This window comes from Chionomys nivalis, chromosome 4 (assembly GCF_950005125.1).
Source record: "Chionomys nivalis chromosome 4, mChiNiv1.1, whole genome shotgun sequence".
Lineage (NCBI taxonomy): Eukaryota > Metazoa > Chordata > Mammalia > Rodentia > Cricetidae > Chionomys > Chionomys nivalis.
This window is the reverse complement of record NC_080089.1, coordinates 58493144-58611185: the sequence shown is the minus strand read 5'-3', so window position 1 is coordinate 58611185 and position 118042 is coordinate 58493144. Positions and strand designations below refer to the sequence as shown.

General features: G+C 38.2%; 1 protein-coding gene across 1 annotated transcript; it reads left to right on the top strand.

The window, feature by feature from the left end:
- Window positions 1-10020: 10020 nt before the first annotated feature.
- On the top strand, window positions 10021-115710 carry Arih1 (ariadne RBR E3 ubiquitin protein ligase 1). The gene is made up of 14 exons (XM_057767303.1): window positions 10021-10723; window positions 42434-42501; window positions 59389-59533; window positions 71240-71332; window positions 71746-71801; window positions 84405-84471; window positions 87340-87446; window positions 92083-92125; window positions 92792-92863; window positions 95188-95318; window positions 100170-100227; window positions 108908-109168; window positions 110886-110998; window positions 112390-115710. Exons 1-14 carry the CDS (start codon window positions 10355-10357, stop codon window positions 112472-112474), a joined length of 1668 nt encoding a protein of 555 aa, XP_057623286.1. The 5' UTR covers window positions 10021-10354; the 3' UTR covers window positions 112475-115710.
- The last annotated feature ends 2332 nt before the right edge of the window (window positions 115711-118042 follow it).

The window sequence follows — 118042 nt, the reverse complement described above, 5'->3', positions numbered from 1 at the left end:
GTGCCCACACACAATTTGATTTGAGTTGTATAAAGAAATATGTCAATTGATAACTATTACAGCACTTTGGGACCATTTTATTTAGGAACACAGAGAGACAAAGTGGTGATTTTAGTATTTTTTTTTTTGCCCTTTAAAACTCTTTAAAATGAAAATTCTAGTGTTTCAGTAGCAATGTTACTCACACTTCTAAGCATGTTAAACTCCCTATTTTTTTACATTTAGTATGTGAATGCACATACATACATGTACATATGTAGGGCAAAGGAAAACTTGCAAGAATTGGTTTTTCTTCCACCATGTGGGTCCTAGGGATCAAGCTCATGCCACGAAGCTAAGAAATGTTGACCCACTGAGCCAGCCAGCTCAAAATTAGCTGTTCATAAAAGCAAAATGTGAAGCAATTCATAGAAAATTCTAGACAAGAAGTCAAATACCATAAGCTTTCTATTATCACTCTTTTGATATTGACTGAGGGTATAGAGAAATTTGATCTCTGCCATCTTGAAACATGACTGGAAGAGGTGACATTTGGTTGCTGGAGTTGGAAAGGGTGACTGTGCTGGTTGTAGCTGTTTGGTGCTGAGAACTGAGCACAGTCCCTTGTGTTTGTGAGGCAAATACTGTGGTACTGAGCTGTCCAGAGCCCTATTATGACTTTTAAATCATGGTATTGTTTCCAAAAGAAGATACCAGAAGAACAAAAAAACAAAAATAAGTAAAAGACAGAAGACAAGCTTTTTCATTTCTGAAAGCTTTGGTGTTCTTGGGACACACCCAACACTGCTGCTTCTGGGCTGTGGCAGCTAACTCCAAGCTGCAGTTCTTCATGCAGTGACAAGCACGCTGCACTATGGGCTTTGTAGTCCGTCTGTTTTGATTTCTGTATCAATCTTAACTTGTAATTCAGCATTAAAAGCTGCAGATGTGGGAGGTGAGACGGGCACGTGCCTCAGAGAAGTCCCAGATAAGGAGTGGTACAGAAGAAATGGACATTCAGCCTCTCCCTCCTCTTTCTTCTCTTTCTTCCAGTCTTCAAGTTTTTATGGAGACCTAGAAGAATTAGCAAAAGAAATACCAATGTTTATTTAATGTTGACAAGATCCACTAAAGAAGTCAACAAATGTCTATTGGTCTACAGCTTCAGGTTTATAATTGACCCCACACTAGCAAATGGGAGGTACAAGGATGATTCACATTCTAGGGTTTTTTTTTAATTTCTTTTTTTAAGATTTATTTATTATGCATACAGTGTTCTACCTGTGTGCCAGAAGAGGGCATAAGATTGGTTGTGAGCCACAATGTGGTTGCTGGGAATTGAACTCAGGACCTCTGGAAGAGCAGCCAGTGCTCTTCACCTCTGAGCTATCTCGCCAGCTCCCAGATTCCAGGTTTTAAATACTAAGTTTGGAATGACTTGAAAAATAGCAGTTTTGAAACACATGGATTAGATAAGCAGAGAGGTTAGGCAGACAAAACATAGATTAAAAAATACTGAGGCTGAGGAAAGTCTAATGTGATTTCTTCTTGAATTACCTTTATTCGGTGTGTGTGCTCATGCGTGTGTACACACATGAGCATGTACACACATGAATATGTGTGCACTTGGATGTATGTACCACAGCAAATATGTGGAACTCAGAGGGCAGTTTCCTCAGTCTGAGAATCTGGAGCCATCTGAGGTTACAAAGACACTTGTCCAAACAATGGTAAAACGAATATGTGGTTGGTTTATCAAGTGCAAACCAATTCATTCATTTACCCAAAGGCGAAATTTATCCACAAGGCAACACAAACTAGAGAAATTAGGACCCATAGAGAAATCTTTTCCAACTTTATTAGAAAATACCCTTTTTCAGTTGTGGTGGCACATGCCTATAATCTCTAATTAAGAGACAGAGGTAGAATGATTGCTACAAGCTTGTGGCCAGCCTGGGCTCTATAGGAAGACTTAGTCTCAAAAACAGACAAACAAACAACGTAAGAAAATCAGGTAGTGGCTGGGTGGTGGTGGCGCACGCCTTTAATCCCAGCACTTGGGAGGCAGAGGGGTGAATTCCTGTGAGTTCGAGGCCAGCCTGGTCTACAAGAGCTAGTTCCAGGACAACAGGACAGCTAGGACTGTTACACAGGGAAACCCTGTCTCGAGAAAGAAAAATCAGGTAGCTAACTCCATTAATCCCAGCAGGCAGAATCTCAAAGGCAAGTGCATCTCTATGAGTTCTAGGTCAGCCAGGTGTACACAGTGAGACTTTGTCTCAACAACCGAAGAAGAAATGATAATGGAGCAGCGAGGGGTAGATGAAGAGAAGATGTGTACCACCACCACCTGGAGCTAGTAATTTTTCACATGTCATTCAGATATAGGAATGAGAGTACTGCGTTACCAAAAATGACTCCTTTCTGCACCAAGGAAGTATTAGCTTATCTATTTTCTTTTTCCAAGGACCGTGTCCTGTTGTTTACAGAGTGCAATACTTCCACCCATTACTTCAGACAATAACACAGGCAATACCTTTCAGATCAAATCATTAAAAGAAAAAGAAAAAAAACAAAACCCTAATAATGTATGCAGGTCATCCCTTGGCCAATTTGGAACCTTAGAGAAGCTGCTCTACTGGTTTTTCTGAAATAGCACCATATACATATCATAAGTTAATCTCAATCTAAGATGCTTTCCAAATATGAATGGAATGACTATTGCCAAAAGCCTGATTATGTTTATCCTAGAGTAGGAGAACCAAAAATTTAGATGCATTCTGACATTGCTCATAATATTAGTTAAGATTCATTAGATTACAGAGGACTTTTCTGAGAAAAAAAAAAAGATGAATTTCTTTTCTAGAAATTGGGGGTGACGAACTTAGGAAATGGCTCAGTTGCTAAAGTTCCTGACTGAATTTGATCCCCACCATTCATGTGAAATGGCAGGTAGGCAGCTGGCATCTGTAACCACAGCCCTAGAGGGGTGGAGATAGGCAGATTCCTGAAGCTCACTGGCCAGCCAGCCTAGCCAAATGGATGAGTCCCAGTTTTGGTCAGAAGCCGTGTCTTAAAAACTAAGGAGGAAAGCAATCGAGGAGGAAGTTAATTGATGTTGATCTCCACACATACACATACACACATGCAAACAAACACACACACCCTCCAAAAAGGAGGATCTAGGGTGTATACATATTAGCATAATTAAAATACAATGACATAAAAGGCTTAAATCTAATTGACTATAGTTTTCCCAAGGGTGCAGGTTATTATGACAGGGTTTTTGTTGTTGTTTATTTTGAGACACAGTTTCTCTGTGTTACCTTGGTTGTCCTGGAACTCACTCTGTAGACCAGGCTGGTCTCAAACTCAAAGATCTTCCTGCCTCTGCCTCCCAAGTGCTGGAATTAAAGGCACGTGCCGCCACCGCCCTGGCAATTTTTAAAGGTTGTTATTTTGTGAGTAATTAACTATGTGTCAGGTACTGACTCTAACATTTTATTTTGTGAGACAGGGAACCCCCGCTGTCCTAGAATTCAATATGTAGAATGTGTAGACCACACTGGTCTCAAATTCACAAAGATGCACTTGCCTCTGCCTCCTAAATATTGGGATTAAAGATGTGCATCTGGCCTCATGTACTTCAAATACAGTTTTTCAGGAGAGAGAGAGAGAGAGAGAGAGAGAGAGAGAGAGAGAGAGAGAGAGAGAGAGAGAGAGAATTGTATGTGTTGCTGGGAATTTCCTTACTCATGCTAGGCAAAGGCTCTATTAAAGAGCTATACTCCTAAAAAGAAGAGCTGTACTCCTACTGCTATGAGCAGCCCTGTGAGACTAGAAATTATGATCCTTGGAGTAAAGCTCATAGAAATTCATTAATTTTCTAAAGATTACAGACAGCAAGTCTCTACACCTTGGCATAGAGTTACATTCCGATCTCCCACGGCGTAAGTACCTCACCCTAATCCTATTCTGTTTCTCAATACTGTCAGTATCAACCCTTGTAAAATCCTATCTCCATATTTAACTCTTTTTGAGTTTAAAGATCAGTACATGGAATTGTCTACTTTACAACTATACCTTGATGCCTGATAAGCAAACAATGTGTTTCAGTAACTGTTACCACCTGTCTCAGTTGCTCATGCCCTAAATCTTGTAGGCATCCTTGATCCTCTATATGCAGTCAAACTTGCAGCAATTTCCCCCCCCCTTTGAAGAAAGAATTTATTTTGGCTTATGGTATGAGGGGATATGGGACTTAATGGAGAGGAAGGCATGGCAGGAGGAGCATGACGTGACTGGTTATACCTCTCTGCAGTCAGGAAGCAGATAATGACGAGTGCTGGTATTGGCTGGCTTCTTTTCCCCTATTTTTCAGTCTGCGATTCCAGTCCACGGGACAGTGCCACCCATATTTGGGTTGGTCTTTCCTCTTCAGTTAACCTCTCTCAAAGACATTCCAAAGGAATGCCCAAAGGTTCTGTCCATTAGGTGATTCCAAAAGTAGTCAAACTAATGATTGTCACAAGTCTACCACTTGTTAACTCTACACCAAAACACATTGTTCCATTTCTGGTCCTCAAAGGCTCATTCTAAATGGGTCAGTTATATCATCTCTTCGAAAGCTCAAAGATGACTGCAGAACAAGGGGAGGGATGAATGTAACTCCCAGAGAATGGGGAGATGTGTAATAAAGAGTCATCTGCAGGACGTGACATAGCCACCACACTCATGAAATGCAGTTGTGGCTATCTGTGTAAGACCTGCAAAAGGTGGGACTAGTGACCATTTTCATCATGGATTGGGGAGGGGCCATGAGGCCCAATGCTCTTTTAAAGTAGCAGTCAACTGTTGTCGGGGGAGATGTCATTTTCTTCAATTGTGTAGCTACTGATAAGCTGGGTTTTTTTCCTAGTAATTAACCTCCCATTACCATCAGGCAAGAAATTTTTTTTTATTGTTTTTCAAGACAGTGTTTCTCCATGTAGTTTTGGCTGTCCCAGAACTTACTCTGTAGACCAGGCTGTCCTGGTACTCAGAGATCTGCCTACCTGCTTCCTGAGTGCTGGGATTAAAGGTGTAATACCACTATGTCAGGCTCCACTGTAATTTAGTATTCACTGACAGCTTCATGCATGTAATGGTTCCTCAGGTTCCTTGTAGAGGATCTGACCTTGCTTTACATTGCCTGGCCTCGGCAGCTTTTGGAAATATTAAGTGTAAGTCTTCATGACTTTGTAACTATTGCATTTTGTATATCTATAAAACAAGCTCCAGGGATGATGCTGCCAGGCTCAGATGTATGCTGGGCCTGTTTTACCACAGTTATAGTTGCCTCTATGAAACTTGGTGGCTGAACCTTGGGGGTTAAAAGCTTCCCTAGGCAAGCCCATCAGCAGCATTTTCAATTCAGGTTCATCTTTTTTTTTAAAAAAAAATATTTATTTATTTATTATGTATACAATATTCTGTCTGTGTGTATGCCTGCAGGCCAGAAAAGGGCACCAGACCCCATTACAGATGGTTGTGAGCCACCATGTGGTTGCTGGGAATTGAACTCAGGACCTTTGGAAGAGCAGACAATGCTCTTAACCTCTGAGCCATCTCTCCAGCCCCTCAGGTTCATCTTTTTTTTTTTTTTTTTTGGTTTTTCGAGACAGGGTTTCTCTGTGGTTTTGGAGCCTGTCCTGGAACTAGCTCTTGTAGACCAGGCTGGTCTCGAACTCACAGAGATCCGCCTGCCTCTGCCTCCCAAGTGCTGGGATTAAAGGCGTGCGCCACCACCGCCCGGCTAAATATTTATTTATTTATTATGTATACAGTATTCTGTCTGTCTGTGTCTGCAGGCCAGAAGAGGGCACCAAACCCCATTACAGATGGTTGTGAGCCACCATGTGGTTGCTGGGAATTGAACTCATGACCTTTGGAAGAGCAGGCAATGCTCTTAACCACTGAGCCATCTCTCCAGCCCCAGGTTCATCTTTTGAAGTGAATTTTCACTTTCACCAGTTGGAGTCTTCAGTGGTGGAGTCTTACCCTCAGGGCATCTTTTCCTATTTTTCCCACTGAATAGGGAAATAGGTTTCTCTTTACTATCTCGAATTCACTTGACAATCACAGTTGATTTATCCATGCCTACCTTTTAAACTCACTCTTTTTTCTCCCATCTTCCTGCTGTCACTGTAGCACTGACTGAGAACACTGAACAGTTACTGTGCCACAGCCTGAAAGTTACACTGTTGAAATTTCTAATACCAAACAAGTTAGTCTATTAGCTTACTCAAAACTTTCAGGACACGGACAGAATGTATTCAAGTTCTTTGCTAGACTCAAACAAATGTGCCTCTAGCACATTAAGGGTCTCATTCCTCTTCAAAACTGCATGAGCCTGGCCTCTGTTTGTTTGTTTGTTTCTTTCTTTTCCTTCCTTCCTCCCTCCCTCCCTCCCTCCTTCCCTCCCTCCCTCCCTTCCTTCCTTTTCTTTTGGATCTAGTTCATTCAGTGATTTTTTTTATTAATTTTATTTTTATTGAGCTCTACATTTTTCTCTGCTCCCTTCCCTGCCTCTCCTCTCCTCTCAACCCTCTTCCAAGGTCCCCATGCTCCCAATTTACTCAGGAGATCTTGTCTTTTTCTACTTCTAAGATCTATGTGTGTCTCTCTTAGGGGTCTCATTGTTGTTTAGGTTCTCTGGGATTTCTATTCTATTTCTTTTGTCTTTTGCCCAAACTCTCACCAGAATGGCCCTTTAGTCTCTGCTTATGATATTCTAAGGGTTCTTTAATCCACTGTGCCAAAATCTTTCAAGTTCCTCCAGAAAGTCCAAGACCCACATGGTCAAGCGCATCACGGCAACTTGGTACCAATTTTCTGTAGCATTTTTCTCGTTGCTGTGCAAAAAAATAGCTGACAAAGTCAACCTAATGGAAGAAGTGTTTGTTTTGGCTCACGGTTTGAACAGATACAGTCTTCTCATGGCAGGGAGCACATGACTGCGAGGAGGTGCACACTACGTCTGTACTCAGGAATCCAGAGCTATGTTGGTGTTCTCATCGCTGAACCTGTTGGGTCTACTTCAAAGTACACCCAGACTTAACCACATGTATCTCCAAGGTCATAAACTAGCTCAGGCCATTATTACTCTCCACCTGGATGTCTGAGATAGTCTCATAATTAGCTGATGCCATTGTAGCCTATGCTCTATGAAGCACCCATCTATCTTTTAAAGAACAAGGATCATATTGCTTTATCCTTCTGCTTGAAACACTGCCCTAATGTAAGCTTCTTAGGATGACCTATACTTCTCACTGTCCCCTGCATTATCTGCTTTCTCTGTTTTTCAACCCTTAATAGTGTTTAGCTGCTCAGCATATTTCAGTGATGTTGATATTTTCAAATATCAAAATTCCAAATATGGTCCTGCTTTCAATTTTTACTATAACTTAATTTCATGTGCTTTGAGAGAACTGAAAGGGCAAATTTGGGGTGGGTTTTGTTGTTGTTGGTTTTTGTTTGAGATATGGTTCCTTCACAGAGCCCAGGCTTTGTGGCTTCAAAGTTCAATCCTCAGACTCCAGCGCTGTTAGAATTACAGGTGTGAACCACCACACACATTGCTGAGTTATGGAGAGTAGGTCAAAGTTCAAGCACAAATTTCTAAACGTGACAGTAGTATCGAGGGTCAGCATATTGCTAAGCATGTTTTTTTTGGATTGTGGCCAGCCACTTCAGTACCCAACAGGAGATGTGGAGGGTAGGTACTCTTAAAACACAGGTGATGCAAAGGGTTTTTAAGGTCTTCAGAAATTATCATGGTTACTATCATCAACTTGATGGACCAAGAGTTAGTTAGGAGATGAACCTCTGGGCAAGTCTGTGTGGGACTTTCTAGATGCAATAATTAAGGAGGGAGATCCACCCTAAATGTGAGCTGTAATATTCTGTAGGTTGGGGTCCTAGACTGAATAGTAAGGAGAAAGTGATCTAAACACCACCATTCATCTCTCTGACTGCTGATACACTGTGACAAGCTGCCTCATACTTCAGCTTTCCTTGCCAGGATAGACCTTGTCCTCAAACTGTGAACCAAATTAATTCCCTCCTTCCTTAACTTGCTTTTGCCTGTTATTTTGTCATAAGAGAAACAGTGAGTACAAGAATGTTACTGAATTATTTCCATAGCTGTAACACAACAGGGATGCTGAAGAACAAAGTGTGTTTATGTCTATGGCTTGCCCCAGTTGTGGCAATAGCTTATAATTGCTAAATAGAAACTGACTCAGCTGGGCGGTGGTGGCGCAGGCCTTTAATCCCAGTACTTTCAGAGGCAGAGGTAGGTGGATCTCTGAGTTCGAGGCCAGCCTGGTCTACAGAGTGACTGCGAGGACGGGCTCCAAAGCTACACAGAGAATCCCTGTTTCAAAAAAACCAAAACCAAATCAAAACAAAAGAAACAAAGAATCACTGACTCAAAGAACCAACATAGAACCTAGAGCTGATGTTAAGAACTTTGATTTTAGCTGGGCATGTTGGTACATTTCTTCAACCCTAGCATTTGGGAGGCAGAGGCAGGAAGGCCAGGAGTTAAAGGTCATCCTTGGCTATCTTTTAAAAAAATTTAAAAAGGCTCAGCAGGTACTGAAAGTCACTTTCCACCAAGCCCAATGGCTTTACTCCATCTCCCAGAGCCCACACTGAGAATGAGCTGACTCCCACAAGTTCTCTTCTGACCCCCACATGCCACGCCCCCCACCCAGTAAATATGTTTTTCTAAAATACATTTGATCATTTGAAAAAAAATTGACAAATGAATATGGGCATATATATATATTCACATTTCAAAGCCAGTTTCTAAAGGGAATGTATATTTTGAGTACTTTATTTGCTAAGCTTTTCATAAATTAAAGATTCAGCTTTTAAAAGGTTTCCACCCTGGCCAGTCCTTCCAGTTACCGGAAGAGGGAGGCTTCTTCTGCCTCTGCTTCCTTCAAAACAATTCCCTGGCTCTCCTGTCCTATTTACAAGGTCCAAAGCAAATAAAACAACTTAAGTCAAGTGTTGGAAAGGCATAAAATGCCTTGTCATGGCTTCTAACTAATTTGCTTAATATTTCCCATTTATCGATTGAGTTTTAAGCTTCCGTGTTACCATGTTTTGAGAGAGGTTTTCTTTCCCTCCTCCCCTGTTGAACTAGCCACAGTGACACAGGTCACTTATGCACCACCTTCCAGTAAGCAGTACTACATTTGGTCCTTGGAGGTGTGGCTTGCCTGTATTGTTTCCTGACTCTCCCGTATTTTACATCTCATCTAATATGTAGTATGTATCAGAAAGCCTTTCTGCTCCACTGCTGGGGATTGAAACCGGGGGCCTTTGTGCATGGTGGGCGAGAATGCAATCACAGGGCTACACTCTTGTCTCCTTTCTGTTCTAGAGTCTCATGTGCCTGTGCTATAACATGGACACTAGGACTCAGTGAAAATGAGCGCTAATTTTTGGAAGGCCCTTAGAGATCAACTGAGGAAAGCCATGGCTTTAGCATTGTTTAGGACCCTCAAGAAGTGCTGGTCAAAATGAGTTCAGGAAACGTCTCTTTACGATGACGTCGCGTCAGGGGACCCGTGAACCGCTGCAGATCCACATGAGTGGACAGCAACACTCCAACTACCTGTCACGCAATTTGGAGTTCCGCGTACTAACACCCTCCAGGCAGTAACTCAGGCAACCGGAATTTTAGCTGAGCAGCAGACGGCTTTCCGGAACTAGCCTGGGCGGGCGAGCAGTGCCTGTGAGGCCCCAAAGCGGGGAAGGCCGGCGGTGAAAAACCTCTGCCTGGGCGCTCCCCGGGCCCCTCCCAGCGACCGGAAGGCCTCAGCCTCAAGGACCTGCGGGTTCTCAGTCCAGCCCGGCCGTCCCCGCGCCGCCGCGCTCAAGTCCTTCTCCAGCCCGGCCGTGGGGTCTCCCCTATTACTACGCAGGGGCCAAGGGGCGTGGCGCGGTGACGCACAGGGGACCGACGCGATGACGCAGAGCGACGCGGTGACGCACGCCCCTTTGTTGGCTCAGTAGCGGTAGCAGCGGCCGCGGAGGTGGCGCTGGGGACTGTTTTCCGTCCGAGGCCAGAGCGGAGCGGTGTCTGACTGAGGCGGGCTGCAAGCGGCCCCCGCGCTCCCTCCCGCCCTGCTCCGCGCCCTCCCGGCCGCCGCCGCCGCCCACCTCCAACCGCCGCACCGGGGGAGCAGCCGCGGCCCACGGGGCCGGAACCAGGCCTGCGTCCGGACGGCAGCCGGAGCCGGAGCGAGAGCCGGGGCCTCGGCGTCCCCGCCCTCTCCGCGCCGCGGCCAGCGTCCGTCGGGCCCGCGCGCGTCGCGCCATGGACTCGGACGAAGGCTACAACTACGAGTTCGACGAGGACGAGGAGTGCAGCGAGGAGGACAGCGGCGCCGAGGAAGAGGAGGACGACGACGAGGACGAGCCGGACGATGATAACCTGGACCTGGGCGAGGTGGAGCTGGTGGAGCCCGGGCTGGGCGTCGGCGGGGAGCGGGACGGACTGCTGTGCGGGGAGACGGGCGGCGGTGGCGGCAGCGCTCTGGGGCCTGGAGGAGGTGGCGGCGGCGGCGGTGGTGGCGGCGGCCCGGGGCACGAGCAGGAGGAGGATTACCGCTACGAGGTGCTCACGGCCGAGCAGATCCTGCAGCACATGGTGGAATGTATCCGGGAGGTCAACGAGGTCATCCAGGTGAGGGGCCCCGCCACGCCGTCTGGCCCGGGGGCCGGCAGGAGGATCGGACCCTGGAGGCCCGCGCGGCGCCCCAGGGGCAGGCCTGGGCCTGGCCCGTCCCGGGCCTGTCCGCTCTGCCGGCCGGTTGGGAGGTGCGTTTGGGCGGTGCTTCCCGGAGTCCTAGCATGGCGGAGGCCTGGGGCTGCCTGAGCGGCTCTGTCCGGCAGTTCCTGCAGGACCACGGCCCCGGTGTCCTTCCTCGTGCCGGAGGATGGGCCACTGGGGCGGGCTGGAGGAGGGGGTGAGGGAGTGAGTGTGGAAGAGGTGTCAGAAAGAATCCGGCCCTTTTCACCAGGTTTATCCTAGCCCTTGAGTCGCTTGAGCAGTTTCACACGGGATTAGGGCAGGCCCTTCAGAGCAGCTTTGGTGTGCGATTGCCCCAAGTGGGCACCGGCTAATAAAGAAATGGATCTCCTTGGCAGTCTTAAGTGGCTACTTAGAGGTGGGGGAAGGGAACTATTTCTCGGAAGAGGTGATGATGGGCTTTATTTTCCGATGGTGAGGCTTGTGCCTACTCTTTCCTTCTTCCTTCTTTCCTTCTTTTTTTTTTGTCTTTTCTGTTTGGGACCTAACTGCTACGTGATGGAAGCTGGTGGAGTAGTTATTGCAGATTGCCTATCCACTCTTGCAGCTTCAGCAACAATAAAACTCAGTGTTGTCTAATTGGACAAAAACTCTTTTGTGAATTAGAAAAGCTTTAGGCTTCTGAACTTTTCTTAAAATTTCTATTTCGTGCACAGAAAGTTAGGCTTTCTTTTAGCCAGTAACTACATCTCACATAACATGTTTTGTATTTTTGAGCTTTAGTAAATAAATCTCGATTTGCTTGGGGAAAATGACACGAATGGGGCATGCTTGAAAAACGAAAAGGACACCGATCATGTGTAAAAGTCTGAAATTCCAACTACTTGGGATCGGAGGGCTGTGGTAGGTGAATGGCAAGTTTAGGTCCTGCTTGATCTGCAGGCTGTCCTGGGCAACTTGGTGAAACTTTGTCTCAAAAAAGAGGAGAACCGAGGATACAGCCCAGGTAGAGCACAGGACTAGTGTGTTCGAGACTTTAGATTCAGGCCTTAGTTTTGCAAAAATAAAAGAATGAAAATGAAATCTTGATTTAGTTCAACTTTTAGAAAACAGTAGTTACATGGGAGGAAATTACATAGTAAAAAATTACTCTCGTTTTAAAGCACATTACTTTTTTTAAAACTTGAGTACAGGCAGATTTAACAGTGTCACCGCCACTTGCTGACTTTCCATTATTAATATGTTTATGGTTTCATCCAGTAGGCACCGTTTTGCAGATTAAACCATGTAGGCATTAAAGAATGTGTTTTTAATAATGGAAAAATCTCATCTAGTGCTGTTATTAGTGGTAGTATCACATTTCAATATAGATAATGTAGTCTCGGGAATAAATGGAAGGATTTTTTTAAATAAGCTTTTTTAATTATCTTTTTTTTTTTTTTTTTTTTTTTGCTTTTCGAGACAGGGTTTCTCTGTAGCATTAGAGCCTGTCCTGTGAACTAGCTGTTGTAGACCAGGCTGGCCTTGAACTCACAGAGATCTGCCTGCCTCTGCCTCCTAAGTGCTGGGATTAAAGAGGTGCACCACCACTTCCCACCTAAATGGCAGGATTATACAAGTCAGATAAGTTTCACTGGTCTAGTTTAATTCTTAGACAATTGAGATTTATTTTTTTCTTTTTAAGAAACAAAATTATTTTAATAAGGAATTTGTGGTTAAATCTTGAATTCTTTTTATTTACATGTAATTATATAAAATCTGATGTTTTCAAATTTACTACCTAGGTAACTGGTATTATAGTAATATTTGAAATAACTCAAGGGTGTTATCAGAAATAACTTTTGACTTATAAATGTGTATCTTACTATAGTTAAATCTCATACAATTTTGTCAGTTCTTAGATTTGTCTTAAGTTACCTAGGTCAGAAACATGTCATTCTGGAACAGAAATATAGTTGAAATGTGTGACATCATTCTTAGTTTAGATAAGAGAATAAATGCTTCTGAACTACCAAGGCCTACAAAAAGGAGGGACTCTTACTTGGGGGCGGGTCTTTTTCCATATTTCCTTGCTTCATTATTCCAGCTTTTGTAAGCTAGGATGTTCTTAAATAGAGTTCATGAACATTTATATTTAGAAGTACCGGTCAAGGCAAAGGTTAGGATATATCCCAGACCATCTTTCCTTGAATTATTATGCTTAAAAGTACATCTAAACTAGGTTTAGGGCTAGGTGACACACTCTAATCCCAGCACTCAGGAAGCTGAGATGGGCGGATCTTTGTGATTTCAAGACCAGCCTGGTCTACTGTTCCAGGGCAGGTTACAAAAAACTACAGAGAGCCGGGCGGTGGTGGCACACGCCTTTAATCCCAGCACTCGGGAGGCAGAGGCAGGCGGATCTCTGTGAGTTTGAGGCCAGCCTGGTCTACAAGAGCTAGTTCCAGGACAGGCACCAAAGCTACAGAGAAACCCTGTCTCGAAAAACCAAAAAAAAAACCAAAAAAACAAAAAAAAAACTACAGAGAAACTCTGCCTCGAAAAACCAATCAATCAATCAATCAATGAATAACTAGGCTTAATTATGTTTTAGGTTATTTAGAGTTAAACTCAAATAACTGTAGGACTGATGTGTGTACATCATAAGAAAAACCTCTTGAGTAAAGAGAAACTTAAAAACAAAATAAGCCACCAAAGAGAGAAACCAAATATGAACTGTAGCTACTTTTCTAGATACTGCATAACTATATATAACTATCTGTGTATGTATATGTGTGTGTATGTATAGATGTGTGCGTGTGCGCATGTGTGTGTGTATATATATTAGATATTTTGTGTGATCTGTTTTCAGTGGGGGGGGGAGAAAAAATAGGTTTCAAAGCCAGAGTCTAAAGAACTTTTTGTAATAAGTAACGATTTTTCAAGATTTAGTGATTACACATTATTTTTTTGAAGATTTATTTATTTATTATGTATACAACATTCCTTCCATGTATGCCTGCATGCCAGAAGAGGGTGCCAGATCTCATAAATGATCGTGAGCCACCATGTGGTTGCTGGGAATTGAACTCAGGACCTCTGTAAGAGCAGTCAGTGCTCTTAATCTCTGAGCCATCTCTTCAGCCCTACACATTAATTTTTATAATCAACCTATAGCTGACGTTTTATGGTGTTTGACTTATAAGCATTACATATCTTCAGAGGTTAGTCATAGAATTTTCTTATTTCTTGGTGTAAGTCCATTTGCAGAATTAAAGTCTTTGGGATGGTGTTGATAGTATTTTCCAAGTTACAGTAGTTGCCTAATTGTTATCAAATGGTCATTTAAAACATTGCTTTGGCGAGTGAGGTGTAGTGGTGTACACCTTTGAACACTTCAGGAGGCAGAGTCAGATTGATTTCTGTGTGTTTGAGGCCAGTCTGATCTACATAGTGAGTTCCAGGACATCCAGAATAACATAGTAAAACCCTGTCTCAGAAAACAAAACAGAACAAAAAGGGTGTTGTTATAGATAGCTCTGGTTTCTCTTAAACTTAGAATTCCCTTCAGTCTGGGCCTGGTATATATGCTAGGCAAGTATTCTGTTCCTGATCTATGCCCCAGTCCTTAAAAAAGTTCACACAGACACACACCCACACACCCACACAGCTATTTTGAGACAGGAGTCTCATTGTGCAGCTGAGGCCATCCTGGAACTCTAGGCTTATGCAACTGTGCATTGTACTATCATTCTATTTATGAAATAGTAATCATATATTTATTTTTTTTTCTCCTTTCATGCTTTTTAATTCATTTCATTTTGTCATGTTTTGAGATGGAATTTCTGTATTTTGCTCCTGGATTCAAGAGATGGTCTTGCTGCAGCTTTCTGGGTGCCAGTACTACAGATGTGCCATACACACCAAGTGCTACTATATAGCAGGGTGAACTCTGCTTATTTATTTTTTGTTACTTGTATTTTTTTAATTTGTTTGTGGTTTTCTTTTAGACTTTTTATTTTAAAATCCGTATGTTGTGTGGGTACATGAATGCCTGCAGAGTCCAAAAGAGAGCAACGGATGCCCTGGAGCTGTAGTGACTTGTGGTTGTGAGTTGCCTTGAGTAGATAGGTGATGGGAACTGATTTTTTTTTCCCCTTTAAGATGGGAGTTTCTCTGTGTAACAACTTTGACTGTCCTGGAACTCACTTTGTAGAATGCAACAGAGGTCCGCCTGCTTCTGTCTCCTGAGTGCTGGATTAAAGATGAGTGCCACTGTGCCTGGTGAAAGTGAATTCTTGCAGTGTAAGAGCAACAAGCCCTCTTAATTGCTAAACCATCTCTCCAGCACTTTTTTTTTCTTTTAAAGGCATAGTATCAACAGGTGTTTAACTGTTAAACCCATACACCTTGATACTTTGTAACTACATTAATACTTTTATAAATAACTTATTTTTTAAAGATTTATCTATTTATTTTATGTATATGAGTGCTCTATTGTATGTACAGCTTTATGCCAAAAGAGGGCATCAGATCCCACTAAAGATGGTTGTGAGCCACCATGTGGTTGCTGGGAATTGAACTCAGGTTCGCAGGAAGAGCAGCCAGTGCTCTTAACTACTAAGCCATCTCTCCAGCCTAAATTATTTTTATTAGGTGATGTAATGAGTATAATAAGGCTATGTTTAGACTGTCATTTGATGGTTACTACTTTTTGGATGAGAAAATGATCATACTTGTAATTTAGCATGGCTGGATCTTAGCATGGTGATAATAATAGCAGTCTTTACTGTTTTTTAGTTCAAAGCCTAAAAGTGTTTATCTTTTCTTTTCCTTTCCTTTTTTTTTTTAAAACTTATTTTTTTTCTTTCTTGTTTCTTTTGAGACAGATTGTCTCTAGCCCTGGCTGTTCTGGTACTCTTAACTATGTAGTAGACCAGGCTAGCCTTGAACTCATAGAGATCTGCTTGCCTCTGCTCAGCTAAAAACCTTTCCTTTTGAGCTGTCAGGTAAACTTCGGCAATCATATGATTTAAATTTTTTCCAAAAATTTTGTTCTTTTTCTCAGTTCTAATTCAGGGATAAATGACCATACAGCTTTATTTTGAATAATGCCATTACATGTGTTAGAGTTTATAATAGATGACCAGTTAAATTGCTGGATAGTATGGACTTCAAGAATGCAGCTTACAAGTTGTTACTGAGCTGTTTTGGCAAATGAACCTTTCAGAGCTTTACTTTAAAAATTTTAATGGTAAGTGTGGTTTTCAGGCTAAAATTTAGGGTTTAAATAAAGAGTGCCATATATAGTTCTGGGAGTTTCCCCATGTAATGTTTTTAAATGTACACATTGTTCAGTAGCAATTTTTCTTTACCAGTTTGGTCCCCTTTAAAGGAATGTCAGAAGTGACTTGATACATAATATGCTTTCACAAAAAGTACACAAAATAACGAAATACTAGGTAACATTTCCTTAATATTGAGACATTTATTTAGATAATGCTAAATGTAGCTATAATTTCCGATACTTTTCCTCATGCTTAATTTAAAAATAAATCATTCTTCCAATTTAGATATTACTGCTTCTAATTACTTGACATATTATCTCTTAATCACAATTTTCAATTTTTTTTTAAATATTTATTTATTATGTATACAATATTCTGTCTGTGTGTATGCCTGCAGGCCAGAAGAGGGCACCAGACCCCGTTACAGATGGTTGTGAGCCACCATGTGGTAGCTGGGAATTGAACTCAGAACCTTTGGAAGAGCAGGCAATGCTCTTAACCTTTGAGCCATCTCTCCAGCCCCTTTAATTTTTTTAAAAAAAACTTAGTACGTTAATTCTAAGTAACTTGACATATTAACCATAATGTTCTGATTTTTAAAAAGGCTAGGTATAGAGGCAACTGTTTCTTGATTCTTAGAATTTACAGCTAAAAGTCACCCCGGTGGGTGTTTCTCTTAGAAACTGTGACATTTTGGACAGATTCTTTTTTTCAGCAGCTCTTCTTTGATTGGTTTATCCAACCCATTAACTATTTGGGCATTCAAGAGCTCCAGTTAGCTCAGGTCAGGTTACCTTTTTTTTCTCTTAATAACTAATCCTAACTGAGGGCCTCTAATTTTATTTTGTCTTCTGACTCTAGACATGCAATTAATCTATCATATACTGCTATCAAACACATGAAGTCGTTATTCTCTTGCCAAAAAAAGATTTTGTTGTTGTTAAAAGTATAGTCCAGACTCATTCCAGCATTCATAGTTTCCATCTTAATGTCACCTCAGTGTTTTTTCATCTCAACTGTTCTTGTGCCTTATCTCCCCCTATTCTGACTGCATTGCTTATAATTATAACATACCCTGAAAATTTTCTGGGTTTGTTTTGTTGTTACCTTTTCTTATAACAGCCCTTCTCTTAAACTGCTTGACTATTACCTCATATTTTTCTGGAGCCTCTTTATCTACCTTTCCAATGCTTCCTTGTTTGCTTAGCACTTTATACAGTTGTTTTGATGCATGGTTTTGGGTGTGTGTGTCTGTGTACATGCGTGCCCAATGTTCCCTTGCATGGGTGAGCATGTGTGTGCTGATGTTGCCTGTATGTATAGGGGTGTGTGCTATTAGCTATCTCTGTATCTAAGTCTCTCTTGCTGACTAAAGATGAGGGCTCCCCCCCCCCCCGAGACAGGGTTTCTCTGTGGCTTTGGAGCCTGTCCTGGAACTCGCTCTGTAGACCAGGCTGGTCTCGAACTCACAAAGATCCGCCTGCCTCTGCCTCCCGAGTGCTGGGATTAAAGGCGTGCGCCACCACCGCCCAGCTTGTAATTAAAGGTGTGTACCACCACACCCAACTACATCTTTCTTTAAGAACTTTAACTTTTTTTTCAAGCCTGCATATATGTTTAAACACACTGTAAACCATTTAGAGTTTTTTTTTTAATTTTTTTTTTGAATCTCTTTACTGTATATCTCTTTTTCTAACTACATGAGTCTAAGGAGAGGATTAAAGCCATGGCTTTGAAGGCTGAATCCAGCCCATTCCTTAGCTTTTCAGCCTCGTGGCAGAGGTACTTGCTGGAGCCATTTTTATTACCACAACACTGTGGCGATTCAAGCAAGTTGCACCATTCTGCTCACAGACCACACTTAGTCGGACTGCCTGCCTGAAAGAGAGTTTTCCCTGGCAGGACGTCTCAGAAAGCCGGCATTTTAAAATGGCGCAGCTTTTTTCCTGCTATGGCTGAAAACCGAAAAGCATGCGTTCAGCTTTTCATCAACACCGTTTAAGTGTTTTGTGGCAGGACCTCTTAAAAGAGCTGCAGGGTTTTGCAGCTAAAGCTGAGTCAGGAAGCCTCTCTTAGATGAGAGTGCCTGCTTGCCTGTAGCAAGCAGAGCAGACCTGAGAAATTGCTGCTACCAAGAAAACATGCTTTATTCTTTCCCAAGCTTTCTCAGGTTTTCTGTGTATTCAGTTATCCACGTCTGGGAGCCATTTGTAGTGAGGAATGGCGGGCTGGGCCTGCTTTTCATCCCACCCTGCTCCCGCATGGCTAACTTTGCCCCAGAAATAATACACAAATAGTATTCATTTAAGCACTGCCTGGCCCATTATATCTAGCCTCTTCTTGGCTAACTCTTACAGGCTTCCCATCCTCTGGAACAGTATCTAAAATTAAGCATGAATTAAGATGAATTTAATACCACATTAGGACAAAATAGTTAAATAGAAGTGTTTCAAACTGAGTGACTAGAGTCTCAGAAGAACATAAGTAAAGGATGATTGTAGCTTGTTGTTGCTTTTTACTCTTTATTCTTTGAAACTTTGAGGGCCTGCCACCCACCTTCGAAATGAATATATGAAGATTTACTCTTTTTTATAATTGCCCAGCCTTGGTTTGGCTGATTTCTAGCCAGCTTTCCTAACCTAAATTATCCTGTCTACCTTTTGCCTTTAGACTTTTACCTTTCTCTATTTCTGTATATTTTTTCTTTCCTTCTTATTCTGTGTCTGGTTATGTGGCTGGATGGCTGGCCCCTGTCATCCTCCTTCCCTGCTTTTCTTACTCCTTCCTCCTATTCTCTTTGCCTGGTAGCCCCGCCTATTTCTCTCCTGCCTATCTATTGGGCCTTCAGCTTTTTATTAACCAATCAGGTGTTTTAGACAGGCAAAGTAACACAGCTTCACAGAGTTAAACAAATGCAACATAAAAGAATGCACAACATTAAACAAATGTTCCACAGCATAAATAAATGTAACACATCTTCAACTAATATTCCACAACTGATGGTAGAGTTTTTAATACTAATAAAGAGACATGATTTCTACAGTCAAAAAAACTGATGTTATCTCATGAATAAACACAAAGGAACTACTGACTAGGCTTGTTATTTATTTTTTTTTAAAGTTTTGAGAACTAGGGAGATTTTTTTGGGATAGGGTCTTTTTATGTACTGTTGCCTGCCCTGAAACTATGTGTAGATCATACTAGCCTCAAACTCAAAAAGATCTACCTGCCTCTGCATTCTAAGTGCTGAAATTAAAGGAGTATGCCACAATGCTCAGTTAAAAGGGGGGAAAAAACCCACATAGTTTTAAAATCAGAGAAAAAAGAACTTCATACCATTCTCATAGTGGAACCCAGAAAACAGCACAGTCATTGTTTGAAAATCTTTTGTTTGGGGGCTGGAGAGATGGCTCAGTGGTTAAGAGCATTGCCTGCTCTTCCAAAGATCCTGAGTTCAATTCCTGGCAACCACATGGTGGCTCACAACCATCTGTAGTGAGGTCTGGTGCCCTTTTCTGGCCTACAGACATACACACAGACAGAGTATTATAAATAAATATTAAAAAAAATCCTTTGTGTGTATGTGGTCCAAGGGCCTTGTAGTCACTAAGCAAGTACTTCATCCTGAGGTACTTCTCAGCCATGGTTTTATTTTGTTTGTTTATTATTTTTTGAGAGGGAGGTCTTGCCCTTTGTGTAGTTCAGATAAGCTTTACCTTGCTATCTATCCTAAGCTTTCCTTGAATTAGTGATCCTTATGCCTCAGCACCCCAACATTGTTGGAATTATAGGTCAGTAATCATACCCTGCTAACAGCAAAACTTTAATTCAAGTGCTTTTTTTGAAAAGAACTTCAAAACAAAAAAAGAAAAAAAAAAGCCCAGCATTTTAGGGAACTGGAGAGATAGCCAAGTGATTAAGATCACTGACTGCTTTTCCAGAGGAAGGTATTCTAGCTTCCAATTCTAAAATTTCTATTTTTGTTTGTTTTGTAATGTTGAGACAGGCTTTCACTATGTATATAGCTGTGGTTGATTTGGAACTTGCTGTGGTTTTCCTGCTTCTGCCTTCCAAATGCTCGGGTTATAAATGTGTCCCATGCCTGGCCTTCTCTTTGATTCATTGGTATAAGTGACAGTGTTCTACTGATCCCTTCTCAGGTATTGCTCCATTTTTTTTCTTTTTCTTTTCTTTTTTTTTGGTGTGTGTGTCTAAGTGTAGGCTTGTGAGTGCCATGGCAATTATGTGGAGATCAGAGAACAATTTGGAAATAATTTTTCTCCTTTCAGCGTATTAAAGTGGGGTCTCTCTTGGATACTCCAGACCAGCTGGCCAGTGAGCTATTCTAGGCAATTCTTTTATCTCTGATCACAGGAGTATTGGAATTATAATATATCCATAGCACCACATCCTGCTTTTTAAATGGGAGTCCCAGAGATCAGATGCAGTTCATCAGACCCAGTGAACCATCTCACAGGTTACTTTTAGAAGTATTTCTAGGTACTAAGGATTGAACCTAGGACTTCATGCATGCTAAGCAAAGTACACTGCCACTTAAAAAATAGAAACACAACCATTTTGTTTTGAGTCAGGGTCTCACATAGCCCCCACAGGACTGTAAATTATATGGCTGTGGATGACCTTGCTGATCATCTCCTTCACCTCCCCAGTACTGGGATTATAGGATTATAGGCATTTGCCTCCACACTTTGTCCTTTTTTTTTAAACTTTTAATTTTTTTTTTGTCTGCCCCCCTTAACTTTTAAATTCTGGGACAGGATTTTTTTTTTTTTAAATATTTATTTATTTATTATGTATACAATATTCTGTCTGCGTGTATGTCTGCAGGCCAGAAGAGGGCACCAGACCTCATTACAGATGGTTGTGAGCCACCATGTGGTTGCCGGGAATTGAACTCAGGACCTTTGGAAGAGCAGGCAATGCTCTTAACCACTGAGCCATCTCTCCAGCCCTGTTTTTTTTAATATTTATTTATTATTATGTATACAGTGCAGGCTAGGTTGTGAGCCACCATATGGTTGCTGGGAATTGAACTCAGACCTTTGGAGAGCAGGCAAAGCTCTTAACCACTGAGCCATCTATCCAGCCCCATGGGACAGGGTTTTGATAAGTTATTTAGGCTGACTTTGAGTTTGTGACCCTCCTGCCTCTGGCTCTTGAGAGCTGATATTATAGGCCCAGCCTTCCGAGCTGCTTGAGTTCTAGTACCTGAATCAGCTGAGTCACTTCATACTGCCTTTTTCTTTTCATTTATTTATTTATTCATTCATTCATTTATTTATTTATTTATTTATTTGAGACAGGGTTTATTTATGGCTGCCCTAGAACTTACTCTGTTGGCCAGGCTGGCTTCAAATCTAGGAGTTCCACCTGCCTCTGCTTCCCAAATGCTGAGATAAAGGTGTTTGCCACCGTTACCTGGCATGTGTATTATTTTCTTACTGTTGCTCTGATAAATCACAAAAGTTTAGTGACTTAAAATACAAATTCATTATTAAGTAGTACTGAACATCAGAAGTTTGAATTGGCTCTCAGGCTAAAGATCTGGGTTGGGTGTCAGCAGCCTTTGTTTCTCTGGAAGATTTTTTTTTTGTCCTTTCTCACTGCTAGATAATACCCCATCCTTTGATCTCAGACCTTCCTCCATTCTCCAGCATCAGAGCATCTTCAGATTTCTGATTCTGCCTTTTTTCCCCATTTTAAAGGACGAACATGAATCTTATAGGCTTATCTTACTTCAAGATCAGCTTGTATTAGCCTTACTTCTATTTGCAATGTTAATTTCCCCTTGCATTATTATATAGTCTCAGAGTCTAGGTATTTGAATGTGAACACCTTGGGGTAGTAAGGTCACATTTACCAAGCTGTGTCTCAGCAGTATCCTCCTGTGATAGATGGTCAAGTTGCTTTCTCCCAGAAGTACTAAGAAAGGTCCCTTAGGAGAAAAAGGTCACTTCAGGTGTAAGGGTCACCAGCCTTAGTTCTTGTTACCTAAGCTGTTTCCTATGCCCATTGCAGAGTTTACTTCTGGATTGTTCTTTGGCTTTTCTTAAGCCACTGTTTGTCTTTAATTTGGCTTTTGTGGATTTTGTTGTCTCTGAAATTACCATATAATCCTCATTCCTTATGTTCTGCCAAATCTATAATCATCCTTTAAATCCATATGCTTCTCCTGATATATGTGCTTGGTAGTAGTTATGCAAAGATGAGCAAAATATATTCCTTTTCTTTTCAGGGCCCAGAGTGTAGGAAAGCAGAGTGGTCTATATACAACTTGATAATAAAGGCAATAACTCAGAATTTACTATGCCCACTTTGATTCATTTGTGTCCTAGTTTTGGTGATGGTTTTGCTTGGTTTCCAAAGTTAAGAGTCTTAGTATGCCACTCTATGCCAGGGACCTATCCTTCTAGTTTGCGATTTTTTAGTAAGTTAGTTGCAAGGCCCTCATACATTGCTCTGTTTCTGAACTATAGCCCTAGTCCCTTAAATGCTGTTTTCACAAGATGACGGTTCTGGTGTGGGTTCTGGTATTTCCTTTCTTGAATAGTGGCCCATTGCAGTCTTCCTTTATAAAAGGACAAGTTAGATTTTAGATATAGTTAGCAGTTATTACAAGACTCTTTTTAGAAATATTGGAAATCAGGGATGTAATAGAGCTTGGTCAAGCTAATGGTTACCCCCCTTACCCCCCAGGGTTTCTCTGAAGCTTTGGAGCCTGTCCTGGAACTAGCTCTTGTAGATCAGGCTGGCCTTGAACTCACAAAGGTCTGCCTTGCCTCTGCTTCCCGAGTGCTGGGATTAAAGGCCTGCGCCACCACAGCCCTGTGCTAGTGGTTACCTTTCAAACATGGGAACCTGACTTTAATCCTTAGAATTAAAATAAAAAAAGCAGGGCATGATGATGCATTCTTGTAATACTAGTGCTGGAGAGGTGGGGGGAATTTCTCTGTGACTTGCTGGCTAGTTGGTGGGTTGCAGGCCAGTAAGTGACCCTGCCCCAAAAAACAAAGTGCTTGGTGAATGCAAAGCCTCCAGATAGAGGCACAGGAACACATAAATACAAATGCCTGTAGGACACACATATAAAGAGGTATCAGAAAATTTAAAACAACCAGAAAAGGGTGATAGAAAATGGAACATGTACACAGACGACAGAGTGGGGTGCATAAGAAAGTGGAGGAAGATCTGGGAGTGGCAAGAATTGAATTAAAATATATTGCATTAAATTCTCAAAGAATAAATAAAAAACATTGAAAAAGAAAACTCAAGCAGGGTGATGATGTGCCTTTAATCATAACACTCTGAGTTCTAAATCAGGTAGGGTGATGTGAGACCCTTCTCAAAAAGCAAGCAAATATAACAAAAAGAACTAGATAGTATTTCTCTGTTTTATGGGTAAGGAAGTTGAAGGTGAGAGGAATTAAATGACTTGTCCAAGTGGTCATAAGATATAACAGTAAAAAACACACATGTGGGGGGCTGGAGAGATGGCTCAGAGGTTAAGAGCTCAGAGGTCCTGAGTTCAATTCCCAGCAACCACATGGTGGCTCACAACCATCTATAATGAGATCTGGCGCCCTCCTCTGGCATGCGGACATATATGGAGGCAGAATGTTGTATACATAATAAATAAATAAATCTTTAAAAAAAAAACACACATGTGAATTCTTTTTGTCTTGTTTGAAAATTTTTGCTTCACTATTATTACCCCTTTCCCTTCCTGTGTCCTTGAGACTTACTTGAACAGAGCTGGTCAATGTATTCTGAGTTGTGACCTTATTGCTGTGACCTATAAGTCTAATTAAATAGAGTCAGAGGTCTATCTTTAAGATTTTATATTTCAACTAGGCTTGAACTAGGCCTACACCTAATTTTATATGATGTGTAGAGTTGTACAGTACCTGTGTAGAAGAAGTGAGGTGTCTTCCTTTATCACTCCAACTGTTTTTTTTTTTTTTAAATTTTAGATTTATTTTGTATGCATGAACATTTGCCTTCATGTATGTATGTGCACCATGTGCATGCCTGGTGTCCATAGAGATGAGAAGATTCCTTGTTATTTGGAACTAGAGTTAAGAATGGTTGTAAACTACAGCATGAACGCTGGGAATCAAATCTGGATCCTCAGCCATAGCAATGAATGCTCTTAACCGCTGAGCAATCTCCTTGGCTTTCTTTTTATGAGGCAGGGTCACTGGTTAACTGCCTGGCCCTCCTGCTCCCCCCTAATTCTCTTGTTTCTGTCCTTCAGTGCTAGGATTAAAAGCAGACTACCATACCATGCTTTTTGTGTGTGTGCTTGGGATTCAAACCCAAGTCCTTGTATTTGTACAGCAAACTCTTTACCAACTGAGCTATCTGTCCAGGCCCAAGATAATAGACGTTTAGAGAATTTTAGATGACCTTATTACTATTACTAGTGGTTGTGGTTGTCATTGTTGTTTTTCCTCCTCTTCCATCTTCATCTTCTTTGTTTTCATTTTCATCTTCATCTCTACTCATATTTCCTTGGTATAGTTATAGCTGAGTTCTTAAAATATATGACAATATCTGAAGCTTGATTGGTAATGTTGCATTTTATCCAACTAAAGCCAATAGGACCTCAAATTTCACAAAATATTCTAACTACCCATAAGAAAGTATAAGCTGGGTGTTTAATCTCAGCACTCAAGTTTGAGGCCAGTCTGGTCTGCAGAGCAAGTTTCCAGGGCAGCCAGGGCTATACAGAGAAACCCTGTTTTGTTTTGTTTTTATAAAAGCAAAGGGCCTTTATTCTTACACAAGTTTGCAAACTCGGTCTCTCCTTGTGTCCAACGTATTGGAGTGATTGGAGAGTTCTGAGCTCAGTTAGAATTGGACTTTTTTTCTTCCATGATATTTATTGAGCTCTACATTTTTCTCTGCTCTCCTCCCTGTCTCTCCCCTCCCCCCTTCAGCCCTCTCCCAAGATCCTCATGCTCCCAATTTACTCAAGAGATTTTGTCTTTTTCTACTTTCTACTTCCCATGTAGATTAGATCTATGTAAGTCTCTCTTAGTGTCCTCATTGTTATCTAAGTTCTCTGGGATTGTGGTTTGTAGGCTGGCTTTCTTTGCTTTATGTTTAAAAACCACCTATGAGTGAGTACATGTGATAATTGTCTTTCTGTGTCTGGGTTACCTCACTCAAAATGATGTTTTCTAGCTCCATCCATTTTCCTGCAAAGTTCAAGCTGTTGTTATTTTTTTCTGCTGTGTAGTACTCCATTGTGTAAACATACCACTTTTTTTTTTTTAATCCATTCTTCAATCGAGGGGCATTTAGGTTGTTTCCAGGTTCTGGCTATGACAAACAAAGCTGCTTATGAACATAGTTGAGCACATGTCCTTGTGGCACGATTGGGCATCCTTTGGATATATACCTAAAAGTGGTATTATTGGGTCTTGAGAAAGGTTGGAGAAACCCTGTTTTAAAAAACAAAAAGGGACTGGAGAGCTGGTTCAGCACTAGCTGCTCTTCCAGAGGATCCAGGTTCAAGTCTCAGCACCTATATGACAGCTCACAACTGTCTGTAACTCGAAAAGATCTTACATTCTCACACAGACATACATGCTGGATAAACACTAATGTACATAAAATAAAAATCTTAAATAAAAAATTAAAATGTAACATTTAAACAAGAATTGAAAAGTTAGGGATGACACTAAGCTTGCTTAAATATTGGGTTAATGCTGGAGTCAGTAGAAGTTCTGATTATCATGTAGTCAGATGAAAAAGATTGAAGAGATCTTTATGGTTGTGATGGCTGTTTATGGAGTTCTACTTCCCTGTTATATATGTTATTAAAATTTCCACAGCTTTTAGAAGCAAATGCCTTTCTTGTTTGAGTACCTTTGACATAAGTTTTCCGTATGCTAATGCCTCCCTGTAGTATTGAATTTTAAATTTGTAAACCTGCCTCATAATAAGCTTTTCTGTGATTTTAAAAGACTTATTTAACACATTGGAGAATGTGTTAACTTTTTTTTTCAGGGGTGTATAGAATCCAGAATAAAATGCTCCTTTTACAAATTGTTGATTAGGGAGATTGTTTTGCATTGATATTTTGAATTCGTGCCTGTGCATGTGTGTTCAGGCATTAGTTACATAAGGTAGAAAGAACACTAAAGCAGCGTATGGACACCGTGCTCAGTTAAGTAAATGCCAGATAAATACCTACGGCAGATTTGCTTGTTTATATCTTGTTGCAGATACTGGTAGGTTTTGCAGTAACCAGTGAATAAGTCACTCATCTTGTGTAACTGTTTTATTAATAGTTTTGAGTTCTGTGTGCTTCTCTGACTCCGCATTTATAAAAATAAAAGCAGTTGCTAAATAGTACTAATTAGGTAACTGTGAATTTAAAAAAAATGTTTTTATCCTTTTTAGGGATTCCAGCTAGGTTAAATGAAGAACATTGAAATTGCAATGCAAACGTTGAATTTTTATTTTTCATTTATTTATTTATTCATTTATTTATTTTTGGTTTTTCAAGACAGGGTTTTCTGTGTAACAGCCCTAGCTGTCCTGGAGCTCGCTCTGTAGACCAGGCTGGCCTCGAACTCGCAAAGATCTGCCTGCCTCTGCCTCCAGAGTGCTGGTATTAAAGGCTGAAATTTAAGATGGTTTTTCTTTGTAGCCCTGGTCACCCTGGAATTCATTCTGTAGACCAGGCTGTCTAGAACTCTCAGGGATCCGCCTGCCTCTGCCTCTGAGTGTTGGAACTAAAGTCATGTGCCACCACCGCCTGGAACAGCATAAACTTTGAGTCAGGTTAATTTTTCTCTTTATATGTTACCAAAACAGTCAGGAAATTGAATGTTGATGCTTGTATGACTCATTTTCCTTTGTAACCTCTAAGTTAAAAATAAACAAAACAACCTGGGGCATGGTGGCTCATGCCTGTAACTAATAGGATTGCTGTGAGTTTGAAGCCAGCCTGGGTTACATACTAGTTCATGGTGCACATCCTTACTTCCATCTCTCTGGAGGTTGAGACCAGTCTTGTCTACAAAGTGAGTTCCAGGACAGCTAGGATTATGTAAGGAGAATTTGACTCCAGAAAGAAAGGAAAAGAAAAATGATTAATAACTTAGTAGACAGAAAAAGAGTAGGAGGCAGCAGACAAAGGCAGGAGCGGTGGTTGGGTATTGAATGAACAGTAAGAAACAGATTGTTTTTTCCAGATTATTGGGTATTGAATAAACAGTAAGATTATTGAGTGATAGGAGATAGACACGTAATGGGCCTGGGTGCCTGTCACCTGTCTTAGGGTTGCTATTGCTGTGAAGAGACACCATGACCACGGCAACTCTTATTAAAGGAAAAACATTTAATTGGGGTGACTCGCTTGCAGTTCAGAGATTTAGTCCATCATCATCATGGTGGGACATGGTAGTGGTGCAGGCAGGCATGATGCTGGAGAAGGAGCTGAGAATTCTACACCTTGATTACGAAGACATTAGTGTACAGTAGAAATTTTCTGCATATAGACATTTGACAGTTTAACTTTTGTGTAGAACATTTAAATATGATAATTTGTTGTCTATGAAGAAACAGGATTATGAAAGTGCCTGCTGTATCTGTTACATTAAATACTGATGAATTTTTGTTGCCTGCTATATTGGTGTTATTTTACTGTGTTTGCGGGAAATAATTTGTCATTAAGAATACTATTTGGGGCTCGGGTATAGCTGAGTTGGTAGAGTACATGCACAAAGCCCCTGTGCTCAACCCATAGCACTACAGAAAATCAAGCATAATGGCACATACCTGTTATTCTAGTATTGGGGCGGTGGGAAGAATAGGATTAGAAGTTCGGGATCAGACTATGTGAGGTTCAGTTTCAGTTGACTAAGATAGAATAAATGCAAGAAAAGCAAAAAGAATATTGAATATGGGACAGTTAGAGACTTCAAGCTCAAGAATTTTGCTATAGAATAGAGGCAGATATTTCCCCACTTCCCTTTTTTGGTTTTCCCCTCCCCTTGATATACCTTGATTTTAATTTATCAAGTCTGTCTCTCTGGCCTTTGCCGCTGTGGCCCATTGATCTGTCCATCTGTCTGTTACAGTGCATTTTGGGTACTTCCAGAAGTTTGAATTCAGTGATGCAAAGGACAGGCGGGCTGCAGCAGCAAAGGTAGGACAGAATCATTCAAAAGACAAGTCATTAAAGGATCAATAAGTGCACACACACACCAGCAGCAAGTACTTTATTGTTTAAAGGCCTACTAGGATTTATTCTGTATACTTTTATGGGAAAGCCTGTTCCAGGAAAGCAAATCTAAACTATTTTTAAAGAGTATGGATTTATTTTGTAGTTTTGGGACCATGATCATAGCATATATGTGTATCGTAAGGTTACTACTGAGCTATATATACTCTTAGCTTATTTTATTTAAACAGAAGCCTTCTACTTGGTGATTAGAGATGATTTAATGGTGAATATTAGTATAAACCAAGTTGATTTTTGGGCAATTATATTGAAAAAGGTTCCTATTTTGGAAACGGGAGAAGCAGGAAAGATGGATTGATTTGCTTATGTATATGGCAGAAGCAATCTGCATCTTGCAGGTTGTTGCATGTGTTTTTTTTTTCTTTTGCTAATGTCTTTGAGAAATTGTAAGGGATTCTATTTAAATATTTTTAATGTAGATATGCTATGCAACAGCAATTGTAGTAGTAGCTACTCATTGTTTCTGCTGTTGCTTTTGAAATAGAATTTTTATAGTATCTTCTAAAGCCTAAATTATAGGTAAAATTTAAGAACTTAAATTTTAAGCTATGACTCCCTTGCCTTGAATGCATACAGCACTGGATTTGGTCCCCACCATTCCAAAACACTTCTCCAAACAAAAACCTTAAACTATACAGTACAGAAAGGTTGCTTACATTGTAGAGTTGGCTGTAAAGGTACTGTAGGTATAGTTGAATGATGAATGATATTATGTTGAATGATATTTGCGTTACTTTGTTTCTGAAAGGAAAGTGATTTGCTTTTTTTCTGGATAGATTAGTACTGTTGCTCCTTATGACTTCCCAAGTAAAAAGTTAGATAAAAATGTGTATTTGATCTTCAGTGAAGATCGGTAAGCTTTCAGTATGACTTAAAACTTAATATTTAGATGTCCTTGGAATGAGTTTTGGATTTAGAGCCTAGATAGTTGTGGTTAGTTATAAACTTAATATACTGTATTGGGGAGATCTAGTGTGAAAGCATATTTTTGAAGTGAAACTTTATAGCATACTGTAGAAAGTGTGTTTTGAGTTAAGGGTTTTTTTTGTTTTTGTTTTATTTTGTTTTTTTTTTTTTTTTTCGAGACAGGGTTTCTCTGTGGTTTTGGAGCCTGTCCTGGAACTGGCTCTTGTAGACCAGGCTGGTCTCGAACTCACAGAGATCCGCCTGCCTCTGCCTCCCGAGTGCTGGGATTAAAGGCGTGCGCCACCACCGCCCAGTTTTGAGTTAAGTTTTGCAAAACAAAGTTGGGGTTTAAATTGTTCTCTTAGATCTTGGCTAAATTTTTTGCTTTCATATTTTATAATTCATTCTCTTCTATTATATTTAGGTAATTTATAGTTCCTTAAATAACAAACCTTTATTTTTAACCTCTCTTTAATATGGGACATTAAAAAGCGTTTGTCATGAATCTGCAATTTTTTGAAAATTGTCAAACCTAGTAGCCCAAAGCAGAATTTTTAAGGAAAAATTGTGGTGTTGGAGAAATGGCTCAGCAGTTAAGAGCACTGGTTTTTTCTTCCAGAGGTTCTGGGTTCAATACCCAGCATTACCCACCTAGTAGTTTACAGCTGTCTGTAACTCCAGTTCCAGAGGATCTGACACCTTCATACAGACATACATGCAGGTCAAACACCCACACACATGAAATAAAAATAAATAAAAATGAAAATAAAAAAAATAGTGAATTTAAGGAATCTAGGATCTGATCCTGGATGTACCACTATTAAACATAACTTCTATTTTTCACCTTTCTTTTATTTTATTTTTATTTTTCACCTTTCTTATCTTCAGAAATGCAGTTGTTGTGCATGGGATTAGAAAAGAAGAAAAACATCTGACAGAAGAAGGATCATGATTAGGGAAGAATAAGGGCATTGTGTGAGAAGGTTAGAGGTGATGTGGGAGTAGACATGATTCAGATACATGAGGCGCATGTATGAAGATGTTATAGTGAAGTTCATTACTTTATACATCTAGTTTACATTATAATAAGAATGAATGTTGTGGACTGTAAGATAGCCACCAAAATTGATGAGCAGAATTTGATCCCTGGAACTTATCAGTTAGAAGGAGAATATTGGTTTTTTGAAAGTTCTTCTTTGACTTTCACATGTATACTGTGGCACATGAGTGCTCTCTGTTCCTAAGTAAATGTAAAAAAAAATGTTGTGATGACTCAACACAATTTGATTAATTTATGTCCTTATGAAAATAGATTCAAGAGTAATGCTATAAATTTTTAAAGAACATTTTTAAATTAATTTTTTTAAAACTATTCTTGCTCATAATGATTTTTTAAACAGCATTTTCTTGATTTCAGTTAACTTTAGACTCCCATTTCTGTCTATTTTAGTTTTTATAATGCTGGTGATTTTCAGGTGCTCCCTCACTGAACTTTATCTCCAGTCCCCGTCAGTGTATTTAAATCTACAACTGAATCCTGTTTGTGCTTATTCTTTCTGTTCAGATGCTGTCTTCTCTGAATTTCTTTTTTTTTTTTTTTTTTTTTTTTTTGGTTTTTCGAGACAGGGTTTCTCTGTGGTTTTGGAGCCTGTCCTGGAACTAGCTCTTGTAGACCAGGCTGGTCTCGAACTCACAGAGATTCACCTGCCTCTGCCTCCCAAGTGCTGGGATTAAAGGCGTGCGCCACCACGGCCCGGCTCTTCTCTGAATTTCTTGCTTTACATTCTATAGTAAGTGCACTGTAGATTTAACAGTTACAGTATTTTCTTATATTGCCATATTAGTTTTTCTTTTTTTTCCTGTACAGTCTACATTAGTTTTTCATTTGTCTAGTTGTTAGCAATTTAATTCATTCTGTTTTTGGCATATATATATGTGTGTGTGTGTGTGTGTGTGTGTGTGTATGTATATATATATGTATATATATATAGTTTTCTTCTATTAAATTTTATAAGTAAAGCGATTTTTTTAAAAGTTGTAGTTTCTTTACACCAGTGTATTGTTTCTTTTTATAATTTCTTATGGGTCTTAGGCATTTTCAGAGTTTTGTTAGTCTGATAAAATTTTGCTTGTTTTTAACCAGGTGATGGCGGCACACGCCTTTAATCCCAGCACTCAGGAGTGAGAGGCAGGTGGATCTCTGTGAGGTAGAGGCCAACCTGGTCTACATACAAGAGCTAGTTTGAGGACAGCTAGGGCTGTTACACAGAGAAACCGTATCTTGAAAAACCAAAACAAACAAACAATTCTGCTTTTCTTAATTTACATTTATCCAAAATTCTGTTTCAGTTTTTCTCTCTCCAATTTTCTGTGTAACCAAGAATGACCTCGAGTTCCTAATCTTCCTCATTCTACCTTCTAAATGCTGGGATTATAGGCACAAATCACTGTTTTTACCTTGTATGGCTTTATACCTATCTTAAGGAATTCTTTTTCAGTTTTTCAAGACAGGGTTTCTCTGTGAAACAGCCTTGGCTGTCCTGGAACTCACAGAGATCCGCCTACCTCTGCCTCCCCTGTTGCTTATAAGTTGAATTTTTTGTTTTGTTTTTTGAGACAGCTCTCACATATCAAAAACTGACTTTGCTTCTTCCACTTCTGTTGTGTGTAGCAGTTACAGGTTAGGAGTACAGGTGTGCACTCCTCTGTCTGCTTATATGTAGTGCTGGGGATTGATTTGAACCCAGGACTTTGTGTATGTTAGGCAAGTATTATATTAACTAAGGTATCTACATCCTTAGCCCTAACTTGAGTTTAACTAATACCATTAAATTCATTCATGGTTTTAAAACAGCAAATGATACTTCAAGTAGTATAATCATTACTACTTTTTTTGTTTTGGTTTTTTTTTGAGACAGGGTTTTTTTGTGTAGCTTTGGTGCCTGTCCTCAAATTAGCTCTTATAATAGACCAGGCTTGCCTCGAACTCACAGATTTCATCTCCCTCTGACTCCCGAGTGCTGGGATTAAAGGCATGTGCCACCACTGCCTGGCATCATTAGTACTTTTTAAAAATTAATTTTTAAATGTGTATTGGTAAACATTTTGTTTGCATGCGTGTCTATGTACCTGTGCATTCCTGGTGCTCATGGAGGCTAGAAGAGGACATCAAATCCCCTGGGACTGTAGTTAAAGACAGTTTGGCCTGCCCTGTGGGTGCTCGAAATTGAAGCTAGGTCCTTTGGAAGAGTAGGCAGTGCTTTTAACTACTGAGCCATCTCTAGTCTTTTTTGTGTGTTTGTGCTGGATTTGAATCCAGAGTTTGTTCATGTTGAGTTACACCTGCAGCTTTGGTTTCTAACATACCCAGCAGTCAGATGCTCTGGGCCAATTGAATCTACACTCTGCACTCCACTTGAAGACCTTTTTACTTAATCTATCAGCATGCCTTTCCCTCTTTTTCTTAACACACATTTTCTGCTGTACACTTTATCATTGTTTGCCTGTGTCTGTCACAGGCTTTGATTTTTAGATTTTTAGTTTTTCAAGACAGGGGTTCTCAGTTTAACAGACTTAGCTGTCCTGGAACTGGCTTTGTAGACCAGACTGGCCTAGAACTCACAGAGATCTGCCTTTCTCTGCCTGCCAAGTGCTAGGATCAAAGGTGTGCGCCACCACCGCCTAGCTTGATTCGTAGATTGACATCAAGTCAGAAGTTAGGTAGGAACGGTAGACGGTGTCAATATCATCAAATTCTTAAACATCAGGTGATTTGGGAAATTCTACTGAATTGATAAACAGAATTTTCTACAACTTTATGTCATGTGTTAAGAAAGTCTGCAAAATTTAAATGTCACCTGCCAGGTAGCTTGAGTGCAAAGATCTAACCTGAACTTGGTCTAAAGATTGTTCCCAAATTAATTCTAAAGAAATCCAAATGAAGCAATGTTACAAAGAAGCTGACTGTGAGCTAGTGGTTAAGCTAAATTCTTACAAACAATAAAAAAATTAAACTCCAAAAAAAAAAAAAAAAAAAAAGACTACTTACCCTAAATCTGACTGCAAAAATTTTGAAAGATGTTACTTGTTGTGACCCTAATAATTTTTAGAAATTCTTTCAGGGATGATTGTGAGATTGTCTAGACAGGAACCTATAGATTGGAATGTTTGTGGAAGACACTGCCTTCTGTCTTCACTGTTGCTGATACAATTGACAGTAGTCTGGTTGTGTGTCTTACTGAGATTTGCTCTTTAGGTTGTATATCCTTGATAGTCCAAAAAGATCTTTGTGAGTCTTCGGGTTCACTGTGCTAGGTAAGCTTTTAGCATTCTCTGAACTGGAAAAACTTAGGTCTGTTTGTAGCTTTGCTGAAATTCTATTACTGCTGTGGTAATCCCTTTTCTATCTTCAAATTTAAAAACAAAGAATATGATTTAACTAAACATTATGACTGAAATTTCCAAGAAAACCAAGGGAAGATTCAACTTGCTAGGATGTCAATAATATCTGGGATGGAAACTAATAGTTAAGGTTATAAGCATATTATTGAAGATGAAAACATACTAGAAGAAACAAACTAAAAGATTAAAATGGTTGCCTTTCAATATTAGAAATCAAAGCCGGGGCTGAATTGGTTAAGAGCACTGGCTGGTCTTCCAGAGGTCCTGACTTCAATTTTTAGCAACCACGTCATAATTCACAACCATCTATAGTGAGATCTGGTGCCCTCTTATGACCTGCAGGCATACATGCAGGCAGAATACTATATACATAATAAATGAATAAATCTTAAAAAAAATAACTCATATGTTTGAAGAAAAAAATTCAAAGCTGAAGCCAAGTGTAGTGGTATGCAGTTTAATCCCAGCACATGAGAATCAGAGGCAGGAGGATCTCTGTGAGATCCAGGCCATCCTTGTCTACAGAGTGAGTTCCAGGACTTACAAAGAGACCTGTTCTTAAATCAAAACTTAGTGTGGTGGGAAATCCCATCACTGGAGGTAGAGGTAGGCACATCTTTTAGTTGGAGTACAGCCTGATTTACATAGTGAATTCCAGGACAGCTAGGGGTACATAGTGATACCCTGTCTTTAAAAACAAACAGCAAACCCCTAGTAATAAGACTGAGAAAAGACAAAGATTTAAAACTTAGTCTAGCAAGGTAGTTCAAAAGGTAAAGGCACCTACTGCTAAAGCCTGCCTAATTGTTTGATCCCTAGGATCCCATGATGGAATGAGTGAGCTCACTCCTGTATATTGTCCTCTGACTGCCACAACACATACATACAAGTTAAATATTGCAATAGTGTTAGTTATAAAACTCTGTATATGCATTAAGTATAATAACTTAAAACCTGGCTGGTTTATTACTTTTTAATGCTTATATTTAATGGAATTTTGATGTGGTTGGAATCATTTTTACTATTTTTCTTTTTGTTCTCTACATGTATTTATATATTTAACACTTCCCTCACCTTGATGTGTTACCACTTTTGATTCAACAGGTTTTTTTTATTGATTTTTATTAAGCTCTACATTTTTCGCTGCTTCCCTTTCCCTTCAACCCTTTCCCAAGGTCCCCATGCTCCCCAAAAGATCTTGTCTTTTTCTACTTCCAATATAGATTAGATCTATGTAAGTCTCTTTTATTGTCCTCATTGTTGTCTAAGTTCTTTCTAATTGTTTTTTCTGTGTTTGGGTTACCTCATTCAAAATAATGTTTTCTAGCTCCATCCATTTTCCTGCAAAATTCAAGCTGTTGTTATTTTTTTTCTGCTGTGTAGTACTCCATTGTATAAATGTACCACATTTTCCTTATCCATTCTTCGGTTGAGGGGCATTTAGGTTCCTTCCAGGTTCTGGCTATGACAAACAAAGTTGTTTGAACATAGTTGAGCACATGTCCTTGTGGCACAATTGAGCATCCTTTGGATATATACCCAAAAGTGGTATTACTGGGTCTTGGGGAAAGTTGTTTCCTAACTTTCCGAGAAATCGCCACACTGACATCCAAAGGGGTTGTACCAGTTTGCATTCCCACCAGCAAATGCAGAAGTGTTCCCTTTTCCCCACAACCTCTCTAGCATAAATTGTCATCAGTGTTTTTGATCTTGGTCATTCTTTTTTTTTAAAATATATATTTATTTATTTGTTATGTATACAATATTCTCTCTGTGTGTATGCCTGCAGGCCAGAAGAGGGCACCAGACCCCATTACAGATGGCTGTGAGCCATCATGTGGTTGCTGGGAATTGAACTCAGGACCTCTGGAAGAGCAGGCAATGCTCTTAACCTCTGAGCCATCTCTCCAGCCCCCGATCTTGGTCATTCTTGTAGGTGTAAGATGGAATCTCAGAGTTGTTTTGATTTGCATTTCTCTGATGACTAAGGATGTTGAACATTTCCTTAAATGTCTTTCAGCAATTTTAGATTCCTTTGTTGAGAGTTCTCTGTTTATGTCTGTACTCCATTTTTTTTTCTTCTTTTTTGGATTATGTGTTCTTTTGGTGACCGATTTCTTGAGTTCTTTGTATATTTTGGAGATCAGACCTCCGTCTGATGTGGGGATAGTGAAGATCATTTCCCATTCTGTAGGCTGTCATTTTGTCTTGTTGACCGTATTCTTTGTTTTAGAGAAGCTTTTCTGTTTCAGGAGGTTCCATTTATTAATTGTTTCTCTCAGTGTATGTGCTGCTGGGGTTATATTTAGGAAGTGGTTCCCTGTGCCAATGCGTATTTCCCACTTTCTCTTCTATAAGGTTCAGTGTGGCTGGCTTTATGTTGAGGTCTTTGATCCATTTGGAGTTTTGTGCATAGTGATAGATAGGGGTCTATTTTCATTCTTCTACATGTTGATATCCAGTTATGCCAGCACCACTTGTTAAATATGCTTTCTTTTTTCCATTTGATATTCTTTTCTTCTTTGTCAAGGATTAGGTGTTCGAAGATGCGTGGATTGATATCCGGGTCTTCTATTTGGTTCCATTGGTCCTACTGTCTGTTCTTATGCCAATACCAGGCTGGTTTCAGTACTGTAGCTTTATAGTAGAGTTTGAAGTCAGGGATTGTGATGCCTCCAGAAGTTATTTTTATTTTACAGGACAGTTTTATGTTTTTAACAACTCAGGTGATTATTTAACAACTCATGGTAATTATTCAGGTATTTACCCTTGCTTTTCTTGTTTTCTGTAGTTCCAGGTTTCCCTCTTGTATTATTTGACTTGGTTTCAAATGTTTACTCTCAAAAGATGACTATTTTACTATTTACTCTGTGTGTGTGTGTGTGTGTGTGTGTGTGTGTGTAGGTCAGAGGATGGCTTGTAGGAGTTAGTTCTCGCCTTCCACCATGTGCATTCCATCACATCAGGCTTTGTGGCAAGTACCTTTACCCTGCTGAACCATTTCAGTAGCCACTAAAGATCTTTGATCATTGTAATATCTTGGTCATCAAAAAATCTACTTTGTTTCTTTTGAGTATTGGTAAGAATTTGTTTTTGTTGTGTCTGGTTACTTTGAATTCCATCTTGGACATTTTTGAAGATGATGATTTGTTTTAGTAGACAAATCAACCTGGGTAGACTATAATTGTAAGCAAGGGTTCCATTACCTGTTGGTTTTTAAAGCTTTTGCTAGGTTTATTTGCCTCTATTCCCATGTGTGTAAGTTGATCCTAGGACTTGAGTAGTGATTTATATTATAATTTGTTCTGAAAGCATCTATGCTTTTTTTGAGTCTCATATATATACAACTTCAGTACAGTTTCTCTTTGGCACAATCTTGGGTCAAAACCAGGAGAAAACCTAATGGAATGTTTAACACCATCTTATTTCCCTACATCTATCAGTCCGTCTGTTTGTCCATCCATCTTGTGAAAACCTAATGGAATGTTGAGTACCATTTTATCTCCGTATATCTGCCCGTTCATCTGTCTGTACGTACATACGTCCGTATATCCGTCCATCTATTCGTATCTGTCTTTACAGTGCTGGAGATTGAATTCAGGGTCTCTCATATTGTGGGCAAGCACATCACTACTGAGGTACATCCTAGCTTTTTTAAAAGTGTTTTTATTTGCCCAGACCGGCATTTAATTTGTGAGCCTTTGCCTCTTGAGTAGCTGGTATTACAGGCTTGCCCTCCAGACTCAACTTCACCACCATCTTATTTGGGTGTGTGGTTTTTTTTTTTTTTTGGATTTTCGAGACAGGGTTTCTCTGTAGCTTTTGGTTCCTGTCCTGGAACTAGCTCTTGTAGACCAGGCTGGCCTCGAACTCACAGAGATCCGCCTGCCTCTGCCCCCGAGTGCTGGGATTAAAGGCGTGCGCCACCACCACCGCCCGGCCTTTGTTTTTTTTTTTTTAAACCTTCCCCATCATAGAGTCTATCTGCTATTTATTTTCAAAGTTCTCTGTTAGTAGCATGTGCACATGCTCCCCCACTTCCCCGGGTTTGTGTATATACATGCATGATGTCTTAGGGTTTCTATTGCTGTGATAAAACAGCATGACCAAAACCAATTTGAATAGGAAAGTGTTTGAACTTTTCTCACCTCACAGTTGATAAGTTCATCACTGTGAGGGACACTGGAGCAGGAACCTGGAGGCAGGAACTGGAGTAGAAGTCAGAGTGTTGCTTACAGACTTGTTCTTCCTTGATTCTCAGTTTACTGCTTACACAATTCAAAAACCATCTATCCCCCAGGTTTGGCACAGGCTTGTTCATGGACCAGTCTGGGTGGGGTGGTGGGGGTTATTTTCTCTACTGAAGTTCTCTTTTCTCAAAGGACTAGCTTTTGTCAGTTGACATAAAATTAGCTAGAGTAATTGATCCCTTGTCAGCTTAACATACAAACAAATCAGTATTCTACTAGGACCTTTCCTTTCTTATTTGTCCCCAAGATGTCATATTAATTAACATTAACATCACAATATAAAACATTCCAATATTTAACCTCACTCCTTAAAAAAAAATCAGACACATAGTTGGTTTTAGATAGTGCTTGCCTTTAGTCCTATCAGAGGCAGAGAGATTTTTGTGCTCAAAGTTAAAGGCCAGCCTGGTCATACATAGAGACCCTGTCTTAAAAAAAAAACAAAAAATAAAAATAAATAAAAAAATAAATTCAAATACTTTAAACATTCAGTTTTTTTAAAACATCCAAAGTTTTCCAAAAGTATTCAGTTTCCCTAAAATTTTAGTCTCTTTAACTATGGGCTCTTGTAAAATAATAATAATAATCATAATAGAAAAAAGTAAATACTTTATCCAAGAGGGAAGGATCAGGTCACAGTTAAAAATCAAAGCAAAACCCGAGTCCAGTGGGGATTCACTAATGATATTCTGAATTCCCAAGGGCTTCATTTCTCCAGCTCTGCTGTTGGCAGTACACACAGCTTGCCCCATAGACTCAGACTGGCTCTACTCCACAGCTTCTGCCATCCTTGTGGTTGCTTCATGGTACTGGTATCTCCAAAATGCTGGGGTTTCTGCTGCTGCAGGGCTGCACCATCACCTCTCCTGGGCTCTTTTCAGGGAGTCTGACTCTGCTGCACGGTAGCAAGCCTCATCTCCCCATGATCCCTTTATGTTTTCAGAACCAGTAACCTGGGAAGTGCTTACATATTACCAAGTTCAACTGCCAGTATGAAGTACTCCCATTTCAGGATCCTGAAGGTGGAAAAATCAATGTTTCTCCCTCTTTGGACCATGGCTTGTGTGTTATGTTGGTGTTTTAGTCACAGCTGATTGTTAATTCTGTCGTCATAGCAAAGGTTTCATTTTAGTGGTCTAGTATCCTGTTAATCACAGTAATTCTTGAGCTCCTGCTGACCAGAAGCACAGATACTTAATTAAAAATATCATATGGTCCCGATAGAGTCAGGGTCTTTCCATGCAGTTCTACATGTTTTGAAACTTGCCATGTAGACCATACTGACCTCAGACATAGATATCCAATAGCCCTAGCCTCTGTCTCCTGAGTGCTGGGATTAAAGGCTTGTGCCACCATGCTCAACTCCAGTACTCTTGAAGGGACTCCCCAAACATTTTCTGAAACTTCAAGGTTGAGGTTTCTATCATCTCATAGCCCTCAGCATTTTTACACGCTCTCGCAGAGCAGACTGTTGAGTTCTGAGTACTTGGTGGCTTTTCCAGGTTGTCCTGGCTAGTTTTATGTCATTTTAAGTTGACAAACTTAGCGTCATTTAGGAAGAGAAACCTCAACTGGAAAATGCACCTCCAGATTGCCATATGGGCAAGTGGTACATTTGATTGATTGATTGATATGGGAGGGCCCAGCTCACTTGTGGGTGGCACCTCTCCTGGATTGGCTTCTGGATGCTATAGGAAAGTAGACTGAACAAGCCATGGTGGACAAGCTAGTAAGCAGTGTTCCTCTGTGACCTGTGCATCAGTTCCTGCCTCTAGTTTCCTGTCTTGAACACCTTTGCCATCTCCAGATGATGGACTGTAAGCCAGCCCTATTTGTTTTTGGTCCTGGTATTTCATCACAGAAAGAGAAACCCCAAGACAAGCCAAAGTTCAACAGTCATCTCTGAAATAGTCAGGTCTGTCTGTCACAGCAGCCCACAACCTAGTACCACTTTCTGTTTTAGTGTTATTGTTTGTGTTCCCTGCCTATTACTCACTTAGCCCTCCTGGGTATATCATCAACTGTTGAAGTATTCCAGGACTTGTATGTAGATTTTGCTACTGTCTGTAGTTTCTGCCATCCACTTGGGATCTTGGAACATATACTTCATGACTGATGGGACCTGTTGTTAAGATACAGAACTTTTTTTAGTTCTCCAGGAAGTTCCTAGTGCTTCTTTGTATTCTGACTGCTTCTTGTTCTGAATAACCTTTTAGTGGGGAACGTAAAGACTGTTAAGACATGGCTGGTTAGTTAAGAATCAGTTATGAACTTCTTGTTCGGAAGGGGCAATAGAGCTAGATTATACTTTAGAATTTATACTTAATCAATGCATGAGATTAATTTTGTAACCTAATTCTAGTTTTCTCATAGTCATAAAGATTTTAAAGTTAGGCATAGTATGTCTGTAATCCTAGCATGTGGGAGGTTAAGGCAAGAGAATCTTAAGTTTTTTGTTTTTCTCTGTAGCTTTGGAGCCTGTCCTGGAACTAGCTCTTGTAGACCAGGCTGTCCTGGAACTCACAGAGATCCCTCTGCCTCTACCTCTGCCTCCGCCTCCCAAGTGCTGGATTAAAGGCGTGTTCCACCACCTAGCATAGAGATAAAGTTATAATCAAGCAAGGCTAGTTATTATTACTAGACTTAATTTTGATTCCATAATAAGATTTAGGGTCAGTTTAGTCATTTTCCTTTTTATATCTTAACTCTTAGAGATTCATATTTTTCTGGAGTATGATTTTAAAGAAGATTCTTAGGATGTCTGAATAAGAACTAAGAGATAGACTAGTAATACATGCCTGGATGCGTAGAATACTACTTTGATGATTGGCCTTTTGGGGGGAATGGGTGGGGATGATGCGTATGGTTTTTTGTTTGTTTATTTGTTTTTGGCAACAAATGGTATTGTTAGAGATACCTTTCATGATACTTTTAGATTATTTTAAATTATTTTATGTGCATTGGTGTTTTGTCTGTGAGGGTGTCTGATCCCCTGGAACTGGAGTTATAGACAGTTGTGAACTGTCATATGGTTGCTGAGAATTGAACCTGGGTTCTCTGGAAGAACAGCCAGTGCTTTTAACCACTGAGCCATCTCTCCAGCCCCCATATTAGATTATTTTAAATCAGTACTTAACTAATACCATTATTAACCACATTGAGAGGAAATTTTAAGCTACAGAAATACTTTTTGAAATCCTCTTTGATGTAGAAATTTTTATATGAAATCTAAGTAGAACAAATCTGAGTTTAAGCTCTGTTTCCTGCATTGTCATGAGCGCTCATATCTTTGAATGAATCGAATTTCCCTGATCACTCAAGCCCTATTGAGTTTCTGTTTTAGAGACAGGTTCTCATTCTGTGGCACTGACTAGCTTGGAACTCAGGAATTCTGCCTTAGCCACCCAAGTTTTAAGAGCCAGCACACCATGCCCCATTATGTTTTCAGTTTTGAAGCGGTGTGTTCTAGTAGTAAACTTGCTAGTTTAATGGGAAGAGGGAATTTTTGTGACAACAGGAAACTTTGATTTCAGAGTTCTAACTTTTTCTTCTATAAATAACCTAATATGAAAGAGCACTCCAGGAGTACACACTGGATCTTTCATTGCATGGTACAGATACTTTGTTCGTTTGGTTAAATATGTCTAGCACACTTTGGATAACTTTGAACAATTTAATACTTTGGTCTTAGAGATTTTATTAATTATATTTAGAGTGCTGATTCAGTAGTCTGTTAAGTACTCAGTGCAACAAATTAACCAATGCCTTACATTTTTGGTTTGCTTTTCAAGATAGGGTCTTGCTATGTAGTATGGACTGGCTTCTTTCTTTCTCTCCCACCTACTCTCCTTCCGTCCTTCCCTCCTTTTTTCTTTCTCTCCCTCTGTCTCTCTCCTCCCCTCCTTCTTTCTTTCTTGTTTTTTTGTTTTTTTTTGTTTTTTTTTTTTTTTTGAGACAGGGTTTCTCTGTAACAGCTCTGACTGGCCTTAAACTCACAGAAATCTGCCTGCCTCTGCATCTGCAGCACTCAGGAGATGTTCACCACCACTGCCTGTCTCATTCTTTCTTTCCTCAGGTGAGGTTATAGGTGTAGGTGACTTTAATTAGCTTACTACAATAATTACTTGTCATCATTTTTCTTTTTGGCTTATTTTGAACCCTATAAAGAATGAGGTATTATATGGAAAACTTTTTAAATGATCATACAACTAAAAATTTATATCTCCTTGGGGACATGTTTATCTAGGAAAAGGGTATTGTGGGTGGGACTTGGTACAGCAGTGCTTTTGTGCTTTCAGCAATGGTACATAAAAGAAATATATTAGGATAGGAAGTTTGGGTGCATTATTAGGGAACTTGAAATTTAGTGTAGTGAAAGACCTGGGTTTTGTGCATTCTTGTAATCCCAGCACCTACGATGCTTAAGCAAGAGAAGTATGAATTGAAGGCCAGCCTGAATTACACAGAAAAGCACACACATACAAAAAAAGATCAGTGAGATACAATTACTTCAAAATGTTTTTTTCCCCTTCTTCTTCAGAATCCAGCAACTATCACGAGAATACTCCTTAGCCACTTCAATTGGGATAAAGAGAAGCTAATGGAAAGGTAAGGAACTTGTATTGTTAGCTTTGTACTTAAAAGTAACAAAGAAAGCCCATTGAACTGAATTTTAAGCAAAAATTGATTTTTATAATAGTGAACAAACCAATGTGTAAGCTATAATTGCTGCTGTTTCCTGTATTGAAAATTTTGCAGTCAGGTTAGTGTTAGAAAATTCAGGTTAAATTCTGCTTTATTTTGGAAATGAAATAGAAACTTTATTTCAGCTTATTTGATATATCTTCTTGAATATTACAAACTAAAAGTAGATTTAAAAAACATTTACTAATGTTCTTGGAACACATAAGAGCTTTCTTATTAGTCACTAAGGATTTATTATTCATGAATTTTAAATCTATATTAGGAATATAATTGACATTTATTCAGGAAAAACAAAAATGAAGTTGGTTAGGTTTTCTAGCTGTCAAACTAGATACTTTGCTTGGTTCTCTGGTTTTAGAGCAGGATTCGGCTCTGGATGCTTTACAAAGTTTGCCTCTCAAAATATTATCTAATTTTAAAAGAGTAAAAGTTACTGGGATCTAGACTGACAGTATTAACCTCCTCCTTGGTTCCTTAGATTGGGTATTTGGGGGCTCTTGTCAGGGTAACGGTTTTTATTTTACTCTTACTAACTTTATTAGCAATCTTAATTGCAAAAATTGCAGCTTGTTGTTGGGAACTGATGAGTATTGTGAGAAATGAATGAAAAAATTTTCCCATTCTACTTTCATGTTCAAAGTGCTGTGTAAGTCTGATATTAAGTAATATTAGAAATGTAACTCATACGCCTTATATCTGAGTTATAATTTAATAGTAAATTATTGAGAACTTTCTGTTAGATACTATTTGATTTAATTCTTTTGATGGTTTTTTGGTTGTCTTTTTGTTTTGTTTTTAGAATCTCACTGCAGCTCTGGCTAGCTTGAACACTATGTAGAAAAGACTGGCCTCAAACTCACACAGATCTTCCTGTCCCCGACTCTGTCTCTGTTGGGACTAAAGGCATGAGCCATCATGCCCTTTCTCCTCATAGTTTTTTTAGTACTAGAAACTGTTGCCTCCACTTACTTGATGTGGAAACTTGTTTTGAGTCTTAAGTTATTCAGCTTAGTTTTGTAACAAAGACTTGAACTTATTTGTTGGTTTCTAAAGCCTTGTCTTAAGTTCATTGCATTCAATTTTCCCTGAGCTTGTGAAGGATAAATACTTCTGACCTCTCCATCCCCCAAATGTGTCTTGCTATCTTTTGTCAGTGGTGTTTCTTAATTTTATTGTCACTTACTTTGAGGTTTATTTTATGATACTTTCAAGAAAAAGTTTTCAATTTGCATTATAGTCTTGAGTTTTCTTTTGTAACACTGCTGAAAACATTTTCCACTTAAATACTATACTTTGTTATCACTGTTATGTTTCATTTTAAAGCATTTTATGTATTTTCTAATTCTGAATATTCACCCTTCATTGATTTGTTTTTAAATACAACTTTTCTAAACAAAATAAAGGTAACTTTTAAAGAAATTTAAAAGCTCTAATTATATATTCCTGTTTTATAATTTCTGTTTAGATTTTGCGATTTCTATTTTAAGTTGCACTCTACCATATTTTTGTTTATTTTGTTGACACCATTGGTTTTCTTTCTTAATTTTTTTTTTTTTTCTCTGTGGCTTTGGAGCTTGTCCTGGAACTAGCTCTTGTAGACCAGGCTGTCTTCGAACTCACAGAGATCCGCCTGCCTCTGCTTCCCGAGTGCTGAGATTAAAGGCGTGCGCCACCACTGCCTGGCTTGGTTTTCTTTTATTATTCTCTACTGATGTTCGTGGTTTTTTTGGGGGGGTGTTCGGAGTGATTTTTAATTTATTAGATTTTTATTTTTAAAATACCAGTTTAAATTCCCACTCTCCCCTTTTCCCATTCATTCCACACACCCTCCCACCCACCCCATTTAATCATAAGAGAGGGTAAGGCACTTTGCTTTGTAGAAAATCGAAGGCCCTCCCTACTACATCTAAGCTGAGCAAGGTATACATCCAAAGAGAATAGAATTCAAAATAGCCAGTACATGCAGTAAAGATAAATCCCAGTGCCACTGCCAGTGGCCCCTCAGTCTTCCCCCGCCATACAACTGTCAACCACATTCAGAGGGACTAGTTTGGTTCTATGCTTGTTCCTTCCTAGTCCAGCTGAAGTTGGTGAGCTCCCATTAGCTCAGGTAAACTGTTTCAGTGGATGAACCCTTCATGGTCTTGACCTCTTTGCTCATATTCTCATTCCTTCTACTCTTCAACTGGACCTTGGGAACTCAGTCCAGTGCTCTGATGTGGGTCTCAGCCTCTTTTTCCATCTGTTGTTGGACGAAGGTTCTATGTTGATATTTAAGATAATCATCAGTCTGACTACAGGGCAAGGCCAGTTCCGAAACCCTCTTCTCTGTTGCTTAAGGTCTTATCTGGGGTCGTCCTTGTGGATTCCTGGGGATTTTTCTAGAGCCAGGTTTCTTGCTAACCCCATAATGGCTCCCTCAATCAAAATATCTTTTTCCTTGCTCTCATATCTGTCCTTCCTGCATCTCAACTATTATTTGTTCAACTATGTTCATAGCAGCATTATTTGTAATAGCCAGAACCTGGAAACAGCTTAGATGCCCCTTTACTGAAGATAAAGAAATTGTGGCACATTTACACATTAGAGTACTACTACTCAGCAACAGTGACATCTTGAATTTTGCATGCAAATGGATGTAATTAGAAAACACTATCCTGAGTGAAGTAACCTAGACCCAAAAAAATGAATATGGTATGTACTCACTCATAAGTGAATACTAGATATAAACAAATGTCATTGAGCTCATAGTTCATGATCCCAGAGAAGCTAAGTAATAAGGTGAACCCAAAGAAAAACATATGTAGGCCCACCTGGAAACTGGAAACAGACAAGATCGCCTGACAAAATTGGCAGTGTGGGGGCGGGGATAGAAGGAAGGGAAAAAGGGGAAAAGGAGAGGAGAAGAGGTGGGTTGAGGATGTTCATGTTTAACGTTTCAGCTTTCCTAATAGTTTTTATACACAGTCATAAAATGATACTTATATATGGGTACAATGTGTGTATCCTTTTTCTGTATGATAAAAACACATATTCTTTATCCTTTCCTCTTTCCCACTCAGCTTGATAAGTTGATGATAATTTATATTTTTGGTAAGCAGTAGCTAGTGCTGTTTCTCCATCCCTGATTTCTTGATTCTTTAAAAAAGTCTTTTTGGGGGGGGCAGTCATTTATGTGTGTCTGTATATTAATGTATGGCATGTAGAGGTCAGAGGACAGCTGCTAGTGTTCATTTTTTTCTTATGTAAGTCCCTGGGATCTAACTCATTTCATCATATATGGCAGCAAGCATTTTAAACTTCTGAGCCATCTCATTGTAGTGGGTCTCATGTAGCCCCTTCTTGTCTTGTGCTCCTTCCTACATTTCTGAGTGCTGGTATTATGGATACACATCACCATCTTGGACTGCTTCCCTAGCCCCCAAAGACCATTTGTCACTGAATATATACTTGACTGACCTGGACTTGCTATGTGTCCAGACTGGGCTGAAACTTACAGGGATCCTCCTGAGTAATGGGGATTACAGATGTGACCCACTACATCTGAACATTATTTTTTAAATTGAGTTATTTTTCTTTATCTTTTCTGGTCTTTAGCTGTCTTGAGTGCCCCCCCTTTCCCTCCTTCCCCGCAAACTGTGAGCTATTCTCTTTATAACGTTACTCGGTTTTGTGGGAACTCTCACTATCATTATTAACTATTAACTATTCTTGTGAAATTTGGGGGAGGTGCATTTTTTTTAACTGTTTTTTTCTTTTGGGACAAGGGTTTGAATTGTTCTTGTACTCCAGACTGTCCAGGAACTCACTGTATACCTAGGTGGTCCTCAAACTCATACAGTTCTCCTGCCACATCCTCTTCAGTGTTGAGATTACCAAGGCGAGCCACTGTAGACCGCCTCGACGGGTTACTCTGTCTAGGGTTTGTAACCCGCCTGGCTGGTCAGTTATTCCAGGGTCACGGAGAGGCACCACCTGAAAGACATAGGCTGATAAGCAGGAAGGAGGCTAAGCGTATTTGTCAAAGCCTCCGTTTATTAGGGTCATGGTTACAGCTTATATAGCCCCTGAATGGGGAGTTTGGAGGGCTGGGGCACGGGGTCTTGCCACGTGGTCCACGCCCGTCACGTAGTCCGAGAGGTTACAATGGGTCAGGTCACGATTCCTTGGTCGGGAAGTCACAAGGTGACACACCTAGTTGTCTAGATAGTTTGGAATGTGAGGCAGGTTTTGCTAACAGATAGCTCTCAATTAACAGTTAATTTGGGTGTGGGATAGGCTTGGTCAATAAGACTATTCTCAATACAATTGGAAAGTGAAGCCCTCTGCAAAAACTCCTCACGGCGGTGCTTCCTGTAAATTTTGGGGGGGACACGGCTCCTGACAAGCCACTGTGTTCAACTGTTGACTGTTCATGTACCAAAATAATTGGAAGTAAATGAGAATACATAAAGATATGAGATGTGTCTGAAGAGAAAAGAAAAGGTACATGGAAATGTTCAGTTTTAAGTATTTATTATAAAAAAAAATGAGGTGAAATGGGATCAAGCTTTTGAAACAAAAAGTTAGAAAAATAAACTCAGACAGGTAGGATATTTAGCATAAAAGCAGGCATGACTGAGATAGAGAATTAAAAAATATATAAAACAGAAAATTTTAAAGTGAATTTTAAAAATGGAAATATCAAAGCCAAGGGTGGAGAGAAAACGTTTGCTGTTAAAGAAAGGACTTGTAACCCAAATACACAAAGAAGTCTTAGAACTCAACAACAAAATAACCTGATTAAAAACTGGCAAAGTGCCGACATGATGACACCCCTATAATTCCAACACTTCGGAGGCAGAGGCAGGGAAGTCTCTTGAGTTCAAGTCTAGTCTCATAGTGAGCTTCAGGCCAGTTAAGACTCCATAGTTAGCACCCTTCTCCTCAAGGAAAAAAGGCCAGGTATCATGGACACATGCCTATAATCCCAGCAGTTGGGAGGTTGAAGCAGAAGTATTAAGAGTCAGAGACCTTGGTTATATGTTGAGTTCTAAACCAGTCTGAGCTTTACACTCAAACTTATCCCCCAAAGAAAAGGGAGGGAGAGCTGGCAACTGTAGTGATGAGGCGAGCAGATCTGATTTTTGTCCTGCCCGGCTCCCGCACGGCTAGCTTTACACCCGAAATAACACACAAATTGTATTTAGGTATTGTTTCTGCTTATTTTGATGTACTTACATTATTTTTCTCAAAATTGTGAAATGTTTTCAATTTCCTTCCTGTTTTCTTCTAATATAACAAACCATATTAGTGTATCTTTTGATTACTCATCAATGAGCCATAGTGCCTGGAGCTCATGGTACTTTAAGGGAAATAAAACATTTTTAATTCCTCCTATTTGTCTCTGTGCCTCTTAGTCTATAGTTAAACAAATATGCCACATTGTAAAAATAAATGTGATTTATTCTTTAAAATTATACATTTTTGATAAAGGGTAGAGAAAGGGCAATTTTATAAATTCATTGTCTTCCATTCTTATAACAACTTCACAGACTTTTTTCCTTTTTTTCTTTTATTGTGCTGGGGAATCAAGCCCAGGAGGCATGTGCATGCCAAGCAGAAGCTCCATCATTAAGTGCTCTTGCTCTCTTCCTCTCCCTATTTGTCTCTTTCCCTCTGTATCTGCCTGTGTTCTCCACACCCCCCATGTCTTTCTCTCTTGTTCAATACCAATAATTTAAATGGGATTTTCTGTACTTTCCCGGTTTTTCTCATGCTCCTGGATGAAGCAGAGAATCAGCTGCAGTAACAATCTTTTATCTTACACTCATAGTTCTTATGTGATATTGCTCCCATTACACCAGATCTTAAGCCTCTTCATTTTGTAGTATAGTAGAGTTAGCAGTTAAAAACAAATTTTAAGAGGTTAAGTGGAAAAGACATTGAGAAACAAGGCATTGATGTCCAGTTACCTGGGAAGTATGGCAAAGGATTTCTTGTTACCTGTTTAAGAGCAGATAGGTCGGCCACTTCCCAAAAATATTTTATTTACAGACTGAGAATCAGATATGAAGGCTGTGCTACCAGAAAAGCACAAGAAGTACTGTTTAAGTGGAGGTGGAGGCCCAGTTGCTGCCTGGGGCACAGACATTACTGCTTGACTTTTGTCAGCATAGGGGCATGGGACACCGAGAGTAGAGGAAGAGTAGTAGCTCAGCAGCATCTGAAAGATGGTTATTTCTTTCTCTGTTGAATTCTCCATTGAACCTTCTTTCAGTGCTAAGGTTTTTTTTTTTTTTAATATTTATTTATTTATTATGTATACAATATTCTGTCTGTGTGTATGCCTGAAGGCCAGAAGAGGGCGCCAGACCTCTTTACAGATGGTTGTGAGCCACCATGTGGTTGCTGGGAATTGAACTCAGGACCTTTGGAAGAGCAGGCAATGCTCTTAACCACTGAGCCATCTCTCCAGCCCCCAGTGCTAAGGTTTTTATAAACTGCTAAATGAGTCCCCCAGAGAAAGGAGGGTAGAGCAAACCTGAGTTGTTCTTCCTCTTCTTTTTGGGAGCCAAGACTAAAAAAAGCCTCTTCTAACTAACCTTTCTACTTTGTATCTTGGTTTCTGTTTTCATATTGTACATCAGTAGAATAAAAGCTTTAAAAGGGTTCTGGCAAAATGGGTTAGCAGGTAAAAATCACTTGCCATGTGTGCCTGATGTTCTGAGTTTGATCCTTAGAACCCACTGTGGAAGAAAGAAAAATTTCTGCAAGTTGTCCTGGCCTCTACAGATGAACACTCTCTCTCTCTCTCTCTCTCTCTCTCTCTCTCTCTCTCTGTGTGTGTGTGTGTGACATAAACAAATGTCATTTCAAAATTCTTTAATAATTCTAGACACTGGCTTTGGGCTTTGAAGAACAGGAAAAACTAGGAGAGTCAATTCGATCTGAGCCAGTGACTGTGAGTTCCAAGGGTTGACCCGTGGTTTCCAGAAACTGAAGTTACCAGGTTTGATAGCAAGTATCTGAACCCACCAAAGCATTTCACTGGCTCTAGAAAATATTTCTGTTCTTAAATAAAACATTATTAAAAATTGTGACATGAATGTTAATCATGTTTTATTTGTACAGATTTTAGAACGAGACAGCAAAAATTGAATTCCTTTTAGAGTTCAAAACAAGTGAAACACTTTTTATTTTCCCTTGGCATTTCAGAGTTATAGTGACTACTTTGTAAGTTTTAAGTCATTTTAGTTGTTAGTATATAAAATGGGTGTTAATGAATTAACTGATAGGTATAAGGTGAAAAGAGTTGCAAGTGTTTGAGGTGGGATCTTACTATGTTTGTCCATGCTGGTCTCACAGATTCATGGTTGAGGTAAACCTTACTCAGACTTCCAAGTGCTAGGGCTCTAGGTGTGTGCTACCACTTTCTTGTCTTTCCCAGGTTTTGTAGTTGTTCTGAAGCCTACTACTTCAGAGCAGAGGAAAGAAAAGTAATCCTAAGGATGGTGTCATCCTTTCCTGACTTGTATTTCAAAAGGCTTTGTGTTTTTGTTATGAAATACTAATACCTACTTAGTGAAGTGGTTGGGGTAAAGTTAGTGCTTATGTCTATGATACTACTAGAGCTTTTCTTACTGTCTCTCTAACTTGTTTCATGAATAGTTTTTTTGAATCTAAAGTAAATTTGGTTTTTCAGAAACCTTGCTTTTAAAGTGACATTTGTCATTCTTTTATAGTGTAGATTTTTTTTTCTAGTTCAGTTGTTTTGGGGCAGTTGTGGATGGAAATAGATAAATGTCTCATCACTTTGTAGTGTAAACATAGAATTTCTGTTGCTCCACTTATTAGATGTATGATCTTGAAGCAGTTTTCTTTGTTAGTTACTTTATCTGAAGTTATTTTTTTCTAGCCAGTGTTTTAGTACATGCCTGTAATGCCCATACTAGAAAGTCTAAGGCAGGAGGATTGAGAATCCGAAGCCAATTTGGACTGCCTTGTAAGACCCTGACTAAAAAACAAAACGCAAAACAATAAAATCCCCCACAAATGTTTTTTCTTTGCTGTTGTCTGTAGTTTATTTGCTTTCTCAAGGCTCCATAAAGTACAATAATCTTTGGAAATGTATCAGTTATGTCTACAATACAGGTTGAGTTGATGTGGTATTTAGCGGACAGACAGCAGTCTTTTTCGTCACGGTACTTAGCATTGTTTGGGAATAAACAAACTATCTCTGATCTGGGTAGAAAAACATTCATTGTTGAATGACATTTGTTGGGGTATGGAGGATATGGAAACATGAGAACTTAGGCGTTTCTGGTAGAAAAAGAATCAAGCAAGGGAAGAAAGTTAAAGAGCATGTATTGAACAATACACAGTGGCTAAAGAAAGAGAAGGGAAAATGTAAAATTTTATTTGTAGCCCTGGTTGTCCAGGAATTTACTATGTAGACCAGGCTGACCTTGAATTTAGAGACATACACCTGCCTCTGCCTCCTGAGTTCTGGAATTAAATGTATGAGCCACCATACTCAGCTCAGGAAGTTTTTAAGAAAAGTAGTTTTAATATTACTCTAGATTATCCAGATGGTGGTGCCGGTGCATGCCTTTAATCCCAGTACTCAGGGAGGCAGGGGATGCAGATCTGTGTGATTTCCAGGCCAGGCTAGGCTACAGATTGAGTTCTAGGACAGCTAGAGATAATAACAGAGAAACCCTGTCTCAGAAAACAACAACCACACACACACACACACACCCCTAGATTAAAGGAAAATATTGGCCTAGTATGAGCAATGACAGTTAAGTAGAGGAAAGATTAGGTAGAAGTGATGTACAATTTTATGTGAAAGAAAAATACAGGATATTCAGGGAACCTGCTAGTAATTTGGGCTCTTCCCCTAAAGATAATGGGAATGGTTAGATGAAATCCTGAAACATCTTTTAAAAAATTAGAACATAAAAGTGTTAGTAATACAGAATTGGATGGGAAGGCTCTATGAAACCTGAATCTGGAGAAAATAAGCCAAGATTCCCAGTCTGTAATACTAATCCAGAAGAGTTAGTTGGATGAAGAATGGAGCTAAGAAGGAGTACCACGCCAGTGATGAGAGTTTTCCAGATTGGTAAAGTATCAGTGTATATACAAATTTATCAATTCCCATGCAAAATAAATGCCTTTCCAATTGATTCTAAGATACTATTTTTCTCTCTCCCTCTAACTCTCTCCCTACCTCCTCCCCTTCTTTCAAGGAGCCTTGCCTCAGACAACCCAGGCAAGGCTCCTTGCTTAACAAACCCTTTTCTCACACTGGTGGACTGCCTGCTGTGGGGAGATGGAATAGAAAATGTTTTTGTTTTATTTTTTGTTTTTAAGATGTTGTAATAGGAGTGGCGGGTTAAGTTCCTGGCACCCGGCTGCCTGCACGGCTAGCTTTATACCTGAAATAATTACACGGAAATTGTATTCTTTTAAACACTGCCTGGCCCATTAGTTCTAGCCTCTTGTTGACTAATTCTCACATCTTTGATTAACCCATTTCTAATATTCTGTGTAGCACCACGAGCTGGCTTACCAGGAAAGATCTTAATCTGCGCCTCTCTGGAGTGAGAGAATCATGGCGACTGACTGACCCGGCTTCTTTCTCCCAGCATTCTGTTCTGTCTACTCCGCCTACCTAATTTTCTGTCCTATCAAAGGCCAAGCAGTTTCTTTTAATTAACCAGTGAAAGCAACAGATAGATACAAGACCCACCTCCATCATAAGACATGGGGTCTTTATGTAGTCCTGGCTAGCCTTGAACTTGCTATTTAGAGCAAGCTGGCCTCAAACTCAGTGATCCCTCTGCCTTTTTCTCCTGAGTATTGGCTGTTAAAGGTGGTTGTCACCATGCACCCCTTAACTCCCTTTTTAGAGACAGGATATTGCTGTATTGTATAGCTGGCCATCCTCATATCCCTGCCTTTCAAGTGCTGGGATTATAGGCAGGAGGTAACACATGAAGCATTATTTTTTTGGTAAACACTTAAAAAAAGATTTATTTTGATTTTTATGTGTATCCTTATGTTTACTCTGTGTGTGTGTGTGTGTGTGTGTGTGTGTTGCCTGTGAAAGCCAGAAGAGGGCATTGGATTTTCTGAAACAAGAGTTACAGAAGGTTGTGAGCTGCCATGTAGGTGATGGAAATCAAGCCCCAGTTCTCTGAAGAGCAGCCAGTGCTTTTAAACACTGAGCCATGTCTTAACCTCAGTTTTGTTTTGCTCAAAAACACTTTAGCATGTCTAAATCTTTGTGAACCTTTGAGTGATGACACCTTAAAAGATGGAAAATTTTACCTAGATGAAAATTTTTTCTCTTGTAAAATCATGATACTTCGGGTCCAAAGCATTTTAGACTTGAAGATATCTGATGAAAAGAAACTCACCCTTTAAAACATAGTAAACCAGGGCTGGAGACATGGCTCAGTGGTTAAGAGCATTGCCTGCTCTTCCAAAGGTCCTGAGTTCAATTCCCAGCAACCACATGGTGGCTCACAACCATCTGAAATGAGATCTGATGCCCTCTTCTGGCCTGCAGGCAGACACACAGACAGAATATTGTATACATAATAAATAAATAAATAAAATATTTTTAAAAAATTAAAAAAAAACATAGTAAACCAAGTATAGTGATGTGTACCTGTATTCTTCACACTCAGGAGGCATAGGCGTATCGGGAACTCACCAAGGCCAGCTGGCCGGGGTCTGAAAAAGCATGGGACAAAACCGGACTTGCTGAACATAGCGGACAATGAGGACTACTGAGAACTGAAGAACAATGGCAATGGGTTTTTGATCCTATTGCACATAATGGCTTTGTGGGTGCCTAGGTAGTTTGGATGCTCACCTTAATAGACCTGGATGGAGGTGGGTGGTCCTTGGACCTCCCACAGGGCAGGGAAACTTGATTGCTCTTTGGGGTGAGGAGGGAGGAAGACTTGATTGGGGGAGGGGGGGAAATGGGAGGTGGTGGCGGGGAAGAGGCAGAAATCTTTAATAATTAAATAAATAAATAAAAAAACCATAAACTTAAAAATAATATAATGAAACTGACAAATGTAGTCTTTAAAGCATCAAAATGTATATTACTTTCAAAAAATAAAAGTATATAGCATATTCTAAAGAAGTTCGGGCTGGGCGGTGGTGGCGCACGCCTTTAATCCCAGCACTTGGAAGGCAAAGGCAGGCGGATCTCTGTGAGTTCGAGGCCAGCCTGGTCTACAAGAGCTTGTTCCAGGACAGGAACCAAAAAGCTACGGAGAAACCCTGTCTCGAACCCCCCCCCCCCAAAAAAAAAGATCAGATGTCTCAATAATAGCTTTAAAAGTGATTATTAGACTTACACTTTAGTGTCTTGAAGAGAAGAAAAAAATCCCAGCCCATGTTCTTGGAACATGTTCATAAATAGTGTTTTAGTGAATAGGCAGTTGATCTGGGAGCAACACAAGTTTGAAGTGTGTAGGTTTGCTTTGATATTTTCCCCAATGATTAACAATAAATTGAATACCGCACAAAGCTTAGAACTGTGAAAAAATTAGTTAGCTTTGTCATAAATCCATAGAATAATATAAGTCATATTTTATCAAAAATTGTACACAGACCTTACAGGGAATCTTTTGTAGTGGAAAGAAATGTGAAGAGGCATTATTCAACTGTAGTTGTGTGTATGTACATACATACATACAGATATGTATATATATATACATACACACATATACTATAGTATTTGTGAGTTCACAGGTATAGCTTCTGTTGGGTGCTACTCAGCTCAAGCATTGTATTTCCTTTGTGCCTAGTGTCTCTTTCCAGTAACTTTCACATGACATAAAACTGACCTTAGGATTTGTGTGTTGTTCACCAATGTTGTGGTTTGAATGTAAAATATCCCTTATTAGGGTCACATGTTTGTACACTTGGGTCCCCAGCTGGTTTGGAAAGGTAGTGGAACCTTGCTGGAGGAAGTAGTTCATTGAAGGTGGGCCTTGATGCCTTAAAACCTACTCCACTTCTTGCTCTCTGTTTTATCTGGAAGTAGTGTAACCAAACAGCCTCCAGCTTCTGCTGCTTTCTCTTTCCTGCCTGCTGCTAGGTCTTCCTCCCATGATGGGCTTTATCTTTCTGGAACTATAAGCTAAGTTTTTCTCCCTCATTTGCCTTTGTCAGGAAATTTGATTATAACAACAAGAAAATAACTAAGTCAACCATATATTACATCTTAACATATAAAATATGTATTAATTGGCTTTATCAGCAACAAGTTCTTAGTAGTCAAGTTTTCTAGTAGCCAAAAAGAACTGGTTAAAAAAAAAAAACTGGTAAAGTTTATTGCTCAGTAGTAGAGTGTTTGCCTGAAAAGCCAAAGATAACAGGTTTATAGCATGGCACAGGGAAAAACTGAGATAGAGAATTTTCGCTGATTCTGAATGGTATTGATTTGTTGTAAGATCAGATGAAAATGGTTTTATTTTGTGACTAGAGTTTGTATCTTTAATTTTTTTCATTTTATAATTAGGGCATTTTACCTGTGTGATTGTACAACTGTGTACCATGTGTGTTTAGTGTCTTTGGAGATCAGAACAGGACATTGGATCCCCCTGGGACTAGAGTTACAGATGAATGTGAACTGCCACGTGGGTGCCAGGATTCAAACCCAGTTCTCTGGAAGAGCAACCAGGTCTCTTAACTGCTAAGCCGTGACTTCAGCTTAATTTTATATCTTTATTAAGCTTACATTTTTTATATATGCTGATTGAAGTTCCATTTATTCTTAACTTTTTAGAGCAACCATTTGACTAGATTAGGGGAGGCATTTAAAGAGTAAATCCTGTTATAGTAGAACCATGTGTATATGTATAGAAACAAGCTAAATATTCATCTTCAAAGTACTAAGCAATGAGCTATGTATGGATCAGTGAGGTGGCTCTTGCTGTCAAACATGACCACCTGAGTTTAATCCTTGGTCCACATGGTAGAAGGAGAGAATTGATTCAACAAGTTGTCCTGTAGCCTCCACACATATGCCATGGCACTCATATTCCCACACACCTTAAATAAATGTAAAGAATATATGCTTGCCTCTACCTCCCTAGCATTGTGATATATATTTTGTTTATGCAGTGCTGGGAATTGAACCTCAGGCTTCATGCATGCTGGGCAAATTCTCTACTGCCTGAGCTTGAGTAACATTCTCAAACTTAAATTAGATTCTAATAGTCTTCCAAATAGCCATTGTAGAGTCAAGAGTAAACAGACCATTTAATAAATGCAAATTAAAATTTTTTTTGTTAGCTTAGGAAAGGAGCCAGCCTCCTGGTCTGGATACTTTGCTATTTCTTTCTCTTATCCTTAATGGCATTGAGTCACGTGAAAAGGAGAACCCCATGAGGAATCTTCACATCTGTAAGCTCTGTCTCTGTGGATAAGAGAGTGGAAACAGACTGACTTGGGCAGCTAGAGCATTGGGGCTGCTCATAGTCCAAAGCTAGATAGATATACTGCCATGATTTGGGTATCAAGAGAAATGAAAATCTGGGGCAGTAGTAGTCCCACAGTAGTGAAAACTTTAGTTTTGGACCCAGCAACACATTGATCTGGGTTTTGTATCTGACCCTAGTACTGGTATCTACAGCCTGACCTCCGTGTGTACTGATCAAGCAGGTTTCAGTGTCATAGATAAGTGTAGGACAGGTGATATTGGAAGCAAACAGAATTAGTAGAGGAGGCTATGTGCAGTTCCAAAAGGTTGGGATCGTCGTCTTGGCTAGTAAAGTCTGTCCAAATGGCTAATAAAATGTTCTCAGTGAAATGTGGGGTGGGAGATTGAGTATTGAATGAAACAAAACACTTAAATTGTATATTTCTTGTAAATGAAGCTTAACTTTAAATGGAAAGAAAAATCCCAGACTTCCTATGCCTGGAAATGTGAGTGTATTCTTAAGTTCCTGTTCACTTTCCTACAGGATCTCATGTAGCTCGGGTTGTTCTCCAACTTGGTTTATAGCCAGAGACAGCCTTCAACTCCTGGTCTTCCTTCCTCTCTACCTCCTCAATGCTGGGGTTGCAGGAATACACCACTGTACTTGGCTTTGCCTAGGTAATTTTTAATAGTTCTTTGACTTCTAGGGGTTATATCACAAGTTCCTTATGCCATCTTTACAAAATATACTAACTGGCTGTGGAGGGACACACCTTTAATCATAGCATTCTGGAGGCAGAGAGGCAGGTGGATGGATCTGTTGAGTTCAAGGTCAGCCAACCTGGACTACATAGTGATTTCCAGTACAACCAAAGATATGTAACAGAGACCTTTTCTCACCGCCCCCCCCCCAAAAAAAAACCCACAAAAACTGAAGAGAAGGAATTCAGACTGAATTGGTACCTTAACTTTACTGAAAACTTGTAGACCCTGCAAAGTGGGGAAAGTAAAATCTCTGTGAGGGAAAAATGGAGAAATCAAGTGTTGAAAAAGACAGTTTGGGAGAAGGTCAGCCTGGTCTGCAGAGCAAGTTCCAGGAAAGACAAGGCTACACAGAAACCATGCCTTGGAACCCCCTCCCCCCAAAAGAAAAAAAGATAGTTTGTTTTTGGCTAGAGAGACTTTGTATTTTAGAATGACTCTTTACTAATGCAGAAATATGACTTGACATAACACTGTCAGATGGCCCAAGAGTTCAACCTAGTTGTATATATGAGGACCATCTAAGTGCCCTTCAGCATAGGGTTTATTCAGTATATTACAGTATGTACATACAAAGATGAAACACTGTGCAGATATGTATTGATTGACAAATGTCTGCTAAATATTGCTTAGTGAAGAAATGAATGCTGTATGTACACAAAGAGTGTGGTACACTATAGATATATCTGTGTGGCTGTGTATGCATAAAATGTTGTCTAGAATGTTAACTAAAGTATAGAGAGTCCACCAATTCCATGTTGTAATTTAGGGTAGCCAAAGTTTGTCTTTATTAACATCATTTTTCTTTTTAGGAAAGGATGTTTTAGGAAATTTGTGTTTAGTGTATTCTTTCTCCTTTTATATAAAATTTGAACTTACGTTTCTCAGGTAAAATTTATAAGACAAAGCATTTTTGATTTTGCTAGATTTTTTCTCATTATCTGAATCACGTTGTTTTAGTTGTCAGTAATTCACATAAAGTAAATACTCATTATGTGAATTACTGACAACTTTAAACTTATGAGTTTCCTTTATAACATGTTGACATTTTGATTGATTGTTTGAATATTTCTTGAGAAATACCATAGTTAAAATACTTAAAAAGATACTTATTAATCTTAGAAGAATCATAATATGATTTGTTCTTGGATGAGTGAATTTTCTATAGAAACATCTATTTCTATACTTTTCATAAATGCTTAAGAGAACCTTCATTAAAAAATACTGGAAACCTGGATTGGTGAGATCACTCAGCAGATAAAGGTGCTTGCTGCCAAGTTGGAATACCTAAATTAGATGCCCTAGGACCCACATGGTAAAATGAGAGAACTACAAGCCCCCCCACACCCTAATAAACACTCATGTAATGAATTTAAAAAATACTGGAAATCTTGGTTGAGATGTCTCAGTGGGTAGTGCCTGGTGAGCATCAATACCTGAGTTCAGATCCTCAGTACCTACATTGAAAGAACAAGAACTTGGGTGTGATCATGCATATCTATAACCATAGTGCTAGTAGGCAGAGAATGGTATCTTTGAAGCTTGCTGTCCAGTCTGTACAGCTGAAATGGTAAGCTCCAGGTTCAGTAAGAAATTCTGTCTCAAAAAACAAAGCAGAAAGCAAATAATAACCAAAGTTTACCTTTGGCCTACACACACAATAAGGAGCTTGCACGCTTAATAAACATAATAGTAATTACAGCCTTGGGTAAAGCTAAAAACATAATTGAGCATATTCTTTATTAATATTATAGCTGGTTTTATTGATTTACAAATTGAAAATATTTATTTACATCTTATTTTCCTTTTTAAATACTAAGATATTTCAGGCTGTGTGTAGTGGTACATGCCTTTAATTCCAGCACTTGGGAGGCAGAGGCAGGAGAATCTGTGAGTTCCAGCAAGAGCTACATAGTGGGGCCCTGTCTTGAAAAAACAAAACCAAAAAGATATTTCAGAGGACTGGGGACCACGACTCAGTTGGGAAACATTTTCCTTGGCATTTACCATTATCATCCATGAAGTAGTTCACCATTTTGCTCTATAGGCATATAATTTATGTGGTGTAGTTGTTTTAAGATACACTGTTTCATTTCTTCTCCTTTCTCAGTATGTTAAAGAAATAATTCAGAGGAATTTGTGGAAAGCAAGTATTGTATACAGTGAGACATAGAATCATTGCCTCTTATAAAATAGTTTAAAATTATTACTAAAGTAAATTTCATTTGTATAAAATACAGCCTAATTTTAAAATAGCATTACTCTTCACAGGTAATAGTGGCTGTAGCCCAGCTTTTATTCTAAAATTTTAGTTACAGTTGTGTTAAATGCTAATTTCTTAACCTTCCAAGATGCCTACTTAAAAACAAAGTTAAAAGAGTCAACCTCACACGCATATCCTCTGTTTGCTGCCATTTAGCCATTTTCCTGTCTTGACCAGGATGGGTTTGATCTTGGTTTATTTTAGTTTAGTTAATTGATCTTTCCTTACAGGAAGTCAGTTTTTTTTGTTTTTTTTTTTTTTTTTTTTTTTTTTGGAGAGCTCTAATTGTGCTATTTGCTGGGCTCTCATCCTTTCTGTTTAAATAATGCAGGTACTTTGATGGAAACCTGGAGAAGCTCTTTGCTGAGTGTCATGTAATTAATCCAAGTAAAAAGTCTCGAACACGCCAGATGAATACAAGGTCATCAGCACAGGATATGCCTTGTCAGATCTGCTACTTGAACTACCCTAACTCGGTGAGTACCTGGTAGTTTAAGGCTAGCACTATGTCAGAGGGTAAATCAACTTCCATTACTTAAACAAAGGACAGTCTGAAAGCCTGGGACCAGTAACTATTTCTGTAGCCCATTACTAGGTTTAAGAATAAGGAAAGGAAAAGGAATGTCCTAGTTCTCTTCCCGTTCCTGTACTGTTTTTCAGGCTTCTCCAAGTTGTCATTGATTCTTTCTGGAATTTATTTTACCACCATTTGGAGACTGTGTAATAGATCAACAGTTTATAAACTGTTTTTTATACAGCTTAAAATCAATTCAAAATTTATTGTTTCAAATAGTCAAAATCCTTATACATTTTTTTAGAGTACTTTCAGGACTTCATATTCCTCACTATATTAATCTAGTCTGTAGATTCTTAAAAATGGCAAGTGGGGGTAGAATTAGAACAGAATAGAACCAAATAATAGGTATTTCTCTTTAAAATGTCAAAGGTTTATTGAGTAATCAATCATAGGAAAATTATGTTTGTGGTGTAAAGATGTTCAGTTGCTTGGAATTCAACTTTGAATATATTTTTATAGATGAGAAATTATTTAACTCTATAATAATTATGACCATCATGCTGATATTTTCAGCATGATATTTAATAGACCGATTTTCTTGTAGTTGGTGGTTATCAGGTGTTTTCTGTTGAAGATTTCTCATTGTTAGTGTTAGAATTTTAGATATGTCTCTCTAAAGGAGTTTATTTGAAAGGTGCTAACTTGTTCAAATGATCAGTTATTCTTTAAAGTTAGCGAAAAAGAGTGATCAGTGAACTACTTTAGTAGGAAAAGTGTGGTGGAACTACATTTCTGAATTCTCAAGTTCTAGCTGTGGCTTAAATTGAATGTTTTTCTTTGGAAGTGATCTATCAGTTTCATTTAGGTTGGAGTTTTATCTTTCAAATGCGCTGGCTTGGATCTCCTATCCATCTTTACAGCCTGTGAGCTGTATTACTTTTCTTTCCTTAAATCATAATCCTAGTGTATTTGTACAGTCAGTGTCTTTTGGAATTCATTAAACTCAGGTTTTAACACTTTTATTACCTTGAATAATTCTTTTTGCCAGTTTAGATTTATACCATGTCTGTACTAGTACTAGTTTCTGTAAACTAGTAGTACTAAGATCCAAATAATTTGTCCCAGTTTGTAGATGGCTTTCTTATTCTTCTGCCCTTTTCCTCTGTTTCAGCATAGCTAATTTCTCCTTCATTGAAATCTTTACTCTAATTTTAGAGCTAGTTGCTATGAATATCAATTACATTTTCAGTGCCCTTGATATTGTCCAAAAGTCTTAACATAAATTTGACCAGGCATTTGTAGTGTGTATTTTTTTTTTATTTTTGATTTTTATAAAGCAAATGATGGAGAAATTAAGCCATTAATTTAACATAGCGGGAACTATTCTAAATTTAAGAACATAATGGAGAATAAACATAAAATTTGTCTTCATAGAACTCACAGACTAGCTGGTCAGATTCCTAGGGCATTCGGAAAGAATAAGTAGGTACTTTGAGACAGCAGATAAATTATACTATAGTACAATGTTGGAGGCAGCAACCTGGGTTTTATTTTTCTTTCTCAATCTTTCTTTTTAAAACATTCCATTTGTATATTTACTCTATATGTGAGTGGGCATGTGTGTGGAGATCAGAGGACATTTTGTGGGAATTGGTTCTCACCTTCCCTCATGTGGGTTCTGTCATCTTTGACAGCCAGAGCCTTTCCCTGCACTATTGACTCAGCTTGGTTGCTTTCTTTGTTGCTGTGACCATGTGCTTTAGCAGGAAACAACTTCAAGGGGGTGTGGACTTATTTTTTTGCTCGTGGTTAAAGGATACAGTCCGTCATAGCAGGGAAGGAGTGGTTATGGGGATAGAATGTTAGACATTTGGTTATATTATCTCTACAGTCAAGAAGCAGATTGCTGGCTTTCTCCTTCCCTCTTTTTTTTTTTTTTTGGTTTTTCGAGACAGGGTTTCTCTGTGGTTTTGGAGCCTGTCCTGGAACTAGCTCTTGTAGACCAGGCTGGTCTCGAACTCACAGAGATCCGCCTGCCTCTGCCTCCCGAGTGCTGGGATTAAAGGCGTGCGCCACCATCGCCCGGCTTCTCCTTCCCTCTTTTAATCAATCAGGCAGAGGAATGGTGTCCCATCTGCTTCAGGGTGGATCTTTTTCCTTGATTAATCCTTTTTGGAAACATCTTCATAAGCAAGCACTAGGGATGCTTCTAGAGATACTAAATTCAGTCAGGTTGTTGATGAAGATTTACACCCCTTGTGAACTTGACACCCACATGGTCACATTAGACTGCAATACAATGTAAGTTCACAGTCTTTTGCTGTGACAAAATACCTCAGATAATCAACCTGAGGAGAAACCATTTGCTTTGGTTCATGTTTTCAGAGGCTTCGGTTCTTGGTTTATCTTAGGGCCTGTGGGGAGAACAGACTTCATGATGCTGACCATGGTGGAGTGAAGCCAAGCCACTCAGCTTGGGGGACTTAGAGCAGAGAGGGAGAGGACTGGGCAGGAGACCCAGTTTTCCTTTCCGGGGACATTCTACGTTTATAGTTATTTGACTTAACTTCCACCTAAACTGAGGCTTAAAGGTTCTGTAACTTCTGAGCAACCTCACAAACTGGGAATCTAAGTCTTCAACATACAGGTTTTGGGGACATTTAAGATTCAAACCACAACAGAGACAGTTCATTTATGGATCTAGCATATCCATAGGAATTGATAACTGAGGGTGTGATAAAAAAAAAGTCAGGAAAATGTTTGAGTATAGAAACTAAATAAAGGAAGGTAAAAGTGCTAAAAACTTAAGAACCTGAAGTTAGGGGGTTAAAGGTGACCTCGGAGAGTTATTTTAAGTTGTGTGGTTAGTTCAAAGAGTAGAAACAGCTAATATTATGAACTATATAATTGTAACACAGTTACTTTCTCATCATTTCTAGATCAGTATACACAGATGATTGCTTTTGTTCAGTTTTAACAGTGTCGCCAGAAACCCTTCATGGAACCTTATTAATGTGTTGAGGGATTTCTCTCTTAAGAAGCATGTTTATTTGTATTCTCTGTCAGACATTTGCAATTTCCTCTTATTTATACAAATGTTCAGAACCTTATCTTTCTGGAAAGCGCTTTTACTATTATACACTGTCACATGAATAAAGGCGTGTGTTCTGAAGAATTGTTTTATTTTGTTACTTTCATTTTTAGAGAAAGGTCTTACTACGTGTCTCAGGTTGACCTTAAACTCTCATGATCTTTCTGCTTCAGTTTCGTGTGTGCCAAGGTTCGAGGCACACATCAACACACTTGACCTAAATAAATGTTTCTGAAAGCTTACTTTCTATAGTACTGTGGAGTTAAGTATCTCAGAGAGAGGGTCTCACTTTGAATTTACTAAGATTTAGGATAGAGCACTGGGTCAGTTCTCAACAGCACTACTTTGTTGGCACCTAACTCAGGAATTTTTTAATCTTGACTATGCTTGCTTATTTTGAGTTAAAACAGCTTCAGATGTAGGTGAAGACCCTATGACCCTCCAAAATGTCATGACTGTAGGCATGTTCCACCACACTTGGCTTTTTATCTATCATTTTACTAGAAAATGTAACGTGCTTTAATAGCTCACTTTAAAAATTATATTTAAGAATCAAGATTTAGCTGGGTAGTGGTGGTTCATGCCTTTAATCCAAGCACTTGGGAGGCAGAGATCTGAGTTTGAGTTCAAGGCCATCCTATGTCCCTGACAGCTAGTTCTACACAAAGAAAAACCTGTGTGGGGGGATGTAGTGGCTGGAGACATAAGAATTGTTAAATAGAGTCCCATTCCTATGTTGAATTGTCCATTTAGAATTTTGGTGCTTCTGGCGTAAGCACCAACATTACTTGAAAGAATCTGGTCTAGGTCTGCTCCTCCTTTACTTTTGAAATAAGTTGTAGATTTATTTATGTGTTTAGTTTTTTGAGATAGGGTTTTACTATGTAACAGCCTTAGCTGTCTTAGAATTAGTGCTGTATACCAGGCTGGTCTGGAACTCAGAGATTCACCTATCTCGACCTCCCAAGTGCTGGGACTAAAGGTGTGCACCACCACTGCCCAGTTTATTTTTAATTATGTATATGGGTAGAGCAGGTTGTGCACATGAGGCAGTGTTCACAGAGGCCAGAGGGGTGTGTCAGATCCCTAGAACTGTAGTTGCAGGCAATTGTGAGTTGCTTGGCGTGGGTACTTGGAAACGAATGTTCTCTTAAGCTCGGATCCATCTCTGTATTTTCCTTCTCCACCATCCAATTAAACTCTTGCGAGAACTGATGGATTTCTTTTTTATTCTGGTGGTTTTTTTTTTTAATATAAACAAATGACTTTAATTTTCGAGATTATATTGGCAATTTCTGATGGAGGACAGATGATTTTTTTTTTAAATTGAAAATAGTTTTTTTTTTTAAATATACTATATAGTAAGATCATGGTTTACCCTTCCCAATACCATGATTTCCCTAGAAATCTGCTGTTACCTGGATGTTGTGGTGCATATCACTCCTTGTGTTTAGAAGGCAGAGGCAGCCTTATTTACATAATGAATTCTAGGTCTATCCACCCTCCAATTTTTTTGAGCATTATTTGTTAAGTATGTAAAATAAAATGTCAGAAATTAAACTTTCTTTAGATCCTTTATGATCATTTTTGTTATAGATGATACTCTATAAGTTATTAATACTCTTTTGTTTGGATTTATTTACAGCATAAATGAAGGTAAGTTTAATGAATAGTCAAGTTTTATGAGTTAAGTAAGGACAAAGAAATTAAAGGAACTGGATATGAGGTACTTAAAAGCAAATATGTCAGAGATGAGAGGAAAATATGTCAGACCAAATGGAAGAATATGGTTGTGATAACACACTTTTCTTTAGTACAGTGAATGTGTATATTCAGACCACAGGCTAGGTTTTGTACTCTTTTTTTTCTCTTCTCTTTTTTTTTCCTTTTCTTTGTTTTCTGCCTCCTCCCCGCCACTGCCTCCCATTTCCCTCCCCCTCCCCCATCAAGTCCCCCTCCCTCGTCAGCCCAAAGAGCAATCAGGGTTCTCTGCCCTGTGGGAAGTCCAAGGACCACCCACCTCCATCCAGGTCTAGTAAGGTGAGCATCCAAACTGCCTAGGCTCCCACAAAGCCAGTGCGTGCAGTAGGTTTTGTACTCTTTTTAGCCATAGTGATTTCTTTTTACTTACATATACAGGGTTTTGCTATATTCTCTGGCTATCCAGAAATTTACTATGACTCTAATCGGCTTTTATCTCATGGTCTTCTTAATTAGCCTTCCAAGTCTATAGGCATACACTACATCTCATATTTGTTATGTGTACCTAGTTAATTTTGTAAAATATTCTCTGCTTACAGACTAGATAGTGCAATAGATACCATTATGGCTTCCAATAATAATTTATTAACTATTATGCCCCTTAATCCCTTAGCCGTAATGATTCTTGATTGAATAGAAGAATGATATACAAAAATTCTTGTGATCTGGTAGCAAGCTAGTGCCTTATCTTTTTGTGGTGATGGGGAAAGTAATGAGATTATTACACCTTCAAAGTTGGCATACTGTGTACTTGTTATTTTATAGGTAGAGTATTTTATATTCTGCCTATAAAATTAATTTCAGGATTGGGCTATACTTCTTTACATGACTACTTCTGTGAACTTAAAAAATAATGGTTGGTAGCTATATGTAGAATTTTTGGTTCTCTGATTCTTTGCATATAATAGCATGAGCATCAATTACATAAAGCATATTTTAGATAATAGCTAATTAGAAAATGTAGCAAAGTTTTAAAATTATCACTTAGAAGAAAGACTAAGATGAGCTAGGAATAAATTAGATAGGAACTATGTGAACGAAATTGTTAGATATTAAGAGAGCTAAAAGAATGACTTGAATATTTGGCACAATATAATAGTAGTTGGATAAAATGTTTAAAAGGAATAGATTGTGTTGGGGACAGAGAGAAGATTAAACTGCCAGGTGCAAGAATAGACAATAGCTGAATAGGGTGTACTTTAGGAGAAGATAATGATGGAGAGAAGGAATTGCAGAGAAGGCAGATTCTGCAGGATATGGTGTTAAAACAATGTGGAGGTGGAAACAGACTCAAATTTGCTTAAATTTGAAGCCATCATTGAAGACTGATGGCTTTTACCATGTATAGTAAGGTGTTTTCATGGCAACACAATATGAACACTCCGAATCAAAAAGTATTTTCTGTAATTATAAAGACCAACTATAGTAAAAAAGTCCTGAAAGTCATTGGGTGTGCTTGGGTGTATGTTATATGGCATGAGAAATTAGTAAACTGTGAAGAAAATGATGTGCACAAGAGAGCCGTGGGTAGGACAGCTCAATGAGAAATTAGCAAATTATGTTAAGAAAATGCCGAGGAAAAGAAATTAACTGGATTGGACATGCTAAACACACACACACACCCTTGGAAAGTTGAAACTTCACTCTTTATTTTTAAAAATGAAATTAAAATTATTTGGAGGAGGAGTTAGGGGAGTAATGAAGGTAAATATGATTTTTAAAAATTTACTTTGTAAATAATTCTCAAAGAACAGTCAGGTATGATGAGGGATACCTTTAATCCCAGCACTCTGGGAGGCAGAGGCAAGTGGATATCTGATTTAAGGACAGCCAGGGATACACAGAGAAACTATGCCTCAAAAAACAAAAACCTCAAAAGAATGTGCAAAAATATATTTTAAAGACCAATTCATTTACTTTGTTTTTTATGTTAGATTGGTGAAAGCTCCGACATGTGTATGAGAAACTTTATACTACTGCTCAATCAGAACTGCTACCAGTTCTTATAAAAGTACCTAATAATAAACGTTAAGTTGTACTTGTATACCTGTCATCTTCTATGTATCCCTCTTAAGAAGTCACATGGTTGCAAAGTGTATTACAGTCAGTGTGACAGAGTGGTAGGAAAAATCTTTTGTGTCCATTAATAGTGAAGGAACAGTTAAAGAAATTGTGCTTTAAAAGGAGGTAAACCATGGGACCAGAACACTTACTTCTGTTCCCAGCACCTACATTGGCTAGCTGTAACTCAAGCTCTCCTTGGCCACCTACACATACACATTCCCTCCATCCCCTCACATATACACATAATTAAAAATAATAGAACTGTGTAAAGAACAGGGAATGGGTAAATGTTTGTACAGTTATGGGGCCCCAGCAGAAATTAAAAACCCAAACAACAAAAGTAACGAAGTACCAAGGAAAGCATAAAGTTCTCATACTGTGTGTGTATGTTAGAATGTCTCTGCAAGTACACTTCAGAAATGAAAACAACAGCCATTTCTGATAAAGGAAATGGAATAGGGCATAAACAAGGGGATTAATTTTTCCACATAATCTAATCATTCACTCAAAAGAATTTGTTGCCTTTTTAAAAGTGATACTATTTCAAGGTGCTGCTCAGTGACTGCTCACAGGTGCCACTCCACTGCTGCTACTAAGTGCAGGCACCTGATAGAGTAGCCCAGCCCTCTTGTTTGTCTCAGTCCCCCAAACAACTGAGAGTACAGGCACATGCCACTTGTAGTCATACCTGCTCATAGCATTGCTTAAAAATTCTCACATCCATGTTAACACAGCTTTACCAGCTTAACGTGGAAAATGAGGTAGTTGATTTTATTTATTTTTTTTTTGCAATCAGCAAGAGCGTTTATTATTTCGAGAAGGTAGGTACCAGCATGCTAGTGCCGTGCACCCGAAAAAGGCAAAAATGGTGAATGGTGGTCCCTAAGAAAAACTTGCGGACTCCTTTATATCACAACTAAAGGAATTGTAAAAGTGTTGTGACCATTCTAGCTAAAATTGGTTTATACAGGTGACATTGATTTTATTTTTAAAATAGAGTAGTTTTAAACTTCTTTGACGGTTTTTACAATGTGTTTTTAAATGTGTTGTTTAAAAAGCTTAAATAAAAAGTCATAAATATTGTAAACTTGCTTTTTTGTGTTGACGTTTTATGTATTTATTTGGCAGTGGTAGAGAATCTAAGCTAGGACATCAGAAAAATTAAACAAAAAAACTGCCACTGAACCGTATTAGCCCTGTAAAATGTTCTGAAATCTAAACAAGTTAACCTTTTGTTTGAGTTCAAACACTACACTTTGTTCAGCCCTCACCTCAAAGTTAGAATAAAATCTATTATTAGTTTTTCTTTGTTCTTTGTGACTCATGCTGTCCAAATCTCTTCCTTTCTCTTGCTCTGAGCCTCATTTTGCTGAAACTGTAGACATGTACATATGGGCTTACTATTATCTTAACTACTTGTTTATTTTATAGTTATGGGAAATAATTCTAGGGTCTCAGACTTGTAGGCAAGTGTTTGAGCACTGGGTTATATTCTTTTTTTTTTTTTTAAGCAAGGTTTTTCAGTGTATACCTGTTGATGGGATAATAGATTGGTATTTATGAGTTATTGTTTTTTGAAAATTATATTGGTATCGATTCTTGTATGTTGATACAAAGTTAAATTATTGAATATTGTATGTGAGTATGCTTCTACCTCTGTTTAAAACATTTGTTATGTATTGATATATATTGTATTGATATATATATTTATCATATTGCAATGTACATTTCTACCTCTGATTAAGATACTTATATATTGTTTATGTAATGATATACATTGTTTACATTTGGACGTCATTGTCCTCATTTATTGAACAGTTGTTTATTCTCTTAGTCTTCAAGTTAGATAGGTATCGAGAATTATAAATCAATAGTCATATATGTTTGTCATATTTATATTTAGGCTAATCAGGTTCTTTAGATACATAAAGATTATATTTAGGGGGGCTGGAGAGATGGCTCAGTGGATAAGAGCATTGCCTGCTCTTCCAAAGGTCCTGAGTTCAATTCCCGGCAACCACATGGTGGCTCACAACCATCTGGATTGAGGTCTGGTGCCCTCTTCTGGCCTGCAGACATACACACAGACAGAATATTGTATACATAATAAATAAATAAATATTTAAAAAAAGATTATATTTAGTATAGATAATATAATCTTCAACCTCTTCGAAGAGCTGTAGAAAATGGCCTTTAATCTAACCTAGAGTTCCATGGTAGTGAGACACAATCACTCCTGGCAACACCGCTCTACTCCTGAGAGAATGTTGAGCACCAAAGACACTCCACTTGGAGTTTGTCTTCTTGGCAGAACTGGCCTTTGGGCAAAGAAAAGCCCATAGCTCGACCACTGACAGAGATACAGAGTATCCATAAATGGATAAAAACAGGATTGTCTTATCCTGCCAAGACAGGGTAAGATAGTTCTAAAAGGTTTCTCGCCTTTGAAAATGGTGTGTCAGTTACGTTAGGCCTTAGCCCAAGTTGGTTGCCTCAGCATTGTAAATGAGACTTTGGGTGATTGCACAGGTAGTCAGTTGTCTCTGTCATTTGTTGCACATTTTGGAAGTTTCTCATTTGTACTTCCTGGTTGCTCAAGTAATATTATTTACCTTCTCAGTTCTTTGATGGAGTTGAAGATTAGAAAATCGTAGTTACCCTCTTCATGATTTAGATAAACTCAATTTCAATACATTATTTAGACTCCTTGAAATAGAATGCTTAGTAAAACTTTTGTTATATGTTTCTTGCTTAACACTCTTTGTTGCTTGTAATTTTATATTTGGTATCTATTCATATTATATATAGTTGTATTGGGTTTGGTTCGATCTTGTTTACACAAAAGGGGGAGATGATGGGAAAGCTCATCCAATCACATTTGGCTAGGGTGTGGGCGCTTGGGGCGACAGAAGAAGGACCTGGGCATCCAGGTGCCCGCCCCTTGTTTTGTATTCATTCGGCTGCGCGTGATTCTCGCATCCCGGTCGTGTGAGTTTCTCTTGCTCCCAATTATTAAAATTATATTCCTTGTTTTTGAGCTGGTCTGGTTAATTCTGACTACCGGTCGACCACACCCTTCATATACCTAATTGAACTTGCTCTGTAGACCAGACTGACTTCAAATTCACAGAGATCCACCTGCATCTGCTTCCCTGAGATTAAAGGCACCACCATGTTCAGCTGGTACTGAACTCTTGCTCCTCCTGTCTTTACCACTAAGTTCTAGATTATAGACATATGCTACTATACCTGCTTCATAATAAATTTCTCAGTTTACTACAGCATTTAATTTTTACATTCTTTTTAATTCCGTGAAGTCCTGTATGTATTTGCAAAACATTTAAAGCTGTGCATGTCAGCACTTGGGAGGAAGGCAGGCAGATCTGAATTCAAGCTCAGCTTGGTCTACATACCGAGTTCCAGGACAGCTACATAGAGAAACCCTGTTTTGGAAAACCAAAAAGAAAGGGGGGAAATGAAAGGAGAAGAAAACAGAAACATTTAAAAATACCATTTTAGAGTTAGTGCTTTTATAACTATCCTTGCACACCATTTAATGTAGATTTTGCTATATTTTTATCCTTGTATGACCTTCATAATTTTTAAATTTTAAGTATTATTATAATTCCCATTCACCTTTTAAAAAACCTATATTTTTGATAGTCATCCCTCCTTTCATCACAGATATAAAGCCCATGGCAAACATTTTCTAAGGATTTATTGTTCTGTACCTTTTATCTAAATAGAAACTGTATGAGTCCTTTTGTCATTGGCTGTTTTCATTTAGCATGTTTTCTGGGTTCATTTCATGTTACAGTATCTATCAGAACTCTATTCCTTTTTGTGACTATATATGCCTTTATATAGCTGTTCCTCATCTGCGAGTTTCTGTATTTTGGCTATTATGCATAGTGCTAATGTAAATAGTGTGCATAAATTTTTATAAGGATGTGTGTTTTAATTTCTCAGAATATATTGGCTGGGTCATACAGTATGTTTTAGATGAGAGTGGGCACCATAGATTCATATATCTGAATGTTTGACCCCTAGTTGGTGGCTGTTTGTAAAGGATTAAGAGGTTTGTGTTTGTCAGAAGTGTGTCTCTTGGGTTGGTTTTGGGGTTTCAGAAAACCTATGCCATTTCCACTCAGCTGTCTTCTGTCTTGTGTTTGTGGATCAGATACACACCTGCCTGCTGCCGTGCTGCCATGTTGGTCATGGACTGTAGACTTGGAGCCCCAAATTAAACATTCTTTTATATGTTGCCTTGTCACTAAACCAGGAGAGAGGTTATAACAGCTGCATTAATATTTTGAAGTAATTGTTGCTTAGTTGTTTTCCAGAGTTGTGGTATTCTTTCACATTCTTACGAAACAGCTCTTGTAGTGACTGTGACATAGTGTCTCATTGTGGTTTGATTTAATCTCCATAGTAGCTCATGAAATCGAACATCTTTTGTGCTTAATGATATGCTTGTCATATATCATATATTTAATTCAAACATGTCTACCTTTGTAAAATTTGTATCAATGACATGTATTTCCTATTAATCAGGTAGACTGTTCAAAGTATTCACATGTCTAGATTTTATCATATAGAAGTTAAATTTTAGGACCTGTTTGGTTTTTGTCAAATGGACATTTTAAATACTATGAGAATTGTGAGATAAAGCTCTGAGGCACTATGTAGTTAGTTCAGCTTTCTTTTAATGAAGTTTTTGTTAAATATCATGTTTCGTTTTTGTTACAGTATTTTACTGGCCTTGAATGTGGACATAAGTTTTGTATGCAGTGCTGGAGTGAATATTTAACTACCAAAATAATGGAGGAAGGCATGGGACAGGTAATTTGATTTTCACTTACAAAATTTACTTGTTTAGGTCGCTGGATAACTATAGCCAGGCAGAAATTTTGGGATTAAACATTTTTCTAGATTAAAACAGGTTTAAGAAAAAAAAAGACTTTCCATTTAACAGTCTAATCTAGATAATGTGGTTCCAGCATTCATCAGCCCTGATAATCTCTATCAGGTTCTCCCTGATAGAGAACTTTGTATTTTGCTTGTAACTTTTTTTTTAATAAGGAAAAACAAACAATTGCTTACAAGGATAGTTACATTCAAAAATGCCTTTCCTGTAATACAAAGGGAAAGAATTGAGATTCTGCAAACTGGAAAGTATTATCAGAACCTAGCCAACTGCCTGGCGTCCTATAAATATTGTTCAATGAAGAAGTTTAAATTTTGATCTTTTCCAGACTATTTCGTGTCCTGCTCATGGTTGTGATATCTTAGTGGATGACAACACAGTTATGTAAGTATTTATTTCAAGGACTGCATGTTTCGTTTTATTGGTTAAGCCAATTACCTTTGATTGAGTACCTTCAAGAAAGTTAATTATTTAAATTCTGAAGAGGCTTTATGTTCCACACTTATTCCTTTGTAATACAAAAAGATACTTGCAATGTGCTTAAGAGCACAAAAGCTGCTCAGTGAGTTGCCCAGCCTGTATGAGTTCTGGGCTTTGATTTCCAGTACCTCCCAAAACAGAACAAAAATGGAAAATAATAAAAAGCAATGGGACTCATGAAAATATGTGTATTGATTTAAAAAGAGAGGATCATTAACAGATAAGACTCCTTGCAGGTACATAATGCCTGACAAAGAAAGAGTTTTCACAAAGAAGAAACTCAGTGTCTAGTCAACGTTTCTATGGCTGTGAAGCCACACCATGACCACAGCAACTCTTATAAAGGAAACATTTAGTTGGGGTGGCTTGTTTTTACAGTTTTAATGGAGGTTTAGTCCATTATCATGGTGGGACATGGCAGAGTACAGACAGACATGGTGCTGTAGCTAGCTGTAACTAAGATTTCTACATCCTATAGGCAACAGGAAGTCAACTGACAGTCTCACCTAGGGAACCTTGAGCAAAAGAGACCTCTAAGCCCACCTACACACTGACATACTTCCTCCAGCAAGGCTATCCCTACTTGAACACACCTCCTAATAGAGCTTATTGGGGGCCAGTTACAATTCAAACTGCCACACTCAGTTTATGATGCAGCTGAGTCTGGCAGCCTTTGAGGATCTCCAACACTTAAATCCCACAGAAGACTGCCTTAAAGAAACAGAAGGCTGTGCCAGAACATTCTTTATTAGCCACTCACTGCACTGCCTGGGGATATAGTGGTGTCTGCTAAAATACTGCTTCTAATTTCAAAGGCACTGTAGCTGGAAGGTGTAAACTAATTGTTCTCTTGTACAGATATTCTGCTTGAATGGAAAACAGAAATTTGGAAAAAGAAGCTAGTGAATTTCTAGAACTAAGCTGCTTAGTTCCTGAGCCACAGTCCTTGTGCCCTCAAGTTATCATTCCAGGGTGCCAAGCAGATGGAGGTCTTAAATGATCCATAAACAATTTGTATAATTAGTTTTAAGAAATTCCTCATACATAAAATTTATCTATGATTAAAAAGTATTAAAATAAAACGACAGTAGTATGTTTTAATGAGTAATTTTAACTTATTAATGCTAAATTAACCCAACCAGCACAACCTTTTAAGCTCACCTGTTCCATTTAAAGGAAAATTTTTATTTTATGTATGTGCATGTAACACACATCCCAGCATGCTGCTGCTTCCTCCTCCTCTTCCTCCACCCCCGTCATCATCATCATCATCATTATTTTTCGAGACTGGGTTTCTCTGTGTAGACCAGGCTGTTCTTGAACTCAGATCCACCCTCCTCTGTCTCAGTGCTGGGATTAAAGGTGTGTGCCACCACCACCACCTGCTCCCATTCTGCCTTCTTAAAAACTTGAGTCTATTTTGGTTTATTTAGAACATTTATTGCTATTACTAGGTCTGTATTAATCTTGTTTGTCTTAAGAGCTATTTCCATTACTGATTTCGGCTACCAAAATAAATCAGCTACCACTACTCTTCCACTTGTTTTTATCTTGTCCCATAGTGCATCCTTGTTCATTGTATTCTTTCTTCAGTGTGTTAGTTTCATCCTGCCATCGAGTGCACTGCATCTTTTCATTCATTCCAGAAATTACTGGGTACTTCCTTGTTATCACACCTACAGTGCCATTTCCCAAAAAGTTCACAATAAGTACATTGTGTATGTAAGGAAGTATTAGAAGGAAACATTATCCCTTAAGACTAGAAATAAAAAGAGTAAAAATGCTGGGTAATATTGATTAAATAGAAAATGTCAGGTTTTAAATATTAAATGAGCTTTTCTCTTAGGTATTTTACAGTGGCTAGATCAAAGGGGAGGGTTTAATTAGTGATGTGGATGGAAAGAGTTCAACAGTTTGTCATGGGTTTTTGTCACAGATACTAATCAAGACTTCAGTAATATGATGTGTGTTTTAGAAATGCAACTTTGATATAGTGGAGAATGCTTTAGAATGGGGAAATAATGGGTAATGAGATGTTTACAAGATTATACTGTAGGTTAAAGATTTAGGAGTCAGTAATTCAGTGGGAACAACAGAATTTAGAAACAAAGCAGATTGTGTGACATGAAAACTTGTATGGATTTTCAATTTGATGTATTAGTCATGAACTTTTAAGGTTTGAAATCCATTAAACAGGTAAATAACAGTTAAGGTAATGAGAGGAAACCATCGCTCCTGGAGGAAGTGTAGGATGAGAAAAAGAGAAAGACTGAAGTCGTAGAGGCTTAAACTTTTAGTTGAAAGAAGAGTCGTAGTCGTGCATGGTACACTCAAGAGGCTGAGGCCAGTTTATGCTGCATAGTGGAATGCAGTCTCCAGTTTGAAAAGAGAGCACATAAGTTAGATGTAGTCAGACACTTAGACTTAAATGAAGCTTTGAATGAAAAATAGAGAAACCAAAGGAGTAGAGAATGTTATCAGGAGGTCACTGGTGATGTTACTTTTCCAGAATTATAAATAAGAATAACAGTGAAAACAGATCATTAGGTTTCCTTACTACAAAACAATTTTACTAGCATGACAGTAGATGTTAGATTGCAGTGAGTTATGAGTAAAAGGTAGGGGAATTATGGTAGTTCAGGGAGATGAGCTGTCAGTTATCGCCCAGTAGATTTCATACTGAATTAGATATTTGATCTCTTAGATAGTCTAGTCTCCTTATGTATTAGAACATCTTTTTAATTAAAGAAATCAATTTAAGCCTGTTAATGTCATTGCTAGTTAGACTTAACAAGTTGTTCTTATCACTTAACAAGTTGTAAGCATTATCTTTCAACATGTACACACTGAAACTAAATGTATTGGAAATTCAGGATCAGAGTCGGGAACTCCTTCCTCTGAGCTTATTTTCATATCTGTTTTATATAATAGTAATTAAAGTACCATTTGGGCGAGGACTAGATAGAAAATGGGCAGATATCTAAGAAAACCATTGTGCTTTGTTTCCTTGAAATCGTGGGATCGTTAAGCAGATAGTATTCCAGTTGTGGGGAGATAACTATTGTTACAGTGTCTGCCGTGCAAGCATGAGGACTTGAGTTTGATCTCTATAACCCACATTTGGAAAAAAGGAAAAAGTCAAGCATGGTTACATGTACTTGTAATCAGTCCCAATGCACAAAAGGTCGTCTCAAATGCAAAATTAATGTCACCGGAGTAACAACACTTAAGGTTATCTTCTGACCTGCATGCATACTTCCAAAAGAGTCAGCAATAATGATACTCCTATAGAATAAGCAAGCAGATTATAATAAAAATAATTTCATATAAGTATAAATCAAAATTAGATGCTCCAACTTAAAAGGTTTTTTGGGTTTTTTTGTTGTTGTTTTTCCTTTTGTTGTTTTTAGTATTTCAGGTTGGGTAAAGATGAAAGAATTTTGATAATATCTGAAGTTACAGGAACAGAGGGAGAATGAACAAACTGTTAACAGTGTTTGTGAATTTATGCCTGACAGTTTAAAAGTGCATGTATTCTTTAGTCTTTCTTTGCACTTAAATATGTTATTACACCGTTTTGTTGTTTGTTTTTGCCCCCTATTGTTTCTGATTACTTAGCTATTATTTTTTTCTCCCATAATTGGTGCTTTAACAATTTTGTCTTTGACTTACAGACATTTGACTCCGATTTGTCTAGATTTGGTTCTGTTTGTGTTTGTTCTGTGTACAGCTCTTTGAACTCTGGATTCAGAGGTTAATGTTTGTCTTAAAATTTGAGGACTTTTTGTTCCTTATTTCATGGGGTGGGGGTGAGGCAGAATAACACTGTATCTCTAGCAGGCCTCAAATTCAAGAGATCCATAAGAGGACATCGGTTAGAGTTGCAGGTGGTTGTGAATCAACTACTAATGGATTCTGGGAACATAAGTTGGTCCTCTGGAAGAGCAGCTGGTGCTCCTAGATGCTGAGTTTCCCTCTAGCTTGTTTTGTTTATTGAGAGAAGATCCATGGACCCCAGGCTGACCCTTAAACTGAACTCCTCATGCTAGCTCTATCTTCCAAATGCTGGAATTACAGGTGTCCATATCACCATGCTTAGCTAGCCCATTATTTCTTAAAACACCCTTCTCTGTGTGTATGTTTCTGTGTAGTGTGTGTTTGTGTGGGAATCTATATGGAAGCATATGTGTATACACTTGCATGAGTGTGAGTATGTGTGTGGAAGTTCAAGGCTGACAGTGGGGGGTTTCCCCTGATTGATCTACACTTCATTCATTAGGACTTAGTTTCTTAGTTGAACCACTGTTTCTGGTAGCCTAGCTGGCTAGTTTGCTCCAGGGATCCCTGTCCCTGTTTTATTAGTATTGGAATTATAGGTGGGATACCTTTATATAGTGGGCACCAAGGCTCTGGACTTTAGTCTTCACACTTGACATAGTAAGCCCCCACTGAGACATCTATAGTAATAATAATATATCACTTCTGTCTTTTCTTTGCCCCATAGTAACCCCATCACACTTATTGACATTTTATTTGCCATACATTTCTAGGAGGATCTTCTTGTTTTCATAATACCTTTTATTTCTCTTTTTAAACACTCAACATTTTTATTGACACATGTTTTGGTCAAGTTTTTTTTTTATTAACTTTTATTTTTATGTGTTCTCCGATTTAACCATCTTATATCTGTTGAGCCCTTTAGTCAGGGTTTTATTTCAGTTTTGAATTTTTTGGTGTTCAGGGCTGGGGAACTGAAATTATACTTGTTAACTATGTGATTTCTAGCTTAATAGTTTTCTGCAGATTCTATTTATTGAGAGAATTTGCTGATTTTATTATTAAAAACAACATAATTTATTCTTAGGATCTAACTCAAACACCTGGACTCTGACAGAGTTTTATTGACTGCTTTCTCCCAAATGTGACTCAAAGTCTGCCTTTCTATGTGTCATTCTTCATCCATAAATAAAAATTCTGTTAAAACGTTTAGACTATAAGTCATCTAGTCTGGATCACCTTGAGGTATAGGTTAGGAATACATTTAAAGAGTAGCCACATCTCAGTTTTGAGCTTTGACTATTTGTTGAGTTCCTTTTTAGAGCAATTTGAATGTGTTCACTAGTCATTTATTGGAAGTGCTCAAATTTTATTTCCATGTCATAGTCTTAAATTTGGAGCTTTTATATCCTAATATGTGTCAGTATCTCTGTTTGTATTATTCATAGCTCCTACCTTCCTCTATCCCCAAACATTACCTCCTTTGCACCAAATTCATTATTATCAAAGAAAGGTTATCATTACATGTTACGGATGTTCCTGAATTAATAACCTTAGTGGTATTCTTGATTTGCTCTTCTCCTGTATCCACTCTTGTACCAAATTCATTTCATTTCCAGCATGACCCAGGCCATCTTTACTGTGGTTGAAATTTGTTGTTGAATAGGTTTCTTCATAGTTTCATCACCTTCCAGTAATATTTCTCAAGTGCCTTCTGCTGTTTTTTTTTTTTTTTTTTTTTTTTTTTTTTTTTTTTTTTTGCTGTTCATCTTATCAACTCTTACATTTTCTGTCACAACTATGCAGGGACTTGGTCTCTTAAAAGTATTGTGCATTTTATTTCCTACTGTCTCCTGCTTCTGTCATGTTTTTCACTCTTTCTGAAGTATTCTTTAATTTTTCTAGTTCATTCATCTTTTGAGTCATTATTCAGGACTATGTTTGTATTTTAATTTTGTCAACACCCTATACGTTTCTAAACTCGCCCTCTATTTTACTTACTGTTAGCTTTCTTATTGCCTATACTTTAGAGCTGCACGACCCAAAGTTACACTGCTTATATTAACTGAATCTGTTATTTTCATACCCTGAACGTATTCATTCTTTGGAGTCTCAGTACTTTTTTAGACTATTAAATCACCCCCCCCCTTTCCTCTTCATCTAGGGGACTAAATACCGTGCCTCCTGCATTCTAATAGTAGTATTATTAGTACTAGTAATAGTAATAATAACATTCTACTACTACTAAGCTCTTTCCTACTCCAACTCTCAGATTTCTTGTTTCTTTCTCAGTGTTGGAGATCCTGCCACTGAACTGTATCCTTACCCTCTTAAAAACTTAATAATGTCACTTCTTGATTCCTTAGCATCTTTGAGGAAACATATCATCATCTCTGGCCTTCATAAAAAATATCTCACTCATCATTGAAAATAAGTAAATAAAATGAATTTCATTTATCATATAGATCATTAGCCTGAATGGTCTTCCGTAAACATTGGCCTAATCTAGAGTTTTGTAGGATGATATACTTCGAGAATATTTTCTTTGTCCCAAGATTTTTTCTTGTTGCTTTCATGAAATAAGTAAAAATTATTTGTCTAAACTATATCATTTATTACATATGATCAAATAAATTGGTTTTTATTCATCGTAGCAGTTTATTTCATTTACTTGCTTGAGGGTCTCCTTTTCTTTGATTGTCTATAGCTTCCCTACTAATCTTAGGATAAAGAAAAGAATATATTTCTATATTATGAAGTCTTTCAAGATGTTCAAGTAGTATCTCATCTTTTATGGCTGACCTTGAACTCAAAATTCTGGTCAGCCTTCTGTGTGCTGACATTATAGGTGTATGCCACCATGTTCAACTGTTTGATTCCAAAACTAATCAGTTGTAATAATGTTTTTTCTAATTGTGATGGATCTGATTTCACACGATGTGGCATGTACCTAAATTAATAATAATTTATTATTATTTTCATGTCTGGATTTAGAAGCAGACAGATTCAGTGCCATTCATTTTTAGGCGAATTATGTCTGTTGCTTTCATAAAATCTACTGAAGACTGTGGGCATAACTTGCTATTATTGTCTGTGTTTAACAAGTTCTTGGGTTTGATCCCAGCATCTTTCTTTTTTTTCTAATGGCTCATAGACTCATTGACCATGATTCTGTTCTAATTTTGTATGAAAGACAAAAATGTTATTTTTTTTTAGTTAAGCACTGTTTAATCAATTTTAAGCAATGGTTCTTAATGCCTTATTACTTAATATGAGTTAGTCGCTGCCTTTATACTGTCCTTTACCTTTATTTCTCCACCTTCTAGCATATCAAGTGCATAATTACTATACATTATTAACTTTATGGATTTTTTCTGTTCTGTCATTAATTCTTTTTATTTTTTTGCTAGTGGATTGATTCTTAACTAGGAACAACTTATTTTTATCTTTCTTAATATCATTTAAGTGGAATTATGTAGCATGTATTTTTTTGTAATTTATTTCCATTGTGTGCACGCATATATGAATTGAGGTGAGTGATAGCACACATGTACCACTGAGCATAAGTGAAAGTCAGAGGACTACTTTCTTAAAAAAATATTTTATTTATTATGTATACAATATTTTGTCTGTGTGTATGCCTGCAGACCAGAAGAGGGCACCAGACCCCATTATAGATGGTTGTGAGCCACCATGTGGTTGCTGGGAATTGAACTCAGGACCTTTGGGAGAGCAGACAATGCTTTTAACCTCTGAGCCATCTCTCCAGCCCCCAGAGGGCTACTTTTGAGAGTGGTGCTTTCCTTTCATTTTTGGTTCCAGGTGTCATCAGGCTTGCTCAGCTGAGCTAGCCTGCCAGTATTCTTTTGTGTATGCATATATTCTTCATGGGCATCGTGTCTGTGTATCTGTCTGTATTATTATTGTATAGTTTTTGATTCTTTAGATAATAGAGATTTGAAGTTTGTGGGTGGTTTGTTTTGGCCAGTGTAAACTTTAAAGAATACTTCTCTATGTCTTTAAGCAGACATATACACTGATTTTCTTGGGTTGTGTTTGAACTAAAATAGTTTAGTAGATCCTGCCAAATTATTTTCTAAAGTGGTTGTGCACATATTCATCACTAAATATGAGATTCTTGGTGGCAGTGTGGGCATATCTCATTGTAGTTTTTTTTTATTTGAAGTTTTCTGGTAGATAATGAAAAGCATTTTTCTACATTTATTTTCATTTTAGGTAACTTCGTTTTTTTTTTTTTTGTTTGTTTGTTTGTTTTGCTGCATTTATTTTACTGTGCACACTTGTGGAGGTGAGACAACAACTTGTGGAAGTTGGCTCTTTTCTTCCACATAGGCCCTGGAGGTCAAACTCAGATCAGCCTTGATAGTTTGCCTTTACCCACTTAGTCATCTCTCCAGCACTAGATAGTCCTTTTAATCAAGTGCTCACTGAAATCATTTCTCCATTCTTAAATTTGGTCTATCAGTAACTTTTGTGTATTTTATACCCCTCTCCCCATGTTTCTTACCCTTTGCCTGTGAGAGGTGATTTATTTTGATGAGGAAAAATTCTCATTATGTCTTCAGAAGTTTAGATAATATGTGGTTTAGAGTTGCTTGTTTCACAGTAAAACAGAATGAGTGCCCTTTTATTTCTGTGCAAAGAAACAAATAATATTGACTTTGATATTCTGAGTAGGAAGTTTATCAGGAAAACAGTAGTATATCTTCTATTTACAGTGTACATAACTCAGTTTGTTAGTAAATCAATTCCTAACTGAAATGTAAAAATGAAACCACTTTTGACAAACAATAAATACATTACTGATAAAGCCCTAGCATTATTCTAAAATGTTACTTATCTGTAAACATAAAAATGTGTAGATTGAAGTAAGTAGGGAGAGGCAAAGAACTGTTGGGGAAGCTGCAGATTTTGTAGGTAATGATATGTTGCTGTAAAACCTTTGACCTTTGATTATTTGGGGCAAGTGAATTATAGGGTCAGAAGGATTGCTTTGACTTTTGGATTTTGGAAGTCTTTTAGTGTATCTGTGTCTCAGGAGGAGAGCAGAATAACTGAATTTGAGGTCATTGGGATATTTAGTGAGATCTTGTTTCAAAGAAAGGTAGGAAAAGAGGAAAGTATAGAAAGGAGAGGTGATCATATATTTAGAAAAATAAAACACAGGTTTATAAAAATCCTGAGTTATATGTGATGTTATTTATTCTTTGTGTTTGTCTGCAGTTTGTATATCAAAGGAAAAAAGACTTTTTAAAGGAAAATGCTTTTATTATTTGAACTAAATTATTGCATAAAGTTGTTTTGTTTTTTAAACTTGGGGTGCTTTATATGCATAAGCGTTATTTAGTACTGACTAGGTGGTTTTTGTTTGTCTTTTCCTTTTTTTTCTTTTTTTCTTTTTAATCAATTTGACACAAGCTAGAACATCAGAGAGGAGGGAGCACTAATTGAGAACTGTAGGTAAACCTGTATGACTTTGTTTTAATGATTGATGTGGGAGGACTGGCAGACCACCATTGGCCTTGTGGTCCTGGTTTGAGCAAGCCAATAAGTAGCACTCCTCCATGGCCCCTGCCTGCATGAGCTCTTGCCTCCAGGTTCCTGCCCTTTTTGAGTTTCCAGCCTAAATGTTTTCCATGGTGAACTGTTACAAAAGTGTAAGTGAAATGAACCCTTTCCTCCCGATTTCTTTTGGTCATGGTGTTTCGTCACAGCAATAGGAACCACCTAAGATACCCGCTTAATTCAACAAAACAAAACATAAACCTTTAGGGTTAAGTTAAAGTCAGCATTTCAGTTTCTCTGTTAAATCAGATATGATTCTCAAACTGTGGGTGGTTAAATGCTTCTGAAGTTGTACTCCCCATGTGTAGTAGGCATTCAGAAGAATGTGTTTTGACTCCCTGAGGGATGCCCTCCACAGAGAATTGATCCAGTGACTTTTTTTTTCAACAAAGGTGGTAGCAACTGGTATTAATACAATTAGCATATTAATAGCAGGAGCTTTCATTCATCTTAATAGTGCTATTCTTAAAGGTTTGAAGTCTAGCTAAGATCAGCCATAATAAATGGTTTGTAGAATCAGAGAAGCATTATGGATAATAGGGATATAAATATCTTTGGAAACCAGAGCATCTGACTTAGAGTTATATACTTTATTTTACTGATGTCAAATCCATAAAAAAGTAGCAGTTGTTAGTTTTCCCTACCTCCTGATATTTTTGTTTTAAGAAACTGTCTTGTTACACATTACAAATTGGAGTCAAAGGAAAAACCCTACCATGTTAACCTCCTAAAATAATTTTATCATTCTGTTTCCATTCAACAATTCCCACATGTTCCAATACCTTACCAAGCACTTGTCTAGTTTCTATGTGTATTGTTTAGTCTAATCTAGAAGTCATATTAAATGGAATCTTTTTTTTTTCTTTTTTTCTTTTTTTTTTTTTTTTGATTTTCGAGACAGGGTTTCTCTGTGGTTTTGGAGCCTGTCCTGAAACTAGCTTTTGTAGACCAGGCTGGCCTCGAAGTCACGGAGATCCGCCTGCCTCTGCCTCCCAAGTGCTGGGATTAAAGGCGTGCGCCACCACCGCCCAGCTTTGGGATTAATCACCACTTAGATCTTTTTATGGTTTAGTTGTGTGTTAGAGCTGTTTCAACTTCTTGTGAAAATTTTTCTCATGAGCCTTGTGTATAAGATTTTGTGGGGCACCCATTTTTAATTCTAAGCACATATATCTAGGAGGGAAGTTGAAGAGGGTTGTGGTAATGCTGTGTTTAACTTGTTGAACTCCCAAATAGACTATTGTTAGACTTTGCCTCCGGCATTTGTGTATTTGAAGGTTAATTTGTTTAAAAATACCTAGTTGGTTACACTCAGGAGGCAGAGGCAGACAGATCTCTCTGAGTTCCAGAACAGCCAGAGCTGCAACACAAACCTTTGTTGAACACTGCTCTTTCCCCCCCTCCCCAGGGGGGAAAAACCTCATCAAATACTAAATAGTTCAGACAGTGTGCTGGACACAAGATACTTTTTTCATGGAGCTTATTGTTTGGGAATGAATAAGCAAAAAAATAGATATGAAAACAAGATTATACTAATTGCTATAATTAAATGATGGGGAATTCTTTCAACTTTTGTGCATTTAATATTTAGTGAGCACATGCTATTTGTTAGACACATCTAGTTTCACAGATCTTTAATTTTACAAATTGTTTTTGGAGAGTAGTAACCAGAGGAATAGAAAGGTCAGAGAACTTACTCTCATTTCATAGTTGTGAGCCATACTCAGATGAAGGTTGTTTCACCTCAGGTCCCCTTCATGGCATTTTTCTCTGTCTATTCTGGGTGGGGGGCGGGTATAGTTTTATATAGTAGTATTCCTGAAGATACATGGTATTTAGGATTTTTGAGGAACTAGAACGGTATGTTTGGGATCTAGGCATGGACAACTACACCTACAACCACTGCAGATTTCAGGTCCTCTTGGTATACATAGTGCTTAGGCGGCCAGCTTAGGCTACAGAGTGAGACCTGTCTCCCCTGCCCCCATATGACCTGACATGAGTACATCTAAGAGTGGCATAAGAGAGTGAGTTTTTAAGGAAGGACAGAGGAAGGAGGATATGAAGCTTAAGAAAAATGAAAGGACTGGACATGATAGCTCACGCCTTTAATCCCATCACTTGGGAATCAGAGGCAGAAGGATCTCTGTAAAATCAAGGCAAGCCTGGTCTACATAGTTCCAGGACAGCCGGAAGTGCGTATTACATAAAGACCCCATTATTATTATTATTATTATTATTATTATTATCATCTACATAGAGACCCCCATATCATTGATAATAATGACAATAAAATTTGAAAGCTAAAAAGAATGACAAAATCAGAGCATACAAAACTGTCTTATTAAAAAATTAGGCTATATACTTTTGTTAAAAGGTTATTTGTCAGTGGCCATCACACACTACCACTTAATTTAATACCTACTAAAAATAAAAGCAAAACAAAAAAACCTTGACAGTGGTGGTTGAACCTTTTCTTGGATGCGTTTGGCAGAGGCTTAACCATTCATTGATCTCTGTCCTTAGCTCTTAATACCATTTTCCTATGACATTCAGAATGATGCTTCCCATAAACTAATGAGACTTCAGATGTTTATTGTTCCTCATTTTCATGCCTCTGTGTTGTGAGTTACACAATTTGTTGTTCAGCAGTGTTCAGAAAAAAACAGGTTGCTTTCAGTTTTTTCATTTAATTTCTGAGAACTGTCACATGAAGGCAACCTTCAAAATTATATACACAATACTGGGTCCATTCTTTGCCATTTGTTTGGTTTCATGCCCTGTTGGGGGTTCAAAGGAAGATAGTCACAAATTGCTCGCAGAAGACTTATAAGGGATGAAAATTTGCAGTCGTTAGACTGCTATGTGAACTCAGCAAAACAGAATATTTAGAATATAAAATATGAGGAAAATGTCTATCCAAGTCACATTACAGAAACTTGGAGATCACGGTTAGGACTAGTAGTTGTCTGAGTGATGGAGGATGTGCATTTGGATATTTTCAACTTAGGCTAGTTTTTATGCCATAGCCTAAACAGTTTTTGAAGTTACATGATAAATATATATATTATATATGTGTGTGTGTGTGTGTGTGTGTTGAAACTTGGCTTAATAAACTTAATAAATTTCTTTCATTTGTTTCAGGCGCCTGATCACAGATTCAAAAGTTAAATTAAAATATCAGCATTTAATAACAAATAGCTTTGTAGAGGTAAGTGGTTTATGCTTGTCTAATTTTAGTTTTTAAAAATTCTGTTTATTAATATGAATACTAGTTAGGTTCTTTTTGTTGTAGTTTTGTTTGTTTCTTTGAAACAGGGTCTCACGGTGTAGCCTTTGCTGGCTCTGTAGATGAGGCTGGCCTCTAACTTGTAGAGATCCATCTGCCTCTGCCTCCTGGGTACTGGGTGCCCAGCATCTGAAATGCTAATTTTTTCAGTTGAAATACTAATTTTCAAACTGTCAAGAGCCTGCTACCATATTTAGAATACTTACTAAATGAAAATAATTTTGAGCCACGCTCATCAAATTACTTTTTTAACAGTATTTTTTTATTGTTTTTTTATCCCTAGCAAAGAATTGCAGTATGTTATTAACATGTCATAATCACGTGTATTTCTCTGTCTTACGATTCATTGCCAATAAAGAATACTGTAATTACGGTTTTAGAGAGTAGCACTGGCTACTCCTTGAGAGGACTTGGGTTCTTTTCCCAACACTCACATGGTAACTCACAATTTTCTGTACTCCAGTCCCAGAGGATCCAGGGCCCTTGAGTTTTCTGTGGGCCAGGCATGAATACAGTGCACAGGCATATATACATACAGGCAAAATTTTTTAAAATAAAAAAAGATGCTGTATTTATATTATATATTTTTTTCTTTAACTCCATTGGTCAGCAAATGGCCTTACCTCAGTTTGCAACTAAAGATTTATTGGGCCAAGTGGTGTTGGCACTTGCCTTTAATCCCAGCACTTGGGAGGCAGAAGTAAGAGGATCTTTGTGAATTCAAGGCCAGCCTGGTCTACAGAGCAAGTTCCAGGATAGGCTCTAAAGCTACACAAAGAAACCCTTTCCGAAAAACTAAAACTTTAAATGAATGAATGAATAAATAATAATCTAAAAAAAAAGAGGACATGCCTTTAAAATTCCATCATTGAGGGAGGCAGAGGTGAATCCCTGTGAGTTCCAAGACAGTCAAGGCTACAATGAGAGACACTGTTTCCAAAAACAGGCAAACAAAAACGGATTTATTGGAAAATATTTATTGCATATTTGTTCTTACTGATTTTGTGCTGTGTTGGCACAATTGAGTAGCTGCTACAAAGAACACTGTATTGTTTTATTCTCAGGTTTTATTGAAAGTGCCGAGTCCATGATAGTTAATGTCTGTATAGCTTGGTGTTTTAATTCTAGAAAATAGTCTTTATTAATTAAACTATAAAATTGCATATTATAGGTATACTTTGTGCAAGTGATCTTCTAATGAGTTATATTCCTAGCCAGTTAGTTGACTTTTGAATCCTGATGCAGAATATTACTTAAGACATGTCTTATTTATGTAATAAAAATATTTTATAGTTTGTATTTTACCTGAGTGGGATGGTACACTCTTTGAAATCGTAGCCCTGGAGTGGTTGGGGGCAAGAGAATTGCGAGTTTGAGAGTACTCTGGACTATCTAGTGAGAGACAACTTCTTAAAACAGACAGATAAACAAAAACCAAAATTAAACAATGCATGAGGCAGAGGCTAGTGGATCTATGTGAGTTATAGGTCAGCTTACATACCCAGTTCTACAATAACCAGGTCTACATAGAGAGACCTTGTCTTAAACAAGCAAACAAACGAAAAAACAGTTGTAGAAACAGTTGAGAATCAATTGTTAAAAGGATTATTTTATTTTCAGGAACTAGTAAGAGTCAGTTTTTTCCTATTGCATAAGAGTGGTTTTGTGTTTTTAATTTTTTTCTAGTCAAAGGGAGAAATGAAGTAAGTCCATTAGCTTTTCCCAGGCTGTTGTATCTAAACACCTTCCCAGATTATGGACATACCTGATTTTCTTGCATTTTAAGAAAATTTCCCTGGGCTGATTTTGGTAGCAAACATATATGTGGAGGTCAGCTTGGTCTACGGGGTGAATTTCAGGCCAGCTGTGACTATTTAGTAAGACCTTGTCTCAGAAGTAAAAGTTTACTCTAGAATTGAGGTTAGTAATCACAAAAAATGTCTAAACTGGCACATGGTTGCTTAATCCTGTAGTCTCAGAAATATTGAGGCTGAGGTAGAAAGATTGCTATAAGTCTGGAAACAAGCTAAGGAGTGGGATTTGTAGGTAGAATAAAAAATAGTTCTTATTTTCTATAGAATTAGAATTTTGAAGATGATTAATCTTGTGAAGGTTTGGGGATACAGCTTTGTGGTCAAAGGCTTCCCTAGTGGGTACCTAAAACCAAAGTAAACAAATAATGAATCAGCAAACTATCTTCTAGAGTTGGGGCGTAGCTCCTTAGGTAAAACGCTTGCTTAATGTGATCCTGAACTTTATTCAAAAAAGGAAATAAGCAAGTTGCAAGGATTGCTTACTATTGAAAAGGCTTCAGTCAATGTAACCTGCTCCTTTTTCTTTCTCTTTTCTTCTTTTTTTGTTTTGTTTTGTTGGTTTTTGATTTTTGGCTTTTTTGGTTTTGGATTTACAAGACAGGGTTTCTTTTTGTAATAACCCTGGCTGTCCTTGAACTCACTGTATAGACCATGTTGGCCTCAACAAAGATCCACCTGTCTCTGCCTCCCAAATGCTGGGATTAAAGGAATTCACTTCCACTGCCTGGCTAATCTGCCACGTTTTAACAAAATAAAATAGAAATATCATTTATCTTCCTAGGTGGACAAAAACCTAGCACAATTTCTCATTAAAAGGTGATAATTATAACGAGAGGATATTATCCTTCAGAGCACTACTGTGTACTTCATAGGGATTATGTACTTCATAGGGTTTTGTTATCTCTCTTCCAACTTTATTCTAGATTTATGTATTTAACTTGGTATCATTTTAAAGATTTTCTAACTTGTATTTTAGTGCAACCGACTGTTAAAGTGGTGTCCTGCCCCAGATTGCCACCATGTTGTCAAAGTCCAATATCCTGATGCAAAACCTGTTCGCTGCAAATGTGGGCGCCAGTTTTGGTAAGCAAGTGATTTGCTAAATGAGTGAAGTGTATGTAGAGTTTCTGTGTTTTCTTTTTAATCTTGGTAATAAAATGGGGGAAGCTTCATGCTGGGAGATACTAGTTAGAAATAGTTTATTTCTTTTAAGTAAACGAGAAACCACATCTTAAGATTATTTTTCTTTCCTTGATGCGTTTATCTTTTGGAGGGGGAGGGGAGAGGAGAGGAGAGGAGAGAGTGTGTTTTGTTTTAAGGCAGTCTCGTTTCATTGCCTGTATTGGCCTCAAAGTCATGTTTATTCTCTTTTAATCCCCCCGAGTTCTGGGATAAGCATATGCCGCCACACCTGCTGAATGTATCAAGGGAAAATGAAGCTATAATCCTAATTTTCTTTGTATTTCACTTTAACTTTTAAAGAGAGAAATCTTAAAAATCTGGGCTAATTTCCCCCTTTTTTCATCATACAGAAAGCTCAGGTGTGAGTGTGTGTATAGTGCTTACGTGCTCGTTGTATCTTGCACATCAAGCTTTAGTCAAAGCTTAGTGGCAGTGCTTTATCCACTGAGCCATCTCTCTGGTCCAAATTGCTATAGTCATGTAGTATTTTGTTCCATCTGACTCTTGCTCTCTACCTGTATGTTCTCACAGATTAAGGAATAATAAAGTTTATTAAAAACAAAAAAATTTACTTGATTTAGACAAGAAAATGTTGGTTTATGGTTTTGTAGGTAATTTTGGTTCTTTGGCTGTTGGTATCTTGGGACTTTAGAGTTCTATAGTATACTTTCCTCTGTCTGAACTTATTAGAGATTTTTCAACACCAAAGATTAGGGAACATTTTAGTGTCTTTGAACTGTTTAACTGGCTTTCTTTTCCTATATGGATAGCCTGAGAATATCTCAATTTGAAAGATCTTACTCCTTTTTCATTAATAATTCATCTTTAAGTTCATCTTTGCATTCAGGGGCCAAGCTGCATCTTCAGCGACGTTTATTCAATCAAAAATTTGAGTTTCATTATTTATACATTCTACGTTGCATAAAAACAGTCTGGTACACACACAGTTAAGTCATGTTCTATTTTTTACAATGAATGGTTGTGTTCTAGTTTGCAATAGCATGCTTTTCATTTTCATTAGTGGCATCATCAGAATGACCTTTATTGCTTTTAGCTCCACATGCATTCTATTTAGAATTGGTAGATATTCTTTTAAGATGACGGAGACTTTATACCTCTTCCTTCATTGTCAAGTCTTACACAGTCACCCTGGAATAGTCTCTATTCATGATAATATATTCTTTTTCTAACACACATCAACCCCTGTCTATTATTGATTTACAAATCTGCTTTCTCATTTTAAGCTTTGTTAAAAAAAAAAAGCCTTCCTTATTTCTCACTACCATTTTCCTATAACAAAATACCAATATTATCTAATATTTTTTTAAAATATTTATTTATTTATTATGTATACAATATTCTGTCTGTGTGTCTGCAGCCAGAAGAGGGCATCAGATCTCATTTCAGATGGTTGTGAGCCACCATGTGGTTTCTGGGAATTAAACTCAGGACCTTTGGGAGAGCAGGCAGTGCTCTTAAGCTCTGAGCCATCTCTCCAGCTCCATATTATCTAGTATTTACACAGCAGTAATTTCTTTTTCAAACTGGGAAATCATGGGTCAGTGTGCTGGTGAATTATTTGTGTTGTTGTGTGTAGGTGGAAGTTTCTTGTCTTGCAGCTGCTGGGTGCCAAATACCCAGTGCCCACTTCACAAATCACCACACAGAGGCTTAGCATGCTTGACCAATATAGTCAGTCTCATTATTAACTTACTAATTAGCTCTTACATTTTAAATTAACCCATATTCCTTATTTAGCTCTGCCATGTTGTCAGTTTGGCATACCCAAATCTGAGTCTGGCTGGTGTCTCCTGACTCAGCCCTTCTCCTTCTCATCATCTCTAGTTTGGTCAGCCTGACTATACTTCCTATACCCGACTATATTCAGCAATCAGCTTTTTTTATTGTTGTTGTTGGTATCTCCCCCCCCCCCCCCCCACAGGGTTTTTCCGCTTTTGGAGCCTGTCCTGGAACTTGCTCTGTATTCCAGTCTGGCCTTAAGCTCACAGAGATCCACCTGTCTCTGTCTCCCGAGTGCTGGGATTAAAAGCGGAAGCAACCACTGCCAGGCCCAATCTGGATTTTGTTAAAGCAATTCAACTGACAGATCTTTACAATGGACAAGAGGATTGTTGCACAGCAGTTGTGGGTCTGCTTTTTACTATACAGAGAATATCTTGTGAATAATCTCACATGGTAGATACATGGTAGATGGAACAATACAGCTAGCTGTGTGCATCTCTTTATTGTATTGCTCCTGAATACAACCCTCATGACAATCACCTTATAAACCATTCCTAAGTGTGCGTGTGTGCACCTGCGTATTCTTGCAGGGGCTGGGGGCATGGTGGTGTTGCGACTGTCTCTACATAGTGCTGGCTGTTCTAAAACTCACTAGTAGATTAGATTAGTAGATTAGACTGGCATCTTCAAACCCACAAGAATCTGCCTGCTTCTGCCTTCCAGTGCTAGGTTAAAGCCATACACGATCATACCCAACAACCCCTACCTTTTAATGCTGTCACTCTGATGATTAGGTTTCAACATTGTTATCAGGGTGGGGCACTTGAAGAATATAGCAGAAAGGTAAAAAGATTTTACTGTCTTTTTAAAGAAAATGAAGGAACTAGTGCTAACAAATAGGTGTTTCATTGGTAGATATTTCAGTAATGTTCTGATTCTGTAAAAATCGCCGTCAAATTAATAAATATCCCCAAAGAGCAAATAAATTCACAAACATGCAAGCATGTATACAGTGCAAATTGTGTTGATTAAAGATCAACAGTGCCCTTATAGTTTTAGAGTTTAGTCCTGTGACCTGGGGTGATGATTTAGTGTGTAAAGTGCTTACTGTGCAAGAGTTAGGGACTTGAGGCCCCAAACCACATAAAGCTGGGCACCCCAGCTTGCACCTGTACCCCCAATGCTCCTATAGTGATACGAGGCAAAAACAAGAGATTTACTAGGAATTTGTGAGCCAGGTAGGCTAGTGTGCACAGCAGTGAACACTATAAAGGGAAGAGAGACCATGCTTCAAAGAAGATCAAAGATGAGGACAGATGTTTACTGTAGCACACACGTGCCTGCTACCACACATCAAATTTACCTTTGTTACAGACGAGAAGATGAAATCTGATTCCTTGCATACTCTCAATTTTTTGTTTTAATAAGAAACATTTCTCTCTTTGTGTATAAGTGTTTTACCTATATGTATGTATATCACGTGCATTCAGTGTCCATAGAGGCCACAAGAGGGAGGGCATCAGATCCCTTTAACTGGAGTTGGTTGTCAATTCTCATGTGAGTGCCCTTGTCAAACCTGGGTCCACTGCAAGAGCAACAATGCTCTTACTTATTCGGCAATCTCTCCATCTCCTTGTCTCTTTCTGTTAGGGAATGAAATGCAGTATACATTTGAAGCTCCTTGGTTGCCTGTTTTATCGGATTTCCTGTCTACCTTGTCATAGAAATAATCATATCCTTAACCTCATTACTCCTCTCTTTGACAAACGTTTTTATAAATTATGTGATAATCATATTAATAACTGGTTTCATTTTGTATAGGTTTCACTAAATTTCTTTGGTAATTTTACACATAACCAGTACATTTTGATTATTCTATTCCCCCCCCCCCCCAATCTCTCCTGCCCCTATCAACCTTTACTGCTGCATCCCTGGAATTCTTTTCCCACATTCATATCTTACCTTGTGGCTCACCAAGCTCCTTCTGTGTAGCCATTGGTTTGGAGATACTCGTTGCAGCCTGGTGGGCTCCACACCAGTGGTTATGCTGTTGTGTTCTGTGTCATCCCTGCCCTGCCCTGCCCCGCCCCCATTTTGAGGAAGGGTGTTATGAAGCTAGCCTTGAATTCTGTATTCTCCTTGAGGCCTAGGATTTTACAGGTGACCATGCCCAACTCTGTTTTTCCATAAGCATTTGTGTTTTCTTCATTTATACTCCTAACCTGTAAACATACATGTACTTAGTACTAGGATTACAGATGTAAGCCACCATGATTTTTTTTTGGTTTGTTTTGAATAGATTGACCAATACCATTTTTCTCTACGGGGCTGAGTTTAATCTAGTTACATTATGCAAAGATGTCCCCTTTTGTATCTAATGTCTTATTTGTTGTATATTAGTATGAAATTGCAAATTAATCTTCAAATACAGGCTTTTGTTCTTTAGCGTATGAAGATAGAGTATGCACTGGTGAAACACTATTAAAAGTTTCTCGGTACAATCTGAGTGAGCCAGTCTTGCTAACAGTTACTGTGTAGTTATCATTCCCATATCACACATACTGATTCTTTATTTGCTGGTCCTAGAACACACTAATTCTGAAAAAAAAAATTCACTGTAAAGTAAATAAACACATTCCCTGCCTTGGTATTTGCCAATCATTTAGACACAGAGAAACCCTGTCTCGAAGAAAGAATTTCCTGGCAATACTGGGGAACTGTAGAGGTGAAATGGTTGAGTTGCTTACTTACAGTGAGTAGTATTAATTATGTAAACTCCTGTGTCCTTTAACAGCTTTAACTGTGGCGAAAATTGGCATGATCCTGTTAAATGTAAGGTGAGATTTTTTTCTTTTTTTTTTTTTAAAACGAGTCAGTACATTCCTAAGATTTGATGATTTGATTAAAGATAACAGCTGATGACTTTGTACTAGCAAATGGAAGATTTTATTCTATGCTTTTTTGTTTCAGGTGATCATTTGCAAGTATTCTGTGTGCATTCGTTTGAGTGTTAAGTTTCTGCTTATTCTTAGAATATCCATGAGTAGTTAGGCTTTGTTTTGGGGAAATAACATAATTTGATTTTTCATCCAGGTTCCAGACTTCCCATGCAACTTTAACAAGTCAGAATTCTTCAGTTCTTTGGTTGATCCTATATAAATGAGTTGGGTTTTTTTGTTTTGTTTTGTGTTTTTTAAGACAGGGCTTCTCTGTAGTTTTTGGAACCTGTCCTGCAACTAGCTCTTGTAGACCAGGCTGGCCTCAAACTCAAAGAGATCCGCCTGCCTCTCCCTCCTGAGTGCTGGGATTAAAGGCGTGCGCCACCACCACCCAGCAATAAATGAGATATTACACCCACAAATTTTCCTACTTTGAGAATATGCCTAGTGATAATCTATTTCTTTTTGAGTCTTACATTTAAAAATTTCCTTTGTTTAAGTGCTGAAATAATTTGCTATCCTTAAGGTTTTAGTTATATTCTAATGATTGTTATTTTCAAATAGTGGTTGAAGAAGTGGATTAAAAAGTGTGATGATGACAGTGAAACTTCTAATTGGATTGCAGCTAACACAAAGGTTGGTCCATCTGTGTGTATCCTCCCACCACTACCCCTCCCCTGAACTGTTGATAATCAACATATTGAAGGGTAGGTGTATAAGCATTAGCAAAAGCAGTGTGAGTTTATGTTGGTTTGAGCCTTATGATAGCTTTTGTCTACCCCACCCCATCTCCAATGGCTACGTATGGATTATTACCTTCAGGTGTTTAATTTATTGAGTGACTGTTATGCATTATGCGTAGTGCTTTACTTTTATTCTAAAAACGTGGATTTCCTGTAGATAAAGCTTATTTTGCTAAACTAAATGTGACTATACTTCATTCATTTCACTTATATTGGCCTAATGTTAATTTTTTTCTTTTAAAATAATTTTTTGTATGGTGTGCATGTACATATATGTGCTCATGTCAAGGTAGGGGAGAACCACACTCAGGAATCAGATTTTGCCTTCCACTATATAGGTACAGTGAACTGTTAGACTTGGTGGTAAGTACCCTCACAACCCTGAGCTATGTTGCCAGCTAGTGTAATTTTCTACCTTAAGTGTTTTACTTTTTAGAAGTTAGTCTTCAGAGGCCAGGATTTAAGCGGAGTAACTAATTTTAAGTTTTGATTATGTAGACATCGCAGAACTCTTTCTCTGAATCTACTTTATGCTATACATCTAAACTATGACATAAGTGAAAACACTGAAAGTGGACCCATGTAGTACTCCTTATTTTTATTTTGAAGTATGTTATTAATGAAGCTAGTTGTAAATTCTGTCTCTTTGGGGCTTTGATTGTAGCTCAGTTGATAGAGAACTTGCCTAAAAGGCACAAAGCCCTCATTAATTAGTCTTGATCCCAAACACCATATGAACTGGATGTGCTGACACATCTTGTAATCTCAACACTGGAGAAATGAAGGTGGGGATCAGAAGCTCAACATCAGCCCAAGCTACACAGACCTTGTATCAAGCCATAAAAACAAGGGCTGAGAAGATGCCTTGGTGGATAAGTGCTGTTCAAGTATGAAGAACTGAGTTCAGATCCCTGACACTCATAAAAAAGGCAGGTGTGGCCATGTAACCCTGGTGCTGAGTTTCAGAGACAGACTTTCTGGAGCTTAATGGCCAACCCCTGTAGCTGAATATAAAGAACTCCGGGTTCACTGAAAGTGTCTGAGAGTTGTAAGGCTGAGAGCTATAATGCAGGACATCTAGCGTCATCTCTCGCATTCTTGTGTACACAATCTCTACACCACTCAAATTTTTAAGCTTTTGAAAAGTTAGATATTGTGGCACACATAGTTAATCCCAGCATTTGGGAGGCAGAGACATCTGGATCCCTGACTTTGAAGCCAGCCTAGTCTATATAGTGAGTTCTAGGACAGCAGGGCTTTGTAAAGAGATTCTGTCTCAACGACAACAAAAACAAATGCTTAAAAAGTGAATAAGAACAAAAATGGAAGTTGTGAACTTCATTATGAATTCAGTTTGAAAGTTGGGGCCTGATTACCTGTTTGCCTGACCCTCAAGGCCAGACTGCTTGTATATGGATCTTTGTGACCTAGAATTAGTTTCCTTGTTATTTCTTTTTGTCTTTTATTCTTGTGATCAACAGGAATAAATAGCATTGTTACAAGGCTTATGGGTTTATGCTATGCTGCATATAATGCTCTGCGTAGTGCTCAGGCTAGAAAGTACTCTACAGCTAGGTGGCACTCAACAGTGTGTCACGACGAGTAAAATACTTCAAAGTTTTATCAAGCTTACTATCTCTGATTAAAAATATTTTGATTGTTTTCACTGGGGTGGAGATGGTTCAGCAGCTGAGAGCACTGGCTGCTCTTCCATAGGACCTGGGTTCAATTCTCACGTACATGGTAACTCGCCACTTTCTATAATTCGATCTCTAGGAGATCTGATGTCCTCTTCTGGTCTCCACAGGCATCTGCACACAGACATATAAAGAAAAATAAATATTTTATAAAAGGGATTACACTGTTTTTGTCTTTTAAAACCCAGTGATAATCAGGGCAGTGGTGGCACATGTTTTTGAGGCAGGTGAATCTCTGAGTTTAAGGCCAACCTGGTCTACAAAGTGAGTTCCAGGACAGCTAGGACTGTAACACAGAGAAAACCTGTCTTGAAAAACAAAAACAAAATAAAGAAAAAACTCCCAGTAATAATGATACAGGTTATTTTTTTAATGGTATTTATTACATGCTTACTACTTTTGTAAATGACTTAAGTGTAATAACTCTAATAGATAAATGAAATCTAGAACTGGCTTCTCTCAATGGTAGCAATACAGCTTAGTGTAGCATTGACACCAACTTTATAGTTTTTTTTCATAGGAATGTCCCAAATGCCATGTCACAATTGAGAAGGATGGCGGTTGTAATCACATGGTTTGTCGTAACCAGAACTGTAAAGCAGAGTTTTGCTGGGTGTGTCTTGGCCCTTGGGAACCACATGGATCTGCCTGGTAGGTTGGACAAATGGTAGAGTATGTTAACATAATTATGACATATATATCACATATAAATGATATTTCTGCCTTTGATTATCACCTGACTTGAGCTAAATGAACAATATGTATTTCAACAGAGGAATATGCTAAGTAGAGACACAGAGAGGGATTAAGTGGTCATTTCTCACAGGAATTAATAATTGAGATTAACCTTTAGGTTGAGATTTCATTAATTGTAATTGGAAACAAAATAAAAGGAGTACTGAACAGAGATGGAGTATATTTTAAGTTCATGATTTTATTTTTTAGTTACATTGTCTGATGACTCTAGGTAGACATTGTAAACTAGAATTTATCTACAGAAATTTAACCTGTGTGTTTTTCTTACCCTACATGTCATTAAACAACAGTTTTGTTGTCTTTAATAATTGGAAAGTGCTGAGCGGTGGTGGCACACACCTTTAATTAATCCCAGCATTTGGGAGGCAGAGGCAGGCGGATCACTGTGAGTTAAAAGGCCAGCCTGATCTACAGTGCAAGTGCTCGGACAGGCTCCAAATCTACAGAGAAACCCTGTCTTTAAAAAACAAAACAACAGTAAAAAAAAAATTGGAAAGCTACTGAGCAAAAATGTGTATTTTTTGCTTTTCTTCGACACTTTTTTGGTTTGGTTTGGTTTTTTGAGACAGGGTTTCTCTGTGTAACACTCCTGACTGTCCTAGAACTTGCTTTGTAGAGCTGGCAGAATTAAAGGCATGTACCACCACCACCCAGCCTAACTTCTCTTTGAAATAGGCTTGCATTTCTATTTGGAAGAACTACCTATAACTTGTAAATAGTTCTTTGAATGGGCCTTTATTGTGCAATTTTATAAGTTCTTCAAGACTGAGAGTTAATGTTAGATCCATGTGCAGTTGTCTCTTAGCATCCATTGGAGATGGGGTCCAGGATGCCCTGTGGATACCAGAATCTGAGCATTATATACAATAGTATAGTACTTGCATGTATGTAGATTACTTGTAATACCTTGCACATAGTAAATGTTTTGTAAACAATATTGTTTAGGGTGTAGTGACAAGGATAAAGACAATTGTGTTCAGTGCAGTTGGGAGTTATCGTCAGTTATTTTTTGCTCCAGGAAAGATTGTTTTCATGGTGCATAATCCTTAGCTTCAACAGCTTTCTGTTTTAAAAGGCATCCTTCATTTCTTTCTGTACTAATAGATAATTTTCTTATATGCATATTTATTTTGGAATATACAAGTTAAACTTTAGATGAATTTTGAGAAACATAGGAGCTAAGCACATATTCTGATGAGAAATGAAAGTGTTTCTGGGTGTTATAATGTGCAGATAACCTGCTTTTATTAATTTGTGTTACCTTCCTGCTTTCTGTTGGTTAACCTGGTAAGTTGTGGGAGATAGGAGAAGTTAGGAAATAGAACTTCAGTATAAAATTGTTTGGATGCTGTGAGGGTTGAAGTGGCATGGTTAGATGAAAGGAGCTTGTATTGTGCGGTTTACACATTGTCAAATAATTCTAGCACTGTTGATGACTGAATGCAAGGGGAAGGGTGCAGCTTCAAAATAAGATAAAGCAATAGGAACTTAAGACAAAAATTAGGCATTTGCTTTTCGTTTAATTGGGACTTGTAGTTACAGTGATTGGAGGATTGGTGATAGGGATTATTTCTGGAGCTAATTCCAAGGTAGTAACTGATTTGTTAATGGGGAATAAAGAAAATATGCCATTGTCAGAGCTGAAGACAGATATTCTCTCTCTCTCTCTCTCTCTCTCTCTCTCTCTCTCTCTTCTCTCTCTCTCTCTCTCTCTCTCTCTGAGATAAGGTTTTTCTGTGTAGCCTAGGCTGTCCTGGAACTTGCTTTGTTGACCAGGCTGGCCTGGAATTCTCAGAGATCTACCTGCCTCTGTCTTCCCAGTGCTGGGATTAAAGGTGTGTGTTGCTGCTGTTGCATGCATGTATATACACATACACACGCGCACGCATGTATTTTAGGAGAGCAAACTATAGGGTTCCCAGAAACTAAAATAAGGTATGCTTTTTTTATGCCAGCCTAGTGTTTGGGGGAGGGAGGGATAAAAGAGATTATTTTCAAGACTCTGTGAGTTTGATGACATCACTGATCATGACTCAGATTTTAATTAAAGCAAGAGAACTACCATAGACTGAATGATGACCTGGTCGAAATGGTCATGCCTGTATGCTTGTTGACCTTGCAGTTGTATCCTCCTTTGTTTTCTGTGTATTCTTAAAATGCCTTTGATTTGTAAAAACAATATCCCAAATAGCACAATCAGTTATTTGAGTTATAAATATAGGTAGACCCTAAATATTTGCTTCGCTAGCCTTAAAATCTTCAATGGTTTTGGAAAGGAAAAGCCTGTATTAAGCCAGTGCTTTAAATTCCTTTTTAAAAAACACTTCAAGGAGTGAATATGGTGGCACACCTTTAATTCCAGCAGTCACTAGGCAGATGGATCTCTAAATGATGGCAAGCCTGAGTTACATAGAAAGACCATGTCTCAAATACTAAGCACAAGCGAGATTCGTGATGTTTAAGAGATAAGAAAAAAAAAACAATGTTAATAGTTTACGAAGAGAAATCAAAGGCGGTGATCGTTCAATTAAATTAAGTAAATTAGTACATCAAGTAAAAACATTGAATGGCCGGGCGGTGGTGGCGCACGCCTTTAATCCCAGCACTCAGGAGGCAGAGGCAGTTGGATCTCTGGGAGTTCGAGGCCAGCCTGGTCTACAGGAGCTATTTCCAGGACAGGCACCAAAAACTACAGAGAAACTCTGTCTCGAAAATCAAAAACAAAACAAAACAAAACAAAAAAAAACATTGAATGGTCAGGTGAAAATTAACATTAAATCTTTCTAATCCAGATAAATTATCTGTGTTACTTTAAGACCAATTGTGGTTACATCTCAGTAGTGGAAAATAGGCAATAGGCTAGTATCAAAGATTAAATAATTAAAAGTATAAGTTAGAATTTCTGAGATTTGTGATTTAATCCTATACCTAAAACCTATATTTAAACCATATTTCCACCAAATATTTCATTTGGAACAGAAATTTGTAGCCTATTGAGTAAAAATAGGCAAGGGTATTTGGGAGTGATTGGCCATTTCTTGGAGTAAACATAATAGATTCACATTTTCCTTAAGGGAATGTCTTTAAAAACTTTTAATATTCCCCTACTTCCTTCTGTTTTCTGGTACATTTTTGTAAGAGATCATCTTATCTCTAAAACCATCTGTTACTCAAACATAAGTCAAAGCAAGGTATTGAACACACATATACAACCACACAAACGTATACATAGACAAGCACGTCTCTTAAAACTGCATTCTGATACATAATTTGGTGAAATCAAAGATAACATGTATTCATATGTTATGTGTGCATACAAATACATAGACACCATTACAGTTCTGAAGGGATGAAAATAAAGCTTAGTGGCAGAGCATTGGCTTAGTGTGCTAGAGGCTTTAGATTGAATTCTTAACACCACGTGCTCTCACACATATTCAAAAAACAATTCTGAAAAGGTTGGTAAGTCTGTACCACTCAATTTTAGATTAAAAAAAAAAAGTTTGAGTGTGTGTGAATCTGCTTCTGTTACACAAATGGTCACTCATCTTTCAACAGCTGCCCACAAAAGACCTGAAGAGGGCATTAAATTACTTGGAATTGGAGTTCCAGAAGGTTTTGGGCTGCCCACTGTGTATGCTGGGAATCAAACTCTGGTCCTTCTGAGTAGCAAGTATTCTTAGCCATTGAGTCATCTCTTGAGCCCCATGCGTTTCACTTTTAACATTTAAATTCAAGTTTTTTTCTTTGGGATGAAGGGAGGGATGGGGTTTTGAAAATCTCTTCATTTAGCTCTAAAATAAAAAGTTCACTGTTAACAGATTCTGCAGCATCATGTTAGTTTTTGACTTCCTGCTAACTGAACTACTTTTATGTATTTATTCTGAATCTCTCTTTGAAAGTCTATTGCAAGTGGACTTTACAATAAATAAATAAATAGCCACAATCAGAATGTAGTCTCTCATAAAAGATACGTAGTAGCCAGGTGTGGTAGCATATAACTTTAATTCCAGCACTTGGGGACCAGTGCCAGACAAATCTCTGAGTTTTAGGTTAGTTTGGTCTCAAGCTAACCAGGACTAGTGAGACCAAGAAACCAGATACATAGTAACAAGGACAATGGAAGTGCGCATCATTTCCACTCTGAGCTAATTTCTCTGGATATGTTTTCTCCTTCCCTTCTTTTTTATGTATCATTCAGTTTTCAGTGACAGTTAATAAATCATAGAGATATATAAGTACATCGCACAGCATCTCTTAAAGAGTAACTTGTAATTGTTGGTTCTCTGGCTTATAAAAGGAAAGAAAGATACAGTGAGTAACAGATGGCTTAGGAGATAGCATGATCTCTTCAGAAACAGTTTAAAGATCAGACTATAAGTAGTAATCTAAGTACTGTACTGCTACTGTACTGCAGTGTTTTCTGGTGGTTTGTAGCTTAGCTGGTTTGGGATGGGTTATCCAAAAGATGCGGAATTTCCTATTACTTAGTGGAGAATTGATCTAGTACTTTAGACACGCAGAATATTAGGTGTTGGATTATATACAACCCTCCCAGTGTTGCTTTATTTAGTCTTGTGATTTTTCCACTATATCAATAGGACCTTGTGTGTGTTGACATCTCAGTTTATCTGTTGTGAAACAGAATGCTAGTTTTAGATAATCACTTAGTACAAGTTAAAGTGCTACATCCTGTTCCTTTTATAATTGATTTATGGCTTTCTGAAACTCTCAATTTTTTTTAAGGTACAACTGTAACCGCTACAATGAGGATGATGCAAAGGCAGCAAGAGATGCCCAAGAGGTGAGTTGCGGCCATGGCAGGGCAACCCTGGCTAAGAATGCCTGATTCACATATTTCTCGGTTAACTTTATAGAAGCATTCAGAAAGAGACTCTTTTACGGTACTTAATTAGGAACATTTATTTTTGTTTTCTGAGACAAGCTCTGTAGCCCAGATTGGCATCAAACATATGATCCTTCTGCTTCTGCTTCTTCCTGACAGCTGATTATAGGCATGTGCATTGTGCTCACTCAGTCTTTTTTGATTTGTAATTGATTTGTGAATTTTGAGACAAGCTCTTGCTTTGTCCCTTGACTTCCCAATCTTAGTTACCCATGTCTGAAATTACAGGGGTGTGCCAATCCTCCTCCTCTATAAGGACCGTCTTGTCTGTTTCCTTTCTTTTACTTGAGCTAGTTATGTTGAATGTTTGAAGGTTCCTGTGATGACCTTAAATGAATGCCTTCACCTCTGCATTCTGCTCATTCAGCACGGAGAATAAGAGACCAGCAGTTGTTGAGTGAACTGCTGCTATTCTGTATAGAGCACATTGAATTTTTCTTTATTCATTTTTGTTGTTATTGGTTGTTTTGGTTTTTCTAGACAGGGTTCCTCTGTGTTAGAGTTCTGATAGTCCTGGAGTTCACTTTGTAGACCAAGCTGGCCTCGAGCTCACTGAGATCTGTCTGTCTGTCTATGCCTCCCAAGTGCTGGATTAAAGGCATATACTACCACCACCTGGCTAAATCTTTTGTTCTTTTCTTCTTTTTTAAAATAGATCTATTTATTTTTATGTGCATTGGTGTTTGGCCAGCATGTAGTCTGTGTGAGGGTTTCAGATCTCCTGAAACTAGAGTTACAGACAGTTGTAAGCTACCATGTGGTTGCGGGAATTGAACCCAGGTCCTCTGAAAGAGCAGTCATTGTTCTTAATGTCTGAGTCATCTCTCCAATCCTTTATTTATTCAGTCATTCTTTTTTGAAATTCCTAAAGACAAAAATGCTTTTTAGCTGGATGGTGGTGCCACATGGCTTTAATTCCAGCTTCTGAGTTTGAGGCCATCCTCGTCTACAGAGCAAGTTCCAGGACAGCCAAAGAAACCCTGTCTACAAACAAAAAAAGGTTTTTAAATGGTATTTCAAGCTGGAGACAATCCAAAACATGGATTCTATGTGTTTGTTATTGTTAGTTTTTAAAGGCAATTTTTTGCCTGTAATCCCAACACTGTGGAGGCTTCGAGGATCACAATTTTGAGACCAGCCTCTGACTGCATAGCAAATTTGAAACCAGCAAGACTCTGTTCAGTCAACACACACAGACCTCAATCATTTCTAATTAAAGAAATAAATGCCCTCCCCCCCAATACATATTACTATATACTCCTATATTGACAGAAGTAAAGATACTGTCTTTTGCTATAATTAAAATAATAAATGTTTCACAGATATATATATGTATATATGAAAGGTCTCCCAAAAGATCCTTTAGGAGATTGTAGTTTGGGTGGTTTGTGTTCTGAGTATTTTGGTTTTTCAAGACATGATTTCTCTGCCTCCTGAGTGCTGAGATTAAAGCATGTGCCAGCACTGTATAGCAAGACATTTTTGTTTTAACCTTTTAGCTCATTCTGTGTTCAAAGTACTGGAATTACATGCATATTATTTAGTTCTTTCAAAGAACAGAAAAATTCGGGGGCTGGAGAGATGGCTCAGAGGTTAAGAGCATTGCCTGCTCTTTCAAAGGTCCTGAGTTCAATTCCCAGCAACCACATGGTGGCTCACAACCATCTGTAATGGGGTCTGCTGCCCTCTTCTGGCCTTCAGGCATACACACAGACAGGATATTGTATACATAATAAATAAATAAATTTAAAAAAAAAAAAGAACAGAAAAATTCTCATAAATTAATAGGGCTGGCTTAAGTATATTCACTACAGTATTTAGATATGTGAATGTAAAACCACTTGCAAATATCTTATTTCTATATGGTTGTATAACTAGATCAAATCACAAGTCAATGAAATTTGTCTGCATTCATTCAATTTTATAGAACTGAAATAATGTACCACTGTGTCTTGTTTATGTGGTGCGAGGGATAGAATCCAGGATTCATATATTGAAGAACAAACATTCTACCAGCTGAGCTACATCTCCTGTACTAAGTTGTGGTTGTTGTTATTGTCATCATTTTAATACTTAAAAAGGCGTGATGGCACACACTTTTTATTCCTAGCAGAAATAGGCAAGAGGATTTCTGTGAGTTCAAGGACAGCCTGGTCTACATAACACGTTCCAGAACAACCAGAACTGCTCAGAGAGATGACTCAAAACCATCATATTTTGTGGTCTGCCAATACCTGACTATTTGGTACCTCTATTTTACTTCCATTTAATGGTCCTCATCTTAGTAAGGGTTACTCTTACAGTGATGAAACGCCATGACCAAAAGCAACTTGGGAGGAAAGGGTTTATTTTATTCTTACTTCCAAATAACAGTTCATCACCAAAAGTAGTGACAGCAGAAACTCAAACAGGGCAGAAAACCGAGACAGGAGCTGATGTAGAGGCCATAAAGGGGTGCTGCTTACTGGCTTGCTCCCCATGGTTTACTCAGCCTGTTTCATTATAGAATCCAGGACCCAGGACCACCAGCCCAGGGATGTTACCACCCACAGTGACCTGGGCCCTCCTCCATTGATCACTAATTAATTATAGGCTTGCCTATACCTGATCTTATGGAAACATTTTCTCAGTTGAGGCTCCCTTCTTTCTAATGACTCTAGCTTGTGTCAAGTTGACCTAAAATTAGTCAGTAGTTACTTTGTATCATTCTGATTTATAGATTATTAGTGGCAGTCATGATTTCTCTAGCTCTGTTTAGACTTAACTCTACTGCTTAGTTCATTTTTATGACTTAATAGAAATCAAGATTGTATAAAATCTTTTTGAAGAACAATACCATACTTTCTCCAATATACTTTTAGATTTTGATAATTCCGTTGAATAAAAAGAAAAGCTTTTTCCTCGTGTGTGGCACTGTTTTATTCCTAGTTATTATGAATTCTGAGTGACTAGTAGACCAATTAGATATAGCTATAGATCATATTTAGCACAGCTTTGTTTTTGAAGACCACACCATCTCAGTAAAATCCCTTTCTGAGTTCTCTAAGGGGGTGGGGTGGAGGTAGGATATTGTGCATAGCTTTTAAATTAGGGGTCTAGCTGGGCGGTGGTGGCGCACGCCTTTAATCCCAGCACTTGGGAGGCAGAGGCAGGCGGATCTCTGTGAGTTCGAGACCAGCCTGGTCTACAAGAGCTAGTTCCAGGACAGTCTCCAAAACCACAGAGAAACTCTGTCTCAAAAATCAAAAAAAAAAAATAATAATAATAATAATAAAACATTAGGGGTCTATAGATTTTGTACTCTACAAGTAGGACCAATCTAGAATCTTACACTTCTGTAGGGCACAGTTCATTTATTTGATGGAATATACCATTACATGCTTATTTAACCTTTTGATTTTTCTTTATGTTCTCCATTCTCGCATGCTAACCTGATGTCTCTTGGGTTATTGTAGTCTTCAAAAGTTATTAGAAATTTGGTACATAGTCCAGAAAGATCCTTGGTGGTACTTTGAGTGCTTTGTGTTGTAGAAAAGTTTATATGCTCTGTTGTGGTGCTGACAGTGGTAAAATTAGAATCTTCTTCTGTCTTTGGAAGTCAGAATACCTTTTCTGTAGAAGATCAAATAAAGCCATCCCCAATGGCACAGGTGTGTAACCCAGCTACTCAAAGGATGAAGCGGGAACATTATGAATATAAGACCTGTCTGAGAAATTTAGTGAGAGTTTCAAAGGGGTGAGTGTATTGGAGGAACCATGGAAATGGCTCAGTTTTTAAAACAAGACTTAACAAAAAGCATGAACTCAAATTTAGATCTCCAGCATCCACATGGCAACTGCCTGTGATCCTAGCAGTAAGGAGGCAGAAAGGAGGCAGAAACAGGACTTCTGTGACTAGCTACCCAGCAAGATTAGCCAGAAACTGCAAGGTCCATGTTCAGTGAGACTCCATGCCTCAATAAATTGTGATCCAGAAAGACAACCTATATGAACTTTGACTCTAGATATGTACAAATTTTGTACGCACGTATGAAGGGGTTAGGGAAGAGGGAGCCATTGAGATAGCTCAGTGAGTAAAAATGTTTGCTGTACAAATCTGGTAAACTTGCATTTGATTCCCTGAATCCACAGTGTGGAAAGAGAGAATTGATTCCTGAAAGTTAACTCTGACTTCCTGCTGACATATATATGCACGTGTGCACGTGCACGCACATACACACTCAAAATGGGGGGTGATGTAAAAGGAAAGAAAAGGAGGTGGGAGGGGTTGAATCTCAGTGGTACAGTTTGCCCAGCATGGGCAAGGCTTCGATTCCCAGCACTGAGGTTTGAATCAATACCTGCTGGCTGTAATCTCCACGATGATTACTCAAGTCTATCTCTCTCCTTACTGCGAAGGAAGCCATAGGCTTTAACAGATGAATGTGATTGTGTTCCAAATAGCTTTACTTAGAAAAAACAGTTGGTAGCTATATTTGACTGGCCTGCCAGTTTTCTAGTTTTGGTTATTTTGGGAACCTTTTTTCAAATTGTGAATTGATTTTTTATTCTGGATCTTGGCATTTATTATCAAGCTTTTCTTATTTGCATTAAAATTTTTCTTCTTTGATTTCTGAGGGTTTTATTTGTAGGGTTCCCCCCCCCTTGAGATAGGGTCTCATTATATATATATATAGTCCTGTCTGGCCTGGTCACTGTATAGATCAGGCTGGCCTGGAACTCAGAGATCCACTTGCTTCCTCTTCCTGAGTGCTAGGATTAAAGGCATGTACTACTACACCCAGCTTCATGAGTTTTAATGAGAAATAGTTTTCAGAATCATAAAGTATATGAAATCAAGTCCTCTCCCATCGTATGTGGTAATGTGATAAATTGGGTTTTCTGTTAGATTTTGTGAATTTGACAAATTTGCAAATAGTAGTACTTACTGGAAAGTAAACATGACAGACAGGTTAGTTCCTACATAGTTTATTTGCACATAGGCATAATTTTTATCTCATAAGTGTTGGTTCAGCACCTACCTGACTCTTTTTATTTTTATTTTTATTTATTTATTTATTTTTTATTTAAGATTTATTTATTAAGCATACAATGTACTGCTGGCAAGGAAGGCACCAGATCTCATCACAGATGGTTGTAAGCCACCATGTGGTTGCTGGGAATCGAACTCGGGACCTCTGGAAGAGCAACCAGTGCTCTTACCCTCTGAGCCATCTCTCCAGCCCCTACCTGACTCTTGAAATAATACGGCTTTGCCAGGCATGGTTGATACACGATGCAAATATAGCTCTCATGAGGTAGGAAGTAGAAAGAGAAACATCTTAATTTCAAGGCCAGCCTAACCTGTTTCCTGACCCTCGGGGAGGGGGGGTAAACTTTTATTTGACTTTTTTCTTGCTGCTTCAGTGTTGTGTATGATATTGGAGCATGTGATTGAGTAGTCCTGAGGTTCAGAGTTTATATATTTAAGAAGAAGATCAACTGTAGATTCTTCTCTAAATATATATTTTTTCCTCTAGAGACATGGTTGGAGCTTTGGAGCCTGTCCTGGAACTTGATCTGTAGACCAGGCTGGCCTCAAACTCAAGGAAATCTGCCTGCCTTTGCCTACTGAGTGCTGCGCAATATTTATATTTCTATATACTTGGTATAGGGTAAAAACCCCAGCCAAGGAAAACCAACCAATCCCTGAGCACTCTGACTTTGAACCCAGAGCTAGTGAAGGAAACAGACCCAGGATCTGAAACCTGAGCCAGTAAAAGAAGCACTTTATCCCAGAACCAAAGAAACATACCCTGACTCTGAAACCTGTCCTTAAAAACAGAGCCAGTAGGAAAAAAAAAAAAAAAAAAAGGACCAGTGAAAGAAACAGTTTGGCTCTGAAAGCAGAGCCATCTCTGCCCCTGACCAACTAAATTAGCCAATCTCTGAGCATAACTTCTTCCTGGGAAAACTCCGCCCCTAAGAAACCTTGTATAACCCCCCTCTGCCTGTTCAGCTGTTGGCTGTTATTTACTACACTGGCAGAGGTATCCACTCTCCTGAACTCCTCCTTCCCAAATAAATCTCAAAAGAGTATTGGGTGAAGAGCTTCACTTGGCGTATCATAGAAGGTACCCGAGTGTCTGTTATTTCTAGACTTTAAAGCATGGAGAGAAAAATATAATTATATGTTTGGTAAAATCACACTTAAATTTAACTAATTGTTTTCTATATATCAGGCACTAGTGATACTAAGTATATGATTTAAAATCGTCCAACACATCTAGAGACGTTCAGAATAATGAAAGAGACTTTACGTCAGTTATTTTTGTAAGACAATAATAATGCATAATATATTTGAAGTACAAAATTATGTCATTAATACTACTTTGTATATTATCAAATAATAGACTTTACTGAATGCCATTATTGTATGTAGGTGTATTGGGAGTGTGTTTGAAATTAAACCCAGTAACTGATGTCAAACAAGCGTGGGCTTTAGGCTTTACCCCAGACTGTATCTGTAGTGCTCTAGCCCTCACTGTTAGATTGTTATTGTAAGTTTGTATATATTTGGTTGGTTGAGGGATGGGGTAGTGGAGGCACAGACAGAGATTCGCTCTATAGCCATGGCTGGTCTTAATTTATGCTAACCATGCTTTTCTCAATTTTGGCAATTCCATGTTTCTGTCTGCTGAGTGCAGCTGGTATTACAGGTGTACCTCCATGCACAACATCCTCTTTAGAAATATAGCTTATTTGAGTCAACTATTGTTCAGATGCTTCCAATTCTGTCAAATTTCTTCCTGTTTTCATCTTTTTAGGCAGGATCTTATATTGTGAATTATTAAAATTTTAAATGTATTTTGTATGTGTGTGTACATGTACATATACTTGCGTGCTCACAGAGGACAGTTGTCAGGATGTTCTTTTCTTCCTGCCACCTCATGATCTGAGGATTAAATCCAGGATGTCAGACATGTGCACAGGTACACTAGCCATCTTGCTTGCTCAGATTAACTTTATAGTTAATTGAAATCTTGTCTATAAATTTGATTAACTTTATTTCCTCTTTACATTATCCTTCTCTTGCTTCCTTTTAAAAAATTGCCATTTGTTTATTGAAAAAACTAGGTCATTTTCTCCTGCTGCTTTTCCAGCCCTAAAGATTTTACTGCTTGTTAATAAATGATTCCTTGGCGTCATTTATTGACCTTTTTTGTCTCTCTACTGCTACTGCTACTACTTTTTTAAAGACAGGGTCTCCTAAAAATGAGAAAAGATAGATTAAAAAGAGGGGGGGTCCTTACTGTATAGCTCTGCCCCGGCACTCTCTGTGTAGACCAATTTGCCTTCTTAGTAAGTCTATAAATTTAAGCAAATTCAGACTCAGCAAAAAGAGCTTTGAATTTTTTTTCTGTTGGTTGGGGGTTTGAGACAGGGTTTTTCAAAGACTGGGTTGTCAGTAAATTTGTTTAGCTTGCATACAACACACCAGCCACCAGCAACACACAGCTGCTTCTTGTTTTCTAGCTCATTGCTTCCTCTGTAGAGTACTATCCAAGAGAACTTTTTTGTATTGCTAAAAATACTCTTCATCAACATTGTTTAATTTGTTTTCCACTAATTGTAGAACAGACATTTTAATGTTGAGTTAAAATAGACAAATCTGTGGCTCCTGGCTGCTGTATAAAAACTATATATAGTAAGGCATTCAGAGCAGTAGTATCAAAGGAACTGTAGATAGCTTTATTCTTAATTTTAAATTAACAATTCTAGATTACTGTTTTATTAGCAAATACATGAAATTTCAATTAGCAATTGTAGTCAAAAATAATAATACTCATGCTATGATGTTTACTATGTGTATAAGGTTGATGGATGTTTAACTATAGGTAATTATTTTGTCACCTTGGTTACCTATTGTTTTTTATGGATAGATATTTGACATTAACTCTTATTTTTGAATACAACTTGTATTATTGACAGGCAGGTCCCCCATTTCCCATCCTGTTCCCTCCAGTATCATTATTTTACTCTCCTCTGAGTTCAGGTTTTAGATTCTTCTTATGAGTCAATATTGTGTAGTATATGTATTTCTATATAGGCTTAGTACATTGTCTTCCGTGGCTAGCCATGTTGTTGCACATGACCACCCGAGCAGTATTCTATTTACTATGTATGCCCCCATTTCTTTATCCATTCATTTATAATAAATGAACTGATTCCATGGCTTGATTATTACAAACAATAAATGGAGAAATGCAGGCATACTCAAAATAATTATTTCAGGATTTGTTGTTGTTGCTGCTGTTGTTATATATCCAAATGTGGTAAAACTGAATTTTATGATTCTGCTTCAGTTTTTTAAGGGCCTTCTGTGTATTTTCCATAGTGATTCTACTAACTTACATTCATACAATTCCCTTCACTCCACATACTTGCCAGCTCTTGGTATCTTTGCCCTTTTGAGTGACAAGCTGTTTTAATGTGTGAGGTGCTATCACATTGTTGCTTAATTATACACCAGCTTTTGTACATGATACATGATATATATGTCATAATTACAAGACCTTTATTTTTCTTACTGGGTCAGCGATCTAGGGCAGCCCTGCAGAGGTACCTGTTCTACTGTAATCGCTATATGAACCACATGCAGAGTCTACGCTTTGAGCATAAGCTGTATGCTCAGGTGAAGCAGAAGATGGAGGAGATGCAGCAGCACAACATGTCCTGGATCGAGGTGCAGTTCCTGAAGAAAGCAGTCGATGTCCTCTGCCAGTGTCGTGCCACACTTATGTACACTTATGTCTTCGCTTTCTACCTCAAAAAGAATAACCAGTCCATTATCTTTGAGGTAGGATTAATTCCTGGACGGGGGAAAGGCCAATTTTTCATAAACCCTTTCTATTTAAAAAAAATGTAGGTAAAAAATATGAGAAACCTTTTTGTTATCTTAAAAACTGCATCAGATTTAAGTGGTTTAGCCAGCTAGTAAACTGTGCTAGCGCTGTAGTCAGCCCTCAATTTGAATGTACATTTATCATGGATTAGCGCTGTAGACTTGCCACAGATTATTTCCCCTCTTATCTCATTCTTCTCCCCCTGGTGGTTTTCCTGGTTTTTGTTGTTGTTGTTGTTTTCTGGAGTTTTTATTTGTTTTGTCTTGTCTTATTTCTTTGAGAGGAGGGCTTAGTGCTGTAGTATAGACTGCTCTCAAACTCAGAGATATCCCTGCTTCCCGAACATTGGGAGGCACACCCAGCTTGTGCATCAATTTTACAGTCTCTATATTTGAAAAATTAGAAAAGCCTCCCTTTTTAGCCATCATGTCAACACTAAAACTAACTACCATGTTAACTTCTAATTATAAGGCTTATTAAGAACTTTTGATGTGCCGGGCATTGGTGGCGCACACCTTTACTCCCAGCACTTGGGAGGTAGAAGCAGGTGGGTCTCATTAATTTTAGAGGGCAGCCTGGTCTACAAAGTGAGTTCCAGGATAGCCAGGACTATTACCCAGAGAAACCTTGTCTTGAAAAACAAAAAACCACAAGAAACCCAACAAAAGAACTTTAGATGTACCAGATTCTAAATAAGCAATTTATATGAATTGTGTCACGTAAGCCTCATAATATCCTAGGGTGGTAAGTGTTCCACTCACATCTAAAATAGAGAATAGCAGGGGTTGATGGCCCATGCCTGTATGTAATCCCAGCATTCAAGAAGCAGAGGGAGGCACATCTCTGTGAGTCGAAAGCAAGCCTAGTTCTAGTCCACCCAAAACTACATAGTGAGACCCTGTCTCAAAAATAAAAGGCAGCAACAGTAAAAAGTGATGCATAGAATACTGATCTTGCTTATGATGTAAAATAGATTTATCCACCTGGATATGATGACAGATGCTTTTAATCTCGGAACTCCAGAGGCAGAGGGAGGCAGATCTCTCTTGGTTGGAGGCCAGTTTGATTTACATAGAGAATTCTGTGCCAGCCAGGGTTACATTCACGGTAAAGACATGGTCTTTTAAAACAATAACAAAAGACTGTATATATTTAAAGTTATGCAGATGGCTGCAATGCAACCAAATATGGGCAACAATAAGGTTTTTTTTTTAAGTTTTAATTTTTTAGTTTTCAAAAAGAGCAGCTCTCAGATATAAAACATTGTAAAGATTTTCTCACATTGTCCTCACTATTATTCTAGAGGTTAATGGTTGAATCTCTTTTCCAACATTTTTAAAATTGTTCTGGGCTAGAAAATTATTACAGATGAAAGCCACAAAGAGCTTTACTAGTTAAAAAAATGACTGTGCTGGGCGTTGATGCTTCACACCTTAATCCCAGCACTTGGGAGACAGGCAGGTGGAACTCTGAGTTCAAGGCCAGCCTGCTCTCTACAAAGCTAGTTCCAAAGACAGGGCTGCTACAAATATTCTCTATCTCGAACCCCCCCTCCCCCGCCCGCCCCATGATTATCCGTGTTGAGAATAAGTGTATAGTCCTCAAACTAGCTAAACTTGGTTATATTTTAGCTTGATTTTGAAACCAAAATTTATATTCTTTTTCTTTCAGAATAATCAAGCAGATCTAGAAAATGCCACAGAGGTGCTTTCGGGCTACCTCGAACGAGATATTTCCCAAGATTCTCTGCAGGATATAAAGCAGAAAGTCCAAGATAAGTACAGGTGAGATTTTTATAGCTGGTGAGTAAAATATTCTGCCAGTGGTGAGATTTTGTACATTTGACTGTGCTTCTGTGTGTCCCAGATTCCTTCTGTCGATTGGGCAAAAAGTTTCAGGGAGTAGACTGATCAAGAATAGAAGAGAAACCTAGCCATGTATTCTAATGGCTGATTCTTTTTCAGTTGAAATCCCTACACCATAGAGAAGAAAGACTTTAAAAGGAATAAGTAGCCATTAGCAATGAGGGGGTGGTCATAGGGTGTTGGTTTTATCCAGGGACTCTTTGTGGGTCATGCTTCTTTACAAGTGAATTATGCATTCTTTTTAGAGTTTTTGTTAGCTTTTATCTTTAGGAGAAATTTAGCTCAGGGGTAAATAGTTCAGGATTGGATAATTCCTCAACATAAAGCTTTCTTTCAGTGTGTTTTTTTCATATGCTTGTATTTCTTTTTAAAAATGAGTTTTTTTAAATATATATATATATATATATATATATATATATATATATATATATATATATATATATATATATATATATATATGGGGGTGCATGTGTTTGGATATCCAAAGAGGCCAGAAGAGGGTGTCATATTACCTCGTGCTAGAGTTAAAGGCAGTTGTGAGCCACCATATGTGGGTTCTGGGAACTAAATGTAGATCCTCTAGAAAAGCAAGAAGTGCTCTTTACCACTGAGCCATCTCATCCCCTGATATCTTTTTAATAGTACTAAGGGAACCGGAAATTTGGAAGGCCTGGAGATTTAATCTCAATATCTTCACTTCCATAACTGTAATTTTTACATTGTGTTTTTAGAGTTAATCAGGAATTTATAGATGGCCCATGAAATTAAGCTTTTGGTGGGGGGACTTAGTTTTTGAGAAAGGGATTTTCTGTATAAAACCTCTGACTGTCCTGGAACTTCTTTTGTAGACCAGGCTGGCCTTGAACTCAGTAGAGTTGTAGCTACCACAGTCCAGCTGAAATTCTTTATAATTTGTACAGCTATGGGTTTTAATCATTGTTTCTAGGCTCAGTCACATCTTCTAAAACATGAGGGCTCTAAAATAATTTCCTGAGCTGGAAATCTGAGTTTGAAACAAATAATCTTGGGCTGGAAGAATAGATCAGTGGTAGAGTGTTTTTAGCACAGGGTCCTGGGTGTGATTTCCACCAGTGAAAGAAACCAAAAAACAGTCCTTAGAACAGTTAGAAGTAGTTTGGTGTGTCTGTACAGATAAATCATAGTGTTAGCAGGTGCTTATTTCAAAGTCTGGGCCAACTATAGGAGTAGTACTTTTTAAAAGTGGGTAAAGTGCCTCTTTTTTTTTTTTTCATTATCAGAGGCTGGATGACAAGTTGTTTTGTTTTGTTTTGTTTTCTCTTTGATTACAGATACTGTGAGAGTCGACGAAGGGTTTTGTTACAGCATGTGCATGAAGGCTATGAAAAAGATCTTTGGGAGTACATTGAGGACTGAGAATGGCCCTGCATAAAATGAACTCTGAAAACTTTACCATCTAGAGTGCTCATGCAATTAAAACAAAACAAACACAAACACAAACAAGGAGGCACTAAGCCTATTCTGACACCGCTGGTCTGTAGTACCAGAATTCTGTTTTGTTAATGGAAAGTTTAAGTAAATTATATTGTAATAAAAAAGGTAGATAAACCATTGTACAACAGTATTCTAGGCCGCCAACAAAGTGTGACAGACACACAAAAAGCCCTCCAACTTTAACTTGTAACGTAGCTTCATTCTCAAAGCTGACTTCCTTTTTCTTTTTCCTTAGTGTACTACAGTTAAAATTTCAGATAGCTCCTTGACACTGCTTTTCATGTCCAAATCAGCCATTTTGTTGTACTTTGGTAAAGGACCTCTTCCCCTTCCTCCCCTGCACATATACCACACACAGTTGGACTCACTTTCTCTCATACCCTAAGGTCATGAGTGAATAATGATTATTAGCTACTTGTAAAGGAAATTCTTGGGAGGGGGAACGGGGTAGGCAGCAAGAGGATTAAGCAAAAAACACAAAAACTTTGTATATGACTTTTAAAACAAGAGGACAACACAGTATTTTTCAAAATTGTATATAGCGCATATGCATGGATAAAGCAAGCGTGGCACGTGTTTGCATAATGTTTAATTACAAAAATATTTATTCTTTAAAAAGCTTCAAGATTATGTCTATTTGCTGTGCATTTTCTTTCAGTTGGCTTTATCTTTCTAGGGTTGGGGTTGGGATAAGGGTATGTTTGTTAAGCACCTCTGCAAGACCTAACTAGAGTGCTTCAGTTTCCCTTTCCTGAGGTCAGTTTGCCCTGTCTGGTTTGGTTCTGCCTTTTGCTGGCCATGGGCCTCATGCCTTGAATTCCCAGCTTCTAGATGTAGAACAAGGAAATCAAGTCCTGAGCAAATGCCGTGGCCTGATAAAGACTACAAGTGGTTTTGTTGCTTCACCTCATGAATGATCCTGTCCCAACTTACTCTTCCTGTGTGGCCCTGATGCCTCTATCCTAGCCCATGTGCCCATGTAATGCACAGGGCTGTAGGCTTCCTAGGCTCCCCATCACATCTGGAGGAAGCATTTCAGAATTTCTTTTCCTGTTTTATTTTTCCTGAATTGCTGCTTTGAGCCTTTTAAATTTTTAGTTATGGCTCGTTTCTCATCCCTTCTTTATGTTAGGGTGTTGAATACATTGTTTTCACTTTAAGTATAAATAAATAGCCATTCACTTAGTTTGAGATTGTGAATTTTAAATGGTGGATATTGAAATTGCTTGTGTGTGTTACGGTGGGTTCAGTTTGAAGGCAAACACCACTGGAACATTGATACTCCCATCCAGTGTATTTGAGTAGGAATCACTGAGTTTGCTTCTTTTCTATTGTCAGCATATAGGAGAATTAATAATGCATTTTAGCTGTGATGTCCATTTTTATGAAATTTCTACTAAAAGCTATGTTAAAAGTAAAGGATGGTGGTGGTTTTATTAACTATATACCTGTTTAGGCCATTCTGCCTGTGGTATTTTTCAACAGGTCAGCATCCCTAAGACTGTCAGTTTTATATTTGAGTGCAGAGTGAACTAGGCAACTAGATCAAGAGGTATAACTATTAAATGCCAGTTTTGGCTGAGGACCTCTTTGTCTTCCTTTAACTGTCTTGTGCCTAGGGAGTGTTTACCATTTGTGAGGCAGCTGTGTCTGTTCTTGCATTGTACATCTTATTACTCCATTGGGAAGTAGGTTCACTTTCCTCTGGCTTTTTGCCTAAGTTAGGCTTTGCTGAATCACCCTACTTTTCCTTTTAGAAAGGTTGTTACATGAGATGTACTTGCAACTGTTCTTTTCCCATCAAAAATCAGTGAATGTTTGCTGAGTATATTATGCTGCTTTCTTAAACTACTTGTTGCTTTAGGATCAACTTTACATCTTTTTTCTTCCCTTTCCTTGTCACCTCAGGTGCAAATCTGAACTCATGTCTGCTTTTCAATTTTCTCTTTACCCTCTCTTTTTCCCCATTATCCATCTGACTTTATTTTAAATAATTGCATCAATCTTTAAAAAATATACATTTATCAAAACCAACGAGATTTCAAAGAAAGCTCAAAGTAAGTTCCTTTTCCTGGTGACTTTGAAAAGCAACCAGAATTGTCACATAGATATATGTGGTCCCTTAAACTGCTTTGTGTATGTAGTGTTTTAAAACAGTTAACTTCGCAGTATCTAGGTCTGAGTGTCATAAGTCCTCTTTACGCCCTGCCCTGAAACAAGTATCCAAAAGAGTGTGTGCACCTTATAGTCTCAGTCCCCGCCCATAGAGGGATAGTGCAGTTGGTGACACTTTCTAGTCCCAGTGCTCACATGGGACCTGAGAGTATTGCACTCATAATTTGTGTGGATCAAGGTGAATTGGCCTTTCTGCTACATCCAAGCTTTTAACAACTGTCTCCATATCTAAGAGTTCCCAGAATTTAACTGCTTTTTTAGTAGCTTCAGTGCCCCCACCTGGGATAGGCAAGCCATATTGTTAGACAGCTTCCCTATTTGACCTACCTAAGTCTCTCAGAGGGCTCTACTTACAGTAAGCACCAGGGTTTCCTTGTGTTTTTGAGGTCAGTTACATTGTAGGTGCATGCTTCATTTGAACAATTCATTGAGCAACAGGTGAACTTTTCAATGATTTCTAATAAAATTTTGATCCAAAGCTCAGGAGACAAAATTGTGGTAAATGGAGTAGCATATAACATCACCAGACTCTAAATTCTTTGTAATTTGCTGCAACCCAGATTGTATATGTTTTATGTGTGTTTAAATAAATATATTAAAGACACACGTGTATACATACATATCAGTAGATCCAAGACTGACTGACTTGGTTTGATATGGTTGAATCTGCAGTGTAATGTGTGGTTCACCTGTGATTAGGAGTTGAAACTTAGAACAAGAGAGTTAAAGGATTTAATGTAACATTATTTTAGCCACGTATCCCAATATAGAGCACTTGGGGGATGGGATGGGGGGTGGGTTGGTGAGACAATCAGATCGATAAATTGATTAAATGCTCCTAACCCTGTAATTTTGTGCATAGAGCACCTTGTGCTGTGGAAATAACTGTTCTTAGATTTTCATTGTAACTGGACTGTTCAGGTTGCCCAGAGGGAAAGAACATTCCTAATTCTAATAAAATAAACGTTTATTTTGTTATTCCATTAGTTACTTATGTTTATTTTTATAGTTGAAAACAGATGACTTAGGTGGGAATAACAGCCACCTGTATAATGTGCCTTATTCACTGTTCCTGTTTAATATAAACTGTCAAGTATTGGTTCAGGTCCTAGGTAGGGAACTGTGAATGAGACCATCCCCAATGGTTAATTTGGCTAATGAAACTTTCAGAAGTACTTCTGAAAGCTTTCTGGCTTCCTAATTGCAAACACTGAATTTAGATATGATATTTAAAACATTATTCTCAGCCTCAAAAGTACTTCACCTTACTTATAGAAGCTGATGATCCCTATAAAGTAGACTCAAAGCTGAAGATGCTTCTGGATATTGTTAATGTTAGATACTATAACTAAGTCCAGACCTCAGGACAGTTGAGTCTTATCCTATCTATAGTATAACAGTCTGTCACTTTCATCTTCAAAGCACTTACTCTAAAACAAGTGGAGTAAAGATTGCTGTTTTCACAGAAATGGAAAATAAGAATAAGATTAAAGAATTTGCCTAAAGTTTCACAATTCTATGTAGGACCCGAGCAGCATTCAACTACCTCTGTCTGTACCATTTTCTTATTCTGGTCTCAGAATGATGTAATGTCCAGGACAAGAAGTGGCTTTTAATGCTGTGCTTCTAAACCATACTTTGACATTAGTAATGCATGGCAGTGCTCCTTTCAGAGGGTTACTGTTTTATACACCATTGTAGTCCTGATTTCCTCTTAGAAACCAGTGGTGACTAGAAAAGAGTCCTTCCCCACCGGCAGATTTGGCAGCCTGTCCCCATATATATCATATTTGAAGTCATAGTTCCTAGTGGCAGCCAGACCACATATGACAGCTGAGAATAGCGTAGTGTAACTATAGGATGTTTGCAGTTGACCTTGAATATGGATAGCCTTCTGGGACTTGCTAAAAGGTTTCTTTTATACGTGATAATTGAAAATGCAGAGAGCAGCAGCTAATGCTTTCTTTTTGGTTCTTTTAAAGACAAGATCTTATCCAGGAAGTGGTGGCACACACCTTTAATTCCAGCACTCTGGAGGCAGAGGCGGGCAGATCTCTGTGAGTTTGCGGTCAGCCTGGTCTACAGAGCGAGTTCCAGGACAGCTAGGGAAACCCTATCTCAAACAAACTAAAAACCTTACATAGCCCAGGTGAGTTTTGAGTCTAGAACTTAGGTAACCAAGGATGGCCTTGAACTGCTGATCATCCTACTTCCGTCTCTCAAGTGCTAGAATGACAGGCGGGTACCACTAAACCCAGTTCAGCATTTGATCTCAGCATTTATCCCTGCAGCTGTAGAGTCTGGTAGTTTTGAATTTTGGGTTTTTTTTGTTTGCTTTTTCGGGGGTGTTGTTTGTTTTCCTGTTTTTGTATTACCTCAGAGTCTCAGCACTATAGCCCAGGCTGACCTCCAATTTAAAACTTTTCCTCCTGCCTCCTGGGTGCTGGGATTACAGGTGTGTACTACCACACCTATCACCTTGGGATTTTTTTTTTTTTTAAATGGGAAATCTTGGCTCCTTCAAAAATGAAAAATGTGGACTGTTAAGATTTCTTTTTCCCTTTTTCTTTGGGGAAATTAGTATATATTTTAAAGAATGTACATTGTTTTTCAAGTTAAACTAGCCCACCTAATAGCCTAGAAGCCCTCAATTGAAAGTCAATTCTAAGAATAAAAGAAACTTTGGCATTTTCTCGGTACGTGTGTGTGTGTGTGTGTGTGCTTGAGAGAGAGAGAGAGAGAGAGAGAGAGAGAGAGAGAGAGAGAGAGGAGAGACCTACTAATCTTTCTCGAGCATTTAATGAGAGGAGTAACACTGCTTTCTTGAACAAAATTTAGTTGGGGCTGTGGGTGGTTTTCAGTGTAGTTGCCAAATTATAAAACAGTCTTCACTTTGGTACTTAGCATCTCTGACAATGCATCCATCCATGAGGGATTCAGGGATCTCAAACTCAAATGTATACTAAATTGTGTAAATAGGGTACATTACTCCTACTCGAGCTGGAGTCTAAGAATACTGTCAGGAGTTCATAGTTTCCATGCTTGTCTGATTCCACATACATTCTTTTATGTTGGGTTTTTTTTTAAATTAATGGGTAAAATAAATCCTTTTATAAAACAAGACAAAGTGTTTAATTGGGCCTAAAGTTTCAGATGGTTAGAGCTCCTGATGGCTGAGGGTTCACATCTTGATCCTCAAGTAGGAGGCAGAGGGAATACACTGGGAATGATGACATGAGATTTTTGGAATGGAATAGCCTGCCCTGAGTGACATACCTCCTCCAAGGCACATGTCTCCTAATCCTTCCCAAACAG

What these genes read in the sequence shown, in the direction of transcription:
- Arih1 (XM_057767303.1), top strand. Translation starts at nt 10,355, where the DNA reads ATGGACTCGGACGAAGGCTACAACTACGAGTTCGACGAGGACGAGGAG. An exon ending in AAAGAGAAGCTAATGGAAAG is followed by an intron (nt 42,502 to 59,388) that starts GTAAGGAACTTG and finishes TAAATAATGCAG; the next exon opens with GTACTTTGATGGAAACCTGG. An exon ending in ATGATCCTGTTAAATGTAAG is followed by an intron (nt 92,126 to 92,791) that starts GTGAGATTTTTT and finishes ATTTTCAAATAG; the next exon opens with TGGTTGAAGAAGTGGATTAA.